At 42.1% G+C, this 118,515-nt stretch overlaps 1 protein-coding gene across 1 annotated transcript; it reads right to left on the bottom strand.

The window, feature by feature from the left end:
* Positions 1-20,533: 20,533 nt before the first annotated feature.
* On the bottom strand, positions 20,534-95,548 carry LOC104481662 (N-deacetylase and N-sulfotransferase 4). The gene is made up of 14 exons (XM_010122937.2): positions 94,568-95,548; positions 70,789-70,876; positions 66,049-66,203; positions 57,608-57,793; positions 55,802-55,930; positions 38,117-38,299; positions 36,455-36,551; positions 35,657-35,780; positions 34,188-34,362; positions 32,953-33,123; positions 30,790-30,899; positions 26,297-26,399; positions 25,638-26,164; positions 20,534-21,026 (listed from the first exon to the last, which is right to left on the bottom strand). The coding sequence occupies exons 1-13, from the start codon at positions 95,546-95,548 to the stop codon at positions 26,045-26,047; spliced, it is 2,622 nt and encodes an 873-aa protein (XP_010121239.2). The 3' UTR covers positions 20,534-21,026; positions 25,638-26,044.
* Between the last annotated feature and the right edge of the window lie 22,967 nt (positions 95,549-118,515).

Here is a 118,515-nt window from a genome sequence, read left to right as displayed (position 1 = left end):
TTCATTCCCCAGCCTGCTGTTGTTTTCTGGAATGTCATCGCGTATGTCCTGCTCCCCTGAATCATCAGCTGCACGATGGAGATACTTCTGATGCGGGTAATAAATCCGTGTGAAGATCTGTGGATTTGCTGTCAGACAGAATGAGAGCAACGCCAATAAGGGGTGGTGACAGCTCTTCTTTTTGTCTGATTCTTAATTCCCCAGCGGCAGCTGACAGCGTAGTGATAGAAAGACAACAGACAGTCTTCGTTATTGCGAGGGGCTACCGTTACGCAGCATGCCAGGAAAACAAAAAATGCGAAACGAACCAGAGATACAGCCTGAAGGATGCTTCCTACTGTTTTAGCTTTATAGTATGCTCACTTGTCAAGAGCCCCACAGGCAGCGTAAAACCCTGTCAAATAATTCTTCTGCAATCAAGTGGGGACATGGAAGCAAGACTGCCCTAATTGCAAAAATCCCTTCACGTTGCAAAAGCTAGCTTCATACCTGCAGAAGTGCTCAGAGCAGCTCCATGAACACCAAGCACCCCCAGGGCTACCACGTTTCCTTGAGTGAATCCTTGGTGATAGCTTAGAGCAAACAAATATTCCTTTTTTTTTTTTTTTTTTTGTGTTATGCTCATTAAGCAGGGGCCTTCCATATGAACGAGCTAAGGATGCTCACCGCCAGCTCACGGTCTGAATTCACGGCGTCTTTTTTGGAGCTGCCAGAAGACAACGAATGACTCTGAAGAGTAAGTGTTAGGCTATTCACTTCTTCCGTCTTTGTGAGAGAAATGAGAAGAGTGTGGTGAACCTATGAATTTACCAACTGGAGGATGCTGTCTCATTCAAACTGAGCATGTGGAACGTGGCCTTCATGGTTGGACTTGATGATCTTGGACGTCTCTTCCAACTTTAAAGATTCTATGGCCTGACCAGACTCAGGGCTGAGACTTCTGCCAAAAACCAGGAAGCAGCTGCCTCTGTTACTCCAGCTCTGAAGAGAGATACTATCATCTTTGTGAAGAGTGGCTGCACAATTGGAGAGAAGTGACTTTTTTTTTTCCCTAATGGATAGCCAAATCACTATCTCTGCAAATAAATATTTACAGAAATTATTAGTTTACAAATAACTACAAAACACATAGTAATTGCAAAATAAAATCTATAAATATTTGCAGAATTACTTGCTGTTGGTTCCAGGGTAGCAGATGCAAAAAATCCTGTTAAAATGTTCCTTCATTGCTCATTAAAGATCTAAAGAACATACTCAAATCTAGCGATAATGAGAGCTTAATGTAGGTTGCTCTTTTTTCCCGTTCCTGTGCCTGTGTACATTTACTTTGCCAGTTAAGTTTCTACGAGCAATGGTTGGCTGGACACCTTATTAATATTATGACGTTGAAACGGTAACGACTTGAAACGGTAATGCTTGTTCTCTGCTGTTGTTGGGCTCTTGCTCTGAAGATGTCCCGTGGTGGATGAACCACGGCTGATCAAAGACTGAAGAAGCTGTGAGGCTCCTGGTCGGGGTTAAATGATGTTGTTTCTGTCACTGGAGTTTATTTCATCATTCTGTGGTAAATATGTTGGTAAAACTTCTTCAGGTTTTTGGGGGCTGGTTGTCTGGATTGATTTAGTATCCTACCAGGGAAGAGTGAAAAGCAAGCATAAGCATTGCCAAACCTAGGGACATTTCCTATGGTCATTTACAGGCAGGTCACCTGCTGTAGCGTTAAGTAATTTCAAATATTAATTCCTTTCAAAACAGCAACCAGTATTTCTTCTAGGTGGCTGTGAAAGGCAATACATGGAACGAAACCCCATGCTCTGCCTTACTACGTAGCCCAAAGCCTTGTCCAACCCATCAGGCCCAGCGCGTTGGGTCTCCTACTGCCGTGTGTGTGAGGGATTTCAGTGATGGTCCGTGTAGGGCCACTGTAGGAAGTTACGTGAGAACGCAGCCTTGGAGAGGGGAGCTAGGAGAGTTGTTATCTCGGCGAGGGGAGCGAGGAGGGTTGATATTGAGCAGGATGTTGCTGCTGTCCGGGAACCGCTGTTGGCCAGCAGGGCACGTACTGGGCAGCCTTGCTGCGTGCGCTGGCCACGCGTGCACCAACACCTGGTCAGTACTCTGCCACTGAATCTGCTGAGGGGATAAACAGAGGCAGCTCGGAGCAGAGAGAGAGAAAGGACCCAGAGCTCACTCTACGAACAACAGAGGGACATCCTGAAGGTGCTGCGCCTGGCTGCCTTCTCTGCTCTGACCCCGCTGATCATCACCCTCCTGCTCGGCGGTGTCTCTGGCTTAGTCGGGGTGGTGAGACTCACAAAGGGAAAACAATGTGCTGGTGACTGCTTGTGCTAGGAACTGGAACTGCTTATGCTGGTAACTGCTTCTGCAAGGCTATAACAGAGCAATAAATACTGTTGTGCTTTTAAATATCGTATGCTAGGTGAACTTTGTGCATAGGAATCTTACGAACCCGTTACACCGTGGCAGAGAAGGAGGCAGAAGGACCACTAGCTGCCCTGGTGTGTCAGCCTGGCAGTGATAGTATTTCCCTTGTTTCAAACCAGCACAGCTGGTGTGTGCCTTTGGAACACGGACTTGTATTCCCCTCCCACCATGATCCCAAGTCTGTCTTTCTCCTTTAGAGCGAGACTTCTTTTCCCATGGACGCAGGAGAAGTTCTATCTTTCTGAGATAATAGGATTGAAATTGCCTCTGTACTGATGACTTAAAACAGAGCAGTGCTTTGTCTGCTCGAGCGCCTCTCCTGCTTTGTTCTGGCTGGAGCTCATAGAGCTCAGGATGGCTGGGACATCGCAAGGCCACAGGTTTTGTTCCTGCAGGGATTTTCTCAGTAAATATAAGGAAGGAGCAAAGCACGTTCAGTCTGCTGACAGGTAATTCTGAGTGCCTGGTGCTGCTCCCCTTGGGGTTTCACAGCTCTGTATAGCCTTCAGTTGTCCTAATGAAGATTGCAAACAAAAGCTATGGGAGCCAAGGACAACGCCCTTCAAGTTCAAGACATATCTCAAATTAACGGAGAAGTTTAAATGAGGATTGGGCGTCTCATCTGATCACCCAGCCTGCACTGCTACCAGTAACGTGCTGCAGTGTAAGATTCCTGTCTGTTGGGAGCGTAATTTTATCAGTGTGGTCGCTAAAAACCCCTTACATAAAATCATAACTGCTTTCATATTTCTCATGCACTTTTATCTGTTGCAGAAGTCTTCATTCTACAGAAAAAAAAAATCGTTGCATGCAAGAGTCATGTCTTCATCTTTGCCTGGTGACTGAAGTTTCCGTGTTTGGCTCCCTCGCTTGCTATTTATTTCCACGTCCTCCTGGGGGGGCTGTTTTATCTCTTAAAGGGAAAAAATATTCAACATGTTTCGAGTAACCTCCATCAAATTAGAAGCAGAGTGGGAAATGTTCCCACAACAGTTCCTTGGAATTCATAAAAGCTCAAAAATTAAGAAATTATTTAAGGTTTTATTTTCTGCAGATAGAGGAATGCACGATCAATCAGAGAAACGACGTCATGTCTTCTAAGTGTCTGTCTCGGCAGCTTTTGCAATTTTGTGTGCAGCTGTATATCAGAGACCATGGCTCTTTCCCTTTTGTTCGTATGCAGATTCCTCTTGCAATATGCTGGGAAACAAACACATCTGATATTTAGCGGGTAAACGTTTACAGAACAAAGCATTATGGTTCCCAAAATAATTTAAAAATCAGCCTAGCTGCAAATTACGTGGAATGATGATCATCTGGAGGCCCAAGAGGATGCAATTAGCGTAACACCGATGTCAGCAGAGGTGTAGGTGTGGGTGCGGAGGATGGGGAAGAGGAGATTTGGCATCAGCTTCCATCTGTAAACCCCCCTCTGTCTCTCCCAGTGGCTGTCGGGCTCGGGGGGGTTCTCTCCGAACCCCTTGCTAGCCTGTTGCTGGTGCGCCTGCTGACGACCGCTGATTAGCTGCTGTAGGTCCTGGTCGTCAACCAAAACACGTGGGAAGGGGCGCTGCTCAGCCTCTCCCCCAGCGATGCTTACCGATGGGTGGTTTTTCCAGTGGCTTTAAAGCTGTTTTGATGAAAGGGTGATGTTTCTTTTCTCCAGTGTGTGCTGGAGTACTGATTTCCCTAGGATTACCGAGAACACCAGTTTGATGGTGTGGGGCAATGGGTGGATTTGCCACGTGGGAGAGGGTTGTTAGAAAAGCTGGACGTGACAAAATAGGTGAGAAGCAAAGCATTTGTCAGTGGAAGTGACGATAATAGGTCTGCTTACCACACACCAAGGTAACTATTTCTCCTTAGGGAACGATTTTCCCATCTCTTGTAATATTTACGCATCCAGCAGCCAAGCTGCGTGGACTTCTGCTGTCACCTCTGAATAGCGATGGCTGGCTGTTGTCTGTCACGTGTTATCTTTGATGCTTCTCAAGAGCTTAGGTTTTTGTTTGAGCTGTTGATTTGCTGGAACATAGTTTAGTTCCGTTCAGATCTTCGTAACTTTTCCCCTGATGAAGTGTTCCTGTGAAGCATAAACGGGACTTTCCTGTGGTTGGATCTGCTGGTGGAGACTTCAGGGGGAAAAAGCAAGCTCTGAATAATTTAAATCAGGGTTGTGAAATCCCCCAAACTAAGGAAACCAGTTAGAAATTCAGAAACCTCTTTTTTTAAGCAAGTGTTTTATGAGGTGGCAGAATATTGACGAATGTAGCTGATGGTAAGCCGTTCTCCCAAGCGCAGGAAAAAGCGGATGGTGTTTGGATTGGGATCGAAAAAGGGAGCCCCAGGGCTGTGTGAACAATTCTGTCTCAGCTATGAATCTCTCAGTGCTTGTCTGCATGCTATCGCTCTTACGGTTCACGCGTATTGCTAAACTGTCAGCACATTTCTTCCTGTTAATGAGAAGTCTGAAACGGATTTTATTTTTCATTTCTGAGAGTGGAAGATTTCCGATGCTGCTAGAAAAACAGGTCATGACATTTTTCTCAGAGGAGAACACCAGACATTGTAATTTTATATTACAAGGATATATAAAGGAAGAGAGAGAATTAATTGCAAGGGAAATAAATGCACAAAACCCAGTTCTTTTTCAGAAAATCATCTTTATTTTCCATAAGAGATCATGATCCAGGTAGACAGTTAACCGTCTGCCTAAAGTTTAAGGTCAGGAATATTCCACTATCACATATTCTCTTGCTTTAAGCTGAGCATGTCCTTAAAAATGTAAGTGCCTTGCTTTGGGGAATTGAGATAAAACTTACCCGGCTGACTGCGAAAGGTCAGTTTGAAAATGTATGACCAAAGTCAAACTGCTCAGGTTGAAGACCCAGCAACCCCCAAGAGAAAATGTGCCCATTGAAAACTTTTCTCCCTGTGAACTGGAGAGGAAGCTCCAACGGAGTCTCGTAGATGGAAGACGATGGGCTTGCAGCAGCTGTGGCTACGGTAGGGAACGAGGGAGACGTGGCATCTCCCCAGCACATGTGTCTGCTCTGTGGGCATCGTTGCCACAGACAAGAATGAATACGTAGAGTTGTGAGGGATGCGAGACTAATAACTCGACTGCAGAGGAAAAGGAAAAAAAAAAGAAACAGTGGAGTTCTTTGCTCCTGGCAATTTTGTTGACTGTTTATTAAATTACATCCATTGTATGGTTTGAAAGAACTCCTCCTTTTATCTCAACAGCCATCGGGATCGAAACATTAATAAACTCTGTTGACAAGTGCCACAAAGGTGACTTTGTTTTCAGAGCCCCTCTTGAGTTTCTGCTTGATCGGAGAGCAAATAAACCCAACGAAGTTCTCACTGGGCAATTTTAGGAAGAGGAGGAGTGTTGGACATGCTCATTTTAGTTTTGGCTGGCTCTACTGGAAGACAGAAGAGTTGCATTAATAGCGGATTATGTGGATATGCTAAGCCTGCAAAAGCCAGAAGTTGAGGTGGAGGGGGTGATGTACTGATGACTCGCACCTTGTATGGTGTCTGCAGAAAGTAAGTCTCAATCTCTGCCCGTCCGGTGCAAGCGTTTGCTAAATGCCGACCCCCGAAACTGGGCCTGATTCTGATTTTGAATGAATCAGTGTAAGCACGAAGTAACTTCTACAAAATTGATAGAGATTTTCCCCCTGGTCAGGGGAAGACCAGGAGGACAGCTGTGTCGTGGCTTTGTGCGACACGATAGGATGCTGCCGGCGGGAAGAGCCTGCCAGCAGGCTCTGGGAGCGGCTCATAAGTATTCTGCTCCTGGCAATGATCTAAACACCAGCAAGTTTCCTACTTCAGTGACTTCCCAAACCGCTGCTGGAATGCTCCCAGGAGAAGCCCTGGCGTGACCTTGTGCGATCTCTTTTTGCTGGGGAAAACGGTCCGTCAGTCGCCTGTTCTCACAACGCCTCGGTGATGGGCCAGGGATCAAGGCTCCGCACGCGGGAGTCTGTTTTGAGTCAGCAGATCAGAACGGCTTAAATTTAACTTTTATTTATGCTTTAAACATTCAACAATCTTTTTTTTTTTTTTTTTTCCTCCTTTACAACACTAACCCTTATGTTCTTGGAGCACCGATTCAGCAGAGGGTTTGGAACCAGCACGGAGAGTCCCATCTCTTCCCTGCCCTTGGCTGTGTACTAGGTGACCAGCTTCTCGCCCCTGCAAACCGTAGCTTTTGGTGGCATGTTTTTTCTTCTGGACAGGTTGGTTACTTCGGCGTGCCACCCAGGGCCAGCATTTTCAGGCTGAGATAGAAATTAAAGATGGAAATTGTTTAGAGGTGAGCATGCAAGAGGGTTCGCTGGTTTTGGAAACTTCGTTAGCTAGCATACCTCCTTGTTGCCTCGGAGAAACAGAGCTCCTTTATCGCTCAACGCTCCCTGGCACCCATGTTCCCAACTACTGGTAGCGATCGTGGAGCCTTAACCAAATCATCAGATAAATTTGCCATAAAATTGGCCATTTTCCCAATTTTTCCCCAAATGGTCACTATCCTTGGCACTGCGAGGAGTGTGGGGAGAGAAGAGTCCATGCTGCTTATTTTCCATGACTCTTCTTTGAATTGCAGCTCTTACCCTCGTCAGCGCTCCGAGTCATGTATTTATTAACCGCAACCCACCAGTGAAACAAGGCGAGATTTTGCTGCTCTGTTTGTGGGTAGATAATGAGTACACAGATAAGTTTGTAGTCCTCAGGATGTATATTAAGATTCGTTAACTATCTCGAAGTTCACCATTTTAATGCCATATCGTCGAGGAATAGCCGTTCATTAAATAAGCTTCAAGATTTTACAGCCTTCCTACATGTGGGATTTTTTTTTAAAGGGCGTAAAAAAGGTAGCTATCTTCTCGAGCATCGCCCCAGGGAGTTGGCCTTCCTATGAAGAGAACAATCTTTCAGTAGGAAACATTTGGGCTTGTTTTTCCTGCCCTTCGAGTCGATTTTGCTGAGCACTTCCATGCGGTCTCAGAGGAAGAACAGATTGTTGCTATTAACCTTGTGATGAAACTTGATATTAACGTACGTGTAAGTGGGATATAAATTATTAACAGATGTTAGAAGTCTGCAGCGGCTATGCGGCGTGAAGCATGCGCTTATTCTAGGTGGGTAGGTTCTTTGGAATGGTAGGTATCATAAAGTCCCATCAACCCTTTGGTCATGCACTGATTATATACTGAATTTTTCTATACCGTACAGTATAGATAGCATAGCAGGAGCAACACTTGTCTGGTTGGACTGGTTTTGATGGAGAAGAAAGGAAAAGGAGGGAGAGCTGCCAAGGTGAGGACGCAGAGTCACCTGCACCTCTAAAGGACTCGTTTCTCAGCCGTTCCTCCCTCCATACCTAGGACCATAGAATCGTTTGAGTTGGAAGTTTGTCAAACAAACCATTGTTTGACGGTGACTGCTATTATGCATGATGAATTGATAAGAAATCAGGAGTCCAAATGAGCTGATTCATTTTGAGTATCAAAGAGGGATTTCATTTTTCAGAGGGCTTTGCTTGGTGTAGCTCACAGCCCGAACTGCAGCCGTGGGTTGCGTGAGCGGGGGACATCTGCCCTTTCATCTCAATGGAGAATTGCAAAAGCAATGCAGAGCTTTGGTACTGGGACCGCTACGGCGTTTTCACTTCAAACATCTCTCTTCCTCACTGAAAAAAACTGTTTTGGGCACACATCTGTTGTGGAAAGTTTCTGTTCCTAATGCTAAAGCCCGGCAAGATTGTGAGCAATTTTCTAAAGACTGGGGAACCTCCACCGCGTGTCACGCCACTGGTCCCAGCTGTAATAAAGAATATAGCTGATAGTATTGCAATGAGAAGCAAGAGGAGCAAAGCGTGAAGTGACTTGGAAACCAGTGCTGGGGCTGGTTTTCTTGTCTTCTTCACGGCACCTATTCACTAGAACAAACTGCTTCTACGAGGCATCACGCTCTGCTTAACCTAACGGCCAGCGATAAGTACTTTCCAGCTTTAATTCAATGTCTTGACTGCTTGTCGGCACTAAATTACGTGAAGAATGGCCACCAACAGCATTGCTGCCAAGGGATATGGCAGTGAAATCTGTTTAAAAAAAAAAAAAGAAGAAAGATAGGAGTGCCTGGACCAGTGATTGTACATGTGTGCAGCCTATAGCGTGAAGATCACTCTCTTGAAAAGTGAAGCCCCAGTCTGGTGTTCATCGATGCTCCCATCGCTTTGTCCTTCTGCGCAGGCTGGACCTAAATCCTCTCTCCCTCTTGTGTGACACATTGGAAAATTTATTTTTTTTTTTTCTGTATTCTTTACGAGAACGAATAACGCAGCCTGCCCTGTAACTTCGCTGCCTTGTGTAACTTTGCTGGGTTTTTGTGTTAACCTTGTCCGTGCTTTCAGCTTCCCAGGTTTGGATGCTGATGATCGGTAGCTGCACGGTGCTGGCGTTCAGGGAGGATGGCAGAGGAGGTTTTGGAAGCTGGAGGGAGTTAACTCTGTAGTGCAAGTCCATAAACCACTACATTTCACACCTGGAGAATATGTGGAGCCTGCCCGTAACAAGGTTGTAGCTCATAAACTGCGTGCGTGGCTGCTCTCCCGCGCTGCCTTGTAATACATATATATTTTAAAAGTATATAAATGCCGTACTCCGTCACTCTCCGAGAGTCCTGTGGGTGCTTTGTACCCCTGTCCTCTCACAGATCAACCCAGCTGAAACTTTTTTTTTTCCTTCCCTTGGGTTTGTCTTTTTAAAAAAAAGTTTATAGTATGGAGAGTGAAGTGTGTGTGCGTAAGATCCAGTTCTCATTTGAAAGAAGTGGCTGTTTCCGAAGGGTGCGGTGGCTGGTTTTGGAAAAGCAAATCTCTCTGAGGAATTTGGAGCCTGGCTCTGTGTACCCAGGGTGATTATGGGGAAACTGAGGCAGGTCACCCAGCAAAAGACGTAGCAGGGCTTTAACAAGGGTAAGATTAAGCCACGGGCTTGTCTGACAGGAGTAGATATTTATCATGAGGATAACGATATTGCTCTGTAGAAGCAATATTTGGTGATGCACGTGGATTTTCTTGGACCGGTGGATGCTGCACCAGTGTTGTGGTTGTGTCTTCTGGGGCACAGGGGATGAGTATACCCATTTCCACATGCTCTGATGTGGGCATAGTCTTATGTATTTTGAAGGAAAAAAAAAAAAAATCCAGTGCGCGTCTATAGTCCTAGATCAGCCAAGTGCTTTGGTGCAAACCTGTCAGTATTATTTTGTGGGGAGAAGAGATTTTCCGCAATCGGAGACAGGCTATGTCTCACGCTCCAAACAAAGCTTGCAAAAGAAAAATCTGTTCGATATTCAGTCAGCTAAAATGAGCCATAGTATTTATTTCCAGAGCTGCGTCTTCCCTGCATATCACGTCTCTGTAAGTATCGAAGGTGCTTCCAACCAAAGGACCGTGCCTTCGCCGTCAATAAAAGATGGGCGCGTACGGATAACCCTTCCAAAATGGTTTTATAGCTCGTTAATCAATATGCCACAACAGACGTATCGCCTTTTATTTTCCCTTTATGCACCACCTGGGATGCTTGTGTATAGCGTTGACGCCAGCACAAGGATACAGGAGCTTGGAGATCAATATGAAACCCTTCTTCAGGTGTATTGATTACTAGCCGCTAAGAAAGGGACGACGATAAATTTTTGGGTATTACCGCTCTGGCTGTGAGCCTGTTAAAAGGAAAGAAATGCCATGTTATTCTTTTCTCTTTCTCTCTTCTAAGAAGATGAAAAAAAAAGGTGGCAAGAGCTTGGAGATGTCTTCTTTTATTTTTTAGAGAGTGGGAGATCCTAATATATTTCTTATTTGACTTTTTGTCCTCTTTTTCTGTCTTTGGAGGAGAGAAAACTAAGGGGACCGCTAAAAGGGAAAGAATGCCAAAAGGGAAGGAAAAAACCCAACCAAAACCTGAAAAGGTGACTCTGAAATTCTGTTATTAATCTAATCAATATTTGTTTTAGTATTGAATTATTGAAAAAAAAGGAATTGAATTACTTTTCATTGCGATGGAAAGTGGGAGCTACGAACCGCAGACTTCTGGAGCGCCAGGATCTAACCTGATTTCTGCAAACACCCGAGACCTTTATTTGGCACCGTTTTCCGCACTCAAAATGCAGAGGCTCTCGGAGCGCGGGCTGGCTGGGTGTGCTCAGCATATTGCAGAATGAGGCGAACAGGAAGGGCGCTCGCTCAAGGACACTCATCTCGGGTTTATCTCCTGAATTACGCTGCAGAAGCTCGAGTTGTTTCCATCAGCGAGCTCCTCTCGCGTTTTGGAGAAGCTCTGTGATAAGTGAAGGACGCAAATGAAAGAAGTGGAATGTTCCCAGTTTGATATCTTTAATAAAATTTAGGTATTACAGTTAATTGGGGGGGGGGGGGGTGAGACTGAAATGTTGTGTTGCTCCACGCAATCACAACATCCCCAAGTCTCAGTGCTGCTCCCGTCTGAGTCAGGGACCATCCACTTCTTGCTCTTGCATGAGATAGACGTAGGATGAAAACCAGAACCCCTATCAAAAAGGAGTTTGTGTCTGGGGGTCCTAACTCTGCAGTGATACAAATAGTACAGCAGGTTAGAGAAGAGACAAAGCTTTGTGGACTGAGCTGAACTTTGGGATTAAAAGAAAAAACTGGGACCGGCCAGGGGTGAGGAAGTGCGCTCCGTCCGTCAGTATCATCACCCTTGCAGAGGGCAGTCTGCAATCAACCAACACCTAAAAAGCCTTCCCCAAAAAGGCTTTATCCTCCGAAACGGAGGTACTGGTGAACCTGGTGTGTGGCACTTGTGAACGCGTGCGTGCCTGTGCGTTGCCACCTGGTGAAAAACCCTTTCACCGTGTGCTCTGTGCAGCCCGCCCGAAGGTTGTGTCTTTTTCTTGTGTTTGCTTTTAAAATCCGCGTTATTCTCTCCGCTCATAAATACCACGTGCCGTCAACTCGCTTTGGGTGACTGGCTCCGAAGCAAGCGGTCATGCGTGTGGCGAGGGAGGGAGAGGAGGCGAGGTGTTGGCGTGCACGGCGTTCAGTTGGCTGTGGGACCCACCCCATCTTCTGCAGATCCCGGAGAGGTCTGGTTGTGGGAAGAAGATCATGTTTGGAATAGGGCTTGGGAAAAATCACGGCGCTCTTCTTGGATCCTGTGGAAATTTCACGCCCCTGAGATATACCCATCCTCTGCTGGGGTCACAAATAAGCTCTGAATAGCACTCTGTTCATTTTAATCCCCCAATCCTTGCTTTTTTTTTCATGTTATAAATACAAAATAAGAACGGTGGCTGCTTTTTCATGCTGTAGGTGAGATAGGATGGATTAGCACAGACCCCCAGGCTGTTCAGCCGGGGACGGCGAGCTCTGGGCCGTGTCCCCGGCGCTCGGCCCCGTCGGCGTACCCTGACTCCGTGGGCAGGCATCCCATCCATCATAGTCTAATCGCAGTGGGACAAGGGTCTCGCCGCTCGAGTAACAGCGAGGCGATGCTGTGCTGGTGGTGTAAATTATGCGGTCCAATCTCGGGAAGGCTGCGGGAAAGCCAGTCCATCAAAATGCCATTACGCGACTCGCTGCTGCTGGTGGCTGGGCAGGCAGGTAGCTGCAGACCCTGTTTAATGGCAAATTTAATGATGGGCTCCTGAAGAATTACTGTTGATTACTCTTCTCGTATTTGCTTCAACCTTTCTCCCCATGGACACGGAGAGGGGCACGCAGCGACCCTGTTTTAAATCACCCGGCGGCCCCGTAGGCGACAGCTCTGAGCGCCGGCTGGAAATAGTCAGGTGTGGCTTTAAAGAAAATAAAAAAAAAAATAAAAGAGCCAGATTGCCCCTCAGGAGAAGAGGTTGCAAGTGGGGAGTTAGAGGGGGCTAGGAATGCCTGATGGGTGGGGAGGGGACCATCCCCGTGGGATCTGGGTTCTACGGGGAAGGAGAGCCAGTGCTCTGCCGTGCCGAAGGACATCGCTGGGAAAGTCCAGCTCTCCTGGGAGGCATCGTGGAGGAGCCATCCCATTGTTCGGTGGGACATGAACAGCAATCCGGCTTGAGCCTTAACCTCCCCTACTGCCTTCCAAAAAAGGACAAGAAATGTATATAATTTTGTTAAGATGGTTTGATCCCAACAAGACTCTAGTCTAGAGCACAGCTGAATTGAAATGACGTCATCTCCCATCATAGAGTCCCCTTGAAACTTTATCATCATCCCAGTGCGAAGTGGTGCTCGTTCTCGGCCTCTTTGTATTCCCCAGTCTGACCACTTCAGCTACTGAAAATAAACCGGCTGGAGCATGCTGGGAGCTATTTCTACCCAGAAACGCACAAAGTTAGAAACTACCTTTTTCAAGACGTTCATCTTTTTGTTACGATCCGTTTTGGACCATGTGTTCATTAATTTTGACACTGACCGCCAATCCTAAAATCACGTGTTGGGCGGTGAAGGCAGGGTGGGCTGGGATGCTCGAGGGATGCAGGGCTGTAAGTGATTTCACGGGGACGTCCGACCCTGGGTGCGGGAGGGCAGAGTCGGGGCAGAAGTCTTGTCGTGGTTGGTCTGATCCCATCTCCGTGAGATCCTGTTGACTCGAAGCCAACTTTGGATGAGGTCCAGGAGCCCATATTTCACTGAGCCCACCAAACCAATCGCTCTGGGTAACTAAAGATGGACAGATTTAGGCAAAGTTATGCTACTTTCCTTCTGATATCTAACACTGATATGTTAAGATTACCATGAAGACAGTTAGGAACACAGATTTCAAAATAACGTCGTCATCATCAGTGCTGCCAGGGTTTTAGTTTATGGGTTTGTTTTTTTTTGAGGAACAAGTTTTATGGATTTTTTTTTTTTTGCTCACTTTGCCTTTTTTTTTTCCCTGAATGACTTACGAACGTTTCTGTCATGGTTTCATTCCTTCTGCAAAAGCTTTGTTTTTTGAAGAAGCTGCAGCATGTCAGATTAAAGCGCAAATACCCACTTCAAGGCTTTAACAAGTTCTGTGCCACTAAGAGCCTTTGATTTCTGCATTTAATTACGTCTCATTGGATTATAATAATCCTATTCCTCCTTCTTTCTCGAACTCAGTTTTCCATACTTGTCTTGCACTTAATTAAAAGCGTCCCCTTCGCTGCGAGGCTGGTAGTGAAATTAAGGCTGACACACGGGGGAGCTTTGCATCTGGAGGAATCTTATTTTTAACCTCTCCGACTCAGCACCTGCAGGGCTCCTGGCAGGTGAACTTTTATTCTAATATTGTGAAATCTGACAAGAAAACGGTCCCATCTGCATCGCCAAAAGGTTGGATAAGGTTCTCCGGAGACCTGTCCCAGATGGTGCCCTCCTTCCAAAGTGATTCAAAAGCCAGAGGGCCGTACATCATTTGACAGAGTTTTCTTTAGACTTTTAATTGCAGGTGAGCCCCAGGGCTCAGAAAACGCGAGGGATTTGACACCGACTGGTGAAACCCAGAGGCTGGTAGGTTGCTGGGGTAACAAGAGCACAGACACCCGGTTACCCTTGCTGGGCAAGTTGGTGATGATATGGCAGTCTTCGTTGGTCATGGTCCCCACTGCGGCGTGGGTTTGTTTTTGACCCTTTTTTTCCTCTGTGAAAGCAGCTTCGTTAGCAGAGATGGAAGAAGCGGCGGCACTTGACCCTTTTCTGAGAGCCGAGTGCCCAGGAGAGGAGGACAGATCTGCTGGACTTTGTGTAAAGCGTAAAAATCCGTGTGGGGATAAGAAAAAAAAAACCTTTGGTCAACTGAAAGAACTGCTGTGTGCAAACCGACAGAGAGAGATTTTATTTAGTTATTTCACAAACTCATGCTAAAATGTTTAGAGTGTTGTTTTCAAAAAAAAAAATTTCCAAGTACACGCAGTTATTTTCAGTTCTACTCACCTGATTTCAGCTTTATTCCATTCAGCTCTATTCAGCGGACTGAATTTTCCTACACGATCTATGACTCAAGACCCTTGAGTCATCCTGCCTTCTTGGGATCAGCCGAAGGATTTTAGGGTGTTACGCTTCTTCCTGAAGCGGTGATTTGGGATTTTGGAGATTAACGCGGCTTTTTCTTTTGATCCCTATTTTCTCCTTCCTGTGCTGCTAGAAGTGAAGACCTGGATGTGGTCCTCCTCCGCCCCAGTCATACCCACAGCCACACGGCTGGGTTTTCAGGAGGCTCCTCCAAGTTTTCATGAGGCTGCTCCAAAGCATTTCCAGCCCGGTCTGACCGCTGAGCTGCAGGGATCGATCATTGCGCTGGCTGTCATTTTTGCCGTGGTGGCTAAGGGGAAGCGTTTAAACTCTGCCGCTGTAATAGGATTACGCTTTTATACCGCCAATGATTCCAGCTTCAGAGAAGCACTTTTGAAATCAGACTTGGATTCCCACAGGCTTTGATTATTTTGGGAAGCTGGTGAGTGATGGTGCACTAATTTATCTGCCATCGAATTCCCTTTGTTGAGGACTCGTGCTTCGTGCTGCCACCAAATTTCTCCTGCTCTCACTTGCTAAAAGAATGCATTTGCCTCCTAAATTAGACACAAGCTTAGACTTCTAACAAAGTTCCTGAAGCCTGTTTGCTGTGAGAATAGATCTGAATATGCTTTTTTATTTGGGAAATGCCAGATGTATGGGAATTGTGGGGCTTGGTTTTCCTGAGATGGTTTGCTAGGACTCAAGACTTTTTTTCTTTACCATAGGCAAAATCCTCTCTCCAAGAATCATAGAATCATTGAATGGTTTGAGTTGGAAGGGACCTTCAAAGGTCATCCAGTCCAACCCCCCTGCAAGAGGCAGGGACATCTCCAACCAGATCAGGTTGCTCAGAGCCTCATCCAACCTGGCCCTGAACGTTTCCAGGGATGGGGCATCCACCACCTCTCTGGGCAACCTGGCCCAGTGAAGTGCTTTCTGTTTCAGGATGTGTTAGTCATTTCCTATTCATTGTGGTTTTCAAAACCTTCTTGCTGGCGCTATGGTCTCCTCTTCGTTAACATGTCTCTAACTGTGGTGATGATCATTAGCAACTCAGCAAAGGAAATGGCTGATCCAGACTGGATCTCCTCGCTTTCTGTCTCAAGTGTGAGAAGATATTTTCCTGCAGTCCTCAGCCTCTACAGGTAGGACAGCGTCGTGGACAAGATTTCCATAATTCAGACACACAAAGCTGTGGTGTTTTCCTTTGTCATTTTATTACACAGGAGGTTGGCTGTCTGCCTCAGAATTCAACATGTCTTTTGTTGGAAAAAACAACAAAGCTATAAAGGAATAAATTATTAAGATAATTAATCAACCGGTTGCAAATGAAAGAAGCAGCCAAAATGAAATTGAATTATCTGTGGACAGACGAGTCATTTTAAATTGGCTCTAAGCTTTGCAGGTGAAGGTGCAAGAGTGCAAAACTTATCGCTGGAAGAAAACCAGAAAATGGCTGTACTTAAGGTTGGGCATTTATATGAAAGGAGTTTTATTGCACATTATCAAATTTTATAATGTCTTCATTGTGTCACTGTTAAGTGTCCAGAATTCTTCTTGTTTAATGAGTAAAATAAAAATGTGCTTAATGTGCCAGTATTAAATAGATTCATGGGAAAGAGAAGCCTGCAAAGGATATTTCTACTTTCTACTCAATATTTTGTTAAATGATGTCTTATGGAAGACATGGAAATAGAGAGCAAGGAGTGGGCCCTTGGTAAATGCTTCACTTTGTTCTCCTCAGAGCTATACTCTCTGGGGTGGTCTTTCTGACAGGACAAAAATTAATTTCTCATTTACAAAGGAACAATGTACTGACTCCCGTGAAAATAGCACGGGCAGGTCCATAAATTTTATAAATTCAGCTGAAATTTCCAAAAGGACACACAGTTATCTTCTTTAAAGATTTCCCTTTAAAATAAGTATTTAAAAAATTATTTACAAAATCACCTTCAGGACATTTTTCTGATTTCTGCTTCTGTTCTAAGCTCATTTGTTGACTCAATGTGCAAAAATCACCAGTGATGCTGTGGTGGGGGACCACCTACAGCCACTCTGGGCTTGGGAGGTCCCAAGGGATGAGGGTTGTCCTCTGTGCCAGCCTGAGGCGTGAACACGTTCGTTTTGGGGTTCAAAGAGTGCACGTGTCTTTCTCTCACTGGTTGCAGCCAAAGGGTGGGTTCAGCCCCAATGCTCTTTTTCCTATGGGATCGCTCCTTGGCCACCGTGTGCCTTTCCTACGGAGCTGGAGTGGATGTGGTTATTGGAGTGTGATTAAGACGTGATCATTAGAGTGGGATTTTGTGATTTTTCTCATTGCACAGTTCACCTTGTTGCCTGGTAAGTGGTTGGCTCTGTCACATGAACATACTGAGACTTAAGTATAAGTATTTGGGGTTTATGAAAATATAGACCTTTTCTGAAAAAAAAAATAATCCGCAGCACTACAGAAACGATGGTTTAGGATCTGCACTAAAACCTTCAGCTGCCGAGCAGGCTCCTGTGGTCTTAAAAATTCTCCATTATGGATATTTTCCACGCCAGAGCAAAACCGCTCTTGCAAGATGTCACCAATATCAAACACGTCTGTCAAAATTTTGTATCTCAACTTCTCCCACGTGGAGGGAGGACGAAGATTTGCTTCTCTTGAAATGGACTTTAGAAAGACCATGACAACATGGTCTGTCTTACAGCACTTACACTACTCTACAGCTACACTGTAGCTTCCTACAGTGATCGAGGCAAGCCTTGAAATAGTTCTTCTTCAGCCAGGTCTTCTAACATGAAGGGAAAGAAAAGAAGTGGCTTCCTGGCTGTTCATCTGACTTTTGGAAAAATGAGGTTTGGTGGGCTTGTCCACTCTGTCCTGGCTGCTTTGGATTGCCTCCCTCGATCTTCCTAAGCTGGCAATGGTTTCATCTTGAGGCATCGGATCGTATATTTTAAAAAGATTGAAGGGAATTAAGTCTTCAGGCTCAACTCTCTCCACTTCCAAGCAGCTGACAAATTTTAGTGTTTTCAATGTGGCAGTTACTGGAAATAGCTGAAGTCTGCAGAGGATGAAGCGGGATCCGTAAAAATGTTCTTCCTACTTAAGAGGACAATTTATAATTCAACTGCAGCTCCCAGCTTAACGATGGCAGATTTACGCGTGGTGCCATCCAACTCTGCCGTGCTTTATAACTGAGTAGCTTCCCTGAGTTGGTCCTGGGCGTCTGAACAATGGCAAAAAAACGTGGAAATAATGCAGAACGGCTAGCAACATGAAAGAGAACCTCAGCAAGTGTTGTTTTAATTAATTAGGGTATTTAAAAGTAATTAAAGTGGGTATTGTTTAGGAAGTGGAGGATGATGCTTACTTGGGAGATTTTTGTTTTTTCCTCTGTGAAAGCTAAGAGCAGAAGAAATTAGCACAGAAGAAATTCAGTTGGTATGGAAATTTGCAGGTGAAATAATAGATCTTGATGATGAGAAGTAGCCCCAAGGAGGATGGGTAGGTAGGAAGGAACGGAGGGGAAGGAAGAAGGCCTTTTAGGAGGAGAGAAAAAACAAATATCTAAGACAGAAAACTTTCTCCTTAAATAAAAAATTCATGAGCCCTGTATATCTGTGCAATAAACAGACATAAGTGAAGACTATTTCAATACATATTTTTATTTTCCTGTATAAAAAGCCCTTGCTTCAGTTCATATTGGTTTTTATTGCCCAGTGCGGTGTAGAAATCTCGTACAGCAGTAGATGTGATAACTCTCAGAGACTCGGTAGACGTTTAACCTCCTTCCCAACCCTGCGGTGCAGATCAGAGATCTCCTCACAGAATGGGACCTGCCATCAGTCCGTCGTGTAGATACGCGCGTTAAGCAACGGCTCGGGTGACTTTCACATCTGGGTACTGTATGGGGGGTAATGACGCGACAACAAAGACATGGTTTGGGATCCGTGGCTTTGGATTCATGGCTTTGGATCTCAATCGGAATGTCTCTCCAGATACGTAGTGCATGGGGAATCTCATATCAATAAAATCGCTGGCTTACTGCAGACCCTAGTCATGATGGGGTACCCGAAAGGTGATTTTAAAAATGCTTTTAAACCAGATTGCTTATGAAATTTTAAACATTTCACGTTGCAGAACAATTTTTCTTTGCTTACTTGGTGTGATTACACAAAGCTCTGCGGGAAGATGTGCTGTAACTACAATGTCATTAAATAACGTTTTCCGTCGGTGGGTTTATTCTCTCCTTCATGAGAATATTTAATTGTCACTGATGCTAATGGGAATTGTGTGTCTTTAGAGGGCGTGCAGATTAATACTGAGATGATTCCCTGGCCTAGGCAAACCCAGTGAAACCAAAAATTAATAAAGAAAAATTCTGTAAATAAATATCTGCCTCACAGTAAGTTCTGTAAAAACTCATCCTCTCATATATCCAGCTTTCTTGGAGTTCAGATCGTACCATGAAGGGACGTTAAATTACCCGACAGGGAATGTGTCTTGTAGATAAGTTCTGCAAGACAGCAGAGCATGTGCCAGAGTTGGAAAAGTAGCAAGTACAAAGTCAAATGAATGGCATGTAATTATCTCCCAAATTATAAAGCACATTTTTCAACCCCCATAACATTTTACGGAATTGCAAGTTAGATTAAGGAATCCCACTCCACCCACTGCTGACCTTCCTCTGGCTGAAAATAACCTCTGAAAAAAACCCAGGATGATGCTAACCACCAGCTCGTAAAGCTGGTTGACCTTCTGTGACGAAACCAGAGTTGTGTATTAACGTGTCACGTTCCTCTTCCCGAAGAAATAGGAGTACTGTAAAAGCAGCCCGTGTTGGATTATTTAGATGTATCAGGACGAGCGGCTTTGTAAACCCAGCAAAGCGGAAGATACGGCTTTATTTACATGTTTTAAATGTTCTCCTCCCCACCCAACACCTACAGCTGACCAAAATGCAAATATCAATCTGGTTTCCCTAGGAATTCTTTAATTCTTTGTGGATGCAAATATGCGTATAAATCACATGTGGAACTCCTTTCTGTAATTCTAAAAATCAGTTTCTAACTGGAATTTGGATATTTGCATGCATGAAAAAGTGGTCTTCCTCTCCTCTTCACTTCTAAAAGTGCCTAGCTCTCTGACTCAATTGATAACAAATAATTATGATAGAAAGCCAATTGGTTTTTGTTTTCCAAGGGCCTACAAGTCTTTTTTTTTAAAAAAAAACCAAAACCAAACAGGGTTAAAGCCCTGAAATGTTTTGAAAATTTTACCTACCATGTCTCCCTTGTCTGAAAGCGTCAAGCAGATCCGGAAAGAAGCCAAAGCTGGTATTAAGATGTCTATAGTGTCACTTCTAATTTGCTTAACGATAAAAGCTCTAGTGAGGCATGATTTGCTCTTCTGTAAGGGTTCTGCTAAGAAACCTTGACTCTGATCTGATTTAACCTCGTTCTGGCATAGATCTGTAAAACAGATGCATATTTTGTAATAAAAAGTGGAAGCATTATGCTGTTTTAGGGGGGGAAGAAAAAATCAATGTCTCCTAAGTCTGAGCGTTCCGTTTGAGTGCCCTTCAAGGCGATTTGCATCGGCTGAAATCGGGTCCTTTTAAGATTCCTCAAACAGAGTGGAGAAAAAGCCTGGTGTGATAATTGGAGGAAGAGCTTAGACAGGGCTGATGGAATATCCACACAACTCATGGCGTGCAGGTGGGTAATACTTTTGAAAGGCAGGCTCATAAACGCGCATTATGCAACGTAACAAACATCTAAGTGACAGAACATTCAGTTGCCTGAATTAATGTTCCCTACCCAGGAGGAGGAGGAGGGAGGCAGAGGACGAGGTCGATGGCTCTCCCAGAGCTGGTGGAGCTGGTGCCATAAATCCCACGGTGTCGGGGCCTCTATGTCGAGGACAAGTGAAAGCCTCCAGGAGTTGCTGAGGCAGGCGAAGCCGAGTCGGTGTACAACTTGAAATATATGGCAGAGGTTAGAGAAGAGCAGATTTTGTCTCAGAAAATGGGAAAGAGGATTTAAGGGAAGAAGAAAAGCTCTCTCTGTACTACACCATCAGAAGTGTTTATTCTGTGGCAGTGAGAAGAACCGATAATAAGGTGTGTGCACATCAATTATTTAAAACAATTCCAGCAAATACAGACTTTGACCCCCCTCACCCCTCCCCCCCAACAAAAATACTTTGAGTGATCAAAATAATTTTGATTCCCTTTTCTTCAACACCAGGTATTTGTTCAACTGGATTTGCTGTCGTCATGTCAGAGGGGAAAGAAAAAGAAAAAAAAAAAAGAGCTTGGGCAAGACAGTGAAGTTTTTCCTCAGTTCTATCAAGAGGATGTCTTTTGTTTTGAAATACTACAGAAATGATCGCAAGTCTTATAAAAGTTATCCAGTCGCTGGAGCACTGAACACTGCAGAATCTGTGTCGCTTGCAAATCCGTGTTTATTTCTTGGTAGCTTTTCTGGATAGGATAGGGATGGAGGAATCGAATCCATAGACAGGTCCACGCCTTTGCAGTCACGCTAAAAGGATGAACTGAAAGGAAAAAAGAGGAAATAAAGACAATGTAAGAAATGTTGTCTGGCAGGGAAATTCCTATCCCAAGAATGCACGCTTAAATAAAAAAAAGTCTCCGAAGCAACAATTCCTGGCAGATTAATGCAGAGATGTATGAACTGATATGACGATGGACAGACTAACGGTCAAAGCCGCGTCTCATGATCTGATAGCGATGAGGAGAAACACGGTGAGGCGATCGTGAGAGATATCAGCTTTTTGAGAAAGAGAGCATCTTCTGGGAAGAAAGAGACGGCACTGCAATCGAGAGCTAAAATGGCACCAGGGAGCTTCTCCTGCCACCAGGAGCCAGCTTAATCTTACTTAACGACAACGAAATTAGACACTTCGTCTCTGCTGATTTATATAGCTGTGTTGTACCTGTTTTACACAGCTGTCACACGCTCACACACCTATTGTAAACAGCAATTTTAAACCCATTATAAACATAATTTGCTACTGACGGAAACTAAATGGCTGGTTTGGACTTGATGTCTGACTTGAAGGTGGCTCAGCTTAGGGGAAGTGAGCACCCCGCACCCAATTTATTCTCGGCCGATCGTTCTGGGGATGAATAATGTTCCCCTGTCTCATGGGCTCTATCCATTGTGTGCTTTTCAGATGCGCTACGCCAGCTCAAAATTTAACATGAACGGGAAGGAAAAGGAGGAGGGAGAAGGAAGAGGAGAAAATATTCAGCTTCTCCTTTTCTATTCAGGACGTGTCCCCACTGCCTTATTAACACATCAGAGAGCCTGGACCCATCAGCGTGTTCATTACGCAACATTTTCCTCCCCCAAGAATTTATAATTCTGCCATCTTAATTTGTTTTGGGGACACTCGGCAGTCTGATTCCCTATCAGAGAGAAAAATTGTTTTATTAGAAAACATCTATGAGCAGTTAATCCAGCAACTTTATTTTAGACCTTGAGAGGTCAGTGCATAATTTAGAAGGTTTTGGATTCTTTTCTGATTGCTTCTCGCTCAAAGACAAGCTTGATTATACAAGCTCAGTTTTCTGAGGGCCGAAGCCCTACTTTCATCATAAAATATGCTGCTATAGGCCCTGACACCTGTGTCTGGTCCGTAGGGTTTTCTAATTTTTGTAGCCAGCGAGGCAGGAAGATGGAGCAGAGAGGGACCTACGCAGTACTGCGGGACCAGGGCTGGTGCAGCCCCGTGGGGTGCTGGAGGTGAGGGACGGCTTCCAGCTCCAACCATGGTAGAGCACCGACCGAGAGAGGCTGGGGGAAGAAATTGCTGCTGGATTGTAGAAATCAGACTAGTGATGGATTTCCAGACTACATGATGCTTGACCGACACAGATTGTGCCTCATGGAACCAGCTCTTGGAGGCCAACCAGTGTCTGGTGGAATTAAGAGGAAGACTCCCACTGGTCTCTATAGGCAGTAGGTCAGGTCCTCAGTGTGGCAAGTCTCCTTCAAACCTCTGCGGGAATTCGTATTTCCAGGGGGATGTCAGCAAACTGCAGCTACAGCCCTCCAGTATGTAAAACTCCTACTGATTGACAGCCTGCACCATGTGGAGGTTTTGTGGAGATGAACCCCGTAGCTTATGAATAGGGAAGAAGAGCCAGCATTATCTTTCCCAGCTACGGCCCCCTCGCCACGAATAAATGTTTCGTTTGTATTGCATTTGTTTTGCTGGTCTTTAAGAATCCCACCAATTATGTGGTCAGCAATATGAAAGGCATAAAAGAAATCGAGATCATTTCCAGCTAGTTCTCAAAGGCTCCTCTATGATACGGTGGTCCAGAGAAATTCTCTGTTGATGGGTCCTATTACGAGTGGAAGGAATGAAACTTTGAAATACTGTTATTTCATCGTTATACGACACATAATGAAGTCAATTCAAATGTCAGCTTTCAATGGAACACGGGATCTCTCGGAAATGTGATGCCCATTCAAACTTAAAAAATAACAATGAGGTATAAAAATACCCAGTGTGTTTTAAGGACATGATGCTGTTACAGAGCTGAGAGTTGGAAAGATTTCTTTCTTTTTTTTTTTGTAAGTGAAAAGGTAAGAACAAGAAATAATTTTCCAGATTTTACAGTATTTGTCTCATTTCCCTGAAAAACTCCTGAAACCAATTTCATGTTTGTTTAGCTTTTAGTCAAGAAGTTATGAAGTCATCTTCTCATTAACGATGAGCCCATTTTAATGCATTCTAACCGCTAAAAATTGTATCAAGTGATTGATTTAGACATTCTTCTCTGACCAAGCCTTAATTATCCAAAACCGAGCACACTTTTATCTTTGGCATTATCAGTGCTAAAAGTGAAAAGAGTCTGAATTTGCAACAAAGTATGTAACTGTTTTCCCCCCCACCCCTCCAAAAAAAAAGACAAAAAAAATATTGTAAGGTTCCTTTTATTTGGCATTTAGTTTGCCCTGGCTCATTTTGAAGAGTCGTCCTGGTCGAAATATAAGAACTAGAAAAATTACTTTTGGAAAACCAAACAAAATCAAAACCTTCCCTCAGACCCTCCCAGCTCCCTCTCATCTCCAGCAACTATAGCTGTGAGATAAAATACCTTCTCCTTTTCAGCTCACCTCATTTTAGACCTACACCGCTGAGCTCTTCCCCTGCACGAGTGGTCTATTGTCCTTTTACAATCAATAGAGAGGAAGAGGCAAGATTAATCTCGCTCATGTAAGAAGTCTGGTTTGTGATGAGATGAATGGTGTCCTAGAAGCGCTATTTCCCTTCATCACCTATAAAATGAAGTAGATGTCTCACTTGTGTGAGATGAATCCCATTTAAAAGCAAACATGAAACTGGGCAACGCTTGTCTTTCGGGCTTTCCTGTATGTTCGTCTACGTCCTCATGTGAGCGGGCTAGTGCAGCACCGATGGGTTTGGGCTTGTTGCACCCTTGTCCTATTCTCACCCCTGCTGTGGATCCTCCTGCAGAAGGAGCAAGGGTTGAGGTAGAGAGCAGGAGCACAAGGGACCATGCAGGAACATCTCAGCCTCTCCTCTGCGTGACCCCATGGGCCGTGTGTGTGTGGGACCAAGGAGGGCAGTGCCAGCTCCTTGCGTGGATGAGGGACCTGGACCAGGCCAGTGCTGGGACAGAGAAAAAGACTGGAATGGTGTGGAGGGAAGAAGCAGCCACTCACATTCAGATGGTCAGCGGTGGAGGAACATCATGGAGGCCAGGAGAGGGGAAGCACTGTGGCAGGCAGGTGGCGCCAGAGGATGCTCACCGGCAAGTGCCGCCGCTGAAGAGCCGGCAGCGGGACTGGTGGCATTAGGATAGCTCTGGGAAGCACTGGACTTGTCAATCCAAAATAGGCTAGTGTCATCATCTTGGTGGACAGTCTCAAGAGTTTGGAAACGCTAAGATAGATATCTACATCTATCAGCTGGTTTGAAGCCTAAATCAATTCATTCTATCTCCTGAGCTAGGAGGTGAGGATGAAATTAATGGGAAGGGGAAAGCACAAAGCCTCTGCAGCACCTGAAGTGGCTTGTGCCTAAGAACTAAGACGGGGAAGCCTGAAAATTCAAACCTACTCCATTTTGTGCTGCATAAGGAACATGTAGCAAAGTTTTGCCAACTTTTTATTTTCTTGAGAAAAAGGGTTCCAAGCTTAAAATCCCTAAATGGTATTTGTGCCCTCAGCTTAAATTTCCCAGTGAGTTTCTACCCAGTCTTGTTGACCTTGACTACACAGATCTGAGAAGGACACAGTTCGTAGTACCATATTTTTGGTAAACAATGCTTTCATTTAGCTATGGGCACAAAAAGCAGATATTTAAAACTAAGTGTATATCTGATCTAGATAGACATATCTACCACATGCAGGCACCGAAATATGTGCATCATATATGTATATGTGATATATAATGGATATGCTTGTCCTTTCAACCCCATTAAAGTCTGCAGGAGGTAGGTTTTTCTCCAAAACCTTAATAGCTTTGGTCATTAAAGATTTTTTTCAGCTTGCAGACTGACACCCTAAATGACCAACCTGATCTCTTGCTTTGAAGGCTTCAGAGCAAAAACATTGCTTTCTAGATAAAGACAAAGTTGTCGATATTAGGTTATCGTCGGTATATTGCTTGCATGCCCTGCTTACATTTTAGAAGGTTTTGACAGTGTTTTGGCATGATGAGAAAATATTTGATATGATTTCACATCTCAGAGCTCTGTCACAGCTTCTGTAGGAACCCAACAGATGCGACGAAAAACCTTCTCTGGGTGGCAAAGTAGCCACGTCCAAAAGATAGGCAACGGATATCGCTGAGATCCGTGAGGAGGGCCACCTCGCTGCTTTGCACCTCAACAACCCACACGACTCCGGTAAATCGGGACATATCTTGTTGTGAAGGGGATTAAAAAACCCAAAACAGCAGAAGAAAGAGCAGAGACTGTCATCAGTTATTACAGGAATCCCAGGGAAGCGGGGTAGGTGAGAATTCAGCCCACCTCTTTCTGTGGAGAAAGCACTGATGGTGCATGAATACTATATATCCCCCTATACAATGATAGGAAAACTTGCAGGGTTGGGGAAAAAAACAGCGAAAACAAAGGTGGAAAAACCCCAGCGGATGACCAACCTCACAGTCCAGCGAGAGATGTTCCCATCCTTTGCTCATGTCCTGACAGACTGCAATTTGTCGTGTACACTGAAGTCAATCCGTCATGCGCACAGTTTCTGGTACCTCCTGGCGAACAGAGGAATTGGGCTATGCACAAATCCCGGTCTGGATAAAGAGTAATGCCGCGTAGCTCCGGATTATTTCCTGGAAGCTGACAAAAGTGGTCAATGCTCATAACTGTCAGCGCGTGCATATAAACAGTTGTTGGGTTTGGTTTTTTTATTCTTTTCTGGTTTTCTTTTTTTTTTTTCATAGAAAGAGCGTTTTTCATGAGGTCCTCTACTGATGATCACAAGTGAGTCGGAGAAGCAAGGGGTTTGACGGTGAAGGAAATTGTCCTCGTTTGAGTCCCCCGCCTTTGCGTGCTACCTGACCTTCTGCAGCTCCTGTCTCAGCCAGGAGGGCAGGGGCTGCCCCAGCCTGTGCAGCAGCTTGGACAACTCCACGTTGTGGTCTCTGTAGTAGGTCGACAGAAACGCTCGAGACTGAAAAAGGTGGAAAAAAAAAAAGCCAACAACAGTCAAAGAAGGAAACCCACCCAACGGCAGATTTTGGCAGGAGACAAACACAGGGTCAATATTAAAAAATGTTACCCTAAATCTCTGGAAAGCCCTTACCTCTTGGTCCATTGGTGGGTATTTTCGACCTTTGCTTTTTCCCAGGCACTTTGTTTTCCCTCCTTCCAGTAACTGGCACCAAAAGCCTTTCTGAGGGTCAAACCTATAAAGAATTACATTTTTTGAAAGACTTCACTACAGAAGAATCTCCCAGCTACTAAACCATCAGTGTTAGCCAAGAATGATTGCTGCACACATCTCTCTAGATGACTGAAATACTGAGGACAGAGTGGGAAACAGTTTTCCCCTTTTGCGAAAGCTCTGGGTATTTAGTTTTTCCACAAATTTGCTTTGGGAGAGGCTCAAGGCAAGAAGTTTTTCACATTGTGCTTTACCTACACTGGCTATTTTTTATTCTACTTGTCCAACGTGTAGGGTACAAGTTTGAAGCGTTGATCTGTAGGATGCCAGTGAAGATCCTGAGCCTCGGTCTCAAGGATCTTAAGCTGCCCCACTCCAGACTATGACTCGTATTTTATTGTCTGGTTTTGGTCAGAGATTTTATTCGTGTCAGACTGCTCTGTGTATCCCTGTGGGGTGCTAATGTTTTGATCAACCCACACTTGAACAAAGAACGTTTTGTTGAAAAAATTACTAATCAGCTCTTCTCCTGGAATTAGATGCAGTATGTTCTCAAGGAGTTTATCTGCTGTGCTCAAGGAAAGCTCTCCACATGGCCAGTTGGGGCTGATGCTGTTCTAGGTCACCGCTGTCAAGGTGAGAGGGGTTAAGAAGGGCAAGCGGATCTATTCGCTGACTTCAACAGGCTCAACCCCTAAGTCTGTGCATATAAAATAGCGTGTGATAGTTGCGTGACTACAAGACGACGGGAAATACAATATTGAAATGTTTTATGTTGATTTTTGAGTGAAATAACCATCGTTCAGGTCTGCTGAGAGAACCGTTGGTTGGCTGTTGATAATTCAGCTGCGCCTGAGAAGCTGGTTGTTCCGTATCATTAGATCGAAATATGATTTTCATTCCAAAGATGGCAATACGGCATAAACACTGTCTTAGAGGTCTTATCTGAAATACGCAATTTGATTCTGATGTCTAAAATTCAAAGATATATCAATTTTAGATTAAGGCTTTGAAACACGTACTCACTACGAAATGAACAACGCGCAGTGTTAAGTTTGGAATTTATTGCTGTGGGACTTGCAGCATGCATAAAACATTGAAAAGGTTTGCATTTCTGCTATTCAGCAGATGTTTGAAAAGGATGAAGTATAATTGCCTGGAACACGGAGTTAATTAGTTACAGACTCCCTTTTTGCCCTGGGTCTACCAGGGTGCACCTGCAATTTGCTGCTGCACGTAAACGAACTAATTTCTGGAGAAGGGTGAACCTTCTTCACGTTTTTTTTTTCCTTGCCCAGCCTATTATTGCAGGCCTGACCCTTGTTTCCTAAATCGTCTCGGTAGCTGTATCAATTAAAAATAAATAAATCATTGATTAAATGGATCTATCGATGATAGATTCATGTCTACTTTGGCCTTTTCCATCTGCTCATCGCGTGGTGAAGTGCTTTAGCTGGCTTGCACTAATTTCCCAAGAGAAGCAACAACACAGTGTGCTGGGTAAAAGGAAAACTGCAAAACTATTCCCCAAACAATATTTCTGCCTCAGAAGGAGCATATTGAACATTATTGAGAGAATGTGCAAATTTGAATCGAGGAGAAGAGGGTAAGGCAGCTTGGGCTGAATTCAGCCCATTGAGTTCAGGTATTACGAAACTCAGGACTCCTGAAAACGTAATTAGGCACAATGGAATTATTTATTTCAAAATTCCTGACAGCCTTTAGGCTAAAGTTACAAGTGAGCTTTATAAAGCGGTCAGCAGCAGCCTTTCCTCCAAACCCGGTTATCTTTTCTGCCCTTGCAGAGTAAGCCGGTGGGAGATGCAGGGTTGAACCTGACTGGTTTCCTTCTCCTAGCACTTCGTGTGGGGACTCAATGTCTTCCTGTTGATGGCATTCTGTGTAAAAGCCTTGCAACTTTAGTTGATTTTCCTCTTTTGTTTTCACTACTCTAATAAAAAGTGCAGGTCTTAGAACCACAGAATGGTTTGGGTGGGAAGGGACCTTTAAAGGCCGTCAGGTCCAACCCCCCTGCAAGGAGCAGGGACATCTCCAACCAGATCAGGTTGCTCAGAGCCTCATCCAACCTGGCCTTGGATGTTTCCAGGGATGGGGCGTCCACCACCTCTCTGCTCTCTTGCCACAGCTGTGATGAGTACCTTCCTTCTGCCTGGGTTGATTTTGCTCTCCTATCAGACGTCCACGTAATTACTCAGGGTGATGAACTTGTTGCTCCCTAGTGTTTGCAGGACGGAGTCCTTAGGCTGCTTTGTGCCAACTTTACAAATGTGTGACGCACAGTTATTAGGCAGTAATGACTAGAAACGATCCTACGCAATCTTTCTTACTTTGACAGTCCTACTATAAAGCAACTAGGTTGTTTAGCACATTTTTCTCTTCTGTCCTAAATCCATGCAGAAGTGTGTGCTTCCACAGCACATTTGCATTCCTGATGCCTCTAAACAGCGATTGCCTAATTTTATAGATCTGTTTACAATCTGTTTTTCCTGTCCAAACAAATAGGAGAGGCCAAATTTTTTCCTCGTGCGTGACTCCGCTGACTTTAATGTTGTTACAGAAAGGAAGATAGATGTATGTGGGTGTGTGTTTTTAAAACCTAGCAGAAGGCACTGCAGATGTGCAGCAGCAGTTGTTCCAACATCAATAGTTCAGCTGTGTATTTGAACTCCTCCTCTACTTCATCCGCTTTGGAAACCAGCGACTTAAAAAATTACATTCTGAAATCCAAAGTTTTCCCTCTAGAAAAAGATTTTGGTGGAGCAACATTCTTAAGACTCAAAGAACAACAAGCACTCGATTCTCACTTCATACCTATCAAATAAATAACCATAACGCTCTCAGTGGAGGAAATATTAAAGAATAATTACAAGCAGAGAGGAGGCAGCGTGGGGTAGGTGGAAATTCCGTGGTTTTCCCACAGTTTTCCTGGTTCCAGCCTGCAGGTATAGGCTTTTCCACCTCCCACACCACGTGCAAGCTCGACCTCTCTGCTTGCGCACCGACTTGGGAAAACCTCCACCGCAGTGCCAAGCTTCTCAGGCCACGGGTGTCCCAGGCACTCTCCCAGCCCAGCGCTTCTGGCTGGGGTGAGATGATGCTTCTCGTACGGAGAGGCTCAGAAGCAAAAGCTTCTTAACATTTTCTGCCAGACTAAGAAGGGGAGAGAGACATTCAGCCCACTCCTGCCGCTGCGGAGAGTCTGCCTTCCTGCAGGGAACTGAGAAAACCAAAGGCGGTGGGAAGTCAATCCAAGGGCTCTCCCAAAGTTCAGGGAACCTTGATTTGGGCTCCTGCAGAGCACCTGCGGTTTTGGCACTCACACCGCAGGCCATGAACAGTCAGGCTGCCCAGCCTCAGGGTTTTGTGCTCCATAGGCAAATACGAGCTTCTCCCCATGCTCCAGGTGCTGCAGTTGAGCCCAGCACTTGCAGGTTAAGGATCTACTATTAATAGCTTCTGGTTTTACCAAACTTGAAGCATACAGACTAAATTTTGCTGTGCCATGTATCTGGCTACTGTTAGGTAAAAGGTCAGCAGAATTGGCTTAACCATTCAGAATCACAGAATCACAAAATGGTTTGTGTTGGAAGGGACCGTTAAAGGCCATCTGGTCCAACCCCCCTGCCAGGAGCAGGGACATCTCCAACCAGATCAGGTTGCTCAGAGCCCCATCCAACCTGGCCTGGAATGTTTCCAGGGATGGGGCGTCCACCACCTCTCTGGGCATCCTGTGCCAGTGTTCCACCACCCTCAGTGTAAAAAAATTTTTCTAATATCTAATCTAAACCTACCTCACTCTATTTTGAAACCATTACCCCTCACTGTGTCACAACGGGCCCTACTAAAGAGTTTCTCCCCGTCTTCCCTGTAGGCCTCCTTTAGGTACTGGGAGGCTGCTATAAGGTCTCCCCAGAGCCTCCTCTCTCCAGGCTGAACAGCTCCGGGATTAGGGAATGATATATTCAGTCCAGATTAAAAGCAAACAATCAAAGAAACCATGCGACCAGTTGACTCTTATCATACTGAGTGCTTCTAACCCAATCCCTGTCCTTAAACTCCCGTATGAATGTGATAAAAAAGTTTAAGCTGACGCTAAGCCGTCTTCAGCTTCTGGAGACTGTCATAAGGTTCAACAGTCTGATGTGCAAATGTGTGCCGAGCTCTTCCATGCACAGTTCACATCGACTGAACGTACATTTTAACCAGGGCAGCGATGAAAACGACACTACGAACCCTGAGAAAACAACTCCTGGGTGTCTCCCAGGACAGGAATTATCATTGTTGTAACATGTTTTTTGGGGTTTTTTTTGTAATTAATGATCAAGTGATCTTGGTAGGAAGGGGACGTACACCGTGATCCCATAGGGCAGATAATGAAGGAACAGACTCACGTTAGAGCTTCAGAGTAATTATAGTGAGGAGAGACTCCGAGAAACTTCTGCACTTCATCCATCACAGTAGCTGGGTCACTTCTTAGCTGCTGTCCATCGATAATAAGCAACTGTAGCGGTAAATATTGAGAAACATGGCTAAAGTTAGTGAAAAAATGACATTATTTCCCTTCTGTGACAACAGGGATTTAAATTAACATGTACAGTGCTAATAACAATCATATGGATGAACTTCTTTTTAGATTTACTTTTTATTTTATGATGTTGAATTTGTATAGGTGGGCACCCGTAGCTCTGTGTGTAGACATTCTTGAAATGCAAGAGTTAAATCTCACAAGCCAGCTCCGAATCTCAGAGAATTCTGAGAAAAAGAGTAAGGAAGGAATGTAGAAATATTGTTGAGGTTTATAAGAAAAATAAAAAAAGCTCATCTATATTTTAGAATGAAATATTCAGAAACTATGCGATTACACGTTCAAAAGCGATACTGGGCAATTCATTTGAAACTGACCACCAGCCTATCAACCACATGGGCTTGCACAATTGTTAGCCAACTTTTTTTCTTGTTTTCTTTTTAATTAAAGATTGATGCCATGTAAAAGTACATTGACCTCCCCAAGCAAATGTTAAGACCATGTATCCAAAGCCTACTGGAGTCCCAAGCAGTTTTGCTAATAACTATTCTGGGCAGACGTGTTTTATATTTATTGCGAAGGCTTATTATGAATTATTAAGTTTTTGAGTGCACAGGCCAAGTAAATGCACGTTACGGAGTGCCCATTAGTAAGCACGGGGAGCGCGCTCTCCATGCGCACATTATTAAGAATGACTGCATTTTGTTGACTATCTTGTAAAATTAATCACTGTAGCTATGAAACATGAGCGGTTACCCCTTTTACAAGAAATGGGCCAGCGTGCCCCTGAATGTTTAATAAGCGGGCTGTGCTCGCTCTTCCTTGTGGCAGGAAAAGGAGAGAAATCTTCAGGAGAGGGGGCAGAGAAGGAGCACAGGGGGCAGAGCACGGGATGTTCTGCATGCTCCAAATTTGATGGGACAGCCCCTTCTCCATCGGAGGAATAAAGCTGGGACATGGTGGCCGATGAGGAGACGTGCCCTGCCTGGGGACGGCCCTTGCCGCAAGCTCAGCTGCTTTAGGCAGTACTCCTCCCCATTTATGAAAGAATAGAAAGGCCAGAGATGAAAGAAGAAAGTAAATTACGAACTGAGACTTTCTCCTTTCTCCTGGAATTGGGATTGACCTGCTTCTCCTCTTTGGAGTACAGCTGAGACTGTATAAAAAGAAAAGTGAGGACCGCAAAAAGGCAGAGCTGCTATTTCTTTTCGGTTTTTCCAGGTCCCTGACTAAATATGTAACAGTTCTGCCTCCTTTCAGCAAAATTCTGTCCCACATAGAGCAATCTCTGGAGATACTGGTGCATTCTGCTTGCTCATTAAATACCCTTTTACCACTGTTTCTTACAGTAGGTAGAACATACGACCTGAGCTAAGGACCGTGTCCATGGGTGAAGAGTGCCTATGCATATATTTTGTAGTACTAAAACATTTTCTTTAGGTTTATATCTGTAAATAGATTTTTTTTAATAATGGGAATATTCTTTAGGTCTATGTGTTCATGTAAATTTTTCATGGGAAAGATAAAAATCAACTCAATGAAACATCTGAAGGAAGATGGGGCAAAAGAAGGAATTTCTGCTCCGACACTGAGAAAGGCTAATTCCGTAGCAGGATCAAACAAACGGGACATTTCCTATGAAAGGAAGTGAGTGGGAAGCAGAATGAAATTTCTTGTGAGAAAAAGGCCTGGCATTTTCTAAATGAATTTGTCAAAACTTCCCACAATGTCTCCTGCTGGAGCTGCTTGTTTCTCGGGACCCAGAAGCCTTGAGGACCTTGGCTGATCCTGGAAGGAAACCCCAGAGTCCCTCAGCAAGCCCGTGTGGCCACAGTTCATAGCATTTTCCATCAGAAGACAGAAAAATCAACACACTTCTGCCAAATATCCTGATCTTGTCACACCTGCATTTCCTAACAGCTAAGAGTTCCAGCGGGAAACATCTCATCAGCTCTAAGGATGAAGCCATACTCATTTTGGGACTTCCCGATAGTCATTGAGCTTGGTGAAACAACAGGGTGGAAATTACCTGTGAGGCAGGGAAATGAGCCAACCATCTTTCGATATGGACAGCGTACCATCCGGGGGTCAGGCATCTCTTCTGGAGAGTCCTTATCTCCGAGGGCGCCCAATGGCTGGAAGTAATGACTTCATAAAAATTGAATTTCAGGGCAGCGGGGTCCTCGTGGGATCGCTGATGCTGACGGGAGATATTTAGACACGTATCACAAGGATGCTGAAGGTGAAGCCGTAAGCCTCCCCAGAGCTGTTGGGAGGGCTGTGCTGGCCCACAGCACCCCACCAGTGCCGTTTCTGCCGGGTAGGAGTGGAGAAACGCAAGGAAAGGATGGATGGGGCCGCCATCCAGTCAAGAGCCCTGCTGGGACAGGCGGGAGGGGAGCTGAGGAGCCAAATTCTGTCAAAGTAGGTACATCTTTTTAATGCTTTGCATCTCACATCAGCAGTTGTAAAGGTGCAAATGAAATCTTAAAAAGGGTGCAAACTGCAACCCTAGGCCATGTTTTATTCCTTGCAGCACTCATAGTAACAGTATCAGACATGGAGTATTTTATGCATATTGAAACATTATTCAGTTGTGTCTGTTTTAACACTTCATCTGTATGACTACACCGTGTCTTACATGCATGCTTCCACATCTTTAAAATTTTTTTTTTTTTTTAAATAGCTCAGATTTTGTTATGGAAAGGTGTGGGCTCAGTAAAAGGCAGGAGCGTCCTGGAGTTTCCTCTGAAAAACAACAGGCTTTCTTTTGTTTCCAAGGAGAGAAAAAAAACCCCAAACAACTCTCCAGACACAGCTCTTTTTAACTCCTTGGAAACTTTAGAAGGCACTGCGTACATTTGTACACCATCGCCTACTGCTCAGCTTACATGCTGGAGGATGGGATAAGGTACCAGATTCTCAGCATCAAGAGCTCCGATTTTCTGTCTCAGCCACACTCATTTTCGCCCGTGTATCTCCCTGGGTGAGGAGCACTGCTTTTTCTCTATGCAGTGTCAGCTGTAATTGAGATTAAACTGTTTGTTTACAGCTGCTGGCAGCTCTGCGCTGAGACGTTTCATCATTTGTGACACTGGTGTCACAGGTGCCAACTGCAAAAGCTGGCATGTGGCATCCTTCCCCCTCTACGCAGTGCAAATGCTTTGCGATAAATCCCATTCTTGCTCAAGGACACAAATTGCCACCGATGTTGGCCATCATCCCCTGCTGTTGATTTCACTGTCTGGAAGGCAAGGTGCCTACCTGGTACCAGGAATACGCCCGATCGGATGGGTCGATGAGGATGGTGATGATCTTGGCCTTGGGGATAAGGGAGGCAGCTCGTTTAGGGGCTTCCTCAGAATGGAAATAATTGGCACTTTTCTCAAAGAGGAGGTCGGTGGTGATGTTGGAAGGAGTGGGGAAGAAATCCATGTACCTGGGAGGTGAAGAAACTTGTTAGAATTAGCAGGATCACAAAAGGGTCGTATCCCTGTGCTTCCCATTTCACAGTAGGTGCAAAGGTGAATTTTCAGATATGATTCTTAAGAGGCAAAATTGAATTTCTCAGCTCGCTCCAGAACTGGAATAGAGGGAACGCATCTTGGCTCTTACATGGTGCTGGTAATAGCTAAAGCCTCCGTGAAGTCAGGTAATTAGATTTTTCCTTTGATGTGTGGGATTTTTGCTAACAAGTTCAATGTCAAAAGGATATCTTTCACCAGTTTGGAGTGAGTTCAGTTTCAGCTGCAGGAAAAAAATGGGAAAAGCTTCAAAATGTCAGCCATTTAATTTAAAATTTGTTGAAATATTTCATTTTGGAATCAACAAATCTTTTCTTTTAGACGTTTTCAGAATGCAAGATTTGAATTTTGGCTTTGAATGAACTTTTCCACTTAAAATTGATTGGAAGTAAAAGCACAACAGAAGATTCAACTGAAAGGGTGAAGAAGTCAAACGAAGCAAAGTTGAAATTGTTTTGGAGGCATTTTTTAGTCCTTTTAGTTTCAGTGAGCTCTCTGAGAACTTCCAGTTTTGGTGGGGCTAACTGTTTTTCGTGTCTTTTCTATGGAAACAAAGTACGCAGGGCCTCACCCTGCACACAGACCCTACCGGCTTTTCAACCTGTAGGCCAGTTTCAGTGAACTGTGGCAGAAGAGGTCTCCAAGAAGCCAGCCTCTTCCTTTACATCTGCTGCAGAGGAGAGACCCCTCCATCACCGCTCCTTCTTCTCCCAGCGTACTACACCACGGACTCTACGATAGCCATGGGTCATCTCTTCCTTTATGCGGTATGGAAAAACAAACACCAAGCACTTCCTTCCCTTTATTTTTTGTGACATCGTGAACCAAGCAGCTGGTTTCGTAGCTGCGAGGACAGCCTGCTTTTATCAGTCAGCCTCGTTTACTCCGCACGCGCTCCATGCCGTACGCGGGCAAGGAAAACCGCTCACGATTAATCTGTTTCTGTGTAGTGTGATGTTTGTCTTCTATTTTGGTTTTCACACAAGGATGAGAACTGCTGTTCCCTGTGGAAACGAAGGGCTTACAAAACTGCTTTTCCTAAGCAAAAATTGCAATCATTACAAATTGGTTTCTTTTTCTTTCTGATAATGCCAAACAGAACAAATTCACCCAGTAATTATGTTGATGTCATACATGCTTCTGTTAATTGTTCCGTTGTGATTTACCGTGTATTAATAATGAACGCTTCTTTTTTGTTACTCTCCTTACCAGTCAATTCCCTTGTGATAGTTGTTTCCATTGAAGAACTGAACTTCTTCAAAAGTTTTTGGACTGGGGAGATTACTGATGATGGAAGGATGCATCAGAAGAAATAAATAAAGCGCTGTTGTTCCTGTGATGACAAAAAGAGATGCCGTAAGGAAACAGAAAAAAAAAAACCGTTTCAGTTTATTCATTCAAGAAAGTACTTTAAATAGAGATATACAGGAAAATGTGATTCCCTTTGATAAGAAAGTGACCTAGTGATGGAAGGCCAGTGTAAACACAAGGGGCTTTCAGAGATTATGCTTCTGTTGCTCCCATAATTGCACTTTGGTCCTCTGTCTGTTTTTCCTGGGAGTCTACTCTTGAGGAATAAATGGTCTATTAACAAACCTGTATGTAGTAAGTGTGCTTTGAAATCCCAGTAACGGTAATTTTTTTGTTATTTGTTCAACAAAAACAGCTAGAAATGATCTATGGTGGTAAACAGAATTTTGGAGAATGTGTCTTTAAAACTGCTCTTCAGTGGTTTTATGCTATGCAGGCTGTCGTTGGGCTATGAATCAAGACCTTCCATTTCTCTGTCACTATCACAGAATTCCTATATTATCCTGGATTAGTAATTTATTTTATGATACAAACTGTTGTCTTTTTCTGTTGGCAGCGGAGGAGCTACTATATGGATCCCATAGGGAACAGGAGGGCACAGCTCTACAGCAGGGAGTTGGCTTCAGCTTACAGGACACAAACACAGAGATACAAAACCGGGGCGCGTGCTTCGGTTACAAATTCATTACTTCTTACCTGTTTTCTGGGGTCCTATCACAAGAAATTTGGGTAGGTGGTCACAAGTTTTGTCTCTGGACCAAATGTCCCTGTGTCGTTTATCATCACACGGATTCTGAAGAAGAAAAGACAGTTGTGTACATCGTGCTGGAGGTATCCTAAATATTTGCATGCACATGAGTCTTTACAGCAGATTGTTGTGCGCTAACACACATGGGTCGGGGCAATCCCAGGCGCGAATACAGGCTGGGCGGAGAATGGATTGAGAGCAGCCCAGAGGAAAAGAACTTGGGGGTGCTGGTGGATGAGAAGCTCAACATGAGCCAGCAATGTGCCTTTGTAGCTGCTGGGCTGCACCAAAAGAAGCGTGGCCAGCAGGTCGAGGGAGGGGATTCTGCCCCTCTGCTCTGCTCTGGTGAGACCCCACCTGCAGCACTGCGTCCAGCTCTGGAGCCCCCAACATCAGAAGGACGTGGAGCTGTTGGAGAGGGTCCAGAGGAGGCCACAAAAATGATGAAAGGGCTGAAGCACCTCTGCTGTGAGGACAGGCTGAGAGAGTTGGGGCTGTTCAGCCTGGGGAAGAGAAGGCTCCAGGGAGACCTTATAGCCAAGGCCAGGGTGGACGGGGGGCTGTGAGCGACCTGGTCTGGTGGAAGGTGTCCCTGACCAGGGCAGGGGGCTGGAACTGGATGATCTTTAAGGTCCCTTCCAACCCAAACCATTCTGTGATTCTATGATTTATGATTTAATAAACTCAGAGTGGGTAGACACATATGTGGTCCCTTTGACTAAAATTCAACGTGTATATAATGGTTTGGCGTGATTGAGGGTTAAATTCAGTCATTAGGAATAAAAGAAAAGAAAAAAAGATTAAAACATTGATTTAATCAGGTTTTCATTTGAGGTTAAAATGAAAAGCTGTGCTAGAATAGCTTCAAGGCATTACTTTCCTAGGTGACAAAATGGTTTCAGATGCATGGGACTCAGTGCCAACTTTAATTTACGTAAGAACCCAAAAGGAAGGACGAAATCGAAATGTGGGATATTACTCATCTCCTTATCTTTCTGCTACCTATGAATGCAAAATAAAAACGTGTGGAGGAAAGACCCCACAGAAAAGGTTAGGATTCACTGCTCTCGAGGGGAGTTATCGCATAGATACAGCTTTTGCATAGTAGTGGCTGATAATAGAAAATACAGTTTGCTAGTGAATAAAGTTAATAAACAGAATGGAGAAAATCATTAACTGATGTGAATTGCTGCAGCTCCGCTAAGCTCACTGGAAATATTATAGATTTATACTTCTTTTGCATCTGGGCCCAAAAGAATAGGGAAATTTTCTGCTCCTTTTTGCCAGCATAAGCCCAAAAAAACTGCACAGATCTCCGTGGTGTCACTCTGGATTTATGCCTGCACAGCTAAAAGCACAGTGTGGCACATCCTGTTCTAAATAAGAGAAGAGCCAGGTATGTGTAACAATGATTAGGAAATTACGGTGTTGAGATTACAGGCAGGTGGTGGGAAATCCTCCTTGTACCTGCAGTGATCCAACATTAGCGATTCCCTGTTAAAGGGTGCAATGTATCTGTTTATTTTTATTTTTATTTTTGTTTTTACAGGAAAAGATTATTATTTCAAAAAGCGGATTTAAATTGGAGGAGGAAGAGGATGCGACGTTACCTGCCAAAGAGGGTCCGTCTGCTCCGGGAAGAGCTCGAAGTACTTCTGAGCCAGCTGAGCCGGGGGCAGCGTCTGCAGTTTCAGGTTCGTTGAGCTCTTAACGAAGTTGGCCAGGTTCGCAAAGGTGTATAAGCCCAGGCGGTCGTTCCCATAATTGGACAGATGGGTCATGAAGATGCTGATCTGGGAGGCAAGAGAAACCTTTCAGTGGCAGGACATCAGCAGATGGCAGCGTCTGGCTGGAAGGGAAGGCAAGGGGGTTCCCAGGCTCTGTCCCACAACCCAAAACCAAAAGACGATGAAAATGTTAAACTGGTCACACATGCTAGCCCCTCTGTGAAGGTCAAATCTCCAAACTTGTCACATGTGCACCATTTTTTGAAAATCCCTTATCTGAGGGGATGTGTCACTCACGGGCTACCCATGGGCTGGCATTCAGGAGATGCTTTTAGAGTTTTATTTTTAAAATTCTTTTGTTTTGACTTCTTTTTACAAACAACATTAAAATTGCTTCTTGAATTCCTCACATTTACTTCACTGTTCCTCATCCCTGGGCAGATGTCAGGGGAGGCGCTGGCGTACGGGACCCCTCGGTTAGGTGTCCCTGGCACCTCCGAGGAAGCCAGCTCTCTGCTCCTCAGATGTGCAGGCAAAGCTTAATTTCGGGGCTGTTATTTATGGAATTAATGTGAAAATCCAGCTACTGCACCGTCTCCTCCCAGTGCAGCATTGGCTAGTTTGTTTAAAATGGCATGGCTGTAAGTAGGTGAATGAGTTCAGCCTTAGTATGACTCTCCTTTGCATGGCCACTGCTTTGTAGATCTCATAATTTCTTTCAGAGGGATAAAGAGAATTTGTAAGAATAATATAAAGAATATATTTTTCCATATTTTCTTTATAGGAGGTGATCGAACTCAGTTTTGCGGCTGCAGAGGCCTGGTTGATCTGTAGATTGTCATTATTTAGTTTTATGAAGGTGCCATCAAACGGAGCGTTGTTACTTGACTGTTTTACTCCATACATTGGCCTGAGACAGGATGCGCAATGACAGTGGAATTTAATTACACTCTTATCAAGAAATAACGTCAGCGTGGTTTTTTTCTTCTTTTGCAGCACCATCTCTGAAGCTGACAATCAATAATATGCAGCAGATGGCAAAATGTACAAATTAACTAATGTGACCGCAGCAATTAAATGGAACGGCATGTCAGGCAGTGCACTTCTTAATAATGATATCATGCTTTGAGGAGGCCTTGACGCAAAGTGAAAAATTAGAGGTATAATCTTGGTTGTTCACCTCCAGGTTGGACTGGGTTTGGAACATGGATCAGCACCATCTCCGAACCTTTTTGTCCCCGATTTTGGTTAGGTAGCTGGTTCCTTGAGGTTCTGAAACACCTGACTCTGGAGAGATTGGTCATCAGCAGTGAAGACACCTGATTCACAGGTCGGTTGCTTGCTTTGCAGATAGCTGTCTGTGTCCAGGTGAGGCTCTTTTTGGATGATTGGGAATGGGAACCAACCGCACAGCTGGGTGTGAGCTTATAAAGAGAGGGAGCTGCAGGAGAGAAGGAAGCATGTGCATCTTTATCCTTTGAGAGCTGCAGTAGGAGATCGACGTCTCCAGCACGCTGGGTGCATGCTCAGGTCAGTGAGTTGGGTTTTTTTTGGGGTTTTTCTCCCTTTGTATCTGTGAAGAACTTTCCAAAACAAACTGCTGCTGCCACCTGAAGATGAAGTTTGCCTTTTGTTATGTTGCTGCTTTGTGGTCTCGAGCTTGAGCTTGAGCAGAAGAAAAAAAAATACTGTGTCTGTAGCACACTGTACTGTCCTCACTTCCAAAATAACCACAGAAGAAAAAGCCACAAGCTTTCCACTTTCACTGTCTTGCTCCGCCGATGTGGCGCTTCTTTAAGCGTCGGCCCACGATGTTTAATAACACGTCTGTTAGTTTGGTAAATTATTGATAAGGCTTTTAGTGCTTCTATAAGGTGAAGATGGATGGGGCTTAGGAGAAAGTGTCCCTTATGGCCCATCTGCAGTGTGCTTGCAAGCTTGGTTCCACAAAAGGTAATTTATTCTTTACCTTTATTCTGTTTTGAGCCTCTGTTGAGCAAGGATGAACTGGAGTGAACACTAAAATTGCCCTGAAGTTTGTGCATGCCTGTATGTAGTACCTTAGAAACTTATAATTAATCTTCTTTGGGTTTCTAGCCTACTGACCTTCTCCCTCAACTCGCCAAAAAAAAAACCCAGCACAAACCTATCTTTTCTAGTTTAGAGTTCAACTCCTCAAAATGTGACAAGTGCTTCCTGCAAACTATTTTCAAATGATGAAAAGGAAAAGGAGTATAGGAAACATTGATAGAGAATATTGTCTTGTCTCTGAGGTGTTTTTTGATAAGTGGTAAAGGGTGTGTCGATGATATTTAATATTATTGCAGCAAATAAAGTATGCAAGTAAACCTGCTTGCTCTTTTTGCTTTTTCACACTTGAGTTTGAATGAGGTTTTTCATGTAAAAAGGTACTTAAAGGAGATGGATATTAGCTTATTGCAAGAGTTTCATTAGGCTGCAGTCCAATCCAAAAGATCCAATTGATCATTCTTTGTGGAGACAAAAGGTCTTGGATGTGTCTCTTGATTTCTTTTGCTCCATTGATCTTTTTTGAAGTGAAAAAAACCCTCAGATATGATGTATTACACATGGGATAAAACCAGACCTAATTTTTTGTCTATCTCCAAATCAGTTGAGACAAAAGGAGATGGGTCATGGACACGCAGGTTTGTTTTCACGCCGATGCATCAATCCATAGAAAATGCAATAGTCTGGAAATGTGCTGAGCCAGCGTAATTCCGCTGCGTGCCTTGATGCTGGCGCTGGGATGCACGGCGCTGCCGCATCGCTTTGCTGTGCTGCTTTGCTGGACCCAAAAAAGGCAGTGCTCTGAGCGAAATTGGTGAATAAAAGAGGAAAAGCTTTGTTTTAATATTTTTCTGTGACAAAAAGCAAACTACAGCACGCAGACTGACACTTAACCCGCAGGCAGCACTTCACTGAGGTGGGGATCATGCTTTTAGGAGGGAGACAGGATGCCGCTCTGCGCAACGGTGCGGTACAAAGGTGATAAATCGCTTCAAATTCCTGAGGCTGGGGAAGGGGCTGCGGCTGCGTTGCATTATTCTTGAGGTTAAGCTAGCAGAAGCAATGTGTTACCCAGTGCCTCTCTGCATGTTTGTGTGCAATCCCTTGCTGTCGGTGTACGGTTACAACCACCATGCTGTGGGACATGAGGTGGGTTGTGTGTTAGTTTGGTGCTGGTCGTGTTCGCCCATTGGGATGCTATTTTAAATTATTTTTTCTAACCCCTCACTTGATTGTAAGAAACATCTACAGATTTTGGCTATGACTCTCCAAGACTTGCAGGAAAAAAAAAGAGAGTTCTGAGATTTACATTTTACTGGTGACAAAACTGTGTTGTGGAGGGATGGTGTGGTTTGCGAAGAATTAATCTCCCGTGGGGGAGCCTGCTCTGGGCTGGTCTACACTCCCTAATGTGCAGGAGCATCTTATTTATATCCATATTAAATGGGAATGGATGGAGAGCTGTGGCGCACAGTCTGTAGAAATTCTGATTCTACTGTTGTAATGCATTGGTTTTTTCCTCCTGGTTTTCTATACAAGAGCTGTACAAGTGCTAAATTTGGTTCTAAATAAGGCTATTGCCTCTGTGTTCCTCAGGAGCCTGTACTCCATAGCCACCAATATCCTTGCCGTCTATCCCAGTGAATTAAAACAATTACAAAATTAACATGGAATAATAGAATAGTTTGGGTTGGAAGGGACCTTTAAAGGTCATCTAGTCCAACTCCACTGCAAGGAGCAGGGTGCCCAGAACACAAAGCTGCTGGTTTCTGCTTGAGAAAAACATAATGCATACATGCTAGAACAGAAATTCCTGGGAAAAGGACTTAGTGGTTCTCTAGCTTCCAGCCGAATTCCAACCAGTCTCACTGGTGCACCTGTCCGGTCTCAAGGATGGCTGTCCAGTATCAGGAATCAAATACTGGCTGATACCTTTGTGTTGATATTTGAAACTGTGCCTATCCGTAGGTCTAAATCAGTTACAAAACTTATGTATAAATGTGCTGCACCTCATCCTCTCAGCCTTTCAATAATTAAATAGGATCAACGTTCCGTTTTAGGTCCTTTCCTCCTGCTCGTACTTTGGCACTGCCCTGTTGCTGGAAAGCCCAGGAACAGAGATGGGTTTCACACGTGAGTCCTGCTTCTCTGAGAACTTGTTGTTCGCTGTCTTTAACAACTTTTTTTCCTTGCTTCTGCATCTTCTTAAATAAAATTTGCAAGAAGGGAGGAATTAATGCATGCAGAATCAACCAGGGGTGCAGCTCAACCTTGTGCAAAACAACGACATGTTGGGAAATATATGGTGCAGGCATCTTATTCCTGTAGAAATGTGGTGGCATATTTACTGCTCTTCTCTGCTCCTCTCTTGCATGAATGTTTCCCAGAAAAATGAATTTTGCTACTCAGTCTTTTTCTGTTGCGCTCAGAAAATGCTGTAGAGCTGCTCCAAGAGCAAACCCTCGTAATTGGATGGCGATGGCGGCGTGTTGTATTTCTGAATGTGTAAATGGGATATCATGGCTGAGAAATGCAAACCTGTCAAGTGTCCATTTGCTGATACCAAGTAGCTCTATGCTAGGCTGACCACAGAAATACCTCTTTCGGTTTCAAGTGTTTAATACATTTCGCATCCTGACAGCCTCGTGTTATGGATTACAGACTTTTCTCCTACCTTACGAGCCAGAGCCCCATTCACTGGTAATGAATCCCAGAACGCTCGGGCCCTTAATGCAGCTGTTTGTGCGGCGGCACAAAAAGGAAGCCGGGAGTGAGATTTTTGTGTTGACAAAGCACTAATTTTAATAATGACAAATTGTTTCTCTAGAATCCGGCACTATTCATATTCATGATCCTTCAGCTACTGAAGCAAAATCATTTATATGCTTGAAAATAGCTTTTTTAACTTTTACTCTATTTCCACTCTGCACATCTTTTTATATTTTAGCGTTCTTGACAGTATAATCAAATATTTTCCAAACACGTTCTCTCTAAAGAAAGCAACGAGGAAACATTTTTGTCTTTGAAGGGGGAACGAGAACGTGGACTGGCACCTTATTTCCCGTGCCTGTTACGATGTCTGTATTCCACCCAAAGTGTTCCCAGCGATGGGAGGGGAAGCTGCTGTCCATCGGTGGGGGTGCATGGCCGTGGGACAGCTCTGCAAATGTTGTAGCGTGTCTACGTTTCACCCCGCAAAGAGCAAAATTGTTTCTCATTTACACAGGAACGCTTTCTACTTTTCCATTATTTAGTTGGTAGGATTAAATGAATTCTTTATTATCAACAGAAAAATCCTATTTGTTGTTCCTTTTCCCATGAGAATTAAGTTGTTACATTTGTTTTTTTCTAATATCTACCCAAGTCTTACTTCTCAAATAAAGGCTCAAACATGGCGGCATTCCAGCACAGTAACTCTTTCCTGTTTTATGTACATCTAATTGTGGCTGAAGTTTAAGGAATTCAGCACAAATGCAGTGCTACCAGTTCAATCTGTGGGCCCTGTGAAGTCTTTGCGGAAGTCTAGAGCAATTCAATCCTCCTCTTAAAAATGAATATTTGCATTTTTAAGTGAAATTCATCATATAGGAATTAGTTGTGTTGCCATCTGTTTTCCCTTTGAAAAGACTTCCTTAGACTGTAAACTTCCTCTAAAACAGAAATAATCTGTTCAGCTCAGACGCAAGAATAAACCCCACTTCAAATTACAGAAATGAACCAGATGAAAACAGATTTGGGTGCTCTTGTCTTAAGTCAGATTGGTACACCAACCATTTCTGACAGTAATAGAAGCATCCTCAAAGAAAAAGCTCTCAGATCTCAGATTGTTGCGGTCTTTGGTTTTCAAAGATGATCAAAGGAGTTTGTTTAAGGAGATATACCATCAAGAAAACAGGTTATTGATAGCTATGTTGCATGCTCCTCGTTAACTTCTATCAAGCAACTACAAAATACTGTTAACCTTTTTAGCCATCATCCTCTGCAGATGAAAATCAGTTCAGCTTCAATTATTTTGTGCCAGTGAATAATTTGAGTGTTCCTTGGCGCTGGTTTATGGTGGCAAAATAACACGCTGCTCTGGCTGCATCCACAGAAAATTGTGAAGCTTTCTCCATTACTGCACTGAAATAATGATGGCTCTCCCTTACTGTGCCTGGTGTCACAAGTGTTGTCCTGCCAGCACTGCTGTGGCAGCAGAAGAGGTGGCCTGAGCTGGCGGGTGGATGGCCAGCGTTAGCCCAAGGTCCTCTGAGTGTCGGAGTGGTGCGCCATAGGCGGAGCCTACGTAGCGCTGTCCTATAAGCCTTTTGTTTGTTGCGGATTCAGCTTTCCTCTCATTTATATGTGCTTGCTCTGAACTGCCTGATGTCTAATTAAATAACTACCTGTTTTAGTAACATGTAGATCTTGCAGATAGTCACAGTGGGATCACTTTTTAGCACAGATTAAATATCTTTGCAGCAAAACGAATTACTTGTACAGAATTTCCCAAATATGTTATGGAGCCTCATACTTGTGTGAGTGGAAAACAGTCAGAATTTTTTTTCCTGTTTGACTTGTGTTTTAACGGAAATAAACAGCACGCTCGTTACTCTGAAGAAATCGAAGTACGATGCTTATGTTTTAAGCAACATTAAACCTTAGTTCTGTAGATCGCAGAGGATATGATGAGATAAAATTAAGAGAATTTGCTCTGTGTGTCGTGGCTGCGATTTCTGGATAAGAGGAGGAGGCTCTGCTGCTCAGGAATCTGTGTAAACAACTAGACAGCGTTCAACCAGGGGAGCCAGCAGTGACCAGGCTGCCAAATCGCTAATAACAGTCGTAATAAATATTTATGAGCGCTGCGTTTGAGCCAAGCTGTGTGTTTGACTCGAGTCTCGCCGCATACACACTGCGGGTCACGTGGGAACGCTCCATCAAATTTCTCTCACCTGCGGTGACCCGGGGTTAAATTTTTGTCATCTCGCAGCTTGGAGGTGTCCCCTGACTATTCTGGTAAGTCCTAGGGACGACAATATTTCTAGGCAGGATGAAACTAATCCTGAAGCAAACATGGACTTCAAGGTTGGCGGACTGACGTCCTTAAGAAATGAAGCGTTTGCTTTAGCACTGCAAGCGCGTAATGTATTGCTCGGGGGCTCGTCGGTGGTAATTCCCGTGGAGAAGGCACGGTATTTCACAGACTAAGCTTCAAAACAGGCAAAGCTGCAAGCTGCCCTGTTCCCTTCAGTAGGACTTCAGTAAGTTCAATAGCAGCCTGACCTAGTGACAGTACTTTCTGGTTTTTAACGGGATCTTCAGTCATCTTTTCTTCCTATTTACCCTTCCAATCAATGAGTTAAGACATAATCCTCTGAGCCGGCTGAACTCTGGGAGAAAGTGCTCACTTATCTGCTGATGGCAAATAATGGTCAAATGGATTGTTAGTTAGGAGCAGAGTCCATAAACGGCTGTTTCTCTGACATTTCTCTTTATAGATTTGCTTGAATAAGATCTGGTTCTAACTGTGTTTTGAACGACGGAAGGAATTAAGTCTATTATGGTTAATGTGGCACCTGATGGTCTCCAGGTAGAGGAAGGTAAAGTCTCTCGGAGCAATACAGCCATTCCCTATGGAAATGAGTGCCCAGGACCCTGCTCAGCGCACAGAGTTGTAGAACAACACATCCCATTTAAACTGAGCCCTCTTACAAGCCCTGAATACGAGTTTATTCATCAGGTTATTGTCTTTCAGACTGCAAAGAAAGAAATGCTAGGCAAATGAATAAAGATGGGAGATGCAGGAAATTTATTAATTGTTTTTATAACTCTTCTACTGTCATGTTGCTATTCTAGCATTTTTATGAAGAGCTGACTGCTCCATGTTATAGAGTATTCATAAATGATGATTAATTAAGGCCATTTTGGTGGCTGACTCTGAGCAAACAAACCTCAAAGTTAATTTAATTCTCCACTCTTGGTTTCAGAGGAAAAAAAATACAGCATTTTCAGTTCACTAGAGGATATAATATTCTCAAATCAGCCACTTTGCAATTAATTTTGAATGGTGAACACGGCAAGGAAATTTTGTTCTTGTCCATTTACTTCTATTAAGGGTTCATTTTCAATAATCAGAGAATTCTGAGTCAGCTCAGTTTTACCTTAAAGGCTTGCTCCTGACACTTTAACAAATTATAGTATGGTGCGTGCTTGAAGGTAACAGATTCTTTTTCTCTTTACCCAGTAGCCCTCTTGTTGACACGTACTCGTTTATTACTATTTCTGCCATCGCCTAAGTTGCTAGGAAGTGATTCTGATAAAGTACCAAAGTGCGTGGTGTGGAGGATCAGCATTCATGAAGAAGGAAGACGTCATGAAAGAAAGGAAAGAGATGCGTTATCCTTGAAATATTTTCTTCATGCTCTGAGTTGCAACCTAATTAGTTTCTAAATATGTTGCCGAAGGCTTGAGTTTTCAGGGGACAATATTTTCCCGTACCAGCTTTTTGTAACTGGGGTAGCCATGTGGGATGAAGGAAAAAAGAATGATTTCCAAACAGGAAAAAAGATTCAAAAGCCTGAGCAAGGTTAGAGTGGATTTAATCATCCACTTGGAGGTGGAAGATAAAAGTGCCTTCAACTTGTATGTCTGTATTGTAATATTTCTATTATGTTATCAGTGCTTACATGATTTAGAGTTGCAAAAGGAAATATCTTTAGGGGAAGGGGCGATTGTGTTGGAGATGCCGGCAGTTTTGTAGTGTCCTGTCTTTCAATAGAAATGTACGTTGGTTGTACTCAACCTTAATGCGTGCTGTGGCAGGAAGAAAACAGAAGTGTTTACGATGCCGAACGTGTGTGGGATGTATGTATTATTCTGAATAAAGAATAGATACCATCCCTCTTCCTTGGAGGAAAGCTAATGACTACATCTTGCAGGTACACTGCCTGCCTAGGCAGCTTTGGCTGGGATGGCAACGCCATGGTCTTCTCATCAAGGATGAGCGCCTGGCCACTCTCTTGTGCTTCACTGTAACGTTCGCTTACACACGGTAAAATGGTTCTTTACGTTGTCCTGGCAGGTTAATCGGCCCCTGTACAAAGAATAAGGCCCAACTATCTCTTTATTTCATTTGATTTTTCTATGTCTGTGACAAATTCTGACAGAGCTGGTTAATAACAAAACTCCCTTTTAATTTAGTAGAAGGAACATACCCCTCTTGCTGTGTTGGAGAGGGATGTGCCTGTCCCTATAGGCAGTACCCTGCTAATTATGGCTTTACAATATTGACATTTTTGTAGCAGGGAGGTTGCTTTCTTTTTCCTGTTCCTGAAATGTGCTCAGACACTCTATTCACAGAGCCCTTAGTAGAACTGCATTATGAATTACTTTTGGATTGCAGCATACTTCCTACAATGCCCAAGGTTATTTTTTATTCTTTCTACAGCAATGCTCAGAGAAACAAAGCAAATAAAAAGAAAAATATCATTAACACTCAAGATGTTTCATAATAACACTCCCAAATCTCTTGTGGAAGGTATAAATTAACCCCTCTCTGCATTTACTTTTAATATTCTGCAGCAATAACGTGTGATTCTCATTGGATTTTGTGATGAGTGAGAGCAGGAAACAAGAACAAAATGTTCAAAGTATGGCACATGAGGGACACGCAGAATCTAGATCTATGGACTGCAAATGAACAATAACCCTTTAGTTACAGTGAGCGCTTCAAAATGTAAATGCATTTAAGTGACCTTGAAAATTAAAAGCGTCCTGTGACGCTTACAAAGAATTTGCCTGTTTCTGCAACGTGTGATCATGCCTTGTTCCAAAGCTAGAATAATAACGTACCTTGTCATGGACTGTCTGTAGCTTCTCTGGAGTTGAGTTCAAAGTTACCTTTCAATCACAAGCCTGATTTCACTCTCAGCAACCAAATTCCCACAAAAGCAGCTAATCTTCCTGAAATTCATACGCCACATTTGATCTCGGGGTAAAGCTTCTTAGGTATGTTTGATTGAAGTAGGGAGGGGGGTTTTTAAGTGTTTTAATTTTCCTTTTTTTCTGCGACTGTTATTTTTTAGGTTTTAAAAATGGCTTGCAGGGTATGCATGTGTGTCTAGATACTATCTGATGATGCAGGTATAAATCTAGAGTGAAGAGATTTTGATATATATATATATATTAAAAAATGCAGGAATGGCTTTTATGGTGGAACTATGAAAAGGAGACTGAATTAAGACTCCACAAGAAGGAGAAAGGAAGAGTTAGCCAGTCAAGTTCATGCTATGATTCTATGTGTGTAACAAGGAAAAGCAAGGAAGAATAGGAAAAGAAAGGCGTCTTGAGAATTGAGAAACCAGATATAAGCACCAACTTGATCCTTGGTAGAGATTTTCAATTTAACCACCTCTCTAGGAATATCTGACCTTGGTTCAGGCTACAGAAAATTTTAATTCACTGTGCTCAGCTGTGGCCAGGACAGAGATGGGAAGGTCTTGAGATGCTGGAGGTTTCATACTAGGTTTCATTTTTCTCAAGCTCTTGCACTGTTTGAATGTGGTCAAAGATCGGGTCATACTTTGCCCTCGCGTACACAGCAAGGACTAAAACTATTTCGGTTTCAGCATTAACTTGACATTGTCCCTCTGAAGAGGTTGGTGGCTGCAGACCTGAAATGGAGGTCAGAGCAGAAAATAGGAAGGGCGCTGTGGGAAAAGGGCTGGCAGTATTATGAGTTATTTGTTAGCTTTTCAAGGTGAACAGATAAAGAGAATAATGTGCACCAGATGGGCAAGTAAATCCAATTAACTGACTACTCAACTGAGCGAGTGGGTCTTGCTGGTTCCTCTTGAAGCCTGATGCACTTACTTTTGCTTTAGTGTTCAACTGAGGTGCCTTTTGTGCTGTCACTTGCTGGCTTAATAAGAAGCTCTGTGGCTTAAAGAGGTTTTTTTTTTCTAGAAATGACTCACTCTTGTTTGTAGGGGCGATAATATTTAGGGCTGTATTTATTAGCTTATCTTGGCTGTTCAACGTTTACGACTGTTCTTTATTGTCTGTGAAGCTTGGGAGTAAAGGAGAGGAACTACAAAACAGATACTGGAAGGCCTTGCAGATGCTGAACAGGTGATATATAGAGCAATTTGTAAAAGCATGCTTTAAATATGTCAGAGCATTGCTCAGGAGACTAGATGAAGGGCAGCGGTCAGAACATGGAGTGAACCCACTTAGTTTTGAGCCTGATGTCTGGATGTGGAAAATCCTCCTTAAATTTACACACCAACAGAATTTCTTAAGTTTTCTTCTGAGAAACTTGCTCTTTTGCTTCTGAAAGTAGCTCAGTTTGGGAACTTGGTTAGGAACATTTTTTTAATTACAAATTTTCATGCTTTTACGTTTTGAGGCAAAGCAAGGGATTTGCTCTGTTCATCCCATTTACTGGCTTCACCGCATACTCCCTGGTTGTTCACGATAGCAGGTGAAGTGACCGCGAGTATGCCTTCGAAAATAGAAAATATATTGCTCTGATTGCCGCATCCCAGCTTTCACAGCAAAGCTCTTTGGAAAAAAAACAAAGGCACCTCAGTGCAGGATTATTCTAGTGTCTGTCAACTTGTCTTTCTGTACCAGGTATCTCGAAGACAGAAGTGCATGTGAAGTTGGTTAACGTTTGATGGAAAGTTATTTTTTTTTTTAAAAAAAGGGGTGAAGAAAAGGAATATGGGGCAGCACTGGTGAAGTGAACAAAGAGGAAGGAAGGTTTTACAAATATATTCTAGGAATGGATATAATTATTGCAAATATATTAAAAACATAGATATAAAAAAATACAAAGTTATTCCAAAGGGCAATTAAGCTACATAAATAATAAATAGAATAAAAAGAAATGCTGAAAATGACTGAAATGTTGAACTCCTTAAAATGCCATAATTTTTTTAATCATTATGTAACCCAGTTAAGTAAACGTTTCAAAAAAGTCTTTGGAAGCACCTTAAAGCACTGCAAACAGTTTATAAAGAATTGGCAAGGTTTAGGAAGGGAGAAAAGGAACTTGATGTTGTTTGAAATGGTTTAAAACATAAATAAAATGTTAAGGCTTAAGCTGACTTTGTTCCTTCTATTGCAGCTGTGGAATGCTGTACACCTGTGGGGAAACCTAAATATTTTTTTCACAAGGGGTTGGGTTGCTATAATCCTGGTCAGAGCCAGAGAATTTTCTATGACACTTATGTAGCTGCGTGGTGTTATACACAGATTAAGGAGGTCGTTTTCTTCTTGTCTGATGCTCTTTGGTATGAAATTTTGGATGTCTTCTCCCCCCGCCTTTCCTTGCTTATTTCTACTGACTGTGGTGGTTTGGCTGTGGGTTTTTTTCACCACTGAACTGTAGGTGCTGTTACTATGACTTTTATGAGTTCTATCCTAATTGGGATTTACTGAAAAACTGATTTTTTTCATATTGTTTGTCAAACCACAAAGTAAATAACATCCATGATAATAATAACGTAATACTGATTGAACAGCTAGATTTGGTCTGGCAAGGGAGAAGACTATTTTAGTTGAATGCTTCATTGCTTTTCTTGTATCAAGCAGTAAAGGAAAACTCCAACAGGCACAGTAATGTCTCATTTTCCATCCTAAACTGTGTGTGCTTTTTTTATTTGTAAATATATCTGAAGCTTCTAAGCCTCCAAATGAGCAAAACCATTCCGAGAGGAGCTGCATTGATACCTTTTGAAAAAGTTACACGGTTTAGGTTTTTTTCAAACCCAGTCTGTTCCCTGAGACTTTTCCCCCTGACTTAATGAGCTTTGCTTTGAAGTGTTTATGCAGAGAAGAAGTACCCCAAACTCTGGGCTTGAGCAGCCGTCTGCGTTGGCTGGGTCCTGGGAAGGTCTGGCTGGGATCTTTGTAACCCTCATTAAAACTCAAAGGGAAGTTGCTTTGATTTCTGCCTGCCTTGGTGGAATTTATCCCTCCTCTGCATACCACTAAATCATCTCTGCCAGACATGACTCATCTTTAGGATTCATAAATTAGAAAGTGAAAATATCTCTGTGAGCCACACAGTATTCAGCAGAAGCCATTAAAAAAAAAATTCCATGGGAAGATCCCCTTTACAATCCCTCTGTGGACTCTCTATCCTAATGCAATGTCACTTGGGTATTTTCTAAACTAACCACCTATGTGATATTGCTTCATGGAAGTGCAAATTGGTTTTGATGTACAATCTTAATATTTATTTGTAATACATTTGCTGAAATTTGCTGACTCCAGCCTGAGTAATGGATAGGGTTTCTGTAAAGCACTTGCTTGTCAAGGCTCAGGAGGGGGGGGGAAAAAGAGTCAATGTACTGCAATGTCAATGTTATTGCTCTCCATTATCATGAAGAGAGTTGCAGTCTGACCCTAAATTAGTTGTAAATAAATTCTTCTGATCTGATACATTATTCCTGATGAGTAAATTTGCTTCCTCACATTTACTTATTCTTGAAATAGGCTTCAGTAACCAAACTAACAGAGAAAAATGTTTAATCAAAACTTGGTTATTTAAGTTGTGTTCCTGCTTGCCCTTGTTTGGGAGGATGGGATAAAAGGCTGTAAATGGATGTCGTAACATTCTAAGGAAACATGGACTTCTCCGTGCTGTCTTTTACAGCCCAGCTTCACTGCTGAAATCCTGTTAAAAACACAACTGCAAATCAAGTCACTGCTCTGTGCCTGGTCTACGTCATCCAGATGAGGAGTTCCTGAACAAAGTAGGGTGGTAGCACAGATGCCATGCCCGTGTAATTAAGAGAACCATGCTGTGTTATTTGTTTTTTTGGCTCTGGGGGGCTGTTTCAGTCACAGACTGACTAGTGACCTGTCAATGTGTCGATGCCAATGCAGACGGAGCACTAGGTCGGTGGTTATAGGGTTAAAAAGCAGGCAGTAGTCTTCCTGGAAGCTGGTGTTGATGGTGTCTTTGGTTCTGTTGTGCTTGGGCTGCTATTCATGCTGAAGTTGACTGATCTACTCATTGTGCATCTGTGTCTCTTTAGAACAGCTCGTGTCATCACTTATTCACAGACTTCAGGTTTCTGTTTCTTTGCCCCAACACCTTAAGCTGGAAGGCCCAAAATAGCTGACTTTTAGTTTGATTTTAGCTAAATAGCTGTAATCCACAGCAAAAGGCAATGTGCTGCTTTTAGTCAAGGCACTGTGATTATTTCTAAAATTTAAAACAGTCTGAAAAAGACTGTCTTGAAGTGCGTGTGAGGGAAACGTGTAATAATTCTATTTACAGGGGAGTAAAGTATGGATTTTGACCTCTTGGAAGTGCTTTATGCAAGTAACTCGCACGAATGCCTGGTGAGTAGGAGACTTGTGGAACCACGTGGCAGTAGAATTAATAGGAGCTCCTCTATTTCTGTGAATCTCCTCCAGACTGGGAAAGAGTCTAGCTGGTGTTTTTTAAAGAGTAATGTCCACAATGCAAAAGTAAACAATGGTATTTTTGTTTACAATCTCTTTCCTGCAAAACTTGCAGTAAGATAACTGCAATGATCTGGAAAGCAGCCTACGTGCTAGAGGGGATGGTGCATTCTGGTTAGGGTTTTAATTTATGGATAGGGTTTCTATTCATGGATGCACTAGGTATCTTGCTCAATATGACTCCACAACAACAAGAAAAAATATAAATTACGGTTTTGAAAAAGCCTTTGCATTCCAGGCAGTTGTTCTTTTCCATAATCCATCTGGAAAGCACCTGCTGGTTTACGCTATCATGCTCGCGGTAAAGCCCTGAACTGTGCTTTTGGTAAGCCCCTGAGCTGCACAGGTTGAGATCCGGATACTAAGGCAGCTTATTAATGAGTGGAAGTGTGTGAAAAGCTTCTAGGATATCAATGTCTTGTTGCTATTCCAGTATGCACTGCTGCCAGACTGGAGAACACATCACATTCAAAGCATTTTTCTTATTCAACTGAATTTGCAATTGGCCATTGGAATAGGCACTCTATTCATCCTTTTCAGAGATACCTTTGATTTTTGGCTACTAATATGTCAACTTTTTCAAATTAACAACCAAAACACTACACCGTCTGTTCCACTGAATACAAGAAGGGTCTTCCCATTTGTTCATTTGTGTGCTGTCTGAACTTGGTATTTAAAAAAAAGAAAAAGGTTGGATGAATATAGATGATTTGGTTTCCTGCTCACACCAATTTCCTTCTGAAATAGCGCTAGATTTTGCTGTTACTGGTGTCAGCAGGTGCATATTTCATAGCGTACCAACCTGACTTGAATGATGGTGGGGTTTCAGCTCACACATGATTACGTTATATTTCTTCCTGCCCGAATAAGCACTTGTCTTGGAACAGATTCATACTTAACTCAGAGTTGGAGAAGTGCGTGTCAGTATTTCACTTGGGTCGCTTAGCTCGGTAAAATATTAGTTTTGATGAGGTAAAGATAGGGAATCATAAAAGTGGGAGGGGGAAATCAAACAGTAACAGTATAAACAAGTTATTTTCACATACCGCTCAATAATATATATTGCACTCTCCACGTTATTAGAAAGTATCTTGGTCAAAACAATGACTTAATGTACTGAAGAACTCTCACTTTTCCCTCACTTTCCCTCATTTTTCTTTGGAAGCTGATCTTCTAACTCCGTCATGAACATTGCTGATGCATTATTAAATCTGGAATGTTTTGCCTGCCTTCCTATCTCTGCTTCATCACTCCTGAAACCTAAAAGGTAGATGGTAGAACTGCTTCTCTCAAGTATTCTTTGTGACACCAAGAACACCCCTCTGTGCTGCAGGACCTGTTTAGGGAGGGAATTTGCCCTTTCCGGGGGACAGCAATTGGAGCTGGCTGGGGGAGATGTCCTGCGGGACTGGAAGGAGTTGAGCTGTGAGTTCCCAGAAGGAAGATGCTCCAGCCACTTCTGAGGTTAGTCCTGCTTGGGAGCTGTCTGGTGAGCCTAGGCTAATGACTGATGGAGAGAGAGGCCTATCTGATTTCATTCAGAGGTCACTAATAGCCTTTAAAATCATTGTTAAAGTAATTGAACAGCTGGCCTTCCCCATAGATTCAGCCTGTCCTTGGAAAGAACATTTGGATGCAGTCACTTAAAAGATCCAAAGGCTGAAATTTCTAATAAGCAACTGTGAGCTTGGGCCTTCTTGCTTATTTGCTGTGAGTGAGAAAGCAAAACCTGAAATGAGGGAAAAGGTGAGTTGTAGGGGAGGAAGTCGAGGTGGCCTGAGGATGCTCACAGGCTTGGACATGGTGATTGGCTGAGGAACTGGGGCTGTTCTAAGTATCTCCCGTGGAGTAAGAACATAATCTGCTACAGACTGCTGCGCTGCCTAAATCTGAGGAAATCTTCAGGTAATTGGAAGATGTGCAGGTATTGATCAAAGTGTGATAAAGCAAAGGATAAATTCCAGCAGCGTCTCAAGGCAGCGGTGTGCCAAGTTACGCTTAAGGAAACCATGGAAAGAAAAGCCAGCCTGAGAGAATTGTGGGTAATGGAGAGGAATGATGAAGAACAGGGTTGTTTTTTTTATTCTCAAACTTGGTGTCACATGTATGGTACAGAAAAATTCCTAATAGAAATGTCCCATTTAAAGCCCACTGAATCTTTGACTTGGACATAAACTTAGTTCCCCAGCCAAAATATTCACCTAATTATATAACACTGAAACCTATATTTAGGTCTCTAAATAAGTGACCTGGATTTGAGAGTTAGCTCCACCTGAAGTTTCTTTAACTCTGCAGAGAAGTCCAATGAATACTGCAATTTAAAACCAGTGAAAATTAGGCCACCTGGCAAGACACAGGACATTTATCTTGTAAGCAGTATCACTTGTTTGACTGGAACAGGAAGAAAGAAGGACAATGCCAAAAAAACCCCCAACCAATTGATATATGATATTTTTTGTTCTTGTCCTGCTTTCCACCTCTAGGCTGCTGCCTTAAATGGGACCAGGCTGTTGTTCACAGGCAGGAGAACTGTGCGCTTTCCTCCTTGATCTTTGGTAAATCCTATCACACCTATGCACCCACCTACATCGTGTTGTCATCTGGGTGCGTGAGACAGAATTGCGTGATAGCCCTGCAAATCATTCGTAAAGCCTGTGGCACTTCGGATTAAACCGTATGTAGTGTGTGTCTGTGCGTATGTAGGTTGTGCCTGAGGAGCCAAGCTTGTGGAAAAAAGGAAAAGGGGAATAAGATCACACAGCTTTCTCAACCCTCACTGGTTTCTTTGTCTCACTTGGACAAGTCAGCGTGCTTTTCTCTCACAGGGACCTGGCCTCAGGTTGGGAAACAATATGGAGCTGAAATGAATGCATTTTCCAGTAACTTGTATACAGTTGTATTTAGAAATTAGCAGAAGACATATTGCTCCTTTCCTCTTAAACTACTTGTTACCTCTGTAACAAGTGGGTTTGATTTTCATTTCCCAAACAAATCAAAGAAAACTGATCTCCTTCCCTTCCTCCCTCCCTCCTCCCCATTTGTCAGCATGTCCAAAAAATAGCCAAAGAAGGTACCTACAGGATTCAGGAGAATGGTGAGGAAGAGTTCACCTCCCCGGATACTTTTGTCCAGCTCCTGAGGACCCCCAGGATATTCTTTGTAAAAAATAGTGTGAGTGAAAAGGCCACAGGTCTGTCGAGGGAGCACCTGAGGAAAAAAAAAAGTGCTGTTGTGACATCAACTCCTTACTGCAAACATACCCTGGGCACAGCCACCCAAATCCCTCCAGCAACTCAAAGAAACAAAGCTGCGGCCCTTTCTGCCTCTGCGCTCCGGCGTGTTTCTTTACGGGCTCCTCTGTGCCTTCAGCGCTCTCTTGGTGAGCGAGCACGGCCCCGCAGATGTGGAGATGTCCAGATGGCAGCTCAGAAAAGCTGCAACGCACATGCGCTGAGCTTCGCAGACTGTTTCATTCGGCTCCTACACCCATAATAAGTGTTTGTTTCCTGACATTTGGAAGAGGAAGAAAACAAGAAGCCAAACCTCTCTTCCCTTAGCAGGGTTAGTTTATTAGCAGATAAATAGTCCTTGCTGGCCACCTCCCCTACCTCAAGCAATTGATTTTACTCTTCTTGAGATGCTGCATTTGGATTCAAGGCTGCAGACAATAAAAGGCTTGTTGCTTCATATGTTCCTCAGTCCTGAAAACCATACCGAGCCCCTCGTTCCTGTTTGTGAAATGTGTATGGGACTGGTGGGATGCTGGCATGAGACCAGCCCAAGATCAGCTCCCCGTCCTGTTCTGGGTGTCACAAACCAGTGAGGTAGCAGCTGTGGGAAAACAAACTCATCTTGGAGAAATAGGTGGTTTAGTTAGCAGCTAGGTACTATCAAAGGGCTCTGGTAAAGTAAAGACAACTGTTGGGGCTTAGGGGTATTACCTAATTAGTGCAGTGACATAATTGACCTGGGGAAGGCCTTTTGTTTTGTTTTTGTCACTATTTTTGCTTTTCTGCTCAGTTAAAACAAATAAAACCTAAGTTCATCAGAGCATTTTAAAATGTGTAAAGGCACTGCTGAATTTGGGTCTACACCAACAGCAATCGGACTCTGTGCAGTAACTTCTTGGTTTTGATTAAAATGTTCCTTTTGTCTTGTTTTTGGGGGATTACAGTTTTAACTTTACATACATGGGCAATATTCAAGACAGCTAGGACTCGAAAGCATCGCAGGGCCTGCCCTTGAAATATTTCTAACTTGACTTACATATATTTAATTTTTGTTTCACCTATCTGTAGGGTGGCTGGTAAGAGAGGCCAAAGAATTTTTTACATTTTCCTACGCTTCCTGCACTTGAAGCAGGAAGTGAGGAACCTCTTCTCTCCTCATACAAACGCGTGGTCTGGAAGAGTTGGGCACGTGTCTGGTCCCTGGCTCTGGGAGTTTCAGAAGCAAAGCTTGGAACAAACCCCAGGCCTCAGAAGTGTCACACTTGCTGGAGGAGATTACTTCCTCCTGCTCACCTTCCCAGGTGGTGGATTTCTAATCCTGTCGTGCATAAAGATGAACCAGAGCTGGAAACATAGGTCTTAGGCGGTTTAATGAATTTCAAAGTATGCGTTTAGAACTTGGTTGATAGTTGATGGGACTACAAGTCGATTTAGTTTGCGAGGATTTACATTTGCGGTTGCCTGAGTTTGTGTGAGTTTTGTTCTTTTCAAAACTGGCTGCATAACAAATGCACTACTTTGGCATACTTACAAATCCTTGATCACAGAGAATTTTAATGATAGCTGTAAAACTTGAAGCATTTGGTAAAAATAGCACATTTTTTTTTGAGTCACTTAAAGTACTATTGCTATGAAGCGTGGAAATGCAGTGTACCATGATGCCATTGTGGATGAAGCCCCGTCTGTACCGTGCAGGTTTCAGGTGTGGGTATTCTTCTGTGCTGGTCACTTGGATGTGCCAGACCTTCTTCCAGGCTTCATACAGCTGGATGTGAACTGGGTAGACCCCAGAGTGGTGCGGAGCCACCGCGTACCCCATGTCAGTCGGTATGCCGTGCTCCTGCAACACAGCAGAGGGAGGAATATATTTAGGAACAGAAAAAGAACATGTAATTATTCAAAGCTTATTTTTTTCCTGCAGACAGCAGCGTCGGAGAAGCTGTTGTCCTTGGACAGACTTGTATCTATTTGTATGTAGCACAAGCTAAAAATGGGGAGGAGATGAGGGGAACTGGAGTTACAGTTTGATAACTGCGGAGTGATAAATAATCCTCTTGGATGACATGGTGTATGCTGTTATATGGAACAGATTTACCTGCCTGCTCATTACATATTGTGTGTATTTTTAATAAGCATCTTACCTGTTGGGTTCTTTTTAAAGGTGATCTAATAAGCTGATGCTGCTTATTTACTAAGCTATCAAACAGCATCAGAGCAGTAAACAGACGGAAGGAATTATTGCAGTGACACGTGGGATTTTTTGTTTCCTATTTCTGGAATAAGAGCAAGATTTCTTTCTGATTAAAAAAAATACATAAAAATCCCCCATAGCTTCTGAATCTGCTTATATTTTCCGTGGCATTAAGGTAGTAGCAAAAAAAAATCCTGGACTTTGACAGACATATCTTTCATTTCATAAATATTTATTCATCTCTGTTTCTATGAGGAAATATGTGCATTTTCATGAATATAATCTATAGGTTATCTTGAAAATATCTTCTGATGGCACAATGAGGCATTTAATGCGCAGGCAGAAGGAATTAAGGCAGAAGCTTAACTGTGAGCATGCTGGGCAGGTTTCCTTCGCTCCTGATGCTCTCCTACCTTTGTTCTGCTCCTCATCCCTCCTGCTCCCAACTTAGCGTGGGCTGCTTGAAAACCCCATCTGATGACGAGGCCTGATAACCACATCTATAGACCGGGATATGTTTAAAAGAGCAAATTATTTGAAGTGTAAGCTATACATGTGAAAATGAGGTAATTAGTCTCATTGGTCTGAGTATTCAGAGACACATCCAGCGTTTATCATCAGCTACCAGCAGAAAAGTGCTGTGCTCTGCCTCTTCTCCTGCTGAGACTTATTTCCAGCAGATGCAGTAAAATCCCTTTTCAGCTGTCCTATGGCATCTCCAGTTCTGTCCAGTACCTGAAGGAGGGCTACAAGAAAGCTGGAGAGGGACTTTTGACAAGGGCAGGTAGTGACAGGACAAGGGGTAATGACTTTAAACTGGCAGAGGGCAGATTTAGATTGGACATAAGGAAGAAATTTTTCCCTGTGAGGGCGGTGAGGTGCTGGCCCAGGGAGCCCAGAGAAGCTATGGATGCCCCATCCCTGGCAGTGCACAAGGCCGGGTTGGACGGGGCTGTGAGTCACCTGTTCTGGTGGAGGTGTCCCTGCCCAGGGCAGGGGGCTGGAACTGGATGGGCTTTAAGGTCCCTTCCAACCCAAACCATTCTCAGATTCTATGATCTCCAGGTTGCAGGGTGTCCTGCTGCTGTGGCTCTCGCCAGATCACTTCCTGCACTTCAGATGTTGACTGAGTTCCTTTTACTCCTGGTACCACAGGATACATCAGCTGTTTTCTGCTCATATGAAATTGATGTTCAGAGGGAAGTGGATAAAATGAGACTTGTTGGTCCTCTTGCTCACATTACCCAAGAACTGTTGATTACTTTAATTCCAGGAACAGCAGGTTCTGCTGGGCATCTTCAAGTACTTTGCAAATAAAGGTTTTTGGTTCACTGACAAAAACTGAGAGTGCTTATTCATGCATCACATAATGCAATTGCTTAAAATTATCCGTTCCTTAGTAGTAGACATCTTGGTTTATTGGCTGATCTTGAAAAAAAGAAACTCATTTCTGTCAGTGACTTTACTGAAAGCAAATGCAATTTCTGCTTAACTGCTGTTGTTGCCTACTTGAAAGGCAGGAGTCAGTTGAAGAGTTAAATGGGGAATAGCTCTATGAGAAGTGCTAAATTACTTTTCTCTAATTTTTTTTACCATGTATAAAGGAGAAAGCTACATCTAAAGGCTTCTGAAAAATCTGGCTGTTTATTACTCTGCCTGAGTAGTCTTTGCTCACGCTGTCAAATATACTGTGTGAACTTGAATATACTACATTAACTGGCATCCACAAACCTTCCCCAAGCCCGTGTTAGGGAGTTTACAGGCACATAAATGTGTCCTGAGCTAGATAATGCGCACTGCTCTGAATGATATGTCCAAAAGTAGGTATCTGGATGAATACATGCAAAATCCTGTTTATCTACTTACTGTTTGCTGCTGGTATTGCCATGGCAACAGAATGGTGAAATGGTAATCTGCCACTCACAAATAAAGTAAGACAGCTTTTCATAAGTCCTCAATATAAAAAGCTAATTAGCCTCTGAATAAAACCTGCACGCTACATAGTTGATCACACAAATACGGGTCAGTTGCTCAGATACCCGATGACTTCAAGAAGAAGCAACTAACAAATAATCAGGTTTGCTTTGGGCAGTTCTATGATCAGTTTACTTGTGTAAATGCAACATTGTGTGTCCTCCTTTAGTGATTTCTGTTCCTCCGTTTCCTTTTTTCCTCATTTTTTTTTATTCAATTTAGTTTGAGATTGGAAATAAATGTGTTAAAGGAGGAATAGACATTGGAATCTAAGCTATTGAACAAAATGCGGGATGCCTGTAGCGAGTATGTTTTCTTACATAATCTAAGGAACAATTTCCTACAAAATTTTATTGGGTTATTTTTACATTTGAGACTTTCATAGAGTTTTTTTTTTCTTTCAAAATTTGTCCAAAAACTGTGTGTGTGTGTTTGTCTAGTTAGGAAAACTTCTGGCCCTCGTTGGCGCTGAGAACAGCAGCGTTAGGTTCGTTTGCACTCAAGGGTCCTCAAGCTGGGACCCTAGAGCCATTAATCTTGGGCAGGTTACATTTGTATTCCTGTTACTTGTGCGTTAAGAGACTTTGAATTGTAATTTAAATGCCAACGTAAGCTGAAGCTGCCGCAGTGGATGAGTTCAGAATTAAAGGCTATAGGGGGAAGATGATTAAAAGAGTTGTTGCTTTTTTTTTTTGGCAGAAAATTCTCCTTGTTATTGCTACTTCCATGCGTTGGTTTGCATCCTGAAATGGTCTAGGAACATGTGACCTGTCTTCTTTTAAGGGCTACCCCAGACTTAGAGGATGCTCTCCAGGAGCACATCTCATGTCCTCCAAACACCAGCACGTGGTATGTGGATCAGACTCCCACCAGAACCCTCCCTCTGATGCCCACTTGTGGCCAGAGCATCTGGCCAGTGGCAGCCACCTGATGTGGCAGAGCCCAGGGGGTCGCTGTCTCAACCCATGCTGATGCATCCAAACCAGAGCAACGGGAATTGGAAACTTGTAGTCCTACCCAGGCAGCCTGGCTCATCTTTGCGCCCTCCAAAGTTTCCTTACCCAGGGCATGTGTGTAGAACGGGTACTCTTACGGGTCATCTGAAAGGCTGGAGCAATCTGCCAAGGCTGCTTATTCCTCTCAATTATCAGCTTCGTTCATGCAAGTAAAGATTTGTTTGAAACTCCTAACCTGTTCTGACCTTCCGATTTGTACGGAAATGAGCTGTGCTTGCCGTGTGTCAGCATGTGCTGGGCATGCTTATTCTGCATTTGCAAAAAAAAAAACCAAAAAAAACCAAAACCCCTCTGTTGGAAAAAGGGCAGGTAATGCAGAATGAGTGCTCCTCTCCAGAGGAGGTATATTCTCAACAAGTTTACATTCCTATAGCAGGTTTTACATGACCAGATGTTGCAAATTATCATAAAACCCAGCATCTGGAAGACTGAATATTTATATTGTCAGGATCTTGACAGAAAAACCTCAGTTTTTGATTGGACCAAGTATTACATGTCCTTATTAAAATGCAGTAAGAAATGAAATGAAACAAAACCTAAAACAACACATCTGGCATTCTGCTTCTTAAAGATCAGTCATGATTTGTTTTACAGAAGCATCTAGTATTGTTCATTGTCAGAGAAGGAATAAAAAAAGCAATCAATTTACTAATTTACTAAATCTTACGTCTGTGGTAGATCTCTTCACACAGTCAGTTGAACTGCAGCATTCCCTTTGGTGTAAAGACTTTTATTAGATGAAAAATTGAACAGATATTTTACTCAATCTCAGATACACTTGTGAAACTTCTTGCCTTTGTCGAACAGTAGATGATACAGTAAGATGTTACTTTTTAAGATGTTACCTTCCAAAGTTAAAAGATGTACAGAAGCTTTGAGTATTTTTAGTATGAATATTGCTGCACATGGGTGAGATTTCCTGTAAGAGATTATCTATTACTATGTCAGTTTAAAACACTTAGTAAAATTTCTCGTATTTGGTTAATTGATTTGCTATTTTTTTATTTGTCAGCACTCACAAAAATGTGTTGCATTTGATTGTTTTTGTTCAAGATTTATGTTTCTAGATAATGTTTATTGAATAAATGTTTCAGCTTTCAGTTACTTTTAGTTCAATTCTAAACCTTAAAAATCTGCTTAGAAGCTCTCTAGGTAGACAAGATGGTTCAGCAAATGAGAGGTTATTCCTACTGAGATGCAGGAGCTCTCTGGGTTGGTATTTCCTGTTCTAGGCATGCTTTGTGCTGTAGTAGACTACCAAGAGGTAGAGAAGACGCTGGGATTTAAGATCTTAGGTTTCCAAGGATGTGAAATGAAGAAAGGCAGCCCAGCACTGAGGGGAGCTGTAAATGACTAGGAAATGCATAGACTCTGCAGGGACGTGGTACCAAATAAATCTGAGAAAGTAAAGACAGAGATGTGCTGTCAAAGCATGCTCCTGATAGGGACAAAAGCACTAATGAAGATGGACTATTTCAGAAGGATCTTGAGGTTAGGTTGAATAAATCTCATCCTGTCTGCACAGGAGATGTTATCCTATATATGCAAACCATTTACAGAACACTTTTAGACACAGTCTCTAGTGGGCGTCTCTCCTTCCCAACATCAACTACAGCTATTACTAATGGGACAAATGAGCCTCTTTTCATCACATGCAGATACTTTGCCTTTGATATGTGGTCACTGGTCCTTGTCATCTCTGTATTTAATTGGCATATTAAAAGCTTGTGTTTCTTTGCGGTTTGGGCGGCTCAAAAATTTCGGGCAGAGGAAGCGCTTATGTGCATCTGTAGTTGGTTTATAAACAGGAGATTGAAGGCAAGGTGCTACACGGCAGGCTCTGCATTGATTGGTTTGGTTTGTATATGTGTATCTCTGCATTGATTTATTTGTTTTTCTGTATATATCTCTCTCACTTCTTCATATCAGATCACAGCTCCCTTTTCACAGCCGATGATCGTTTTTGCCCTATCTCTACTGTGTTTTGGGCACATGCGCTCACAAATGAGCACAGAAGATAATCACTGAGCATACAAATCAAGGGCAAAAAATAGAACTACAGGCTTTGGATTAAATATGTTCTACTTGTTTTTCTCAGATAAGGGTGTACAAAAGAGAAGAGGAAGGATATCTTGTGATTAAAGGATGGCAGTGAAAATTCAATTTGTTTTCTTTTTGGAATATCAGGACTTCTGCTTGCGCAATTTGTTTACCCTTTTGTGTCTCAGTTGCATTGCCTATAAATGAGGAGAATAATACTTGAGATATTATCCGTTTGCAAAATTTAATCCAAAGCTTAATCCATTAGGGTCTTCAAAGGATTTTGAGATCATCTGATGGGGAAAAAAACACCCCACAAAACATGATCAAGTCAAACTCAACTGATAATCAAAATAAATGTCACTTGCCTTTTCCTTAGCCAGGCTCTGAAGCATACTGTCTGTATTTACATACATAAGAAAACAAAAATCTCTGGCTGTTTTTTGTGAGGCTGAGGATATCGTGAGTGCTTGAGGAGAGATTTGGCAGTGTGGGCTGTGGGAATGGGGCTGTGGACGGGCACAGATGTGGGGTCCATCACTCAGGCACATGTGGACAAGAACTTCGCCAGGCAAAACTACCCATGCTGCCTGCTGGATTCAGAGCAGTGGGGCAATAACATATCTGAAAGATGTGAGAAAGTCTCTTCCTTTCACCAAGTAGGCATGAAATAGTAGAAATAATAAATATTTTAGTAATGCCTGAAATAAAATAATTGGGAGGGCTCTTGTTAAAGGGGGTCTCCGGTTCACAAGCAGTCGATCTGTAAGGGAGTCCTTTAAAACGAAGCCCCAGATATAGAGGTATACATACCTGCACTGAAATCAAGGCACTTAGATACCTAATTAGCAATTAGTTGTATGTATACAGAACTGTTTAGATACCTGATTTCTGGATGCGTTTTGTGGTACAGCTGTTGGAGGCGGGCTGCAATTGTAAGCCCCTATTTTATTGAGCATCGTTATGAGGTATGGATATATCCGTGTAAAACACAACAAGGTCTTTTATCTGCTTTTACTCTGGAGGACTTAGGGAAGCGCAGCTGTAGAGCAGGGAGTTCCGTTCCTAAGATAAGATGCTGAGGGGTGAGAAGGCAGGGGAGGATACAAAACTGCTCTGAAGTCATGGCTGGGACCTCTCTGATAGCTATCAGGAAGGTTGTCATCACAGGGAGATAAATGTCTCCTGCAGAGAGGATTTCACAGGAAGCTTTTTGAAGAGAAACGCTCTCATCAGTAAATTGTACGGCTTGTATAGATCCAAGGTTAAGAGGTTGGTACAACCCCTGTCCAAATGTTAGCAGGAAATAAAACTGTAATAACAGCAGCCTTTCACTGACATCAGCTCCTTATTTATAGGCACCCTAAGGATTCTCTACCCTTCAGTGATGATAGAGACATGGGCTTTGTCTTTCTGCAGTTGAAGTTGGAAGCAGATTCTATTAGCAGCCCTGTTTTCAGGCTACGCTAGAGATCTTTAGTCCGAAAGGTGGTTTGACCTAGAGGAGTTCATGTTTCCTGAAAATACTAGGAGAACTTCCCCAAAGGTTTAAAGATGAACAGACCATGTGCTTTTAAGATAAAGACTATTTATAAAATTACTCTTGCATTTAAAGTCTCAAATATGTTTTGGCCTCTGGGCCAGGCTACGCAAAAGGCATGAACAGGACATGCCAGGAATGAAGGCTGACAGTAGAGGAGAACTGTAGAAAGGAGAGGAAGTCACCCAAAATGCCTCTGTACTACCAGCCTGCCAACCAGGAGATGGGAAGGAGGGAAGTCTGGCAAGAGGAGTGAACAGTTAAGCCATTTTTAATGAATTTTCCTTAAAGGTTGTTAGGAAAATATTTTTGTAAACAAGGGAATAATTAGTTTCCTTTCTGCAAAGGGCTAAGACTTGTGTTCCCGGAGCAGCAGAGACAGCCCCGCTGTGCCACTCCGCTCTTTTGAGTGGCTCTGGCTGCTTGACATTTCTGTGCCTTGTCAAAGACCACATAGTGTCTTTTCCAAGGTAAGCATTTATAGATTTCAGGTTTTCTTTGTCAGGCTCAATAAGCAAGTAGAATTACCCTGAAAGGACTCTAAATGGTTTCCACCTGACCTTGGAGTACAAGTACTCTGAGCTCTGGGCAGTGCTAGGAGGACAGCTCTTGTAAGTTAACAACACAAAGGAACAAAAATGACACGTCATTATCTATAAATATTAACAACAGGTTAGCTATGTAAAAAGCATATTTTTAAGCAGGTCATCTAAAAAAAGCACGGTGAAATCCAGAGAAGCTGTGGATGCCCCATCCCTGGCAGTGTTCAAGGCCAGGTTGGATGGGGCTCTGAGCAACCTGATCTGGTAGAAGGTGTCCCTGACCAGGGCAGGGGGCTGGAACTGGGTGACCATTCAAGTCCCTTCCAACCCAAACCATTCTATAATTTGCTTCCTTGGCTTCAAGATTTCTCACAAACCATACACAACATTTAAGATTCACAGCAACTTTCCTCCTCCCCTATTGACGATGTTTGCATCAGACTTCAGGAAGCTGATAACCTGTGTATAACCCCTTCATAAAGCTTAAAATGCCAGCTGATACCTGCTGAGATTTCAGCTTCTGATCCCTATGTTCTTGCAAAATTGCTTGGGTGAAGAGCTACTACCTCTTGAGAAAGCCCGTGTCAGTGAAAAAAGCTAAGACAAAATTCAGCCCAAGTTTAAGTCACAGAAAAGCTTTTTTGTTGGCCTTAGTTTCCAATCTTGCTGCCTTATTCGCATATCTACATAAACATATATATGTATAAGATAGATAAACATAAAAACAGCTTGGAAAGCATAGCTATAATATGCAAATATATCCTGGTGAACCTTTCAGTAACTTTTACTCACTATTGCAAATTCTTTGTTGAGGATCATCTGCTCCACCAGTGATGACTCATTGTGGAAGAGGTGAGGCTGCATGTGACTCCACATATGGGGAAACCACCAAAACTCATCTACAGACCTCAACAGCAGGTCATCGCCTTCATCTTCCTCTTCAGTCCCTGCAAAAGAAAGAAAGGAAAAAAAAAAGATAATAGAAAAGCAATAGCAGAAACCTTTCTTGGTCCTACCAGACACTATGCAGCTGGCCAAGGTGACATCACAGAGAACTCTGTCAGTCTTGCCAAATGCCCCCCACGCTCGTAGCTACCTCATCATTAGTCTCAGTAAATTGAAATCTGAAAACTTCTGGTAAAGTGAAAAACAAGTTTGCAATAGTTTGAAAATATAATTAGATGGAAAACAAGAAGCTGTAATGGCAAAGGGGTTCCGAATGTTTTTTTCCTGTCGCTCAGTATTCAATTGTTGCCAGGTTTACTCTTGAAGTAAAACCAATAAAATCTCCTGTATTAGTGCAGAGTATCTGCTTCAGGCAGAAGCAAGCATGTGTGGTTATAACAAAGAAAATCTTCCATCTGAGAAAGGAGACAATGCTGCTTCCACCATCTGCAGACATCCATCTGCAATGCTTTCTCAAATTGGAAAGGCAAAGTTACATTTCAGTAACTTCACCCTCAAATTACCCCACAACATGCAGTTTATTTGCAGCCTTCCTTCAAGTTTCTTTACTAATTAAATGTTTTTATTTAGCTTGAGTCAAATAAATAAGTCAAAATCAGTCTACTGGTGCAAACATAGCTTTGCTTCTTCCAAGCCTTTGTGTTTTGCAAAACTCACTGGAAGAAAATGCTCCACGGATGTGACTGCTTACTTCTGTGCCATGAGGCAGGAACATAGAGAGATGACAGGTGCATGCACTTCAGCTCTTTATTTTTATTTTTCACTTCCGCGGTGTTTTTTTGAAGAACGCGACTACAAGGAGCGCGTTACTTTGAAATGTTCTCCTGGTGTCACCGAATCTCTTTCCTCCCCTCTCTGCAGCACTCTGCGAGTTCTAAGAAATTTGCTCCTGCTGATGGGAGTGCTGCTGGAAAAAGAAAACAACCTTGTTTTCTACATAATTCCTTACTGAAAAGTAAGAATTGATGGCTGCTCCTTCGTGCTAAGCTTCTGTATACGGTGTCTGTTGAATGATCGCGCTCTTGTTTTTTTGGGGGTATGTGGTTCACTTGCAGTCACCCAGGCATGTGCAAGGGAAATGTGACTGGGGACAGAAACTTAACATAGGCTTTCAAAATGGGACAGAAGAGAAAGGGATAGGAGCTTGTGAAGCCTTTGAAGATAGCTTTGGTAATCCAGAAGGAGAGAACTGAAGGTAGGGATGAAAAGGAAAAAAGTGAATAATTGAAATGTATGAAGAACTAAAATAATTTGACGTAAGGTTTAGGTGAAAGTAAAACTTAATGCCTTACTAACACTTAAAGTAGAACATGGGTCTTGGAATAATTTTATTATTAAAAACTACATTTTAAGAAGCCTTTTTTTTTCTACTAATTTCTTTGTAACTTTAGAGACAACTAAGCTAACTTTGCACTTTTTTTTAAACCGTAACAAAAAGCAAGCATGATAAAGCACAACACTTTCCATTTTAAACAACAACAACACCACTCTGTAATGGCAGAGCTGAAATAGAAGAGTTGGAAGTTTAACACTTGGTGATGGTGTTGCTTTTGAGGATAACTTTCCTTACAAGACTGGAAAAGGAGAAGTTTGATTTTCATAAATTCCTAAGCAGCGTTATTTCAAAAAAAAAATCTCATGCAAAGGTGTAATGGAGCATTTGGTGAGTGCTTATATTGTTTAAATATTTTTGCCCAATCCTTTATTCAGAGTACAGGAGGCAAAACAAGGGATTTTTAGGTTTTAATTTCTTGTACAATCAACATTCTTGATGTACGTTTCTGTCTCCATTTTAATGTGCAGTCTGGAAAATGTGGTAAACATACAGTCAAGGAGGTGACCATATATCTGCTTTGAGATGCAGCGTGCACTTGATGCAGGTAGGTAATAATTCAAAGTTTGTTTGCACATAATAAATAATCCTAGATTTTAAAACTACAACTGTAACTTAGAGGTCTCTTGAGTTCAAAACTGAAAATAAGTTTGAAGTTGCTGTCAATAATCTTGTAAATCTTAAACGTAAATCCTGAGAACATCTTAATTTCTAGTGCCACAGCATGAACAAGTAGGAAATGCTTGCTAAAAGTGCATAACTAATAGGGTATAGACAGTTTTTTTGCTGATAGCGTTTCATCTACAGTGCGTCGTTTAGCAGTGCCACAGAAGGGAATGATGGTGGTGGCGAGATGATGAGCGGTGAGGCTCATCTGTCAGCTCTTGTACTGGGCGCGGGCACACCACCTGGAGTTGGTAGTTGTAGTTCCAGCAAGGTCTTTGGATGAAATGGATAACTGTTTAATCTGCCAACGCTAAATTCCCCTCCTGTAGTTTGAAAATGATCCAAGTTTTGGAAAGGAGAGCAAAAGGACATATTAAGGAGGTCAATGAGGCACAGCAGTGGCATTGCGCTAACAGAACATGTTGAGTATCTGATACTAAAAGCCTCTCTGGGTAAACAAGCCACACTTAGAGTAATTAAAAAATACCTTTTCATGTTTTATTTATAATGAGTCAATAAAATGTATATTGCATGGAGAATACTTTGAAACCTTTCCACTAAGCTGATGTGACAAAACACCACCACCAACCTGTAACCAAAGTGTTCGCTTAACAACTCAGATGCAGCGCTGGGGACCGGGGAGCAGGTCCCTTGACGGAGGCTATGCCTTGCTTCAACTCATTAATAGTTCTCTGCTGGTTTTGTAAGCCATGGGAGCCTAAGGAGGACAAGCATACATGTGCATTCTCCTGCTTTCTCTCTCAACAGCAGTAGCAAATCTGAAATTGCTCAGCATTGTATCAGCTGGGCAAGAAAACCTGTGATGATAGGGAGGCTGTTGGGCTGAAGGAAGAAAAAATGTATTGGCAAGTCAAGGGTCTGGTTTTGTAGAAAGGCTGTGTGTTTTGTGCCAGGCACTGTTCAGTATGACGTAACACTTTAAATAAAATATCTTTCTCTACCTCTTCCCCTCGTTGAATTACCTTTCTCTGCAGTGGACACTGTAATGACTGATACTGGCTTTATTCTATAGATGGCCACAACTGAGCAGCATCCTACTGCAGAGCAGCTCAGAGCCTTGGGCTGGTTTTGTTTATTTTGCTGTGTTGCCTGTGTGCCCAATTAATCTCCAGAAGGAATAACTACACAGGCAGGTCAAGATGAAGTGAGGAGAATACTGAAGTTCTGTCTCCGAAGTTGCTCTCTAATCACAGCTCTGCCACTGGCTTGTTATATGACTCCAGGCAAGTAATTCCATCTCTCTCTACCTCTCATTTTTCTCAGGCTCTCCAGCCTGCATCTTTAGTCTGTAAGGTTTCCTGGGCAGCAGTTGCTTAGCATTATGTGGGCTCACACAAGGGGAAAACAGCCTGGACTTTGAAAGCGACAGTGATACAAGTACATAATTTTGGTTTCCTTCTCTCAAATGCTTCCTCATCACCCTTTCTCCCGGGGACCTCTGTACTCCTAACGAGTGATGAAATGGAGACATAAGAGCTGGGCAAGCTCATCTGTTTGGTGTTCAGGTATCGGCAATGAAAATGGGAGTGCTGTTATATCTGCACTGAGAGGGGTGACCTGCCTTCCTCCACAGCTACCTCAGGCCTGTGACAGCTGGGATGGCATGGTTCCTAGCTTTTAAACTTCCCCTCACATTCTCTTGCTGCTGTAATGCTTCCTCCTCTGTCCAAATCAGCTTCTCTGCTTCCCTAGCATCACTCCATGTCGCTAAACGTGGTTGACAGCGGAGGATTTTGGAGGTGATCTTCAAAGGTGGGAAGGGAAAGGACAGGAGGTGTCTCCCTTGAAGTGAGTTGCTGAATGTGTCTTTGTTTGCCTTAGTGGTACTCTCCACAATGGAGCATCGTGGCTCGGTGACAGCAGAGGGAAGCCCGGGAGGAGGTGCAGGAAAGTGATAAGAAGGCAAAGGAAGAAAAGCAACAAAAAGAGGTGCATTGTGCTGTGGAGAATGGAACAAAAGAGAAAGGAGTCATGAGGAGGAGATGTAAAAGCACCTAATCTTCCACAGAAAGACACTGCAAGTGTGCAACTTGTTACTGCATAGAGTGTGAAAGGAGCTGGGTTGCAATACAAATTTCTTTTTTATCTTGTTTTCCTTTTATTGTCCCTCCTGACTTGCAGATGACTGAGGTTACCTTGACAGTCATAACAAAGTCTTGTGCATCCTATTGAAACACTTCTGCCTCTTCAGAAGTTAGGAGACATGATTTTTCCCATCTTTTCTATTTCATCATACTGAAAAAAAACCTTAGTATGTCTTCTGTGTTGTCCTGTCTTTTGTGGAATTAGAGCCTAGCAGTTCCTTTGCTTTCTCTGTAACCCTAAGGTTTGCTACCGCGCATCTCTGAGTTCCTGAGAAGCTCATCCATAGCGTACCTTTGCCCCTTTGGACACTGAATCAGATACTGGATGCTAAAATGGAGGAGCATGTATTTCCCACTGCTCCACTGACTCAACGTGTGATTTAAAAAGGTTTAAAGCCAGGTTTAAAATCCTATCACCTATTTAACCTGGGAGCTACCTGAGAGCATGAAGTTCCTTCTTACCTGTGTGGTAAAATTTTCCTGAAAATCCAAGGTTGAAGGTAAAATTTGCAACCTGAGTGCGCAGTAAATTTTGAGTCTCTAGTAAAGCCTGAAATAAATAAGAAATTAAGATGCATTTAGAAAAATAAATATTAATTTTTGGAATGCCTAATTTTAAAAATTGTGTCCAACTGAGGAGATACAAAAAAAAAATCCTGTTAAATGTTTCACGTATTATTTTGGGCTCATGCTTTTTTGTAAGAATTAAGTGAGCTTAATTTGTTCCATCAGAGTTTCATGGTCTAGCAAGCAATAGTACCTAAGTACCAAAGTAGGTGATGGTTCTGTCACTTGGACCCAGATAATATGCAGTGTTTACAGTGACCTGTGGCCAGACTTGAGTCTCCAGTCATTCAGAGGCAGCAAAATAGTAAGTTACCAATACTTTGGGTTATTAATGATAAAATGTGTTTAAAACCCAAAGTAAAACTAGCAATGTGACTTGCCATCCAGATGTGGAGGCGTTGGGCATTTACTTACCTGCAGAAACCTTTTTTGATTGTGTCAGAAAAACAAATTCAGGCTTAAATGTGAATGAGCAAAACTCAAATTTTGACCTATGGTAGAAGTAGTGTCCGCGCCAGAAATTAAATCCCTGTTAATTTTTATTCTTTCCTCCAAGTAAAAGATAAGACCAGACTAGATGAAATGGAGGAAAATGGTATTGCTTATAGGAGAAATAGATGTAGCCTTGGTCACCTATCCTTTTTTTTTTTTTCTTGGATGTGTTGCCAGCCACTAGAGAAAGAGAAAAGATGGTTCATCCTGCGTGAGCTGTCTGCGTTTACTGTTAGTTGTCAGCTCCGCACTGCTTCTAAAGATAGACCTTGCTGCACGGAGATGTGTCCGCTTTCAATCACCAGCCCACGTAATTCGGACGTGCTACATATGAGATGGATAGTGCATTTATCTCCCTGTTGGTCTTGCCAATGTTGAATGGGTTACAAGCTCTATTTTCATCAATTTTCCATGTCTCCATTATGTGGCTCTTGAGAACTTTTCCCATTATCTATTAATAACATTTCTATTGATTGAATGTTCACGTTCTTGCGCTGTTCAAAGACAAAATGAATGCAGTGGCTTGCACACAGTCCGAGTCCAGCTAATGTTTCCTTTCGTTTGAAAAAATGACGTTTTGTATGGTCATTAGTAATTTCACTTAACGTTACAGGAAAATAGCTTTATGTTTTTGCTTGACCCCACTGGTCTAAATTAAAAAACAGCAAACTTTACTTGTGACCATAAATGCCAAGTATGGCTAGGAAATAAAGTAATCTAATGACAGCAAATCTTGTGCTTTAGCCTTAAATATTAAGAAAGCTGTATAGTTTCCAGCCTATCTTGCCAGGCATTTAATAAGATGATTATTTCAATCCTGCGACAATTTCACATGTGGGACTGTATTTACATAATATAAAACAACTACACGTTCGCTAAAATCTAAGACCTTAGAGATGCACAGCACTGTTAGCGAAGACGTTGAGGAAAATCCCCAGTTGGTAAAAACTGGCACTAAACTGACACCATTAAAGTCACCAGGGTAGAATCTGAGTCATTATAGTTCAGAACATAATTTTCCAAGCTATCTAGAGAATTTTATAGATGTTGAGAGAGACCGATGGACTGAGCAAAATCAATTCCATTTTTCTTGCAGGAAAGAACATCTTGAGAAATTATCATCGCTTAACAGATAGTATAAGAAGGTACATGAAACAAACATCGTTATATCACTTTGTTTCTTCCCTCTGATTTCCCTCACACTGACATCTCAATAAGATGACGGAACTGCGGGATAGGCTGAAGCCTTCCAGCCCAGTGAGGTCTCATTAAAACCACAGAGTGAGGATTAAGATGTAAATCCTGTAACCTGCAGCGTGTCAAGCGTTTTTCTCTGTCTAAAGGGCAAATCCGTCACTCAAACGGGATTTGGCTTGGTCCTGAAGACTTTTTAAAATTGCAATTTCTGTAGATGCATATTAATTTTTATAACATGCAGCTGAACTTCATTTTCATGGCCTCACTTAATTTTAATACTAAGAAGATATTGTCAGCTAAATCAGTCCAAACTTAGTTTATCACTACTTGTGTATTTGTAGAGGGGAAGGTTAACGTCTTCTACATCCTTAATCAAAAAACAAAAAACAAACAAATCTCTGTTTAGGTGATTAGGGTCTGCCTTCCCTATTTTTAATGAATACATATTCAAACAAAACTGCTAATGACTTGTACTGCCTTCACTGGTAATTTTGCACAGTAAATAATGAGAATTTTTGCCTCCTGTAGGTACAGACCTTATCAGCAAGCAGCATAAAAATGTGAGAAGAGCAGACAACTTTCCTCCATTGCCTTTCCTGCACTCCCCCAGGTCGGCGAGTCCCAGTTTGTGAGGACAGCTGCAAACACTGGGCATTCCTCTGGCTCCTGGATGGTGTGGGGTGGAGGAGCTGCCTATCCCTGGCATCCAGTGCCAGAAGCCTTTCTGGGACTTGCCCAGCCTTCACGCGGGGCGGAAGGTATTTATTTTATTCTGAAGGGTTTTGCAGGAGGGAGAAGGGTTGTTGAAAGGCTGGAAATCCTCCCCAAGGCCAGATTTGAGCACAGCTATTCGCACACTGCCTGGTCCTTTTCTGGGCACTCACCTATCCCAGTCCCATCCCCAGGGACTTTTCACCAAGGGAGAAATGGTAGGGGCTGCCCACAGCTTCAGCAGAAGGGAAATTCATATAGAGAAATGTGGATTTTAATTTTTTTTAAAAGCATAACAAATCTTATTTTGTAGAGAAGACTTTTCTCCTGGATATTTCATCAGACCACAATATTTAAGTGTGTTAAAGGAACAGCTGGGACTCACTGTTTTATTTTTGGACAGGTAAATAGATAATGCTAAAGAATTATCTTTCTCCAAGGAAAGAACCATGGAGCACACCTGCACGTGGACAAGCGGGCATGTCTCAGTGCCAGGCTAAGCAAAGAGCAGGGATTTTATTTTTTTTTAAGGTAATCCAAGCTGTTCTTTCGAATACAAAATCTTAATTGCCTGGAATCTCTCAACTCTTGGGTTTCTTTTTCTTAATCGATTCTTTGCTTCATCAATGAGCCTTCTTTCTGTGACATCCGCGAGATACGGTTTCTTTTTTACATTGCATTTACTTTCAGCAGTCTTTTACATTAATCCATATAATTACCTTTTGTAGATTTGAAGTTTCCATGTCTTTATTCTTAATAATTGGTGCATCTATTAAGCAGAAGTGATATTTTCCCGCTATGTCCTTGTTAATTATAACTCTATCCTTCATTTGCATAATAAACTTTTTGGGGCAATTTCTGCAGTAACATTTCATGCCTAATAGGAGCAATTTGCTTTCCTTTATTAAGTACATTAAAACTTCATGCCCCAGACATCATTGACTGTAAACATTTGATTCTGCTCAAATTTAATGCACCAAGGCATTTTGCTCTGCCATATTAGGTTTATTTATGTGCTATGTTCTGGATTGTTGGCTGCTAATGAGACTTCAGCTCTTATTGCTCTAAGGCCTGAATGCTAACCTCATTTTAATGAGTTCATTATTTGCTGCCTTCTGAATGGGAGACAACAAATTTTCCTTTTAATTAAAGGTCAAAACACCTCTGGCTAACAAAAGGGAAGAGGTTATCAAATCCTTAGAGAAGGTAAAAAGACTTTTTCTGATTTTGATGCCAAACATGGGCAGGTCAGGCTGAGGCAGAAGCTTTTTCTCTGGGGACCAAAACTCGAAATCTAAGCTAAGTGATAACAACGCTGAAATGTGGTACTACTTTTCCTGTGACGTTTAAAAAAAAAAAATAGATCCCAAAAGTCAGCCAAAGTAATTAAAGAGGCTTTCCTCCCAACCCAAAGGTCTGTGTGGATCAATACTGCTGCTGAAGCATGAGCCTTTCTTTACATGTGCAATGATTTATAGGGTGCAGGAGATGGGTGCCAGCTTAATTGAGCCAATAAAAACTAATCTTTTTTTTTAGCGGGGAAACTGAGGCAAATGTGATCAAAAAAAGGAATTAATATACAAATTCTTGTCCTTTGTCTAGCATTTTAGACCTGTTCACTATCTTAAAGGCAAGCTAAAAATCAATTCATTTGAGAAGCTGCTCACATCATGGACAATAGTGTTAGAGGAAGAGTATTTGTGGAAGAAGGGACCAGTGTCTGTGAGAACAGCTGATGAAAACTTAAAATCTGGTCTTGGAGGAAAATCCTAAAAGTTTGTGGAACGCAGACATTGTTCAGCCTGAAAACTGAAACTGTCAAAATGTCCTTATAACCATTCTAAACATGATCTCTGTAAAACAGAACCAAAATTCCTGGCTCTTGCAGATGTTTTGGGGGCCTTCCCAGAAGTTGCTGAACATGTCCAAGAGCACCAGCAGAAGCCTAGGAGGGACCCAAGATTTGCAGGACTCGACGTTACCCCAAAGTGGAGCAGGAAGCCCAAGGTTTCATTTGGGCTTGTAGTCATACATGTGACCTTCAAGAGGCAATATTGTGAATGTGAATTTTGGGAACCAGCAGAAACTTGAGATCTTGGAGGTTCCCATCTCTGTGGTCAGGGTGCCCAGAGTCCACAGCCTATGCGGCACTCCCCTAGGTAGATATGCCCAAGGAAACATGATCCCAGGTTACTACACGGCTGCTCTGTGAGGACTGCACAATGCAGAGGATGGATGAGAAAGGATCTAGTTCTTCATGCAGCTTGGAAGAAGATCAAGGGAAAGAGGGGAAGTTAGGTATTTCTGCTTTCAGTGTATCTGTAATTCGCTGTCATCATGAATTATTCCATTTCCACAGACTCATTGTAGGAAGTGCTTCTGGCACGAGAGGATGTGCCAGTGTCTGGCATCCCAGGGCTACGTGGACAAGGTTACACTGCCCCACAGCCATCTGAGGGAGATGACTGAGAGTCCTGTCAAAAACGGGCTAGCTTGCCATTATTCAAAGTCATCATTCATTTGGGAATGGATCCTAGCGCTGGGTCATGATTCCACTGCTGCAGGTTTTTTTTTCTTACTTTCATATGTGTATGCATAAAATACATATCCTCACTATATGCACGTTACTATTTATCTATATGTACTCTAGATATAAAATATGTGCCAATATATAAATGTAGATATTAGAAAATCTTTCTGTACATGATGTTTATACACATTGCTTAGTAAACAGGATTTTTGCCTGAGACAGGTTGCCCAGAGAGGCTGGGGATTCTCTGTCCTTTGAGATATGACCCGATCTACTTTTGGTGTTACTCTGCCTTGAGCAGGGGCTTAGACTAGATCACCTATGGAAATCCCTTCCAACCAAAATTCTAAGATCTGATGAAATTTTTCCCTGTATTTTCCACATCCAGACAGCTTTCTCAGGCTCATAGACTTGTTATTAATACCAAGAAGTCGTTTAATGCATTTATTCATTTTATTTTCTAACATCTGTCCTTAATGCTTTTGCAGTTACATAGGCATGAGGTTGGTTCCCAAGCTGTTCTGTGAAGCAATTTGCTGGTGGTCTGTGGGAAGTTGGAGGACTACAAAGTAGTAGTTTTGCTCTTGATTTCCAGCTGAAAGTTTGCAGGAGGAAAAAAAAAAGGCAAAGAATACTTCCAGCAATGTTTCTTTCCGCTGCAGGCAGCTGCTGTCAGGATGTGATCTCTGATTGTCTCTTCCCGGTTTTGCTTCCTTCCTGAAATCTACGCTAGGAAAAAAAATCCGACAATGCCTGATGTGGTCTTGGCAATCTTCAAAGCCGATGGAATCCTCACAGGGCTACCATGAAATAGTAATGATCCCAGGAACCATCGTAAGGGTGGTGTGAAATACCTAGTCACTGTTTTTCTGACAGGAAAACTCAATTTAAAAAAAAAAGTGATGGCTAGCATGGCATCACTGACAGGATCACTGTAAGACCAGGACTCCAGCTTCCTTAGTTCCAGCTTTTGGTTTAGAGCACAAATCTCTGCTGTAAGGGGGACAATCAAATTAGCTGTATCTGTGCTTCTTAGAATGCAACTCAGTAAGGAATTTGTAAACCCACTGATGCAGAGTCATTGATTTCTGTGTGGTGAGGATTTTGGCCTACTTCACGTGCTTATAACAGCATTTCAGTAGGAAATTCTTTAATCCTAATGCGTAGGAATGATAAAGAATTCGTATTATTGACTTACTGGCTAGATTTTGAAAGGAGTTTAGGGGTTGAAGTTAGTCAAATCCTTAATGGGATTTTGAACTCACTCGTACTCTTTACCATATGCCCAAACTGATTTGAATAGCTGTTCACCAGGCCCCGGATCAATGGGCGACTCTCAGCCCTTGGAGATTTACGCTCCCTCTCAAGACACTTTTCATAGAATTATAGGATGGTTTGGTTTGGAAGGGACCTTCAAAAGAGTGGGTCTTAGAATCATAAAATAGTTTGGTTGGGAAGGGACCATTAAAGGCCATCCAGTCCAACCCCACCAGCATGGAGCTGGGACATCTCCAACCAGTTCAGGTTGCTCAGAGCCTCATCCAACCTGGCCTTGAATGTTTCCAGGGATGGGGCATCCACCACCTCGCCGGGCAACCTGGGACAGTGTTCTACAACTCTTATTGTAAAAATTTTTTTCCTAATATCTAATCTAAATCTACATCCCTGTATTTGGAAACTGTAACCTCTAGTCCTGTCACAACAGGCCCTACTGAAGAGTTTTTCCCTGTCTTTCCTGTAGGCCCCCTCTAGATACTGGACGGCTGCTATGAGGTCTCCATGGAGCCTTCTCTTCTCCAGGCTGAGTTCACCCGATGCATTATATAGATAATTCCCAGTGCTGGTTGCAGACTGCTCGCCACACCCAGCGAGGGGAGCGGGGCTTTGGCCGTTGCCCTGTCTTCATGAGATAGGAGACTTCACTTGTTTTTGTATTTATTTCTGTGAAGTGCTATGCTAATCTATAGCGCCGTATAAATAATTAATTGGGAGGGCTCTGATGGTGCTGAACACAGCCAGCTCTGTCTGCGGATCTATTTTTTATTATAGAGCTATTACTTGTGTCTGTTCAGCATTTCCCTTGAGTAGCTGTCTTAGTGTGAGGTCTGAGAGGATATGTGGGTTTATTTGAAGCAAGAAAAAACCATCTTGTTTTGCGCTCATATGCAATATGTTTATTGCTAACAAAAGAATTAATTTTTCCTTTATGAATGGAATACCCAGTTTATCAGATCAGCTTCTGCTGTTTTGTAACTCTGTCCTAAAGTCAGAAAACTGTCAGGAGTCTAATTGCATTTAATTCAGCGCAGAATGCATCTGTTCCAGTAAAGGTTCAGCTGGTTTTAGCTGACTGAGATGAATGGGGTGATATTGCATCCAATTTATTAGCCCAACTAGCTATTAACATCACTGGAGAGCTCAGAAGGTGGCTTTTGGCGAAGTATTATAGGAGAGATGATGCTGTGGCAGTGACACATATACCCTGGCAGGGAGAGCACCTTGACCAACCGCACGCATGTGGGTGCGCGTATAGAAAGAGCCGTGGCAATTATTCAATCTCTCTTCTTGGAAAAATGTATTCATAGCCAACCATCTAGTACTCGTTAGAAGATCTAACAACCAAAAGCTCAAACGAAGAGCAAGAGGACAGTCTAACAGGGTGAAAAGTATAAATTAAAAATAAAGAGCATTAATAAAAAGCAGGGTTTATGTAGAGCATACCTGCAGCAAAGTGCTAAAACCCTTTTCTGCTGTGCTTTTTGGGCAAGGTAAAAAATGTCTGACATTTCCCATTCAGACATGGGAAAGGGCTGTCTTTTAAATTGTTGTGGAGTATTTCTCGACTGACTTAGAAGTAAGACACCCGTATCACACAGTCTCCTTTTGCATGTACTTCCAGTGATCTAGGAATGCTTTCTGTTTTACAGCAAGCCCACATGGTATTGAATCAATCTGTTAGTTTTATCAGTCCCCTTTTATCCTCAGTGCCTTGCAATTAAACATCTGCCTGCAGTCTGTAATAAGTGTAACTCTGCTAGAACCAGAGTCCCTAAAATTGTGTAGGCTCACAGAAATCTGTGCCAGCGCAACGTTTTGGTTTTTTTGTTGTTAAACAAAAGGATGCCTCGCTGGGAAACTCCTATCACCTGGCTTTTCCTGGAGATGCTGTGGAGGCTTCCATGTTTTTGTCAGTTATTCTGAAAACTGGAGCTTGCAAAATCTTGACGGGTAAGGATGTGCCTTAAAAATCGCTAGGATTAAGTGTTGCTTTTTAATATTTTTGAGATGTTTGATACTTGTCTAGCAGAGCTTAACTTTCTTGACCCTTCTCCGTGATGCTCTCCTGCATTATCTAGAGAGCTCCCTTCAGTGTTTTGATCGTGTTTGTTAACTGGAATTGGAAGTTTCTGTAAAACGAAAAGGGAATTGCAAGGCAAATATTCTTCCTTTACAGCACGCTCATCTCTTTTACCAGAGGTCAGACTCTCTGCCACCCCCGTGTCCTTCAAGTTTAGAATAGAAGGAGATAAAGCCTGTTTTGTCCTTGAGGACAGGTTCAAAATCCCTCCATCCCAGGAAATCCTCCTGCTTACCACTGCTTTGCTTTCTTAGCCTTCACAGCTTGAAGGCAGCATAGTGAGTTGTCTAGAGAAGAAAGCTGGAAGACTGAAAGCAAAATTGCAGTGCCCATGGTAAGTTTCTATTACATTCTTTTGAGCAGAAACATCAAAGGCCAGTGCGTTCTCCAATAAAATCAAGCCAGATCACCAAATGAGGCGGATAAACTTGAAATCAACCATTTTAGACGTTCAAGTATGGTTTTTTTTTTTCCTAAAACTAGGTAACTTTAGGTAAAATGGAGAATAAATCTCTCAAAGAGCCAGAGGAAATGCTTCAGGTCATAGATGTGTGGTTGAAAAGTACCGCTGCACGTTTCCAAAAAGCGGGAAAATTATACGCAGAGCAAAACTGAAGTACTGCCTTTTTTCAGATCACTCCAGATTAGAGACTTGAAAAAACCTCAGACCTGCACCCTTGAGAAACTTAAGTGGTACAATTTAATTGTCAAAAAGTATGAATAAGTCTTTCAGCCCTTCCAGTGACTTGCTAGGAAGGAAACTGGTAACAGGGAGCTCTTCTACCTGGCACCACAACCCAAGGCAAATCCAGGGTCAGCAGATAAATCCAAGCTTTTGCTGGTTGTGAGAGATAAACTTGGATGCTGAGATTGCTGGATGAGTTTCTATGCCCTGTGTTATTTAGGATGTCACACCAAATTATCCCTTGCATAGGTGTTTGCTGTGAGCCAGCCCATCCTAAGCCCCCTGAGTGGGGAGGAGGACCAACTCTCTCACCAGGCTCTGGAGAAGACCCAGAGCAAGGGCCATAGCTGCTTCCTTTCCCCATCAGTGGGAGGTCTGGCAGGGAATGTCAGCTGCCAGAGAGGGGGGAAAAAAAAGGGTTTGGGTTAATTTCCTACGGTCTGATGGAGCTCATCCCTTTCTAGATGTTGCTAAATCATTCTTGACAGGGATAATTTAACCGCAGGGCTTCTAAAACTGCTTCTGACAAACAACTTTTTTTTGGTGTTGGAATGTATTGAGTTTCCCCAAGCCTCCAGCATCTGTGAAGTTATTTCCTGTTAGAGGTCTCTTCAAGCTCCTTGTCCCTGGGTTTCTAAATTACACAGGACAAATGCTGTGCTATGCTGTAAGTACACCAAGTGAGTTATTTGGAAGGGAGAGTAAACATTTCTAACAAGAATTTAATCAGTGTGTTTACTGATGTCTTTTACGGCATGTTTTCTTGGCTACTTGGAGGAGAATGGGAACATAATTTTGAAATTTCTGACCGTTTTCCCTGACTTATCATTTGTATGAGAACACATTCCGGTGATGTATAGAACCTTCCACAGGGAATAGTTTTTGGTGGAAGATTCAGCCTGTGCCCTAGAAGAAGGGTTTGTCTTCCAAGCCTAATAATTTCTGATGACAATAATCGTACAGTGAAAAGCAGTGTTTCTAATGTTTGTGACCCTTTTGTAAGTCTCACAATAGTTGAAATTTTTGGGTATTATTTCTTTTTTTTCTCACATATATGAGAATACCAGCTGTCAATCTTTATGGTGAATGGGTTTTTAGCACTTAGAAACAGTGAAGAAGGCTAAGCTCACCAGCACATGAACTGCTCGCATAGTGTTACCTCAGAAAAAAAAAAGATGCACAGAAAGCGTGTGGGGGGGTGGTGTTTGTTTTGAGTTTTGTTTAAAAAAATATTCCTATTTCAAGTCATCCACATGCATTTTGGTGGCAGGCAGAAAGTGGCATTACTGAGCCAGTTAACTTTTAAATCTAGTTGCTTTTGATCTTAGTCATTATAAGTAATACTTTTTTTTCTAAATATTCCCATTGAAAAGTGTGTAGCTGCTTGTAGGGTAAAGTACGAATCCATGTAACTTAGGGTCATTAAACGGAGAAAAATGTTCAGCAAAGTATCAGACTTTTAATTATAGGTGTTACACTAAATTTTCACTCATTTCTGAAGTGAGAGGTTCTATTACTCTCCTTGCTGCAGGGGAGTGCCATAATTATATTTTATATGGGAACAGCTGTTTAAAAATCACAAATACTGGATTGTTAGGTTTTACTTGGCTAAAGCTCTGCTACTCAAATGGGATTTTTTCACAAGGTGTACATTCAAATTCTGAAAAGAGTTGCAACTTAGTTAAATGGTTTCAAGGGATTTTACTCTAGCCTGGCGAATGCTCAAAGGATGTTCAACCATCATGTCAATGGATGGACTTTGTATTGCCTTTGGAAAATGCCCAGTGCAATACACAGGGGCTTGTGGACCATGTCTCCCAACATAAACCATCACTGTAACAGGAAAAGAGTAATAAACTCCCTTTTCTAAAGACAGTTTCTTTTCCTCTATGGCTTAGTCAGCTGTCAACACATGAGGGAAAAGAAGGGAATTTCTTCTCACCCTTCACAAAATCTACGAAGGAAAGACAAAGAGTTAGTCGAGCGTAGGTAATTCTACATCCAAGTCTCAGCCGAGATCCTGATCTTTGGAAATTTCCAAACCTCCCTTCAGTATCATCCTAAACTCCTGAAATCAATGTGTGCGTATCATCAACTCAAAATATTTCCTTATATTAAGCAAAAAAAGATGACACAGTGTCACTAGTCTGAGGCTTTGCCTTTTGTTGCTGAGCTTAGAAAAGTACCTGGTGCCTGAAGGCGGAGAGTAAATCCCCTCGGGTCTTTAACACCGCGCTGCTCTGTAACACCCACCTTGCAGTATTTACAGCAGTGATGGGTAGCTTTTATTTCCTGATAATGTACTGGCAGCATGTTCCCAGTTACGAGAGAAATAATAGTGAAAGCATATGGGAAACCTTATTCCCTTTCCTAATAACAAATACAGCGGCATTACACTTTATAATGCCGCAGACGTATTTGTTTATGGTGCACATAAATCTTGGGATATGTTACTAGGAAGACACATGCCGAGCTCTTTTTATTAAAGAATTCACATTCTGCAGCTGAATCTATTTTTTTTAAAAAAGAAATGCATTAGTATTAGTAACCATGCAGAGCGTAGCCTGAGCAGTTCACACTTATGCCTGGAGCTCCATTAAAGACTTTGTAAATTAATACGATTATAAAGTATTTAGTCTCTAATTATAGATATGTCTGGATTAATGCTTATTTATCCATATATATTCAATTAATTTCCAAACATTGGTGCTAATTTGCTGAAAAAACGGCAGTAAATATTATTACAAAGGAGGACTTCAGTCTTTATAGCCCTTAGGGATTAAATATTACTGGAAAGTGGAGAAAGCATAGCCCTGATTCAGGGTCCACTTTGATCCTCATCCCTTGAGACTTTCTCCCATGTTCTTCTGCTCTTCACCACACTGCTTTTCCACTGGCACAACGTGCTGCCCATGGCATCTTACAACCCCTTTCCCATCTAGAATTCCTGCCTTTCTTTTCTCCTCGCACATTCACATCAACAAATGAGGCAGAGGTAGTGGATCTGAAGACGTCCCTGCTCCTTGCAGGGAGGGTTGACCTTTAAAGGCCCCTTCCAACCCAAACCATTCTATGATTTTATGTGTTTATGGCCATAGGAGAGAGGAAGAGGCCACAGCTGGGCATCTCTGCGGTGCCTGAGTGCTCCAAAACCCTGAGATCATGGTCAGAGCTGCCCTTGCAGAGAGCATTTTTGAGGCCAAACCCTCTCGATATCAAAATCAATATCAAAACTTCTATTAACTAAAACGACCTTTACCTTGGCTTTATATCAAAGCTATTAATGAGCAGGCTAATGTACAGCCCTACAGACTTCTCAGAAGTTTAAAAACCCAGGGAATTGAAAATTGTACTGGGATTTACTCTTTAAAAACAATTGGACCTCAACCAAAAAAGCACTTGTGCTTTTAAGAATCGGTGACAGTTTTAAGAGCCAATATTTCATGAGTTTGGGAGCAGGCAAGCAAATATAGTCTGCTGTCAGAAATGTGAATTTAAAGACTCTTTTTACAGCTTTTACTTGAAGGTCTGATGTTTTGGGGTGGAAAACACAGGTTCTTGAAGCCCTCTGACTTTGATTCAGTCTGATTCAATCGAGGCAGTTCAAGTATAATATTGAGACAACTTTTAGGAATTGCTTAAATATTGATATTTTGGATTTAATATGTAATGTAAAAGTTACATTAATAATTCTGGCTTTCACATAAAATGAAGAGGCAGTAAAAACCTGAAATATCAATTTCTTGGGATATTCTCTTATTAAAAAAGTCTCTCAGCAGAGTGTGAATTATTTGCATTTTTTAATTTCTGGCAGATGAGCAACTCCAAAGCTACATTTATTTATGATCTTTTGGAATTTTTTTTAATATTCTTCAAACTGCCCACTTTTCCTTCAGCCTGCCAGAGCAGATGAGCTGGCAGAACATCATTTTGTTTAAATCACATTTTGGTGGAACATTCTGCATTTAATAAATCAACATTTTGCCAAGGGAAACTGTTTCGCTGGAGCAGTCCAAGTTGGTTGAATAACAAGAATATAAACTTTATTTTCCCCTGCCTTGCCGCTTTGACATTTTGGAAGGATTTCTCACCCATTTTGTCCAAGGATAAATGCCTAAACAAGTTGGAAGGAAGGAAAACTAAAATTCTAATCACAAATTCTTTGAATTTTACCATACCTTTGTGAGACAGTGTTGGGAAGGAGGTACTAGTTGTGATTTTTAATAAAATAAATGCAGCAATGCCAATTAATTGACTACACTAATTTTTAAAAAAAATCAAACTCTCTCAGATAACTAATTCAGCCTTCTCCAATTAGAAATGTTAAAAATAGCTAGAGAAGCTAGCTGCTTCTGTTTGGGTGCTGTCTAGATGAAAACATGAACAGGAGGTTAAAAGAGTGCTGGCAATATGAAGAAAGAACTAAAATGGAGAAAAAAAAGTAAGGTTTACAGATATTTAGAGAAGCTATCATGGCTTGGTAAATGGCGTTTAGAATTTGTGCTCCTGAAGGAGGGGGGGGAAATTACTCTGGCTTTATTTTGTCAAGAAAACATCTGATCAGAGATTAACACTGAGGTGATGTTTTGCTAATAGAGCTCTTTGGAGTTGGGTGACAGACCTGGGTAAGACAAACTCTGCACTCTAAAAGTCCCTCTAGAAGAAACTCTCAGATTTGAAGGACACCACATTGCATTAGTAGTCTTTCTGTGCCAACCTTAACTGGAAATACAAGAGCTTTTTATCGTATGAGATACTAATCAATGATAAATGCTGGAGTTTTAAATCAGAAAACTTTAATACATGCAATATGTTGCAATAAATCAAATACTAATGAACAAAACCACTATCCAGAAAAATCTGCAGTGTTTTTACTGAAACACTGGTTTGCAGGAAATCATGAATAACTTATCCTTACCCTTCCTTGTTAATTTTGAAAGTGAAATTCTATTAAGGTTAAAAAAAGTTGTGTTTTGTTTTGTTTTTTATCCTGGTATTTCTTCAGATAAACTATTAACTTTTATAAAATTTTCTGTATAAAATGTTGTAACTATTGAAATTATAATTTATTAAATGTAATATTTCCACTACAAATTTAGAAATTTTGTCCACATGAAATGACATGTTTAAATGACTAAATAGTCTAACATTATAACATTTGAGTAAGTAAGTGATAGCAATCAAATTATTTTAATGTAAGTATCGTGGAACTAGCGAGATTTTTTTTGCAATATCATATCAAATTGTAAAAAAAAAAAGAATGTGAAATAAATAGAAATTTAATAAATAAAAAGAAAAAGACACTTATACTGTAAGGTCCTATCCAGATGAATCTCATAAACAGAAACCTTGATTTTAGGACTCCTGCATGTTCTGGCACAGAGAGAAGACTAATTTTAAGGAGAAGTATTACTTTATTAGGACAATGTTTCCAGAATAGAAAGCTGCTGTCAAAATAAAAATGCAATGTGGGACTTCGTCCCTGTGGGTGATGATGCTCTATGGGCAGTAGTCCTCAAATTATTTTTGCTTCTTATTTCTAAGAAAATCTCTGTAGAGATTGTGTGTTTGGCCCATAAGGAACAAAGTTTTGTTCCTCTCACCTCCTGCATTTAGGTAGTAATTGTGTCTCCTGCTTGCGGACATTATCAAATAATTAAGGTTTTATCCATCACTTGCAGCTGGTGCTCTTGGTTTTAAACTGGAGAGTCTTGATTTGTATCTCTACAAGGGACTGGAGAGTGCCATACCAATGGTCACAGGTCAAAAACTGACCATCAGGTCTAAATTGTCAGCATCTAAGGGAAAACCACCATACATCACAGAGTGTTTTGTTACAGCTCGTGCTTTCACAGCAAACCCTGAATGCTTTACACGATTTGATCCTCTTTTGCTTGGCCTGTCACCAGAATGTTATCTGGTGACATAAACCTAAAAGACAGGGTGATTTTCTCATCAACTTTGGTTTCTCTGTGTGTGTGCTTATGATCATTGCGAAAAGACCCAAGAAACTCTCTGATGCGCAGACATCCCCTTCAGCAATGACATAACTTAATCAAACCATCCCAGTTTCAAATGTTCAATGAAATAATTTTTTTTGGTTGTTTATTTATTAAAGCAGCTACACACCAGACCGTATGAAATTTCCTAAATAACATCGTTTCTTGCCAAGTGAATTTCTCCAGATGAATCAATGTGTTTGTATGCAAAGCGCTATTCTCAGACAAACTCTGCCGAAAGCGATATGTGACTCATTCTAACTCTTCCAAGCTATGCATGACTCACGTTGAACAATGGAGTCAGAAGGTCATTTGTTTTTATGTCTCTCTAAAAGTCTTTGGACTTTGTATATGTCCATAGGAGAAGAAAACCCTCATGAAAATTGTCCAGCCCTTTGGGGAAAGCCTAAACTTGTGCGTAGATGAATGCACTGCTCACTGGAAGTGATGGTCACATCCTAGATTTTGACCAAAGCCTTTTTTTTTTTTTCTCTGAAATGAAGTTTAGTTTGAAGGTTATCCTATTATCTCGTATCGTAATCTGCTTATGATTTACCAGTTTTGAATTTTCTCATGCTGGCGTGTGATGTTTACCTTCAGGAATGATAATTAATAGACAGTGTCCATCTACTAGAAAGGAATTTTTCACTTTAGAGAAAGACCAAGCCCAGTGTTTGAGCTGCAGCTCTTACTAGACTCTTGTTCCTGCCCTCTGCCTAAGCTGGAATTTGGGAACTTTTACCTAAAAGCCCTTACAGTATTGAAAGAAGACAAGTGGAGATATGTAACATGAGAAGTAAAAGTATTAATTGAAGGGGTCTATGGCCATGTTAGTAGAAGAGACAAAGAGGATAATAAGATTTAATTTTTGTGAGTGTACACATATAGAGGTGTTTGTATGTATCTTACACAGATAGATATATGTCTGAGAATTGAAACCAGGGCATAGACGGAGATTTGTTTTCACACTACATTATGATACAGAAGTGGCCAGAAAAATCCTAGTTAATTATTGCTAAACAACATAAGTTTCAAAGCTCTTCTCTCTTTGAGATTTTTCTCTATTATCTCGTCCATTTGTCTATCCTTCTTAACTGTTCGCCCTTTTTTCTGAGCATCGCCATTTTCAAATCATTTGAATAATGCTAATGATACCAAATGGAGCTTTTGCTCTGAGTGTTGTTTCTTTTGCTCACGTTTGGATGACAAAGGCATATTTAAAGTTATTCACGTAACACTGCTACTGAAGTAACTGCATTATATACGGCATTCATGGTAATGTGTTTATTGCTGCATCGAGTGCTTTTAAGGCAATAATTATGACTGTTCTTTAAGTCTGCATTGGCTAGCCTTTCCAGAAGGGTATTTGATCATTTCATAGAGTGTTATTTTGCTATGCAGGAAGCATAATTGTTATTATTCCTTTTTAACTAATGTGCGTTTTTTAAAAACTCAGGTTAATGTAGGACTCTTGAGAGGCTGATATAAAGTAGCTATGTTTTTTTGGCTCCTACGGATTCCCTAAATGTTATGAAACCAATTTAAATGAAATGAAATGAAGCTAAATTAAACAGAGTATCATGCATATCCTGGAAATATACTCCAGTATGATACAACCTATGACTTCAGAATTATTTTGGAGAAGGGATTTGGAAATCAGTACAAATCCAGGAAATTAGTGGAAGTGTAGACAAAGGAATGTGTCACAAGACAGCGATGCTGAGCACAGGCTGTGAGACTAGATATTTCTGAATTGGACCAATAACTAAAAAACCTTGCCCTTTCTATATTTTAAAAGGTATTGTGCTGTTTCTTAAGATTTCAGAATTGTTAATCTTTTTCAAAATTGCGTTCTTACAGCTAGTTAAAAAGCTAGAAGAATGAAGTATTATTTTTTCCTGGTTTTTTAAATTAATTTACTTGCTTTGTGAAAGATTAAACTTTTTTTTTTTTTTCTTGGGGAAAAAAACCACTCAGTTTGTGATAATTCTGTGGTGCTTGTACGAACAGTATCAAAATGCACTGCTTGGAGTCTTGTAACTCTGCAGGCAGAAAAAACCAACCAGCGTGTCCTCTGGGACAGAACACTGAGTGAGTTCTCAAACATTGAGGAAAATCTTGCTAAGACCAGAGATATCCTTTAAATGTGCGGGACACATGGAAGGAACATAATTGTCTAAACTAACAAAATTAAAGAGCTAGGAAATTACAGCCACCAGAATTTGTTTTCTGGCAAGGGCGTGTAAAACACTGTCAAGCTTACCATATCTTCAGAGGGAAACCTGGCAGATGAGAGAACCCCAAATCTATTATAATTCAGACAGGGTACTCAGATACACAGTCAATCTGCCACGCCACCAAGGAGAAAATAAATATTTTGCTGATGGCAAAGGAATGGTGTTTTTAACAACAGTACTGAAATTCTGAATGAAAGAACGGGCTTTACTGAAACAAACAAAAAAAAAAAGTATGAAATGTTGTGTGATGTATCTTGACAAAGCACTTGAGCAGGGTTCAACCCTCAAATTACTGCAGAAAGAACTGAGTGATTCCAGAGACCTGAATAAGGGAAATATTGAATGAACTGTCATCTCTGCTGAAGGAAAATGGAGTAGACACTCCCATTTTTTAAAAGATTGTCTGATTATTAATTTTTTTTGTAATGCCTTCTCAGCTGCTTTTGAAATTTATTTTTAAAGTCTTTAAGACCTTCCAAAAGTGGGAACTCCAGAATTTTGCTTCGTTTTGCTCTTTGTTGCTGCTCTCAAGTGATTTAATAGAAGATATAAGGGCACCACAGCCTATAATGACTGTTGCTTGGCTGTTTCCTCTCACTTCCTATGCCCATACATCTTCTGGTTTTAGTTTCTCCCTGTATCGTCCATTGGTGTGGTTACTTTACTGGCAGGAGTTGATTATTATAAAAAGGCTACAGGGATTACTATTGTATCTCAAGTTATCAGCAAGGAAGTTATCACTGTTTGCAGCTTCTGCTGAAAGAAAAAGCCGCAGATGAATGAACAATAAAATAGGATTTGTTTCTGCTGCCCATTTATAGGACCAGGAGTTTCAGATTTTGCTCGAGGGGATTTTGGGGATTGAGACTGAGTACATTTGGAACTAACTGGATGCAGACTGAGGTACTGGGCTGCTGTAACTTCCATCATAATGTTCCCTACAGTTGGGTGTGAGCGTAGGATGGGTAGAAGAGGCTATAGTATCCAGAGAAACTCTTCAGAAACTGAGTTAGAAATCAAAGTATGCATTATAATCCTCCCTGACTCTTAATTCTGGTCTTGACATCTGCTGGCAAATTTCTACAGAAAGCTGGGCATTTTCTGTGACACTAGATGCTAAATTCTGCAAAGGGATACAGAAATGCCTTCTTGTCGGTTGTTAAATAGAGCTTCCTCATCCACGTGCCTGGCTTGGGTCCGTACCACCAACCCCAAACAGCACGAGAGGCAAGGCATCCCGGCAGAACCGGGGCAGGAACAAGCACTGATCTGCAACAGTTAGTTAAATTCCTTCTTTTAAAGGGTGTTTAGACTTTGTGTGGACAGAGAGGAGGGTTTCACTCAGCAGCACGGTGAACTTTATCCATGTCAAAGCCACCTGTGGCTTTGTACCTACTATCATTCTGCCACGCCCGGTGATGTGGCCCAGACATTTCTGATTCTTCCACCTGAAAGCAATTGTCCTTGCAGAAAGATCAGGAAAAAGCATATGCTGGAGAGATTCAGTTATTGAGCTCAGCCTCCTGCTGAGGCAGTACTCTTTAATTTGGAATTATCACAAAAGATGTGACTCCAACATGAATTTTTTCAAGTCTTTAAAATACTAAAATGAGCAAGAAATCATAGCCTTTAAGTGTTCAAAGCATTTTAATGATGGTGAAGGTCAAAGACAAAGCGTAGACTTGTGGAAGTGAGGAGATGTCAGAGACTAATGTAATTCTTATTTGCACTGAAGCTTAGAGTGGAAGAAGGGGGAAGAATGCAGATGGGCTATTTGGTGCTGCAAGGAGAAGGAGGGAATGCAGTCAACAGTAACACAAAGGACGTTCCCAAGCATCGCTCCATCATTTTAGAGTATCTCAGAAAGCACGAGGATGCTCCTGTCCTTATGGCAGCAATTAGAGGGAATACAGAAAAGGGAAGCGTAGCTTTTAGCAAAAGGGGCTTTGTGATATGATGGTGCTGGGATGAGCAATTTCATTTTGATTATCAGCTCCAGCTGGGAGAGTGGGGAAAGAGAGGGAAGCAGGTGGCTCCTGAGAGAGTCCACCTGGAAGAAGGCTGTAGGAGGGAAGCTGTGCTACACTGCAAGCCCAAGAGGCAAGAGGAGGGTAGAAAGGGCTAGGCTAATGCTTTTTAGTTGGTTTTATTTTTTTTATTTATTAAAGAGTAAGAGCCTTAGCTTGTAGTGTGATCTTGCAGGAGTTTTTGAGTTAAAAATAGGAGGTGTGTTTGTGAAAGGTGTTGAAAAAGCCATGGTTGCTGTATTGAGCTCCTCCCAGGTGAGTAGATCTTTTACTAGGTCGTACTATAGCAACACAAAAAAGCAAGACTTTAGCAAGTTATTACTACCTGCTTGGGTAATGCGGCTCTGTGCTCAGCTACAATTAAACTTTGGAGGTAAAAGTTTTCTATTCTTTTTGTATGGCAATCCCAGACATAGCATGACCAGATGTTTCTAGGGTTTTTTTTGTTTTGTTTTTTTTTTTTGCTAAATCACTGATGCTAGTGATCCTGGACTTGTTGTGTGGCTGGGAACCAATACAGTTTGCAAGTACATTAACTCAGTAATTCTACAAATTAACTGATGAGTTCTTGAGTCTTTTGCCTTCTAAAATCAAGCAGTGAGATAATATATTGGCAGGAGGGAAAGGGAGAAATTCATTTGCAGAGACTTGCTAGGCTCAAGATAGATCTCCGCAAAGCTTGGGAAAATGGCTTTCTGTGGCTCCACTGAGTTCCTGTTTAATTACTTAGCCAGATATGACCTTGCACAACTTCTATAATATGAGGGACTAGGAGATTTTATTTTTTTCTGTGGTAAACAGAGCCCGTAATAACTCTGTTCTCTCATCTATGTTTCTCTAGCTGATGCTACCCTTTACATATATATATATCCCTGAAGCACCTAATTGAGAAATGGCTTTGTGAAGGGATAAGAACATTTGAGTCACAGGAAGTAATTACACAGGAACAGTCACTTGTCTCTTTGTATCGTTACATACAAATGCTCTTATCAGAAGACTCATTCCTAGTCGTGTGTCCTTTGGGTCGGCAGTTGTTATACATTTGGTCACTGGAAGGAAATGCCAAAGAGGTTGAACAGGGTGATGTTATTTAGTTGTACTTTTCATACAGTTTAGGAGGTGTGTAACTGTTCATTTGCAATTTTCTTGCACAGACGTGGGATTGAAAGCATTCCCAAGGAACACGGGCATGCATGGCATCTCAGAAGAGCCTAACAGAGTCCGGATAACTCTGCAAAGTAAGCCTACGCTGTTTGCAGTAACAAATGTGAAGAACTGAAGGAACTGGAGAAGTAGTGATGTGGCATAATGCAGTGGATTGTCGAGAAATTGTTTAATTACAAGCACTGCTTTATATGGTTCTCTTGTTTTGGTTTTGAAAGTACAAATAACAAATATTTTCTTTGATATTGGTGATGGTGATGTCTTAAATCTGCATTGCAGGGGACAGGATGAAATGAGTTTTGAGGTGTTATAAATGTGGACTGTGGGGGGTTTTTTGTTTGTATTTTTTGGGGGGTGAGGGCTGTTGCTAAACATATGTGGAATATGCAGCTCAGGAAAGAAAGGAGATGGTCCAAATTTTGCCATGTTCTTGTTGAACAAGATACAGAGCCTGTGCTAATCCCTCTAGCTATCCGCGCCATTCACACTTCCACCTTAGTCATATCCCCACAGGACAAGCCCAGCCTGCCCCTAAATCTCACAATGCCTCCGTGTGTCAGAAGCAGCCTCTTGCCTGCTGTGAAAACACAACCCTCTCAGAGCAGCTGGCCAGAGCTGCTGCTTCAAAATGCCCGGCAATACTTTGACATCACTTAATATCAGCCTCTTAAATATTGTCTCAATTGGCTATTTTTGCTTTTCAAGCAAAGAAGCTGCTCTGTCTTAAGGGGTGAAGGCAGACCCACTGGTTCTTAATTGCCTCCTCCCCCAGGTGACTTGTGAGGTTGTTCTCTAACTGGCTGTAATTATCTCTTACTGTAAGCTAACCTAAGTACACTCTGATTTGGGTGTTACGTTCATTAGCAAGCATCCTGTTTGGAATGTTAATGTGTTCTGGGAATGTCCAGTCTATAAGAACGGACTGATTTGTGTAGCAAGTGTTTGTGAAATACCCTGAGGAACAAGTCTGTACTGGGTAACCGATTTGAAATGAAAGCCATGATGTTAAGGACAGAATATCAATGGATGGTCAAGTTGCAGAGCTGGATTTACGTGTGAACATCATCTAAGAGGGAGATAAACTTTTGGTTGTCCCCAAAAGAGCGCTTGACGGAAAGGTTGATTCTGAGCCTGTGCCTGCAGAAGATTTTTCCGTGTGGTCGGTGTTTGTGGCATGACTTCTTGTTTGAGGTGAAGAGGGGATTAATCCCATGAGTGGCACTATTGGTGGTTTTGTGTTGGGCTTCTAATTTAGCACTGGAGATGTGGGAATAATGAAAGCTTCCCTTCATGCCTTGACTGAAATGTAATCCATAAAAAGAAGACTCACTACAAATACCTTTAAAAAAATTTTTTTTTTCAAAAGAAGTCTGAATCCTAGCAGATGCTTTCTCTTATTTTCAAGACACTCAGCAGCATGGACTACTCTGTTTTCAGATGGGTAAATGTGTGCAGCGTATAAAAGCGATGCTGAATGCTTTTAACAGCTACAGTTCTGCCATCCAGCTCCTGCTCAAGCCTGTGGACCTGGAGTTTCCTGCTCTATCTCCTGTAATGAGCAATGAAGCACGGCTGCTCTGCCAAGCATAGGTAGAAAGGTTTGCCTTGTTATCACTGGATAATAAAGGAGGTGTCTTGGTTTTTTTTTTTCTGCTTGGTGAGATTATTCCAGTCAAAAGTAAGATTTGAATTTCCAAGTGGTTCTGTGTGGACACTCTTCTTATGGTAATAGATGTGGGATAATAGACTTCCTTAGTGGAGCAAACCACATCAGGAAGAGATGCTCTCAAAAATGTGCAGGCGAAAAGCTATTGCTGAAAAACTTGTTCCACAATTGCCTTTTCAGTTAATTTCCTATTGTATACAAGTCTTTTCTCAGAGCATTTTACCATATATTTCCTGAGAGAGAGCACTTGATCGCTGAGCTTTTGCAGTTCTCGGATCTCAAGGCACTTGGAGTGCCTGGTGCTAGAAATCAGCCCTGATTAGCATTCATATGCATGGTTTGGCTAATAGAATCACCCAAACTGTTCTGACATGCAAAATTGTTTTAATTGTATGTGAGACTACTGCTTTCGCTGCTACTTTGATACCTCAGTGATCTAGATGAGAAGGCAGATGACAATAGAAGTTGTAGAAGTAGAAATCAGACTTAAGAAGCAAACCAGAAATCCATGTTTAAAAACAAAAGGCTTGCTTATTGCTCATGAAAGAATTGGGGTATTTACAGGAAAAAAAAAAAACCTTCTAGAATAAAAGCTTGAGAATGTGATGTTACATGCCTAGGAACTTAAATTAATCTCTGAATATGACAATTCCCACACGTGGAAAATTGCAAGGAAATAACTGTCATGGTATTGAGCTCTGCCTATTCTTTCCAAGTTGCACACATCTTTGAAAATTACTCTGAACAAATCTAATGGTGTCCCTGGATACTACAGACTATGAAAATAAGTTTAAAAGGGCCCCCAAAGAATAGTCTGTGGGCTTTTCACCATATCACATGGTTATGTCGTTTGCTAAAGTGTAGGTTATGCTTCCATTCTGTCACTGGTAACTTTAAATGCTTATCTGCTAGTTTGCTAATGAAGATTATCCTGCTGATTCTTTTAAATCAAAATGTGAGTAACTTTTTCAGGCTTTTTTTCCCCCCTTTTGCTCTTTTTGTTTTTCTTAAATATAGTGTTAGTTATGTGAGATTTAAAAAGACAACTCTCTTCTATTGCTCTGTCTACTTTTCAGAAATAGTGAAAGGAAGAATACAGAAAATGCCTGTTTGATATATATGCCACATATATGTGTATGTCTGTATGTGCATAGGGAAAAACAAATTAACGTAGTGTAAAACATCTGTTATCTAAAAAATCACATATCTCAACAGCAAACTTGCTCCAGAAACAGAGATCTTTTTTTTAGTTTAAAGAAAGATTTCTGTTAAATGAGGTACAAAGAGTCCCCTTTGTTACCCAGGTGCTCTGGGTGAAGCCCTTGAGCAGAAGCTCTATAAGCAAGAGGCAGCCAGTACCTTCGCAATAAGCATTGCTGTATGAGGCCATCTCTGTGTGTTGACGTATGTATACATACGTTAATGCATCTCACTATGTAAATAGGCTTTTAAAGTAATCCCAGGTCATGATTTTTTCTGTATTTGCTAGCTCATGTTCAGCCTTCACTAGGAAATGGAGCTTGCCAGCTTTTTCAAGCTTTGCCTCTTTTTAAATACTCATTCTCACATACATGTGTCTGGGATGGTATCCCCCAATTATTGCCTTACCTTCACATCGTTGACGTTCATCCTCGTTCCCTCCTTCCCAACAAAGATGTCATCTATGTCAACCAGAATGTACCTATCCAGGGACAGTGTGAGCTTCTTTCCTGACAGGAAAGAGATGGCGTCGATAAAGATCAGTTTGTGCAACCAGAAGGTCAGGTTGTTTCCAAAAAGGACTCTTTGAATCCCATCATGAAGGCCCAAGTCTTGGATGACGGTTGCGTATAGATCAGCCTTTGGCAATGCCGCCGGGGGTGGTCTGGAGGTCTGCAGTTCGGTTAAAAGCACAGGTTGATAGGTGGAATGGTTAAACTGGAAAACTGTCCAGTCTTCACCGGGCAGCGGACCTTTCTCAACCCTTGGCGTTTTGGTGATGCGCAGCAGGGGAGACTGAGAGTTTACCACACAGTCTCTAAGGGCTACGTTATTGTGAAGGTGTAATGGCAGTCCTTTCAGTTTTGTAGTTGGGGAGCTGTTCTCGTTGGCTTTATGAAAACCAATTATGCTAACACTGTATTCCACACAGTATTTTTCCAGAAGCTCTCTATTCCACGAGTCCATGGATACATACTTTAAAATATTCTCATATATAATAATTGTATATTTTCCTCTTCCATTGTCTGTGAGAGGGGGAATATCCCCCTTAGCTGGTGCGATGACCATGTGGTATTGAAATCTGCTGGACTCCAGGATGGCTATGATGTCTTGCCCCAGCTGGGAGTACTGGCTTTCCACAAACAGGAGGACAGTGGGATCAGTTTTAGATGTATCAATTGGCTTAGCCGTTTTCAGCTCTGTGGACCTGTACGGTAGAAGCTTGAGGTCTTCACACTCCGCTTCTCCAGTGGTTTCCACGAGGGCTGTTTCCTGTTTGTAGCCAGTGTAGAGGTAATAGGCAGAAATGACAATACTTGCCAAGCAGAAGGTTGCCAGGAGAATAACGAGCGTTCTGAAACTTCTGCGGAGCTTCACGATTAGATTCATCTTTTGTAGAACTTCCAACTTCTGTTGGACTTGCTGCTTTTTCGGTTCTCTCTTCCTAAAGCGCCATAGGAATGAGGAGATGCAGAGGTGCTGATTCCCCTCCCGAGACGTTCATGTGACCATTGCAGTGCATTTATGAAGCTGCTGGGGAGGTTACAAAGCTGTCGGAGCGGGAAGTCAAAGGATTCGGAAAGCTACTTTGAAAGAGGTTTCCTCAGAATGCAGCAGCTGCTGATAATCAATGAAGAGGACTCTTAACATTATCTGCAACAAGAAATAAAAGAAGAGTAAATAAAATAAAACCTGTAAAGCAATTAAAAACACACGTTAACAAAGATGGTGATTGATACTGGTAATCTGAGTTAAGAGGGAAGTTTCTGAACAGTTCAAGTAGCACTCAGTGCCACTTGCTTTCTTGATGTATTCAGATGAGCTGCATTAAACAGCTCTCCCTTATTCTTAGGGTATAAAAAGAAAGTTCAAACGTAATTTTTTGAGGACTTACACCTCTTCGTTTATGGGCATTTCTTACCTAAAATGCTTCACTGTTGTTGCAAATGAAAATGACAGAAGATTGTAGGACAAAGTAAATATTTGCTAAATATTGGGCAACATTCCATGTCAAATGCAAACCACGTAAATATTTTGAAAGGGGTAACAAATCATGTGTTGGACTGTGAAACTTAATGAAACTGAAGTGAAAGACATGAGAAGACTTTGAGGAAAGATTTGTAGGTCTCTTCTCTCCCATTTCTATCAGCGGTCAGTACTTTACAGTCTGTTTAAGGAGCATCTGGAATGCTAGAGACGGCGCATGGATTTTCCAAGGCTACTAAAACTGCGGGGTGTTTTATCCTGGTGTTCATCCTCTGCCTCCATCAGGGAGGTGGTACCTAGGATGAAAAGTACCACAAGGGAGTTGTTTGGGTGCTGAGTGGGCACGTAGGTGTGTGCTTTCGGCCATGACACCTCCAGCTAAAGGATTAGAGCTTTGATCTGTCCCTGCTGTGCTGACTGGCTGAAATACGAGGTGCTCTTAAACCTGACTGCCTGGCCAGCTCTGAAGCCCTTGTGCAATTCCTGGTAGTTCTACCTCATACCACAGAACCTCGGAATGGTTTGTGTTGTTTAGTGATGTCTTATGTATGAGAGAAGAAATAAAAAAGAAATCGCGGCTATCACTAGGAAATTAAAACCATCCTGCTAATCGTAAGAGTATTTGTCCCCTTTTGGTGCTTCCTGTGTTCTGCAGTTCTGTCTGCCTGCCAGGATCTCGCTTCTTATTAAACCTCCAATTAAGATTTTTATCGAGAAATAAAGCTGGATCAAGCGAAGCATCCGTGTCCCAGTTTTGGTGACGTTGATGAGTCGCTCGGCTCGACTCGGTGGGTTGATCGGATCGGGAGGATTCCTCTCCGTGGGAAGGGCAGCCTTGCTGCGTGGGTAACCTGCCCGTGAAACAGCTAATTGCAACAAGCCTTAGTTTTCTTAGCATGAGGTAGGCAGCTATCTTGGAAACAATAATTAAAAACCCCTCTTGGATTCTGCAGCCTCTGCATGCTTGCAGCACTAGAGGGCAATATTTTCTTGCTTTTTAGCTGCTGGCACCTGCTGTCACCTCCACTCTCAGAGCAGCCAGCCCTGCCTGCAGGCAGGCTCTTTCCAGGAGGGCCTCAGAAATCCTTAGGGCAGGTAAAACACCTTAATTAAGACTCTTATTTTTTAAAAAAAATAAATTAAAAAACAAGACTTCTGCTCTAAGACGTCTGCCACTAAATTGCACTGAATACTTAGACTCAGCCCACACCTGTAGCACAAGGGGATAGCACGCAAGGAGACCTAAAATTGCACTTCCCCCCCCCCCCCCCCCCCCCGCCATTATTTTGTCCAGTATCTCCCAGATACCGGTATTGCAAACAGTCAAAATAATACACTTAATGAGCCAGGTTTTTGCTGCTACTGTTACTTGTGTTACTAAAATATGAGAAGCCCTTGCCTTTATCTTAGCCAAAACAAAAATGTGGTCTTCATCCCAAATTATTTAATTCAAATAACATTAGTCAAATCTCTTCCAGTTAAAATATTAGTAATTAGATTTAATGTCAACCAGTGCATCTGTTGTATGCAAATGCTGTAAGAAGTGCAAGTATTCTCCTTTATCTGGATCTCTAAATATTCGAATTGATAAGGAATTTAAAGTTGCATATGGAAACCTAGCATTGGAGCAGATCTTCTTTTTAGTTTGCACATTGTGTTTGAACTGCTCTGTTGAACTGATTATACTGTTCAGTTAAAAAAAAAAAGTGTTAAGTAATTAAAGTTTATGAAAATAAATCAGCTATATTAGCCATTAGTGGGACATTTTCCAAAGCATAATTTGAAGTTAAGTGCCATTTGTGCCTTTGAAACTCTCACACTTAAAGTTCAACAGCTTTATATTCGCTCAGAAATTCAAATATATTTGGAGCCTTTCTGTGCTATATTAATTTGAAAAACATGAAAACAGACCATATTTCATAATTAGCGTTACTAATGTAGTTTCATTTTAGAAACTGGTGTTTGAGGTCGTGATCAGCATTCATTGACTCTTTAGGGGTAAAGCTCAAATCTTGGGTGCGTTTGATCAAGGAATTGAGGCTGCATCCATCCAGAGTTGGTCCTTCAGCAGATTTTCAGCCTTGTGTTCAGCTGACTGCCTAGACGTGAGGCCCTTCCTCAGAAAGAGCGGAACTCTGCGATATAACTCTGTTGTGATGCCATAGCTGTCTGCAGGAACTGTAATATTTAATTCAGGCAGCTAAAGAAAATCAGACGTTGAAAATAATCGCTGCCTCCTTGCTAAGTAATACTTCCTGCTTCCCCATAAAAATGCATTTGATTGATGATTAAAGCATACTGACTTTGAAAATGATTGATTAGGAGATTAGGACTCAACTATTTAAAACCGATACCACAATGGTGAAGAGTAACAGCCTCTTATTAATACCATGTGTTTACATTGCATCAGGAATTAAAGCCTGTTTTCTCATGGTCCGGCTCCTATAAGCCGACCTTCTCACAGGGCTTAGTGATTTAAAGGGCATCTTGATCAAATTAGGTACAACTAATCAGTGGGGGGTTGTAATTGGGACCAAGCTATGCAGTTTTATCACTCACACTCACTCCCACCACCCTCTGAGGGAACGGGGGAGAGATGATATAACAAAAAGCTCAAGGTTTGAGATAAGGACAGGGAGAGATCACTCAAGTTACTGTTAGGGGTAAAATAGGCTCAACTTGAGGAAAACTATTTCAATTTATCAATTATAAAGCCAAAGCAGGATACTGAGAGGTGGGGAAAAAAACAGCTTCCCCAACCTCACCCTTCCCCTCTCCCTGGGCTTAACTTAATTCCAAATTATCTCTACCTTCTTCCCCCCGAGCAGCAGAGGAGGGGAATGGGGGTTCTTTTCCACAGGATGCAATCCTTCAGGAACCGGCTGCCCCAGTGCGGGCCCTCCGCAGGCCACAGCCTCCTTCGGGCATCTGCCTGCCCCGGCGTGGGGGCCTCCCTGGGCTGCAGGGGCACAGGCGGCCTCACCACGGGCTGCAGGGGAATCTTGTCAGGAGCAATTTTACTTTTCCCCCTCCTTCTTCACTGACCTTGGCTTTTGCAGCCGTTCCTCTCACCAGAAATTCTTCACAACTGGTTCAGGCAGATGCCTCTCAGGTTCTCTTCCCATCTCCTCTGCTCTCCACTTCTCTCAGCCGGGCCGGGCTGAGTTGGGCCGAGTCGGCCGCGTGGCGGGAGGCCAGAAGGCGAGGCCCGCGAGGCCCCCGCTTTCCGCTCTCTGCCCCCTGCTTCTGCTTCTTCACTTGATTATTTTTTTTTTTTTTATTTTCCCTTTCTCAAATACATTATCACAGAGGTGTTATCACTGCCAGCAATTGGCTTGGCCCTGGGCAGCGGCAGGTCTGACCTAGACCTGGCCGAGTCCGCCGGACAAAGGGGAAACTTCTAGAAGCTTCTCAGAGAAGCTGCCACTGTAGCCCCACGCTGCACAAAACCAGCACAGGGTGGAATACAGACATTGCAGAAGGGTGTTGCATATTGCAAAGGTAGCTGTCGATTGCTACTGAGGGATAGTGGAAATAAGTAAACAGGGAAAAACTCCATTAAGAGTGAGAGTGGCCGCCTTCCATCGCCCATCAGGAGAAAGAGGTGCAGGAGGCCGGCGGTGAGTAGTCGGTGCTCAGGCCGCCAGCCTGACCGACGGGCAGGGCAAGCGTTGCCTCGCAGGGCCATTCTAAGCTCTTCTTTCCATACCTCTCCTTGCAGGTAGGCTGAGGATCTCTAATCCAGTTCAGCTTATGGAAGGCAGAGATATCAGTGTCAAGCCAACCGTTGTGTTTAACCACCCTACGGGTTGAGCTGGCAGACTCCAGATCCGCAGCGGGTTAAGAGCATGTCGCCGATTCCAGTGCTGAGTAGAGGGGCAGGACACTTATTGTATCACCACAATATGGTCGTTTCTACTCTCCGGTCTGCAGCAGCGCGCGAGGCTCTGTGGAACACTCTGCAGGTAATTAATCTGGAAGCAGGCCAGAGGTTTCCTCTCATCTTATTCCAGCATAAATCAGGAGTCAGAATGCCTTTATTTTCTATATATAATACTTCCCTTTAGGCTAAAAAAATTAATGTAAACTCCTTCCTCCTTTCCTTCCTTTCCAAGCTTGTATGACTCCTGCCATTTATTAGCAGCCCAATGATCCATGATACCTGCTTGCTACTCCTTACATATGGCTGCTCATTCAATACAGAAAAAAGCAAACTGATTTGAGTGGAAAATAACTCCTGTTGACCATTAGCAAAAGTTCAGGGTTTCTATTAAGAGGAAAAAAATGGTGCCTTTTTTTTTTTTTCTTTCAGAACAGTTTCCAAGAGGTGTTTTTTTTTTTCTGGGCTCATGAAACTCGAGTGCTTCTTGAAAGTAACTTTTTCCTTTTTCAAGCTTAACAAATTTACAATGGTTTTTTGCATTTGTAGATGTGAGGAGTGTTGATGCCAGCTGCTCATAGCTTACTGAAAGGTCTTAGAAAACCGTTTTACCTGGGACATCTTTTGTTTGTTTTCAGTTTCACTTCTCGTTTGTTTTCAGTTTCACTTCTCGTTTGTTTTCAGTTTCACTTCTCGTTTGTTTTCAGTTTTACTTCTTGTTTGTTTTCAGTTTCACCTCTTTTGTTTGTTTTGAATACATAATCACCTGGAAGTTAAGGACACCGATTTTTTTCAGCATTTTCAGCAATTTGATTAGTCTGTACTGTGCATATAGTTTTATTTAATTCCAGAAAGCTAAATGATGCCAGAGGTTGAAGTTGATAATGAATATAAAGCAAAGTCTTTGAAATACCTCAACCTGTGCACTCGGTTAAAGCTGGCTCTCGCTATGTTTATAAGCTATAAATTGGGAAACAGGGTGTAAAGGTAGTTCGGTACTTCACTCTTGATAAACTGAGAACATCTGATTGCTGCAGATAAAATAATGAAAAGCTCACAGTTTATCTCACTCCAGGAGCACCAAAGTTGATCTGTTTTTTTTTTTATCCTGGTTACCATTGTCAAGTGAGATTTGAGTCATACGAATAGAGTGGTTTTCTTTATTTTCACTGTTTTACTAGTTTTTTGACAGAGTAGGGGAATTGTGATTAGAGAAAGCCTTGTGATAATTATTTCCACTCCTTTAATACTTCTGAAGGTGTGCAGATATGCACCACGGACTTGCCACAAGTCCCAGTTTCTTGATAGATGTACTTATTCTAAGACTTATCCAGACCACACTTCTGGTGAATGTTGCCTGATGCTCAGCCTCAACACTTCTTTCTTCTGACCCGTGAACTTCTAACAGTCCCATGGTCATTTGGATCACGCAGATATGCACCTAAATATCCCATCAGTGATGTTCCCGTAACATTTCCTCCAGTTGTCACAACTGATCAGTTTCTACCACGTCAGTGTTTTTGAACATAAGTAGTTGTAATATTTCCTCAGAAATCACTTCCTTCTGATTTTTCTTGAGTGTCGGGTGTGGAAGCTCCAAGAAATCAGTAATGACTGAAGCATTGTCTTAGGAGGACCATGCATGAAGAGAGAACCTATATATATTTTTTTTATTGCTTGATGGAGTGGCTCTAGTCACCATCACAACACATGGGTGTTAATGACCACATTCACCTTTTGTGTAGCTCCATATGCGGCAAAAATGTTGCGTAGTGGTATCAAAAGATATCAAAACATACATAATATTTTGATATCCTCAGGCAAAATACCTTAGCTTTGTGGCCAGACTTCAAAGAAAAAAAATAGTAATTAAAAAAGTGTCATCTCAATGCTGTTTCCACTCAATGTGACTGTCTTGCCTGAGTGATGGCAGTAAGTTCTATCACTTTTCACTAGTAACTCACCAAAAAGTCAAAAAAGCTAAATAGTATTATTCTTGGAAAAGTCAGGCCTGTACCCAAGGTGATTTGGCAAACCCATGGCTGAGCTGGAAGCAATAGCAACTCGCTCTTGCGTGATGCCCTTCAACAGAGAGGTGTCTTTAGAACCCTCCTGATACCTGTAGAAAAGTAACTGACCTACCAAGGATGGAAAGAAGGTTTTAAGAGATGGTCTGAGTTGGAAGCTTGCTGCTTAGGCCATGATGACAGAACCAAAATGACATGGCAGAAAGTTGTGGCTGAAAGCACAGCAGAGATTCCCGTGGTACAAACTTGTGTGTGACCTATGGGATCCAGTCCTTGGAGTGGATGCTTTGCTCTCCCAGTGGGATTAATGGAGAGCGCAGGTGTAGCTAATGTGCTATTGCCCCAGTCCTTTTGAATGAAGCTGGTAGGGAAAAAAACAAAACAAAACAAAACAAAACAGGCTTCACACGTTTTTCTGAGGCAGCCTGCAAAACATTCCTCCTGACTTGGTGCAACAAATCTTCTGATCTCGCTTGGTTAATGGCTCTTCATCACTTTTCAATTCGTAGTTTAATGCTTCAATGGAAGCCAATTTGAATTCATTTAACTTTTCAAATAAAACTTTTGTGAGATGCTGCATCAGATGTTTTATTACGGTCCATCTATTCTGTTACTGTTTTCTACTTTTATAAGGCTGTCAATTAGCTATCCAGTTTCAATAGAATGATTTGTGTTGTGAATTCAGTTGAGACAACATTTGTGTAATATAATGGCTGCCTAACTAGGACTCCTTCCAGTCAATCAATGCGATAGTCAAACTCTGTACATCATGTTTGATCATATATAAAAGCTAAGGCACAAAAAAAAAAAAAAATCTTTTTATAGTTCTGTTAGCATCTAAATAACTGCAGATTTTCTGTATCTATTTTGAAAATTTATCAGGGATTACAGATTTGCTGGAGAGCTATTGGAACTTCACTTTTTGGAGGTTTCTTAAACAAAAAAAAAAAGTTTAAAAGCTCCCTTTTTAATGATGAGACCCTTTGCCTACAAGACATAGTCACAAGCTCTAGAATAGCTTCTTAGAAGCTGAACTCCTTGGTCTTTATACCTTTTTTTTTTAGTAGTTAACGGTTTCCCCCTTTTCCTGCTTTCATATTGCTTTTATGGGACCAACAAGTGTTTGCCACCATACAAGATAATTAAAATGCCCCCACCCTTGTGTCAGTGACAATATATTTCACAGAATAACATATTTTGTGGTGTCTATATCCTGTCACAGGGACTCGTTGTGGGAAAGTCTGATGTGGTGACATCTGTGCTAGGAATTAAAAGGAGGCCACTAACTTATTTCAGAGAGACTGCTGCTGTCACATAGTCGTGATCTATTACTACTGCAGAGGAAGTCTAGTTAAACGCAGATAACAAAGACTTTGTACCCAAATCCTTAGAGCAGCGCGTTTACCACGTGAAATTTAAACAGAGGTTTATTCTGAGTTTACTCAAGCCAGGTTCCAGCCAGCCAGCGACCGTTTTCAAGCCCTGCGTACGTTAGCTCTCGTTATAACAGCTTCCCTATATTTATTCTTTAAGTAAATTCTACCAGAGTTCCCTCTCCCCATCTTCATCCTCATTGGCTGAAGGGTTTTGTTATCATTCAGAGGATTTGGTAGAAAAATGGGTAGAATACATAGTAAGTGAGTTTATGATCTCTCTCCTGTCTTTCCCATATATTTTTTGATTGCCTAAGTTAGCCTTAGTCCTAGACCAGCTTGCAGGCAGTCCTTCAGAAAATTCTAGGTCTTTTTGCCAGTTTTTTAAAACGAGAAAGATTAGCTTTTTGTGGGAACCAGTTAATGGCTGCACAGGTTACCGTTGTTAGTAAAACTGATCTAGACAGAGAAACTTCATCATATACTAAAAATGCTACAATACCCAGCAGACTGTGTCTCACCTGAATGTATTTAATTATTTCAGACATGGCAAAGCAGACAAGGTAGACCAAGGAAGCTTTATGGAAGATATTAATACAAATTCAACTTCTTTTTGTCTTGAAATGACTGGATGGGTACGATTTGCCTATCAAGAGGGGAAAAGGCAGGGAGCTGAAACTTTGAGTTCTGTCTCATTCTGCCACCAGCATCATGTATTGCCCTCTGGAGGCCACTGATATATTTTTTTTCAATATTTCAGTTTTCCTGTCTGCATTGCAGGATTAATACCCTTTTCTACTTTTACATGGACATTAGCTGTAAAATGCTCTAAGATGATTCATGTTTGGTTCAAATGCATGTAGCGTGGGTACTACAAACAGTGCATTTAGGAAAGCCAGTGCAAACTACATACTCTCATGTGCAGTCAAATGTATTTGTAGTGCTTTCTTCTTTTTTTTTTTTTTTCTTCGTATCCTGGTTTAATGTCTTTGTGTTTATTTCTGCCACTGTTTTCTGGGGTTTCTCTGAGAGAAGCTTCTTTGTCAGTCAAGTGAAAGATCTCTTTAGAGATTTCTTGTTTGTCATCTGTGACCTATAGATACTGTTTTTCTTTTGGTTCAAAATAGAAACAAATGTTGCCTTTGAAAAGATCTATTCTTTGTTTTGTCTAGATAAAGTTCAATTTAGAAATGCTGCTACTAGGATAAGGGTCCTACTTGGGAATTCAAGGGATTTTTTTTTGTTGAGTCACACCAAGCTCAGAGACTGGAACTAGAACTAATACCATTAGAGCTGTGTGATAGAATAGTGAGGCTTTGATTAACCTGTTGTTTTTGTGAAAAATCTCGGCTTATTGAACTACTGAGGCATTAACTTATTTTTGGAAGAGGGGAGTGGAATAAAAAAAAAAAAATCAAACTAGTTGTGAAAATCTTTCTTAACGCGCTGCCCCTGCACTAAGCTGGAATTAGTTATGTTACTTTACATTTCTCTTCTTTCCTGTGGACTGGATGCATAACTATGTTTTCCAGGATGTGTCTTGGAAGAAGAAATCCAGCCTGGCTCTCTGGTTTATGGGGGGCTTACAAGCCAACAAAATGATGTCTCATTTGTTGACACAATGATATATTGTAGTCCCTGAAGTTTTATTTTAGACAATATATACACAGATACTTAATACTGTGTCTGGAAATTTTCTTTCCATGGAGGAGAAAGCCTTTTTGGAGGCACTTTAGTTAAAAATTTGAATATGCAGAATGACTGCTGCTGATTCATGCTGGCACGTGGACCTTGCTCCAAAGCTGATGAAGAGTTAGTGTTACGGGAGTAAGAGAGTGTCAAGTGTTTTGAGGCATGCACTGGTGGCTTTGCTTGTCATGTGGCTTTTACATACCACAAAGAATATTTAGTTGTGATTTTTCAGCTGCAAATTATAGTAACATGCACTCCTGCAGGTAATTCAGAAATGATAAGGTGTGAGGAAACAACACTTGGTTGATATTGTGTTAGAAGATGAAGTTCCAGAGTCACAGCTCTTCAGGTGCTAATTAGATAGATTAAGTAGGAGGAATGGTGACTGTGAATTCAAAACAAACCTGGACCCTCAGCTGCTAACAGTATTTACTGGCTTGAACAGTGCCCCGTGCGGGAAGGGGCTGCACACTATGTATGCATGCATGGTTCCAACCTTAACAGTAAAATCACATGGGGGTAGAATAGTGAAACCATTTTAAATGGCAAAACAAACAGAGGCTGCTGACTAGTGATGAATAAAAATGCCCTCGTCCATTATACCAGCTGTTTAGGTAGGTAGAGTGCAGGTAGTCTGGCAAAAGTACCAAGGCAGATGGCCCTGCTTTTGTTTAAATTAAAAACAAACAAACAAACACAACAAAAAAACCCAACAAAACCTCTGAGAGCTTTAAAATCAAAAGTGACCAGTAAGTGTAATTTCACTATCTTACCCAGAAGCGTAGACATTACTGCATTTTCCTCTAACTTCCAAAAAATGTCTGTGAATCAGAGACCACCTGCCCTCCCCTCTGGTGTTTTAGGGGGTGATAAATATCCCAGTGATACAGAATAAATTCCGAGAATACCCTGAGGCTCTGGAAGTCGAGCTCTGGCCTTCTCCTTCCAAAATACAGTCCCATGCAAAAGGAGAGGATGTTGGATAAAACATCCCCTGAAACCGGGACGTAGAGGTGGGTGCATATTTCATGACAGACTGTTTTAACTTTCCAAACAATCGCCTCTTTTATGGCCAGCAGCTACAATTAATTATTTATCAGAACACTTATTTATACACTAAAAGCTAAATGCAATCCTTTCAGTGGAAGCCTGGCAGAGTGCGGCTTGAAATAAGTAGCTGTGGATGGTCCTTCAGGAGGCTGTCTTTCGAGCGTGGTTCTGCTCGGGGAAGAGCTCGTTCGCATTGTTCTGTCTGCTGTGTGTCCGATAATATGTACGTACGGGAGATGAAAACCCAGCCATTAGTAAAAACTCTGTAGCTGCAGATGCCTCAGTCCTGAGCATTAGCTGTGCGTGCGTTCCTCGGTGCCCTCGTGGGCTGCGGCAGCACGGCGGACGCTCCTCTCGTCCCGTGGCTGCGTAAGGACTGACTCTGAAGTTGCAAGGTTGTCCTAGTTGAAGTTCCGCACCAGCAGCCTTGGGTGCAAAAGCATGGACTTTGTGAGTTCAGCTACACCCTGGCCTGGGACAAATGCATCAGCAGCTATATGTGTACAGGTTTTAAATTTCTGTCTGCAATACTATCTTTTTGGGGGCTGTGCTATGGAATATCGTGTTTTAGCATGCTTTGGGGGAGGAAAAAAACTTGCATGGTAGCCTCCATGCAACATGAAGAGGCAAGGAAAAAAAATACTTCCCCTAGGTAATGAAAAACAAACCAGAGATTCAGTAGGTCTTCCCTTGGCCAAGCTAAGCAAGCCAAGTACAGTTCTTATTTCATCAGCTTCCAAGAAAGAAGAGGGAACCCCTTTCTTTTGGCTTCTTTTCTCATGAAAGAAGCCCACCCTGCCCTGGCTTCTACTATACTTGCTCTGGCTCTGCAAAACCCATTCTTACAGCAGAGGAGGGAGGATTAATTTGCTCCACTTGCCTGCACTTGAGGAAAACAGTTGTGACCCTTTCTGCAGCCGCAGGGAAGGAAATAGGTTTAAATACTTCTCTGCTCCTTTCAGAATTGAGTTTAAATCATCTCATCACACAGGGCATTACTTCTGGTGCCAATGTGTTTTCTTCATCAAATACTGACATGGTTTCTACACTGTTGTGCTGTTGCCATGTGATTCCAGTGGCATTACTGTTTAGATAAAATATTATTAGTTTTCTATAGCAACTGTTAATTTCAGAAGAATCTGTGATTTTGCTGTAATTATTACTGACAGTAGTTGTAATAAATGTTTTGGATTGACGTGCATGGTTTTAGTTTTCTTCCAGCACCTGTTGGTTTTCTTTTTAATAGCTCAATTTTTTTTTTCTAATTTAAATGTTGACATAGATGGAAAATAAATCCTGTATTTGTATCTAGCGCTCTTCTGGGTGGCTTACACTTCGTGTGGGGCGTTGCTTTAACATCTCAATAGGAGAACTAGACTTGTTGCTGTGATATGAGCATTCTTCAGCCTTTCTCAGTGAGAGATAAGACACTTTAACTTAATGTTCCAAGCAATTTGCAGCACATAGACCTCCCACAGCCCAGCCCATTGACCTCCTCTAATGGTCCTCGTCTGCATCCCAGGCCTGTGAATAAGGGATCTGCTAAACTGCCACCTTACATTGTACTCCTTAATAGTTGCAAATGGTTTCAACCCAGGCTCTGCTCACCTTGGAAAGTGTGGAGAGCTCTTGGCTCACCTGAAGTTTAGTGCCCTGTTCCTGAAATAACTCCAGAAGCTGGGGAAATGGCAGCTTTCTGCACAATTCTGACTTAGCCTTTCCTTCAGCCAGCCAGACCCTAACTTGAAATGCTTTGCTGCTCTTAGAGCGTTGCTTTGTTCAGAAAAGCCCATTTTGCAGGTTTGGAAAGCAGCTCCTTGGATGCATCTAAGGAGCTGAAGCACTGTGAAAGCTTTGCAGAGCAGACACTTGATGGAAGCAAACAGCCGTGTATAGATGGAGCTGAAGCGCAGCCAGCCTTATGGTCATAGAGGCAGTCAAATCAAAATTGTTTGAGGGATAAATTCTGGAACAGAAATGATCTCTTTTTTTTTTTCGTAAGAGATCATGATATTCTTTCCTGTATTACTTGCAAAAAATAAAGTGAGAAACCAATCTCTTTCTGGCAGCATATGGTTAAATGAAACTTTTTTTTTTGTTTATCTAACTGAAAACTCTTAGTCACAACTACTAGTAACTCATCAGCATTTTCTTTGATCGGTATTGCCCCAGGTTTGCAATATGTGGCCATGTTTTCCTCAAAGTATCTCATTGTACCTCTGAGATAACTCCTGTACTGTAAGCCTTAAAAAAAAATATATATATATATACTATTAGCATATTTTTCTTGCACTCATACTGAATGATTGTTGAACTCTAGAGAAACTGGTGATTCCCTGCACGTTGCCACATCAGCTAAGTTTGATCAATGCCATTACAAAGAGCAGTGTAGCAGACATCACAACCTCTAAACATCCATAAAGTTTTACTAGGACTTGCAGAACTTTATAGCGTGAGTTGACGGGGTGTTCAGGCTGAAATGGAAGTATATGTGGGGGCATATATATGTGTGTATATAAATGTGTGTGTGCAAGTGGTCAGTCATTCAAGCATCCTGCTCTGTGCTTAAATCTAGCCCTTTGGGTTTGATTTACTCCAATAAAATGAAAACTAGAGGAGCGTTTCTCCAGCCTCACAGAAATCTGTGTTGTCAACAAGACATTAAGATACTCCTGCTTTCATTTCTGAGGCTTTCAGACATTAGGCTTGTATTATGAGTCAAAAAGAATGGACATGTTCTGAGGAAATGGCACAAAAACTAATACACAGTCTCGCAGTCAGAGTGATGCCATTAGGAATATCTAATGTAATTGAGCAGATCATGTTATTTGAATTGAGAAGATTCAGAAGAAAACTGAAAGCTAAGAATTTCCTCAGTTCAATGCGACTTGGCATCTCCACCCCTACCCCCCCCCTCCCTTCTTTCCCTCAGCGTTTCGGAAAGCGAGGCAGACAGCGCAGCTCGGCTGGCGGGGGAACGTGCGTGGTGGAAGGGTGCAGACATTGACGGGGCAAGACAGGGAAGCACCTGGCAACACCGCCAACCGTTTAAACTTGATCAACAAGGAGATTCTGCTAGGGTTCCACAAGCTGGATATCTTACAGCGGCAGGATCATCATTAAAAACTACTGAAGAAATGAGTTGAGAATGGTTTATTTCTCTTTTTATCTTTTACTTTGATAATTTTCAGAGGTGGAAAAGGCAGAATAACCTGCCACGTGGGGTAGGCCAGATTCTGCAGCATTTATGCCCAGGGAGGGAGGGTCCGATCGATGTGATGAAGAGAAGTTAGTAAAAAACGATACGGTAAATTCCCCAGGGGAAAAGGCAACTTAATGACTGTGGGTTTTGTATCTGTGTGTGGTTACATTAGTGTAGTGGTTGCAGGAAGAGACTTATTCACCTCTAAACATTTCTCCTTTAAGTGTTTGTTCCCAGCAGCAATGACTTGGAGCTGATGTGTCAGCTGTAAGAGAAAAATGCTGGGCTGCCGCTGTGCTCTGACTCTGTAGCCATCTGAAGAGCAAACACCCATTGCTTCAGTTTGCCTCTTGCTACCTGAGACAGTCCTTGCTTCCACGCTATGTTGTTTGGATATCAAACCGCTGGAAAAGAGCAGATCTGCAAGTCTTGGCTTCCTCACAGTACAGTTATTCTCACTTTAAATAGTGCACATTTGCTATCTCTATCCATGGAAAGCTTTCACATGGTCATTTGAATACACTAGTTTTGCTTCACTTTGCTGGATGGTAGCATGTAAAAGCAGAATACATGGAGTAGACTAAAGAAGAATTGCAACCTTATCCTCTTCCCCCCACCCCCCCTCACATAACTTGCCATGCTCTTTCCATGGTCTTTCATATATTGAGTCAGACAACTGTTTCCCCTCGCAGGGCGTGCATCTGTTTGCATCGAGGACGCTTGCATGCAAACATGGCAAAGACTATCGCAAACTTTCAAATAATCCTTTGAATGCCAGGCTCTAGGCAGCTTTCTCAAGTACTTACTGTGCATAATTAGGTTGTAGGCATACCATTTTGCATATCGTGTGGATATTTTACCTGCTCAGGAACTGTTCTCTTGTCTCCGAGTGCAGGCACTGCCTAGGTAGTGGTATGAATATACAGCCAGAAGTATAGGTTAACGTAGAAGCTGAACAATAGCTTACCTAGAGAAGAATTTCTCTTCCTAGCGTGCAGGAAAGAGACGTCTGCTATTCAAATCTCTTCACATGGCTCCAGGTAAACTAAGGGAGAGTTTTTTCGATTGATAGCAGCTGTCTGAGCAGCATCCCGGGCAGGTTCCTCTTGCTCCAGCCCCAGTAACTGAACTCTACCAGCACAGTCACATCTCATTTATACACAGACTGTCCTTTTCAAAACAAGCAGCCAGCTGGAATGATTCTAACCTCTGTTCAGCACACCGTTAAAAATCCAAGCTTCCTTCTTGGACGTGGGGATTACACCGGGGAGCAGCCAGGCTAAGGCAAAAAAAAAAAAAAAAAAAAAAAAAAAAAAGGCTGCGAGAACTATTTAATCACCCGAATACCAGCTGCTCCCGTTACCGCTGCCGGTGCTGTCGCCGTGCCTCCTGTTTGCTGTAGTCAGCCTCTCTCTCCCTCATATCTACGAGAGTATCGAGGCGGCTTTGCAGGGTGGTGATTGGCAGAAGCGGCCAATTTCTCCAGCTAATCAACCCTCTAGACTTTCAAGGACTCAAAGCCTCTCTGATGTCATTCCAACCGAGGGGGGATGCTTCACGCGAGGACGTGACGGAAGCTAATTCGGAGATGAGCCGCGTTTCTCTCCCACCGCCGTGATTGATTAGATACTCCGGGAGGATTTGCATAATCTGTCATTGTGAGCTTGGACCACCTCCCCTCCCGCTCGCCCGCCCAAAATGCGGGAGGAGGATGCCACTTTCAGCTTCTGGTTTTACACCTGGAGTCTGCACTGCAAAAGCCTGGGAAAAAGGGAAAAGTTGAAAGAGTCGTTTTCCAGCAGAAAAATGCTTGAGCCCCCCACCCCACCCCCATATCCCCAGATGCTAAAGGAAGCTGAAGTAAATCTCAGTACTAGAAGACTTTTTGGTTCCTGCTTTTGTTATGTCATTGATGAGACCACCTGGTACAACAAAAGGTGGTTTTTAATGTATGACCAAAATCAAGCAGAGGTTGCCTGCCAAGTTGCTTACAAACCATAGAATCATAGAATCGTTTGGCTTGGAAGGGACCTTTAAAGGTTGTCTGATCCAACACCCCCTGCAAGGAACAGGGACATCTTCAACCAGATCAGGTTGCTCACAGCCTCATCCAACCTGGGTTGGGTCCCTGATAGCACCTCTGGGTGGATACCCGCAAAAATGCGGCGCTCAGAGGTATTTTCCTACTGTATGCGACACAAATCCCACATATTTGTTGCATAATTTCTTGTTAAAATCCTTTATCTCATCCAGGTAGGGATGAAACCTGCCTCCATAGCCAAGAAACATGATTGTTATGCGACTTTAAATTATATTACAGAGGAAAAATGAAACACTTTGAATATTAAAAAAAAATTAGATTTTATACCAATCTAATTTTCAATTTTTGCCAGCTTGACACCTTTCACTCCAAACCCGTTCTCTGTACGATACACCTTGGAATTGAAATTCAGCCAATTCTGTGCAGCAAATGTGAGGAGAAAATAGTTTTGTTCAAGGAGACTGGAACAAACCCATTCTGAGATGATGAATGACGCTGTAAACTCAGATTTGAATCATAGGAGGGTCAGTTCAACCTTTCATGTTTCCAAAATAGCGTAAATAAATGGTGTTCCATGCAGTTTACCATTTACATCCTTCAGCTGGGACCTTCTACACGAAGAGCTATCTGCTCTCTGTGAATATCCAAGTTTCAAAGATGGTAGATATTCCTAACTGGGGACTAATTTATTCCTTCTTGCTAAATTAGAAGCTGAGGGAAAATTAAAATTCAAAGTATGTCTGAGTCATTTCCTGTGATTTTTAATTACAAAGCACTCGCTGGGGGTCTTTTTAAAATTACACCAATGGCTGGCTCTGGATTTGGGATTTTTTTCCAAAGACAGTTGCGAAGGTTGGGTGCGGGGTTCCCACTGCAACTGCATGGCGTACAAGTGTCTCCTTGCATCCTGTGTGAACATCTCAGGACTTAAGTCAGGCTGTAAACGAAAACCTCCAAATGTGAGAGTCTCTTCCCAACATAAGGAAAACTTCTGGTGCAACTGGTCGAAAATTGCAAGAAATGCGAGAGTTTCCTATTACTAATCTGATGGCACGGAAAGAAAAAGTCCAGTTGTTTTGTCCCTCTTTCTGCTTGCATACTTGACTTCTAGCTGTACTTCAAGCACTGGAGACATCCCCGTGAGCAGAAGGCTTTGGCCGCAGTGTGCGAGTGTGCAGCGGGACGGCTCTCGGCTGTGGCCAGATGTGGTGGAAGCAGCGGTCTGCCCCCTTTGAAGCCGCTGCTGCAGATGTTCCTGGGGCGGGCCGGCAGCCAAGTGGTTACGCATACCGTTGAGAGTGTATTTTAATTCAGATGTTGAAGTCACTCTTTGAACTTAAATCCTTGGCTTAAGAGCGTGCCACGCTAGATGAATTCAACATGAAGAAGCGTGGCTGTTGATTCACGCTGCCTCGATATCTGTTTGCTTTGTTAGCGATTCATTTTAAGCGGAGGATCAGGCGACTTACCATGCCAGGGTCTGCCCTTATTAGAAATGTGCGAAAATCAGTTGGCAGAATTGTTCCAACTCTCTTTATGCAACAGAAAAAAAGCACATCAACCCTTGGGAAAAAGACAGTGCAATTGGAATTTTCACTTCTCTCTCCTTTGGGTAGTAGTGAGAATTGAACTCTTTTTGCTGGGACACAAATGCACTCGAGTTACCTAGAATGTCCTTCCAACCATTATGTTATTCTCATGCTTTGCTTTAGGGAAAAATATATGAGAAAGAAAATAGGACAGCAAGAAACAGAAACGAAGTATGTGTGGAGAGAAACAGTAAAAGAAGGGCAATTCTAGAAATAAAGCTCTGTATTAATGAGGTACCACATTTATGCTGAAATCCTTGCCAGAGGATGTGTGTTTTTCTGAATCTCCCCTGCAGCACAGATTTTGCTTTGGCTGGTGGAAATTCCGAATTAGTTAGTACTAATTTATTAGTGATTTTTTTTCCCCGGCTGTATAGGTAGGCAATCACAACTGCCTAGCACTCCTATCTCAGCAGTTCAAAAGTTATACGTGAAACCTGCCATTACTGTGACTTTTTTGTTTTAGAACTCTCAGGTTTTTTGAGTTTTTGGTTGTTTTGCTTTAATTTGGTTGGGTTTTTTGTTTTTGTTTGTTTGTTTGTTTTACTTCAAACTCCTTAGTGGAAGGAAGCATTGCTTCATCCTGTCCAAATTTTCTTGGAGCTTACACACCTTACAAGACGTACAAATGCTTTACTTTTCTAAACCTAGCACTTTCACGTAGACTCTTTGCTTAGCACTGTGTAAGTTAACAAGACTTTGAATCAGATTACTTTTTTAAAACAGATATCTGCATTTACACTAAAGGCAACTGCTGAAATTTCAGCATCCTTCTGTTTTGATGCTTAAATCCAGTCTCTGATGCTCATAGTTACCTGAGTACTATACTATCATTACAGTGTCTGCGCTCGTATTTTAATGTATTCACTTTCACAGCACATTATGAAGCAGGAAAATGCAATTCCTGCAGTTCTATGCTTAGAAACATGATACAGAGCAAGCGAATACTTTCAGAAATTAATACGTATAATATGTAGGATCTCCCTGGTTCACTCTTCTAGACTATTTAAAAACTTTCACCAATGTATTTGGATTGCTATTCTGTTGTTGTTACGGCAAGCTGTTGTTTTCTCTGACTGCCACCAGTTTTCTCGCCTGTTATTACAGTGTTCTGATGACACTTTAAGAGGCACTCCCTATTTCTCCTCTCAAAAACTACCTTGCAGCGCAAAGGCCACGCTTCAAAATTGACTACAATACGTATAAGTGTCTCTTTCAGCTAAAGATGCTTTTATGGTCTTTATCAAAGGAAAGATGGCTTTTGACACTTTAGTTTGTAATGAGTGTAAAAGGACAAAAAATGACTATTGCTGAAAGCACCAGCTTTTCCTTGAGCTGTGGGGACTTCTCATGAACTTCCCTGTAATTAAACAAGTGTGCCTTTTAATAAAAGGCACAGAGCTGTTCCTCAGCTGGTGTAAATTGTCAGAACGTCCATTGATTTCAGAGGAACTATGACAACTTGTAAGAGCTATAGATTAGTCTCTAATTCTCTAGCAGCTCCTCAAGATATGCAGAACTTAATTACAATCACATCAAAAGTGCAGGAAACATAAAGGCATAGCGGAACGTACTTTTTTTTTTAGAGTACTGAAACATATAATTCATTAAGAAAAGTCTGTCTGGGTTTTTTGATAAGCTCAATAAGTTGTCAGTTTTTTTTTTTAATCTGACTATTTTGGCTCTGACTCAAAATGTGTTAGAGGTTTTACATACTCAGAAATGTAGAGATGAAATATAGATACACTTGGAGCGGAGTTTCGTGTCTCACAACTCAGTTAAGGCATTCATGGCTTCTACTGAAAGTGCCTGCCTTGTTACGGGTTATTCTTATTTCTCAGATGACAGTGGGGAATATGCTGCTAGGAGTCCACTTAAGCACAAAGCACTGATTTGAAGCAACATCAACAGCAAAAATTATGCAAAGTCTTACAAGTTAAATAAAAAAAAATACAAAAAATGTGAACTAGATTCCTTAACTGCTGACTTTCTCCAGCTACACGGTTTCTATTCAGCTTCTGTTATCCTCCCCTATTTATGGTTGGACACACTTCTGCAAATGATAAAGGCAAATCAGTGCATACCAAATCTGTAATGACCTTTATCTTAGACTTTTATTCCTGTATGAAATAACTTTGGGATATCCTAGTGTGTTTTTGTTCCTGTAAGGCTTTGGATGTACTTGTTTCAGAGAGTGTGTTGATATAAACTAATGTTGAAATATCTGTTAAACCAACATACATTCATTAACACTAGCGTTAGAGCTGCTCCACATCTCTCTAATTACATTACTATTTTATGTCTTAAGTGCTTACTCAACTATAAAAACATAAAATCTGGCCTTTTAAGTACTGTTATCAATATATTATCAAAGCAAATACGAGTTTGCTCTGCTTATTCCACAGTGTAATCTGTGTTATCGCTTCCTGAGTTGTCAGCTCAGGAGCAAGGGTTTGTGTAGTATGAGAGAAGCATGTCTTTGTGTATCCATAAAGCCTTTTGGGCTCTTTCCCACCATTTTCCTTTACAGAATCCTTCCTGGGTTCAACTTTGGCCTGAAGTTAGGAGAAAGCTCCTGGGAAGTAAATGGGGGTAGGATTGGAGCTTAGGAAGCAAAGAGCTTTTTCCCAGGCCACACTTGAATGCAGCAGGAGAGACAGAAGCACCAGAGAAGGTTTACGGTCTGCTCAGCCCGGTTGTGATTTGCGTTTGCACCTGTAACACCTTAGCGATGCACGGGAGGTGTTTCCCATTTGGCCAGTTTTCACAAACACTGTTCTTGTGCCCAGGTCTCACCAGAGATCCTCATACGATTTCTCTTATCCCCGGTACTGTGGACCACAGAAGTGTTGCCATCCTGTTGAGCATCAGCTCTGGTGCTATTCTCCAGTGCCTGCTCACACCCTGAGTTCAGGCTGGGGAAGTGACTTATTTTAATGGGTAACACATTCTGTACAGCATTGCTTTACAGCGGCTTGAGGAACTCCTTACAAGACGACTGTGTAGTGCTCTTCTCCGACATGCACTTTAGCAGACCTGTTTACCGGCTCCTGATGATCTCTGGCCAACCCACCATGATTTACACTGATTTATGATTTCTATAAAATGGAAAGAATCCCCCTTGACCTGCAGAGTATGCACTGCAATGAGGAATGGGCAAAAAATTCCTCTCGTGAGGGATGAAGCCAACCCAAGAGACTAGCCAATGCTGCTGGTGTGGAGGGCCTGGTCCCTGCTGTGCTCTTCTGTTGAGGTCCTTTAAGCCTTTCTGCCTTCTCCCAGTCTCAACTTAGTGGGGCTATTTTTGGAAAAAAAATAGAACTAGGGAGGAAACCGGAATGTGCTTGAAGGAAAGGTCTGTAACTTGGCTGTTGGGGTGTAATATATATCCTTCTCTCTTGTCTCCCCTTGCATTTTAAGGAGCAGTTATCTATCAAATTATGGTATTATTTTGGGAAGGAAACAGGTAATTCATTCTTGTGGCTCTGTCACAACACTTGGGACCATGAGAACAATTACCTCTGTATAATATTAACATCCTGTCATCATGTGCCAGCTGCATACCTGAGCCTTGGTGGCTTTCTGAGTAAAGCGAGAGTAATGGGGTTGTATCGCTGCAGTATGTCATTTTCCTGATGGATAAATCAGCAAGAGACTACCTCAAATAAAGTTTTTTGAGGATCCAAGGGTTAACAGCTCATGCAAGAGGACAAATGGTATAAACAGAGAAGTTGCAGTAGGGCTGGTAAGATGCCTAGAGGAAAGTGGCTTCAAATAAAGAGGAATCCAAACCAACTGTTGGCAAAGCCGTTATCTCAAAGAACAGCATCCAAAAAAAGGAAGTGATAGCATACAAATCTTAAAGTTAAGCATTTCTTCCTTGATTATTAAAAATTAAGAAGCTTGAACTCTTGGTTTGATGTATTAAGTGATTTTTTAGAAAAAAAATTTGAGTTATTCAAACTGTGGAATGATTCATAAAGTAGCTTAATTAGACCATAGCTCCAATGGGATCCTCCTTTAACATGTCTACAGAGGCTCTTTAAATACTCTAATCCACTTCTCAATAAAAGGTGAAACCAGGAATGATATTTTCAAAGCAGAAACTACAAAGAGCATTTATCTTTCTCTTTTTACTTTTCTGTCCTTGCGATCTAGATATCGAGCTTCCATTACATTCGAAGGTTGACTTTTTTTCTAGCTTAGCTCTCACAAGCATAGCTTTTTATAGACCCTAATTTAAAACTTAAAAAAAACCCCCTCATAGTGAAAAATCCGTTACTAAACCACTTTCAAACTGGTATTCTGGTATTAGTGTAATAAATGGATCCTGTTGTACAGTGTTTTGGGTTTTATTTTTTATAATCCCATTATCATTTGTTTTCTGCTTCATCTGGTCCTACAGGAAGAGGCCTCATGCTTATGAGCTACTTCTGCTCATGCTCCAGCTAGCGTGGGACATCTTGATGTTGAATGAAGCTTTTGTAAATCAGTTTCTCTTCTCTTCTGTGCCCTTCTCCTTTGCAAATTGGCATTGCTCTGAAGCAGGTCCGTGGTACCTGAAAGGACCTGATCTTCCCTCTTTTAAGTAAATCAGTGTGCTCCTAGTGATTGTTGAATCCATGAACTTTCTGCACTGGAAAGGTCTCCAGAAGGTGTTGTACAGCGTTTTGTTTTAAGGAATTATGTTTGCGAACATGTTTGTCTCCCCAGGATGAGTACCTCTGCTAGCTTCAGTAGGATTAATTGTGTAAGTAAAATAAATTCTCTAGGTCCAATGTTTTATTGTTAGAATAAGCGCTAGCTGTTCATTACGGGAATACTTTCAGTGTCATAACTTCCAAAACTATGCCAGGCTTTCCGCATCCTCTCCAGTCTGGCGGAAGCTCTAGCTTTCGCTGGTCCGCATTTGGAGTGCTCTCTTAAATTCTCCCGTGGGCCACAATATGCTACACTGAACTGCATCACCGGAAACCATGAAACATAACACACCCCACTAAAATGGGAATATGGAAGTATTCCCTCTGAGGTTTGTTTTTAGACTCATGCAACTATGCTGTGTCTCAACGTTAAAAAAAAACAAAAACCAAACCACAGAAACCTAGGTTCAACAAAAGGGATGCTAACATACTTCAAGAAACTGTAGTCTGACAAAGGAAATCAAGATCATTTTTTTTTATATTTACATTGTACTGACTTTCTTATAAATGAGAAATCTCTCTACAACGTCCGTAAGGAGAACAGAGTTAATAAGCTGAAGAAATGCTTTTAATGTCTAACTGCTATTGATTCATTTTTCTTGAGGTAGGAATTACAGACTTGCAGCAGCGCTCTCTTAAAAAATCAGGAGGGCGGCAGAAGAAATGAGTTTTTTGGAATACACAGTACAGTTCAGTGTGAACAATGCACAGTGATCACTGTTCTTCAAACAATCATCTTTGGACTCAGATTCCTTTCAAAAATACGTTTTTCTCATGGAAAGAAAATAAAGGTGACTTAATTAAAATCATCAAAGA

This window comes from Chlamydotis macqueenii, chromosome 4 (assembly GCF_036417535.1).
Source record: "Chlamydotis macqueenii isolate bChlMac1 chromosome 4, bChlMac1.mat, whole genome shotgun sequence".
NCBI lineage: Eukaryota > Metazoa > Chordata > Aves > Otidiformes > Otididae > Chlamydotis > Chlamydotis macqueenii.
The sequence above is the reverse complement of the archived record's forward strand: the minus strand, read 5'-3'. Positions and strand labels throughout refer to the sequence as shown.

Coding starts and splice junctions, on each gene's coding strand:
- LOC104481662 (XM_010122937.2), bottom strand. CDS start 95,548: ATGAATCTAATCGTGAAGCTCCGCAGAAGTTTCAGAACGCTCGTTATT. Junction 38,300..55,801: donor TCACCATTCTCCTGAATCCT/GTAGGTACCTTC, acceptor CTTGCCTCCCAG/ATCAGCATCTTCATGACCCA. Junction 30,900..32,952: donor CTCATTTCCCTGCCTCACAG/GTAATTTCCACC, acceptor TTACCGCTACAG/TTGCTTATTATCGATGGACA.